This window comes from Strongylocentrotus purpuratus, unplaced genomic scaffold, assembly GCF_000002235.5.
Source record: "Strongylocentrotus purpuratus isolate Spur 01 unplaced genomic scaffold, Spur_5.0 spur5_scaffold_16, whole genome shotgun sequence".
Classification (NCBI taxonomy): Eukaryota; Metazoa; Echinodermata; class Echinoidea; order Camarodonta; family Strongylocentrotidae; genus Strongylocentrotus; species Strongylocentrotus purpuratus.
In genome coordinates, this window is record NW_022145601.1 from 26260616 (window position 1) to 26372874 (window position 112259).

The following is a 112259-nucleotide window of genomic DNA, read 5'->3' on the forward strand; positions in this document are numbered from 1 at the left end:
GTTTGTTCGTTAATTTATCGTTTGTTTGTTTTAATAATTGTTTAACATTCTTGTATATACTAAAAATATGAAAATTTATCGCAAATTGATTAGAACCTAACATCTTTGTCTCACCCTACACATGTTCACATAAATTAACGGTTCATTGGGATATTCATCCTTCTATTGTCCATACTCAGGGTGATAGTCTCTTGGTGATAGACTCTGGGTGACAGTCTCTGTGATAGTATCTGGGTGATAGTCCTGGCCCTTCCTGGGTGATAGTCTAGGGCGTATTAATCACATTGATTAACACGTAAAGGTGCGACCTTCAATGTCTAGTGATATTGCGGCAGTTGAAGAGGTTACACAATATTTGTTCTATCGTTTTGCATACAACAATGGCGGTCAAGACCAACACGCAAATTCGCACTTTATAGAGCGTCTGTTTGGAGCCAGAAGGGTGTTAAATTTTATGTTCACGTCTATGAGTTAAAGCCCTTCTGGCTCCAAACAGACGATATGATTGCCTACCTAATGAATATTACAAGGATCCAGATTAAAATGTTCTCTGTAATAGCATTGTTTCTTAACTATCCATTTGTAGGTTCAGTTCTTAATGATATAAACAAATACAGTGACATAAATTGAGAACCCCTCAAGGACAATTATGGTATTCATAGATAAACAGATAAAAGTCTGCGCCCCTTGTTGTCCCCTATGTAGATTTCCTCAAAGTAATCTTCAAAGATTTGATTACTGATTTGTTCTTTAACCAATAGATGTGCAATTAAAACAAAAACATCTTCACCATTTATATATGCCCTTAAAATATTGGGTTTCATCTTTATCATGTTACGTTTTTAATGACTTACGGACTTGCATCACGTACACCATTCTTCATCTCGTAGATATTGATAAAGATTAAGAAAGGGAAAATCAACTGATAATCGATCAGTTGATCCAGATCTGGTAGAAACATTCATAAAACCAACGAAAATACAACAATACAAAGTATTTATAATAACCATCTATTCAAGCTAAATTCGCTGTTTCGAGAGGCAATCTATATTTCGTCCGCTGAATGTAAACTGCTGGAAGAGGAATCATAGAGAAATATTCGATGCATTCGAATAATATGAAGTTTTAGTTCAAGGTGGAAGGATATTATGTGCAGTTCATATTCAGGTGAAACACCTATCATCACTTAGCTAATCCAACTCATTTGAACATGGAAGTCGGATTGCTTCAGGTGAAATTCAAGTCGTAAAAATATATCGGCAACATTAAATAAATGTTTTTATCACCTTTCTACAGACGCTTTGATTGATATATAATGCTATGACTCTTTTAGCAGCCATATGCTTTGCACGTGACTGAATAGTCATGTGATTGGCATTTTACAAGAGGGAAAGAAAAAAACAATCCTGCGAAATCATTTTGGCACAGCGTAGATAAATGTTAACATTAATCAAAGCATAAAGCCGTAGCAATGCTTTATTGCCTTCAAAACTTTATAGTATCTGGGGAACCATGGAAATCAGAGTGACCTCATTTTGATATGTACGTGGGCATGTCATGGGAAATAAGGTGATCACTGTGATAGAACATGAAGTCATACTCCCAAGACAGATTCACTAATCCCACACGGATCCCTGGCCTTATAATAGAACATTTTCATAATTAATGAAATTATAAATTTTCAGATCAAATGCAAAATTCATGTAATTATCGAATTACTTTATTATGAGATTGACGTTAGGTAGGGATATGAGGCCAAACTGTGCTGTTCACAGTAATAATACATTCCATCTACCATGATAATGATTAAATTAGAATTAGACCCCAGTGAGTGGCACCACAGTACATTAGCTTAATATCCTTTTCCTTTTTTAATTAAGCTTTAATTGGTACAACTCCCTTAGTAATTAATGATTAATTATTCACAACATTGATGTAGGTACAAACGCGCCTATGGCGTTTGCCAATGATCGCTAAAATTCCTAAAATAGGAGGAAGAGGGCAGATGGGAGAAGTCGCTGAGGATTTATGAAACGTAAACCAGTCTTCCAATTTCATGGTTCTTGAAGATTATATGGCAAAACTTATCATTATTATTATTATTATTGTGATTATCATCATCTTCATCATCATCATCATCATTTTAATTATTATCCTTATTATTACATGTGTATTATCGTTATTATCATTATCATTATCATTATTATTATTATTATTATTAATGTTATTATTTGTATTGTTATCTTTATTATTATCATTGTTATTATTATTATACAGAGCATCATATTTAACAACTTTTTTTAAAGTAGTAGAAGTAGTAGAGTAATGATAGTAGTGGTTTAGAAGTAATAGCAGTAGGTCTACTTGTAGTAGCAATAGAAGTAGTAGCAGTAGTAGTAGTAGTAGTAGTAGTAGTAGTAGTAGTAGTAGTAGTATTTATGTATTTTAGCCAGATAAGGGTTACTCTATTTTTATATTTTTATTCTCCTTTAAAAAAATGTTAATATCTGTCGATCGTAACAAATGTTCAGCTGGTTAATAGTTTTGTTACTTCCATTAGTATTAATATTTAGTATCTAGAATATTTAGTATGTTCGTTCGTATCACTTGAAGAATATGTATGTATGTTAAATTGAATGGTATATGTGTGGAAGTGTGTTAAAGGGAAAGTCCACCCCCAAAATAAGTTTGTTTCGATAGAGGCAGAATAATAAGAAAATCAGGTGAGTGAAAGTTTGAGCAAATTCTGAGTGAAAATAAGAAAGTTATGAATTATTGAAGTTGTGATCAATCAAATACAAATTGGCAACTCTGTGACTTATTATACGAGCTCTCCTTCATTTGCTTTGTGCATAATATTCCATAAAATCATGTTTTCTTCGTTATTGATGGCGGAATATATATTTGTTCCTTGCAGGGGGAGTATAGAAACATATTTGCAATTATTATATTTAGGGTGCATGTATGGTTGAAATTTTTCTTGAGGGAAAATGAAAATTTTAGATTTTTTTAGTACTGAGCAAATGGAAGTTGAGCTCGCATGATACGTCATAGAGTTGCCAATTTGTGTTTGATTGATCACAACTTTAAAAATCCTAACTTCCTTATTTTCAATCGGAATTTGCTCAAACTTTCACTGACTTGTTTCTCTCATTTTTCTACTCCTATTAAAACTAACTTATTTTCATGGTGGACTTTCCCTTTAAGCTTTTGATTCATATTGCCAAACCATTGCGTGTTTCCTAATGCAGTATTACTATTACTGTGAATATATTATGGTTGTAATTACATTTTTAAAGTCAACTGCTAATGTGTGTTTAATCTCACGTTAATCATACCATGTAAATAGAAAAAATGATAAATAATGAAACATAAATAGATAAATAGTAGTAGCAGCAGTAGTAGTAGTAGTAGTAGTATCTGTATCACCATCATCATTATCATCATCATCATCATCATCACTGTTTATTTTAATTTCTATTCTTATTATTTTTGCCTGTAATGATTTCGGCGATTAGTCATTGTAGTGATCTAATTTTTATTAAGGGTTGATTTTCCTATGCGAACGAGCGGGAGAATGATAATCAATCTTCTTTATGTGAATTGGATTTTAGATTAAGGCATCTTAAGTTTCAGTTTTTTGAGAGCATTTTTCCTATTCGTATTCTTTGTTCCTTTTGTGAAAAGGTTACATTTGTTTCTAATCCCCCATACAACACAGAGCTACGTGCACATCCACCATTTGCTACACACACACACACACACACACACGCACGCACACAATACAATCACAAACTCATACACACAGATGGTATGAACACATTTTTATATCAATATCACCTTAAGATTTTTTTTGAAGCCGCCATCCTAATCAAGCATCGGTAATGATGGCGGTCTCCTGCAATTTCTACAGAGATAGTTAAAGATAATACTATGAATTAAAAATAAATATGTACGTTATTATAGCTACAGTTAACTAAATTATTCATATGCTCTATTGGGGTTTTGGAACTCTAGGATGAAAGGCGGACTGGTTGTATAAGGGCCTTTGTTGAATACTTTTAGAACCAAGCCTTTATGTCACATTCTCAAGAAATATAAATCGGGACAAGTCATTTTTTCACATATAATTACAAAACTTGGTAAGGGTATGAATAATTTAGTCGTTAACTGTATATTATGTACATCACATTTTGGCATAATATATTGTTGTTGACATTTTTGTATTATGCCTTACGTTTACATGTTCTTTCTTATTAAGTTAAGTTGAGAAATAAAAATGAATCAAATCAATCAAATCAAAAAAAAATAATGAATCGGTTGTGAACGCCCTGAGTAGCGAAAGCTTACTTTTCTTTGACTTGTTTATATATTGATCCCTGTTCAAAAATAAATAAACGCAGATGTTCTGAATAACATATAGGTTACATTAAAATACTGTACATGTGTGTGTGTGTGTGTGTGTGTGTTTTTGTACATCACGATATTTCTCAAAATTGAAAGCTTTTTAAACTGGTCTCCAAATATCTGATTCTGGCAAACTTTATACATTTCTTTTTGTATGACAAAACAAATTCAATTATGAGTACAGAGTATGCGTTACACTGTGTTCCGAATAAACAATACTTTTTATTTACCGATTTGAGAAACTCTAAAGGTCAGTTCATTCTTTTTAACACTATATAGATATATTTATAGATACAGATATACTATAACATCATACAGTTAAAACAACGAAAAATGAAAATAAATTGCAATAGTTCGAAGCAAATGAAAAGCAATTTCTTGAGGAACTTTAAATACAGATTATCATACATACAATTAGTACAAAACTAAAACTAAAAATTATTTTGATATTAAATCACATTGTCACATGCAATCCGATAATTTAATTATTTCGTTTCTTTGCGTGTGATTTTTTTCCTCATTTGACGGACTTGTATAATAAATTACAGTGAAATTTAACATTTAAGCCTAAGAGTGACATATCGCTATTTGCATATTGAAATATATATTTCCGATTGAAGAGAGGATACTGAAAGTTCATAGATTGACGTCTAATTTGATTAAATTCCAAATTAAAATTTTGCGCTGAACTTCATTCTGAATGAAGTTCATTTGCTGCTTAAAATCAAGTTGTTGAAAAACATCTCAATGCCTTCCTTCATGGGCCGGCCTAAAACAATTTAACGTGTACATTTCACTGATCTCTACGATTTTTTTTTTCATGGAGATCAGATAACATCTCCAACTCGGGTGAGAGAATTCAAACCCTCTACTTAAAATAAAATACGCAGCTGGCTATACAAATATAAAAAGGGTAAAATCCAAATTAACCTTTACTCTGAATTTAATTCTAAATTAAGTTCATTTACTTCTTTAAAATCAAGTTGTAATTTTTTTGAAAAAAAAATGCTTTCCGAATACTCATGGTTCGGCCTAAAAACAATCATACACGTAGGCCTACATCTAATTGAGATAAGTCGTGCATCTCCAACTTCGCTGAGTGGATTCGCGCCCTCTATGATTTGTTAAAAGTAACTCGCTATGAAAATATTTAAGGGTAAAATCGTAAACACCATTGTCAGGAGGTGGTGTAGAAACATCTTCCGCATACTCCCAATTCAATTCTTCATGGTCCGCAGCTTCACGAAGTGTTTCAGGCGATCTTTAATCCATCTAATCCCTAGCGACCGCTTTTATCCAACATCGATTACCCCCTCATGCCCCTTTCATTGCTTTATAACGGTCAATAAAGAGGGAGAAGTTAGCTGTGAAAAGCCCGTTGTTGTCTGTCTGGGCGGGGAGCGTCATTTTGTGTTGGTTTTGCATTAGTCGATATTATTGGGAGGTAAAGGATTACTTCAAGAGAATATCAGTATATAGTGACCAACATAACGGAGTGCTAAACAACCATCTACACCTTACCTGATATTGATAATACACCTGTAAGACTGTGTCGATCCTAGCGAAAGTAATTGCGAGATTGCAGGACTGGGCTTGACACAGGGATTCTTATTCAGACTCGTGGAGAATCGCCAATTACAGTTTGAGAACCATAAACGTAATTATGGTTGCGGTGAAATGGAATGACAACGTGGAATTATATTGAATATCTCGAATAAATTTTGGAGGACATATATAATCAGGTGAGTAGACAGGATATTGATGTGGCATTGTGATTCAGTTAGTCTCTATCGCACACAATCATTCTCATTTCCGTTTTCATGAAGGTTTTAAGTCATGAAGATTGCATGTCTTGAAGATTTTACTCAATCGAGGTAATATATTAGATAGATAAATTCTCAAATCTCACTTTTCCACCATTTCATTCCTTTTATGTAGAAACGTTTTATGTTAAAATGTTAAAATGAAATTGTTTATAGAGGGAATAATGATTTCGATTCAACAAAACTAGTTAGTGCAGTGGGTTTGATCTACAGAAAGCACATGCAATACTTACATAAATATCTGAATAAAATAGCCAGACACATATTTGTATATAATACCACTTCTATAAAGATATATGAATATACGCTTAGGAAAGAAAGAAGGCAATATCACGTCAAAAATGTATAGCATAGAACTTACCCTTTCAAAAATCTTAATCTGACATCAAATGCAACGAAGTTTACAGCCGTTCATTGGGTAATAAATAAATAAATAAAATTGTACAGTAAGGCAATATTGCGGTCTAGTTTCATTGGTACAACTTCATGTACCAAACGAAATACGGTCGTTTCATTATATTCTAAATCATTTTTTTCACATGATGTTTAAATGAAATATAAAAAATCAGTTAAGAATACATAGTCAATTGCCCAGTGTGTTCAGATGTTAATATTATCCACTCTAGGGCATCAGTCGCGATGGAGATACGTCCAATTGCCGACTATATCTTGGGGCAAACTTATACCATAATGAATATTCACAGCTTGTCACTCGATGGGTGGATATAATTTGTTACCAATGAAATTACACCTTTTATCACCGTTATGATTGCGCCATATACTGCAGGATACAATCATTGATTTAGTAATGGTACATGTAAAGCTGAACATTTGCAATTACTTTCTTGACTACCGTTTGAGACAGTACACCCTAAGAAATGTCACAGCCTAACTACATCGGATATCTATATCCGAAGGGCGATCAATTCTCTAGGACTCGAACGCTTTAGAAATTTCCTACTGGAGAGCGTAATATCTACCGTACCTCATGTTTTCGGGGTAATGACAATACTGTGCTTTATTCTTGCTGTTGAGTTTGGCCCTACCCTAAGGCCAAACCAAAAATTGTTTGGTTGTCCTCGATTGCTTTTCTGAAGTTAGGGCGGGCGGGCGTATTTTTTTTTTTTTTTTTAATTTATTTTTTGTGTATTTTTTGTTTTTGTTTTTCCCCATTAAAAAAAAAATCATTAGGATTGTCAAGCATTTAAACAAACAAAGTCTATAAAACACTTTAATATGATAAAAGACTAGTTTAATGTACAATGAATATTGTGCTTTGAAATACAACACCTTTTAAATCTCCCTTGTACTACTTATAGCTACTTGCGCCCTTTATGTAGCAAACAATGCCTAATCGGTGACCATTGGTCCCCCATGATCCTCTTTATCTTATATTAACTGAGAGCTGATTTGATCTGTCCAGTGACCTTGCAGGGTGGTCTAATCCCTCCTGTAAACTATTACAGATGGGCTTTAAAATGAGTTTAAGAATGCTCAGAACCTGATTTGAATGAACGGCATTTTGACATAGAAAAATAAAAATGGCCAGTATAATAAATAAATAATTGCGTACTGAAACGACAAACTGGCAACGGGACGCATTTTGATCCTTGCAAATGCATAAAATGGCAAGGGAGGGGCACAAGCTATGACGTGCCTAGCCTCTAAATCCTGATGGACATAATTTGAATGGTATAGGAACCTCGTCTTTTGGATAGTTTTCTCAATGGATAATTCAATGTGACTAGGTGTCTCAAGATTTATCATCGCAGTAGGATGACATCCGGGGATAGTTGTTCTGACATGCATTTTCCTAGCGAATCTTTCCAGCAGGAATGATAATGATTGTTTTCTTTGTATACACAGGTGATGGCGGGTGCTAAAGGCTTCAGCAGTGACTTCACAAGCGGCCATGACCGATGGCTTGCTCTGCAACAGGTAAGCCAGAAGATCTTAAGTCGAGCTGGTACCCTCAATAGCATGGAAGATCGCGAACTTGAGCGGGTGACCAGACAATTGAAATTCAAGGAGCATCTGAAGCAGACACAGTACGAGTCAACAGAGAAACAACTGAAGTCGAACTTGAAAGACCACTTCCTATACAATGCAGCTTTACAACAAAGCGTCCGCGCCAAGAACAAGGCTCGAAAGCGCCCTCAATTCTTACCAAGTATTCCCGCGACGGCGGAGATGCGGCCGTTCGGTCGTTACAGCGGGCGGACCCATTCCAGAATGGTGTCGGCGATGGATCGACTCGATCACAAGTTCTCACATCAAGAGGAGGAAAAGACGGCCAAGTTAGTCATCGACTGTCGGACAGAGAGCGAAGTTAATATCAACAGAACTCTGACAACCGAACAGATACTGGATGCCAAAGGCATGCCGCTCTCTGAGAGGCTTACTTTTGAGAGTGTGTCAAGATTTCGAGAGTTGATCGGAAACGCTAAAGCACACGCAGTCATCGACAGACTGCGGAAACGAATAGCAGACAGGAAAGAGAGAGAGAAAGGAATGAAAGTTCTCAAAAGATCGAAGGGGCTTTTTCAAACGGAGTGATCACCTTTCAAGCCATTTGTTTGTGAAAGTATGACTGAAGTAGTATGTTTCATAAATATTTTTTGTTTATCTGATGTCATGATGAATTCGATAACACAGGAAGGTTTCGATAATGGTCCATAAACGAATTTAAGTCAGCAAATTATGAAATAGACAAAGTTAGAATTTGGACTTTTCTTGATCTTAGAATGCTTGAGCGTCTTACCATGGTAGCTTTATTAAAGCCGGGCTGATAATATTATTGCAGGGTTCTCAGAAAGAAAAGTATTAATACTGATGATGCTACCCTGGGTAAACAAGACATATAATCATTATTATTTTATATTATGATCATTATGCTTATTATTATCATTATCAGTATCCTTAATATTGTTATTATATATTTTAACATATTTTGTATGTATACATGTTCATTGACATTTTTGTTTATATTAATATTTATTGACCTTTCACATACTTTCAAATTCTAGACGATGTACATGTATATTGCAGATTTGTTTTTCTCTCTGTAAAATCAAATTAAATGTTGAGACCAGTTCACGCTTCCCTATCAATTGCTTACAAAGAAATACCTTGTAAAAAGAGTGTAATATTCTTCACAATACACTAAATTCTCTTAACAATATTGAATTGGCATCGTTCATAAACTAGTAAACAAAAAGGTTGAGTTCTTGTGGATGTGTAAAGAATTTGTGATCTTTTTTTATTCTTTTCATGTCATTGTAAAAGACATGTCATAGGAGAGGTGTCCCTAAAAATGCCCTAATATTTGAAATATGAAAAAAAAACTAGCTGTACTTGTTTGGACCATATCACACATGTGTTTTCTCCTACATACACATTTATGTGTGCATTGCATGTGACGTTCAGCTAGACTGGGTCAGTTTCATATCACTATGATAATTCCAAAACCTGATAGAATACGCAGATTCTTAAGGGCCACATAATCAACATATTGCTTCCAGACTGTTTCTTTTACGTTGAAATCGTATGACCAAAACTCAACTCATCTTTAAATGGAAAGACCGTTCTGATTTTAAGTTGGGTGTAATAGAAGAATAATAGTAAAAGAAGAGTTGATAGTTTAAGCAAAAATCTGATTAAAGAAAGAAACAGTTATAGATTTTTGAGTTTGAAAACGATCAAGCACAATCGTGTAACTCGTTGACATATCTGTCGAGGTCCTTTCCCATTTGCTCTGTACTAAAAATATCCCAGATGCAATCAACGCACGCGTGTTTATAAACCACCCCTTCATTACAATTAAAATTATATTTCTTTATCAACAGCGAAGATGATAAAACATTCGTAATGTATAGCATTTCTAGTTTGTGTTTCACTGCAACTTCAAAAATTCACAACTGAATGATAAGTCAAGACACTAATGTCTTGGTATTTTGAGTGCCCCCTCCCCTCCCCCCCCTAAAAAAATGTTTGAAAATGTAGCGAAAGATTAAGTTGAGCCATTTGAAATCCAATAATTGGGCATTGTCAACAAACTGGTGTAATAAAAGCAAAGCAAGAACTTTAATGAGAACTTTACAAAAAGACATTGATATTGATATAAGTTGACCATCCAGTGTTAAAGTGTGTGTAATTCAACACTGGCTGGAGGTAATTTTACCACATACATTATACTTTCGTTTCGTCAGATATGAAGAATAAAAAGTAATAATTTGTTTGATACGCTTATGGAGTAAATAATCTAAAGAATGTCTTTAAGAAAAGTACATGTAGATTAAGAGTTTGGTTATTTTATTTGTATTAACATATGTGATTATTAATACTATCCTTTAATTATGTCATGTGATACATTTTAAACTATACTTAACGTTTATCATAATCTGCAATAAATTCAAGATAAACACAACGATAATTTATCAGAGCATCCATTAAACACAATCGCAAGGCTTTCGAGAAATCAACTCAAAAGATATTTCAATACCGTCATATATATTCCAAAGAAATCATATTTGGTTTACCTAAAACCTCATTCTAATGGTCAATTGGTGATTTACAAGGCTATTGAAATTAGACCCTACTTGAAATTAATTGAAATCAAGTTGATTTTCCGAAGGTCTTTGCAATCACGTTATCGGAGTATACTTTGTTAACAATTATAAAGCTCAGTGTCCGAAGTAAGAAATAAAGAGGAGATCATAGGGAAGAGAAGGGGGATGGGGATAATAAAAAGAACAGGAACAAGTTTCTCGAAACCGTCATGAGTCTAAGTTCATGGACATCCCATGGAAGCGTGTTAACTCTGAAACACACGTTTCAATGAGATGTCCAAGAAGTTAGACTCATGACGGTTTCAAGAAACGGCGTCCTGGATACTAATCGGGGGAGAGAAAGAGAAAATGGGAGAAGATTTGAAAGGACATGAGTGAGAATGCAAAATGTAGAAGAGAGGAGAAAAGACAGACGTAGTCAGCGAGCATGATGAACAAAATGGAGAAGAGATCGTGAAAAAAGTAAATGTCTGTAGTGAGAAGTGCAAAATATTACAAGCAGATCAAAAAATAGTAGCATACGTAGGATCCAAGTTTTGCTGATGACCACTAATAGTTACTGAATATACCTAATTAAAATGCTTATAAATTCATATGTAAATCAACCGTTCGGTTACCAGCATGTTTCAAACATGATAGTATAAAACCAAAAAGCGATGCGCTCTACTGAATTCAATAATATATACACTACATTCCTTCACAAAGGGCTATTTACAGCAATACATGAAATGTTTCTCTTGTTTAGGTATTTTAAGGTATTAACATATTTCTAGATATTACATGTACAATACAATATACATGGGTAAGTTGAAAATCAAAATAGGACACTTTAATCGATTAAACAATGGCTTGAACCTCTCAATGTTTCAAGTTTAGGGATTGTAAAGTTTATTTTCCTTATTGAAATTCCTGGGATCAGATCAAATGTGGTCATGCAACAGAAATGGACACAGTTTATGAGGAAATTTTTGCCCTGTCTGTTCATGCATCTGGTATATTTTTTAGGGTTCTGAATCGAAAGTTATTGGGGTGAACCACAAATGTGGAATGACTGTTTCACAAGTGTTAAAGAATCAATAATCACGTGATCAGTATATTCTGAGCATACAGTTGTGAGGTTTAGTGACGTAATGTGACGTACAGAAGAGTCAGGATTGAGAACAACAATGACAATGTCGTAGAGGGCGCTATGCATCCGACGCCTCCATCAAGAGAAGTTCCTTTATCAAAAAAATGAGGATGAAAGAAGAGAAAAATGAGCGTTATTTACATTTCCTTTAAATTCTGGGTATTCTTTTTATCAACATTTATGATTTTTTTTCTTCTTCAGAACCAAAGTTAATAATCATATCGATTTCGAATAAATGGACGCACCGCCGGATTAAATGTTATTGTATTCACAAATGCGCCTAACCTTGATTCATTGGTAAAAACTTTCTGGCCATTTGAATGTCTCAATTTAATTTCTGGAATGTTTGAGAAAAAGATTTCTTTGGTATGATAAAATGGAGTGTTTCTCTTTTCAATTTCTTAAGCTATGTATATAATAAATGCACTAGGAAAGAAAATGCAAAAAATACTAACAAATTTCTACTTTAGATGAATGAATCTCTATTTTTTTATTTTCAGTTCTTCTCTATTTTTATCTCAAAAACACTTTGGAATCCACCACCCCCCCCCCCCCCTCCACCCCCCGCCACAAGGTGCTCCAATATAAAACTTGATGTCAAGTCAAACACTACCTTGGGTATACATATTTGTCTACAGCGTCAAAAGATAGATAAAAACAATGTTATTGATAATAATAATAATAATTGTGTTTACCCAGAGATCATCATTATCATCAATGTTATTCATCTTGTCAGAGATCTCTGCTATTATTACCCCAGTTATTGCCAGGTCCCCTTTTTCTTCTGTTAATTGAGAGTTGATTTGATATATATTACGACACCACCATCGATGTACTTACTCTGTTGTCTGAGGAGCTGAGCCCTTGGAACTTCAGAAATTCTATAAAGGTTGACGGTGCCACTCACTCTACTGGTAACCAACACCATAGGGGGGCGACTACGGCTCCTATCAGCGGGGACAAACCTATTTTAGAGAGAATAACACTCGTAATTAAAGGTATACTTTAACAATGTTAAATCTGAGATGAATCGCCGTACGTGTTATCAGTGTCTGTGATATGATGTAATATTGAAGCCCTAAAAAATTGCCCTTCAAAATGATCATAAAGTGCCTCAAAAAATTGAAAATCTTTGAGTGACCGGTTTTACCATACTCATTTCCCCAATAGACTGTATTGTTATTAAAAAAAACTGTGAGGAAGACGAAAATGAAATTTCGATTACCAATCATAAATATCTTGATAATCGGACAGGCGATCGGTTTGTAAAATTCATGTGATTCCTGACTGACCTAAATGTTTATAATTATGATTGCAGCGTGAGCTAAATCCAGGATTTTGTTTCAGAATCTGAGGCAATGTTACCGAGTCACTTTAAATAGAGTATTCCCTTTGATTTTATCTAATAAATACCAAATACAAAAGTACAAAATACAATGAACCTGTTTACTGTTATTGTAATTTGTAAATGTTTCTTCTAACAATACTTGATGACTGACGAAAGTATAACATTTTCAATCAAAATGTCCAACCTCCTTCGTAATTTTTGTTCTCCTTAGTTCTAATAAAGATGCGGACCTGTATTAGAGGAAAATTCTTAAAATGTTGTTTTCTATACACTTAGCTGGAATATGAGTTTAGTGTATTCTAGAGATATAAAAAAAATAAAGTCACAACTTAAGCTTTTGAGAAAATTCTAAGAATTTTCCTCTAATACAGGTCCGCATCTCTAACTCTAACCGCTGTCGGAAAGGGAGGAATTCATTGGGTACATGTGCCCGTGAGATTCCGGACGTTACCGGTGATGCTGTTTTTTTTTACTGAAAGGAACTGTCGATAAGCCCTAGTGAATGAACTCATGAATTTTCCTACAAAAAGGGCACTAGTCACATTCTAATTACAACCCCATCCTCTAGCAGTAAACTCCCTTTGAAGTTTGAATATATTAATATAACAGAGAAAATTGATGAAGAATATCTTACTGAATTGAATCCGGGTCTAGATTGCCGATGCCGTGGTCACCGACCGGCTTTAGAACGTCAGCGCGGTAGATCTGGTTGTAGCTCTTCATCACATTGCCACGGATATCCCCGTCCCTGTAGACAGATTCGAAGTTCGGCTGAGTGTAGTTACCGAGGAGAGGCACGGTGAAAATACCCAGGGCGTTTGCACCTTTGATGCCGACGATGATCACCTTGTGGGTCATGTTGTATTGACCAATTGCAAGCGACTGGCATTCGGGTCCCTGCAAAGAAAAACCATAGGATTGTTAAACGTGAATGTATCTGCAGCGGTAGCTCCTTATAAACGCTCGGTTCAGATATGACGCGGTAAACCGTCGCAAAAAAAAATAACCGCTGCAATTTTCTTTAACGTATAAATACACATGGGTGACGTTGTATTGGCCAATTGCAAGCGACTGGCATTCGGGTCCCATGCAAAGAAAAACCATAGGATTGTTAAACGTGAATGTATCTGCAGCGGTAGCTCCTTATAAATGCTCGGTTCAGATATGACGCGGTAAACCGCCACAAAAATTAACCGCTGCAATTTTGTTAACGTGTAAATAAACGGTAATCGTACGCGACAAAGGTCTTATGCGTATTCACTGAGCTCTTCGCTTTCAAGAAATATGAAGCATATTACACTTGCGACGCTTTTGCTTTAAATGAATTACATTAGAACTTTATTGCGTTTGAACAAAGCGATTACATATATATCCCAATGTTGTTTCTGTCCACATTTTCCCTTTTTTTCCCCTTGGTTTTGTTTCTCGAGCCTCATCGGTAAAACAAAATTATGAATGTTTAAAACTTGACGAATAACATGGCAAAGACTTCAGAAAAATAAACCCAAGTGCACTGTCAATACCCTATATTCAAAAGAAGACCTGTTCGAATTGAGCCATATGTCATTGTGATGTTCATACATTGAATGGACAACGCTTTCGATATAGACCAGTTCGTAATTAACACATGGTACAAAATGAACCGAATATCCACACCTCTTCTAAACATATAGAGAAGTCCCACATTGTCCATTTTAGAATAATTGCTGTCAAAGTCATGGATGTACTTCATGAATACATTTTGATATCCCTGTGTTCCATGTAATGTAACGTCAGTGAAGAAATAAATAATGAGCGCATACATAGATATTATTCTTTAGGACAATTAAATGTCATTTCCCTTTCTTCTTCCTGCCTTCACCTTTCACTTCAAAAGATAAATACCACGCGAGACACCGGCCTATTATAAGGGTACGTTACCTATTTGAATTTAAAATTTGAAGTTGTCTTGCTGTACCTGTTTGTCTTGTACTTCACATTATCAAATAGAATTTTAATTATCCTTCATCTTTATTATTTTGTATAACGTAGGAATTTTCGTTAGCAGAATATTGAGAATGTTTGAATCTTGATCAATCAAATAAGCCACATTATAAGCAGATACAATCTGCGCATGGGCAGATAAATTTAATTTGTACAAAACTGCAACAACAAAAAACATCGATAAGACTGCTGGATACGTGTTCGTGAAAGTTTTGTCATCATTATCCATCTATTCGACTTCGGTACATTATACGATACACAGGTGGAAGTATTCTTTTCAAGACGGCAAACAAAAGGTATACATGAAACACCTCCATCACTTTGGAAGTATTGATTCTAAAATACACAAAGTGGGACGTCTCCATGTTCAAAAGATCCGTGGATATTTGCGGGTAATTAATTTTGTACTAGTGCTATCTACAAAGTGGCTTGTTGAATTTGAATTTGATTAGTGAATAATTACCATGAAGGGAGACCAACTATCCCATCGTCTGTTAATGAGGTTACTAGGGATAACTAATTGCTCCATGACCTCTTGGTTTCCGAAGGGTGGATGGTTGAAAGCGTTGGGGTGTAAGTCTTGCACCCCCTTCGAGATTGAATCGCCACTGTCCCACACCAAGTCCAACCCATAGGGGTTTACTTTGAACATCGAGATACCACGCCCACCAAAGAAGACTGGTCTGTCAATCATCTCTGAGCCTTGTTCCTGGAGACCATCGACTAAGCTGATACGTAGCTGACCTGTAAAACAGTCAAACTCAGTCATGAGAGTGCCAATTCGATGGATTAATTTATTATTTTTTTATTGATGATAGTCATCTGAATTGAAAAATCATATCGCTATAAGATAATTATGTATCTCAGTAATTTAAATATACAACTATTGTATTCGACCTGACGACTTCGTGCGATAGATGCAAACAATCTCAACTGGACTTCGGATAGATCCTATAATAAACTCATTCACATGAATCATTCGTATATACCAACATGTACGTGTAATTATACAAACACTCTCTACCATAGAAAAGGCAAGAACGTAAAAAACTTCCTTTTAACCTTCTATACTTTAAAGTCTATAAGGAAAAAATAGAAAATATCTTACCGAGTCGGGCTGGATCAGTCATCGCTCTTCTTACTTCGGGATTTACACGTTCAGAAATTAAATAATCTAAAAGAAAGGAAAATTGTTTCAATGTTTAATATGACTATCGGGTTATTTCACACACGTCAAAGAATTATTAATGAGTTCACGATCACGATGTGAGGGCAATTTTGAATGTGCCTAACTGACGCTAATAATAGACGAATCTAAATTTTCGGCGTTACTGTATTAAATCCATTTGCTCCATTCAGGAACGACATATTACGTTTGTTTATTACAAACTTTTCTTAACCAATATTTCTGTAAGGGTTAGGGTTAGTTTCATAAAGGTTAGGCTTAGGCCAGGGGTATTTCATTGCCAGGTGGGCCAAAAATATGTTTATAATTATGCTGCGGGTCTCCGAGTCTTACACATTTGTACCAATGGCCCTACTAGGGACCAATTACTGGTTTTATACAACATTCTAACTTAAAGGTACTATGTCCCTTTTGCAGCCAACCTCAAATGCTGTAGAACTTTGCAGGAATTACGAATATGTCATGTATGTCCTATCTGTGAAATTTAAACGTTAGCAGTGTCCTCATATTCAAATTATGCAAGGAAAACCCGTTTACTTGCTAGACTTCACTGTCAGACACTATTGAGTGACTGACTGGCTTTTTCTTCTTTGGTAATAACATACATGAAAAGAGTTGTAAAGGGTACATAAGCATTTGTCTACATCAATAACCCACTTATTGTGATGGCCAAGATTAAACTGATTGAATCTTTGCGCAGCGTAAAATGTATGACCATTCGGTACAATTGTCTGAAAATCAAGACTATTACTTTTGGGCTCTATAGCCCTAAAGTCGATTTGACAACTAATAGTCGTTATTTTCACACTTGAAGACATTTTCAAGCCCCACTTTTTTTTAGGGAAGTTCTAAATTAGTATTATCTTTCAAATGCAGTTGGAATTTAACTTTTTCATTTTTTTGACCTGCAAATGGGACATAGTACCTTTAATATAGTAGCAAAAATAACTATTTTCATTGATGAAGTTATTAACATAGACATTGAAATAATACGTAGAAGTCAAGTGGTTGTATAATGATAATAGTTTATTATGAAGGACAAATTTTGGACGAGGGAAGTGAGCGAGCAAACTTGAAGGACTTACTGATATCGTTTTATGTATCGATTTATGCCGATAAAAAGGAACCAAGCATCTATTTTGGGATTTACTTGATATTAGTTGCATCAAATCGCCTCACATAATTGTCCTATGGTCAGGGTTAGATATTCTACGGTTATTCCAAGCAGAAATACCTAATTTTTAATGAATATTAAAAGTAATATAACAAGTACAACCCATACCTCCGGCTAGTTCTGCCGCCTCTTCCATCTCCATGTATTCAGTTTCCACCTCGCAACTTTGGCATACGTAATTTAATGGGGCGCCCTCATTGGCTGTGATTAGGAACACCTCACCGTTAATATCCATCATTTCAACGGCATCTGCTTGAAGTAAGCTTTCGATCGGATAACGATTAAACTTGATTCCTCGCCTTGGTTCATTTTGTCCTTTACAAAAATAAAACAAAAATGAAAAAATTCAATTAAGCAGTTATCGAACAGTTGCATTCGATTGATATATACCGAATGATAAAAGATATACGATTGTACGATCAATAGTACGCTTATACATGTTGAAATGTAAATGGTTTTGAAAATAACCTTGACACTTTTTAATAACGATTTAACATTTAAGTTAGAACATTTTAATCGTGAAGGGCTACAAACTCAGATGAGGTAAAAAGTATTTAGTATCTATTTCAACAACGAAATCAAAATAGTTTTGTATCAATCCAGTCAATGAAGTCTTATATGTTTAAAAAAAAAATTAAAAAAATCAGAACGCTACAAGAACACTGGGCACTGATCTGACTTTCTCACACCCTTTCACCACCGTGTCATTAATATAAATGATAATTGATATTTGGTTTTACAAAAGCCTTTGTGAAATCGAAGCCTTACAAAGTTTATAGAAGGTAATACAAAGTTTTGGTATGGGGTCATGAATTTTGGTTCAAATGAACATAATGGACGCATATGCGGTCCTACAGTGATCATTGTCGCGGATGAAATCGAGTCTTAAGTTATGAAATTGTAAAAAATAAACTCTCTATGTTGTATAGCTCCCTCTCAAGGTCAAGATATAAATTAAGCTATAAAACAATGTTTCTTGACTAAAATCTACCAATTAGTTGTTCCCATTCGGAAATTATATATCCCAACTACATATTCTGTAATTTTCATGGTCGCAGCTACCATTGTACGGCCGTAGGCGCTATTTGAAAATTATCAAAATTTACCGGGAGCACCGGTAAATTTTTATATTCAATTTTTCTCGAAAGCAGAAATAGTTTAGGGGCTAAATTTTCTAGTACTTGTAATACATCCACAGGGGCATCCAAATATATCAAAATTGTAAAGAATCACTATCCACCCAATTTTCAAAATTTCTCAAAACTTTGTATTACCTTTAACACCTGAGTGGGGAGTAGGGGATGAATACGAAGGCATGAAATTGAACCTATGAACATTTCATATAGGATAGGATTGAGAACAAGAAGGGAAATGATACTTGATGGCTCAGCAGTAGAGCAGTGGTCTCGTGACCTAGAGGTCACGGGTTCGAAACCTAGTCGCGCTAGTGCTCTTTTGTAAAGCATGAATTCTCATTAACAATTCACTCGGGAGGACTTAAAGCCGTCTGTCCCCTGGTTGCTTACTTACAAGCATACATATGCTTTCTTAGCAGTCAGGTAAAACAAACCAAAACAAAACCAAACTCGTTAACGCCCCTCTGTCTCTCAACAGAATCTTGTACTCACTTGTCTTAGCGTCCATAGTGCTGGCATCGATGCCATAATTGGTCCAGTTCTTGAGTCCAAGAGGATGAATGATGGCCGTCATGTTTTCGTACCATACCTCGGCAATAGCATTATTTTCCTGTATTCCAGCAATAAAAGAAATGAGAACAATACCAAAACAGAAAAGTTATGAAACTTCCATCTCATACATATTGAAAAGTGATAAATCCATAGGGCACAAAGGCTCATGCTCTTTCCCATTGAATTGGGAAAAAATACGGGAAATGGGGAAAGAGAGAGAATTAACAGGAGAGGGTGAAAAGGGAAAGTGTAAAGAAGATGGTTGCTCCTCCCACACCTCCCCCCTAATCACTGGGTGTCTTGAGTCGCATGTCCTCTACCTAGTATGATCAGTTTCTTCCCAATGCTATATAGTGCCCCCTAAATGGCTGGAACAATATGATGCCATTGACGATAGATGCTCTTCCTTCTTTAAATTAAGATGAAAAGATGTCAACAAGTCTAGAAGGCACGAAGTTCTTTGGCAAGACATTATTCTATATTATTCTACATTTGCCACTCTCCACCCAGGTGATGTAAATGGTAACCCGCCGGGAGGACATTCCTTGAATGCTTGAGCGCCTTATCAGGGTAGCTTGGCTATTGACATTTTAGTCATTTTGTGTTTTGGAAAATGGGAGAGTCGTATGACACTAATTCACAATGACAATACCGATTCATTAAATTTGACATTCACATTATGTATATTATGATTACAACTTTCAACAATTCATGACTTTTTTTATTACTTATGCCATTTCATTGAAACTTCCACCTGCTTCTCGATCTTATGTTTTCTGCTTTACTTTCAGAGCACTTTGCCTCTTAAAGCCTCCCCCCCCCCCACACACACACTAGTTTGGCCAGGAGGGATTAGACCTCCTTGCATGGTCACTGACAGGTGGTTATCGCATCAAATCAAAAGTAGCTATAAGTAGTGCAGTGGGGCTTTAAGGTTTGATTTCCTTTAACTAAATCGCCTGATTACCTGAAGGGTGACCCAAGCGGTCGGTTGCCATGGATCAAGCGTGACATATTCAGGTTCAACGTTCATAGAGAATGTATGTTGCTCTCCATCCATTTGACCTTTGTATGTGTTTCGGATAAACTGCTGTTCCATCAGAGGTGCTCTGTAAGTAAGCAAGAAATAAGATTCCGAAAAGAATGGATTAATTGAAACAATATCCATGGTAATTCATCGCTGCTTTCCCCCCGACATTCATGCATCCCCATCCCGAGGCAAGATGACAAGGATAGTATCAAACCTGCTGCATTGTTGGTACAGCTAAATCCCTGAATCAGCTACCGAATGAAAGACATTGAATTTGAGAGCTACTGAATTACGTGTTATTTCTTCGCCCTCTTTTCTTTTTCGTTTATTTAGATGTTATTATATGTGTCGTTATTGCCAGTGGTAGCACAATGGTTTTTAAGGGGTGCAGTTGTATAAAGTCTCTGTCAAGCAAAAAAAATAGCTTTCGAAGTGTTACATGAAAAGTGTTATGATGAAATGATTATTATACCATATGGACAGTAGATAAATTGGACATTGGACAAACTGGAAAGAAGACAGACTGGAATTAGACTAAATGAACAATAGAATAAATGGGAAGTAAACTTATTGGAGATAATACCAAATGGAAATTGGATGAAATGGCTATCAGCCTAAATGGTCTTTAGACAAAATAATAAGTAGACGAAATGAGTGTTAGATCGTGTTGATAGCAGACGGGTTGGGTGTAGACCATATGGAAATAGACCAATTAGGTAGTAGACTGACCGGTTGTAGACCAAATGTCAACAAAAAAACAAAAAAAACTTACAGTGCAGGATCGTTGAAGAGTCGGAAGTCAATGTGCCTGACGTCCGATCCGTACGGCATAGGTTGACACATGGACAAGGCAGGGTTGACGAATGTGTTGTTAATGCGTACCACACTGACGGTGCCTTCTGGGTTCACAAACATCTCCTGCTCCACGTTCTCTGCCGCTGGTCCCTCGTTGGCGATGATGATGGTGTCGCACTTGTAGTCGAATTTCAGACTCTTAGGGTTGCTTCCAACTATTAAAGGAAACAGAAACACACAAACGCGTTGGGATTGTTGTGATGATTAGGACTTTAAATCCATTATGAAGAGACTCAAACATATGTTTTTGTTTTGTTACTGCTACGGTTGTAATTGACACGTCTGACCCCTATATTAATGTATCCTCAACTCTCACTACACTGCTGACCTAACTCGACTTTCGAAGAAATACCATTAAACGATTAATTTGTTACTAATTATTTCTTAAAGTCCAACATGTAAAATTCCCCCATTTTCATCCATACTGGTCTTTCATATCACAAACAAATATAGAGCTTTTGGTCAGATTGACATCGAATTCGGCTTCGATTCCGAAATCTTATGCGAGGCCGCTTGGCGAAGATTTTCTAATTGTTAAAGGGGTGGCCTAAAAATTTTAGTAGAGGGTTCTCTATAAAGCTCTACAATTTTGCTCGGTGTCGCGGCACGAGTATTTCTTGACAATGCCGTAGGGGCGAAAGGGCATCCCCAATGCCCCCTCTTTTTTTAACTGTCAAACTGTCATCATGATAGTTTTTAGATTCTCCTTCTGATAACTGATAATGTGGACATTTCTTTGAACATGTCGCTAATATACCACATTGTGGTTATAGGGTAGAATTTGATTATCCTCAGTCTCTTTAACTGGTTAAAAAATAGTTTGTTGTCACATTTTGTTTTATACCCCTTATAGCATTCACTCGTACTCATTTACGCTACAGCAGGAACACCCAGCTCATTGTAAAACTGTCAACCTCTAATGACATAGTGTAGGAAGCAAGAAACACATACATTTCCCTGGTTTTCTAAACCTTTAGTATAATTACCCCATTTTCAAAAAATCGTTCGCAAAATGGGCACTTCTCAATGCATCATGAATCAAACGAGAAGGAAACGGAGCCCTGTTCACTATCAATTTCAACAATTGTTATCCCAGACTCTCCATATCCCCAAGTATGCGTCAATGTGATGATATTATCACCATCGCATCTGTGCACCGAAACGGGGAAGAAGTCTCCCTGGAAAACCCTCAAAGCTCTTAGTCACCTTCCTACACTATGTCAACATTGTTTAGGAGTCTTTGACAACTGATTGAAGTAGCCTCAAATATATCATCGATTGGCCTTAATATTTGACTTCTTAAAGATACATTCAGTTATTTGAAACTCAGCATCATTATATAGTTGGAATGTTGAAAAAACATATATTTATCCTAAGAAGACAAATGAGTGCCTGTTGGAAAAAATAGAAACAAAGGCATTTTTAAGTGTTTAAAACTATAAATGTAAAACTGTGGACTGTTCACATTGTCGGTACACAAGGCCATTGCACCGGAACCCGCAAGTCGAAGCCACACAAACTCTGTTCTAAAGATGATACCTTTTAAATGTAAATATTGTATTACGATAATATTTCAGTTCTCTTTACAATGTAAATATTACAATTACCCATGGTGACTTGATTGTCATGCACGCGCAAAAGTGTGGACTGCCTGGGGAGTGTTCTTATCGTTTTGCAACGTTCACACGCATACATGTACATGTAGGGCAACGACAAAGGCTATCCGCTATCCTCACAGGTACCCACTGTCTTCTAGCGTCAGGAGTGGCAATTTAGAGTAATATCTAACTAAAGGGAATTACAGTACATTTGCGGTGACTTGAACCGCAAAGATGTATAGAGAAAGTGAGGTTCATGTAGATTTGAAAGTATCTGGTAATCATTCTATCAGCAAGTAGGGGCCAGTGTACATCGTTTAAGAACGGGGTTGCATGGAACCGTTTTTGCAAATTTACCCGATCTGAACTTGATATGAACTGACTGTGGACGGGGTAGAGACGAGATGGACGTATTTAGGATTGTTTATAAACGAACTAGGATCGGATTATAGACATTTTTTTACACATTCTACCCCAACCACAACCCATCTTAAGATTTTCTTGGACGGTTCTAGAACGTAGTGAGAACTAGTTTGGTGTAATGGGGGCTTTAGCCTTTGGACTGCTGACACATTTATTATGAAGCCGTTGGAGTCTTTCCCTATTGTCCTGTCTGATACCAGCCATCCATCCAAGAATTACGTACCTGTTAAGTTGCACAGGCTGCCGAAGACCGGGTATTTCTGGTAGATGTGTACCATGCCTGGATCAGTGCGGCTTCGCCTAGGTCGACTCGTGAAGGCTACCAGGTTGCCACATTCTGCGATGTCTATGATAGGGTCTAGAACGCGTAACGACCTCACGATCCTGGGTCTAACGACGTCGGTGAAGTTGATAACATGCAAGAGGTTATGCCCTGTAATTGAATAGAAAATATGAATCATATTACAATTGTATCAATTATTTTTGTGTTAAATACTAAACAAATTTTCAATGGAATCGACGGGTACAAAAAAAGATTTACATTCATATAAGAAAATCGGATAGAATTTACCATGCATTTGAAAAAAATAGAATATAAAAAAGTAAACGGTGTATGAATCTATATTTATGCACCGTTTACTTATATGGAGGGCTGTGTGTGCGTGTGTGTGTGTGTGTGTGTGCGTGTGTGTGCGTGTGTGTGTATGTGAGCGTTTGTAGGTTCTTTGTTTGTGCGTGCATTTGCGCGTGTGTGATCGAAGATTGATGAAAAGAAATCGAATCGGAATCGGGAAATTCCATTTTATTTGTTAGCCTGAAGGCATTTGCCTGGACATTATTCCAGTCAGAGTTAAGTACTACTACTTCTACTACTACTACTACTTCTACTACTACTACTACTACTACTACTGATAATAATAATAATAATAATAATAATAATAATAATAATAATAATAATAATATAGGTTTTATAAGGGGCCAAATCCACTAGTGCAATACATGAAAATACATAAACACACTTATACAAAAATATAATATGACACAAAAAGATACAAACAATCAGATCAATTTAAAAGCAAACAGGAAAAGATCAGTTTTAAGACTGCTTTTGGAAGATTCTACTGTAGGAATATCTCTGATTCTTCGAGATAAACAATTCCAGATTGATGGCTAAGCATGAGCGAAGGCTCCCCCTCCCCCACACTTTGTATTAGTTTTGAGAACATAAAGATCTGGCAGGTGTGTAGTGATTATGCAACAAAATATTGTACTGTGGGGCAGAGCCATGAACACAATGTATCATAAGCCAAACAGTTTGAAAACAATACGTTATTTTATTTAAACATATGTTTAAATAATTGAAATTTCTCCAAGGAAGCATTACATTTATACAAATACGTTCTTTTATGGGCAACCAATGGATTTCATTGAGAACCGGTGTGATGTGACTGACTTTGTTGGAAAGGGTTACAAGACAACAGCGGCATTCTGGAATTTTTTTGTAATTTGGCAAGCTGATTATGAGATGTGATAATCACTTTTAAATGTTGTTATATTGGAAGGTGATATGAAATGGCTGAAAGACACAATGACAAACAAAACGTGCTAGTTTGCTATTACAAATAATAAGGCTTTAATATGGCGACGCGCTGAAAGTTCAAGCTGAAAGTTGACATCCAATGTGTTATGCAAGCGTTGAAAGCAGACTCTTAAAGCACTATGGTCCAATTTGACCCAAACTTGACCAAAAATTGTAATAACACTCATTTTGGAATTCTATAAGGGCTAAAAACAGGTATAAATTTGCTGATAAATAATGTGTCAAAATGTCACTTTTGTTTCTTTCCTTTCTCAACGCATGTACACAATGGTGTCAGAAAAAATCGAAGAACGCTTCTATTCGTTTGTGGTTCATAACATAAAGGCCCACTGCACTACTGGTAGCTAATTGCGCCCTCTATATAACAAACAATGCCTAATCGGTGACCATTGATCCCCATGATCCTCTTTTTCTTATGTTAACTGAGAGATGAGTTGATGAGATAACCACCTGTCCAGTGACCTTGTAGAGCGGTTTAATCCCTCCTGTAAACTACGGCAGGTAAGCTTTAATGTCTGGTCAGTACACTTTGATTTTGCCTCATAACCCCAAATAAGCTCAAGAGTACTTTTCAGAGTTGTCGGTTTGCGCTCACCATGACATCATGGTATAATCACCCGTGTAAGAAGGGAGGGACCCTTAATGGTGTGGTTCGGAGATTTTCAATTAAGACCAAATCATTGACTTAACGCATCCCGTCAGATTCGATTAGGTTGATGTCCTGCAATGACTCTGTTAAACCAGAGAGTCAACCCATGTCCAAGGCCAACATATACGCAGGTGAGTGTAACATAATACGTAATCCAGGGTGACACATTGCTATGGTCTTAATGGCGATCATGACTCAACTCCCTGTATTCTCTATGGCAACCTCATCCTATTCCTTTGAATTATTCTCTAAGTTGTATTTATTGGATGAGTTTGTTGGGGCGAGACATTTAGACGCGATGGCTCAGTGGTTATAGAGCGTTGTTCTTACCAAAACAGAAGGTCTTGGGATCGAGACCCTGCAAGGCAGTGCGTTAGTGTTAGAACTAATAACCGATGTTTAGGTAAAATTCCACTCTAGAAAAGATCACATGTGACGTCACTCCCTCTTTAGCAAGTTTCTTGTATTTAAAATCCGGATGAAACTAGTAAACATTCGTTCATGTCATGTTGGGCTGGCCTCAAACTTCTAGGGCGTCGAAGGCTGCCATCGTATTCTAAAACTACCCATTTCGAACTTTTTTATCAGCCTTGTCGCTTAATTCTTAAAAGGACTTCATTCTTTTAAGCCTATAATCCAGCTAACAATGGAAGCTATAAACTGATTCAGCCGAGGACGCAGGTTCGAAACTGAGTCACGTCTTTCGGATGGTGACGTTAAAAAGTCGGTTCTCTGACGTAAATAATCATATATGATTGATACACGTCTGTAAAAACCCAATTACGCACACACACAAACACACACATACTTTTGTCTTTTATGAGCATATGGAAATTTAACTACGGGCATGATTGACGTCATTTTTGAGCCTAAACTAAACATCGGTCAATGATATTTTCATGACCAACCTAGTGTATAATAAAGCTGATGTATGGAGTACATCAGGAATGTGAATTAATATTCAAATATTATATAAACATTATTGTTCTGCTATTATATATATTACTACACTGTAAAAAAAGAATTTGTTCATTGGTAATTTTTACGTATTTTTTCCATGTAGAATTTACTTGAAAACATTAGTTTTGCCACTTACGCACTAAATTTAAGTCTTGCTAACTCAAACTTTCAATTTAGTAGAACATACGTGGAATATTTAATTAAAATCAAATACATAAGAACTTTAAGTAATTTCAGCTTGTATTAATTTAGTAATTTTAACTCAAAATCAGAAATTATACGTATTACTCAAACAATTTATGTTGATTATTCTTATTTTTTTAAAGTAAGGACCGATGCAGTGCGTAATAGAAATATTTACATAATTTATGAATATTCATTAAGACCAAATTAAACTCTTTTTTAAATAAAACAATTCTTTTTTGTGGTTGAATGAAAATTTAAGGACTTTAAAACATTTACTAATTCATTTAACATGGCTAAGCAAAGACAAGACAATTTTTAATTGTTACCCAGTTCAAAACAAATAAAAACTTGATATTTCAGGAAATTGTCAACCAATTTTCCTTTTAAGATGCTACGATCAAGTATATATAAAATTTGGAGCCTTTCAATATGTGTCGAATTGAAGCGTATGTAATAGTTTGTGATGGTGGTAGATATATATATACGGTTAAATCTTAAATAGAAGTAGTGAATGATTAGTGGATGTTACTTGTTAGATTAGATGGGTACCAAATCGTGCAATATGTAATCCTATCATAGCTTTTTTTTAATTATCTAAAATGATTACAATACTTAAATTATTTACGTTAATGTAACTCGATTTAACTGAGTAAAAATTTATTCAGCAAAATAAGTAAATTCTACTTAAGATGCCGTAGGTAATATTTACTTAATAAAAATAAGGCAATTCTTTTCCTCAATTTTATTGAGTTATTTCGACTATTATTTTTTTACAGTGTATAATTGTTATTATATTTGCTATTGAATTTGTGACCCTGCCTATTGTCAGTCGAGGAAGAAATATAGTTTCACTTCTCAAATTTCTAGGTACTCTGTCTGTCGGACAGGCAGAGTACCTGGAAATTTTCCGAATAATTTATATATCTAATTTTCTTTTACTGAAATATAGATGACTTATATTTGACTATGCTTCACAATATGGCACACTACGGGCTTCATGTACTTTATATATAAAGGTCGGTATTAAGGAAGAGGGTAACCAAACTATGGTCATTAATAAGTTAGATACCTTCCTGCGAACTAATCTGCCAAACTTACATATGTAAGACTGAATCACGGCGGATTATTGCGAAACTGATACTCAATGTAACTCAATGGAATTCATGTAATTGGATTACAGGAACCTAATGCCAAGAGAAATAATATTACAAACTAACTCCGTTTTCTTACTTGACATTTTTCGTTTACCCCCTTATATAATTAGAATTCAATCTAAATAATCGGCAGAGTTGTAATAAGGGCAATGGCCTATGCAGAAGCCCCCCCCCCCCCCCCCCACCCCTCCCTGATCGCAGGCCCGGTAAAGTCAATTAACACTTTACATTGTTTTATTGGCCCTTGTCGTAACAGGCATAGGTAGGAAGAGAATATCTTTTTTAATACCTATCTACAATTACAACGCCACCCCCTCCTTCGGTCTATGAACTTAGTTTCTAGATATTCAATATGAATTTGGCATGCATCTTTTATCGAATTTAGAAGACAAAAATAACTATTGCTATAATTTTAGACAGGTTTGGAAAATTGATTTTGAAACGAACATTCAGAATATTTTTTTTAAGAAGTTGAAATGTTTCATGATTCATCACGTGCACATTTTCACTTCTTTTCTCGAATCGACTGACGTCATTGAGGTGACAAATAAACTTTAGAAAGAGGCGAAAATCTATTTTAAATGAAAGTTTTATCTGATTCCTTGAATTCAGGCCAAAAAGTGCAAATACTCTCCTCACATAAGGAAATTGGAGCATAAGTTTTATATTTTGGCGAGACAACGTGTGGCTTTTATGGGAGTTTTTTTCGGAAAGGGGAAAACAAGTGATAGCAATCATGATATGATTATTTAGTCTCTTAAAGTTAAGCTTGGTTAGATTGGATGTCGTCCTTGATCAAAAGCCAAGTTACAAACTGCGGGTATTGTTAAAAATAGCGACATATGTCATTAAAATCATGTAATTGTGGTTAGAAGTGAAGTTCACGTGGTATTCTTTCTCAAAACTAATAGTAAATGTAAAAAAGGAATTTAAAAAAAGGTTTAAATTGTTAGGCATGAAAGTGCTAAGCAATGATAATTTAGTTTAAAGTACCTAACATTATCATGTCAGAGTTGATACTAAAGCTTTAAAGGTAATACAAAGTTTTGGGAAATTTTGAAAATTGGCTGGATAGTCATTCTTTACAATTTTGATATATTTGGATGCCCATGTGAATGAATTAAAAGCACCAGAAAATTAAGCCCCTAAAACACTTCTGCTTTCGAGAAAAATTGAATATAACAATTTACCGATGCTCCCGGTAAATTTTGATAAATTTCAAATAGCGCCTACGGCCATACAATGGTAGCTGCGACCATGAAAATCTCAGAAAATATAGTTGTGATATATGATTTCCAAACGGGAATAGGTAATCGGTCGGTTTTAGTCAAGAAACATTGTTTTATAGCTTAATTAATATCTTGGCCTTGAGAGGGCTATACAACATAAAGAGTTTATTATTTAAAATTGCATAAATTTAGACTCGATTTCAACCGCGACAACGATTACTGAATATAGTAGGATCACATAATGCTTCTAATATGTTCATTTGAACCAAATTCATGACCTCATACCGAAACTTTGTAATACCTTTAACATTTTTCATTATCTTATCGGGCCTTTACCTTTACACATAATCAAGAAACTAGAGGCGGGAAAGGAGAAAGAAATTACTTCTTCAATTAGTAATATTACTACAAAGCTATAAAGTAAAGATCCCTTGAACCAACTTGAGCAATCTTGTGCAGAGTCTCAATTTGCATATTGTCAATGTCACTACGACCGACTTGAACGCCATGACAAGGCAAGGTTGTAGGGATGTCCTATAGGGAAGAAGCAGATTATGAATGACCATATATGATGAGATTCTGGCAAAGAGAATGTGGAAGTGGTTTGAGGCAACTGTTATATTAAAGAAAGGTTACCGCTATGGTTAGTCTGTTAGACCTCTTGTAAGCCCTGACTTTCAATATGTCATTCCACTCCTTCAGACCCTAGTCCCCCTCCGACATTATGACGAACTTGGAAAAACTGGCAAACATCAGATTCATATCACCCTTCTACAAATGTCATCTCTCTATATCTGTGGCAGCTTCTATGTCTGTCCCTCTGTCATTCTCTCTCTCTCTCTCTCTCTCTCCCTCTCTATTTCTCTCTCTCTCTCTCTCTCCCTCTCTCTTCCCTATTTTTCTTTCATCAAATTATTGTCCTCCCACAATGACGAAGTCTATATCTCTCGGTCAGTTGGCTAGTGTACCCTTCTCTCTCTCTCTCTCTCTCTCTCTCTCTTTCTCTCCTTTTGCTCCTTCATCAGAGAATAAGGACGAATTATCTGTATATTTTTATACTGTATACCCTCTATATATCTCTCTATCTTTCTCTCCCTCTCCCTCTATCTCTCTTCCTTCACATTCTTGTCCCCTTCCCACAATGACGAACTTCCGGTTCGTTTGTCAGTTTGTCAGTCTGTCCCTCTGTCATTCTCTCTCTCTCTCTTTCTCTCTCTCTTTCTCTCTCTCTCCTACATCAGATTCTTCTCTCCCCATCCTCCCTCCACCATTAACTAATACAAATCTGATACCAAAACTTATATTTTGCATTACAAACCTATTCTGCTTTACACCCTTTCTCGTGTGGACGACTTGAAACATAGCAGCATATGATATTAATTGCCGCTTACTCAACCAATCACAACTTGCAGACAGGGGTATTTTTAAAGAGTTAGCTGTATAATTGGAAACGCTTATCCATATCTTGAGGCCATACAGGCACTGGAATTGATATGTGTGTCCAGTTTAATGCATATGAACAACTCAATACCGTAGTCATTTTGATGATTACCTATCGTTTCTTGGGACGATAATCTCTTTATAATCTTGGGTTGCATTGAATCAGTAATTCGAAAAAGTTCATTTTAAGTGTCTTTTTTTTCTAAAGTTACATTTCATTAGTAGAATTTAAACTCGGTCGCACAGACTTTGGAAATATACTTAAAGCTAATGCCAATACCTTATTTTACATCCCATCGAACGTTCGTACGTTTCAAGCAGTGATGGGCGAAGCTACTGAAATTGCCTCGGGTTTAATTTTCAAGCCTTTGCAATCATTTTATTGTGAGTTAATGATATTATCATGATTATGTTTTGTTAGCATGCAATACACAGAAAACAATATAAGGCCGACAAATGATGACCTGTCTATAAAGACCTGTTATCATATAACTATGACTTCAGGGTATAGTAATAATATACGATTGGCGGGCGATTACTGAGAAACGGAACGTCAATATCTCTTTAAGTGACAGTTTCCCAGTGTACATAGTTCATTGGATGACTGTGATTTAGATATGGTCGACATCGAGTCGTTGTCATGGTTACTTAGGATGTTCTAATTCAGCTGTATGGAGTCATCATGTTCTTACTTATTCTTTGTTGCTGTTATGAGTTTATGTTCATGATTTTGTTGTTATTATTATTATTATTTATTCGTTTTAACTATTGTTCCTCATTATGTTTAAACAGGGCCTTATGGAAGACCACTATTATTGGTGATAATGAGTCAACCTGTCTAAATATCAGAAATAAATAAATGAATAGTAATGTTTGTAAAGTTTGAAAAACAATTATTAAAATATTAAATTAAGTTTTGATTCAGGAGTTTAACCATGGTTTAACTTTATACATGAAAGCCACGTGGAATCGTAAAGTGGGTTAGGCGAAACTCTGAGTGACTTGAGATAATTAATTTAATTGTTCTTACCAGCTGTATCTTAATTTTTTAATAAACAAATCAACATGCACTAAAGACTGCTCTTAATTATAAGGGAATCTATAATTGCAAGACTTCTACTAGATTCCCTCATATTTCACTGCAAATATATTTGTTCAAATGTATAAGTTGAAATACCAAGCAATTGTATTTCTATCACCGCATGTTATTACGACTCTATTTCTTACTTCTTATCATTCCTTAATATCATTGTATGTATATTTATACCTATTAGATTAATCCTTTTTTGTTTTGCCTTATGATTTATGTAATGATTGTGACTGTAAAATGTGAAGTTAACTAAATTGAAGAAAAAATCTGAACACACCAAGAAATCAAGCACGAAGAGAAATTTCTCTGCAGTAAGGGGAAATTAGTACAACGTAAATCATACGCTGCTTTTAAGGGAGTAGAAAGCATTGGTAAAAACAAGTAACAACGTGAAACAAACGTAAGAATGATTAGGCTGTTAGTGTGATACAGTATAATAATATACAGTGTGAAATACATACATGCTCATAACAAATGCAGAATGTTTAAAGAATACTATAGAATATAAGGTTTATGAAAGAATAATTTGAATAATAAATGAGCAACACAGGAATCGGGAGACGGCGCCCGTATAAACAAAAATGAGTTGAAGGGTAACCTTTAAGAATCATACTCGGTTTGTAACAATGAGAAATAAAATATTGATAACAACATGCATCAATGCTGTTGTTTCTGTGGGCCCTGCAGTTATTATTAACCAGCGATAGCCAGATATCCATTTACACCTGGATGGAGAGTGATAAACGTGGATTAATGTCTTGCCAATGGAAGTTTATGCTGGGCTGGGATTCGAACCGTCAACCCTTCGATTGAGAGTCAAGGTGCATGAACCTCTCTACCATGACACCTCCGCACGAAATAAAAATGTATAATGACAAAGGTAAAGTATATTAGCCATAGAAAAATGTTGGTCTTGCAAACATGTAATTAGAGGTATTGAATACAACACGTGTATGATATGTTTAGGGTGAATGCACCTTCGATTATAATTGATTGATCATATTCTAATGCGCTTGGTTGTTGTTATTACGTAACAAGATCGCAGGTGCTTGCTTCGTATTAGATGAAAACGCTGAATAGTTTAGACGTGGAGCAATGATAAAATAAAAAGAGAGTATGCAGTGTTAACCATCTCACAATGGGTATATCATCACAATTTGGGACACCGAAGGGGAACAGATCAACTTTGTCGGTAGATCTGAAGGGGGTGATTCCTCGATGATTGTTTTGATGTTCATTTTCTAGAAGAGTCCATGTAAAATGTTTCAATGTTTTGTTTCTTTATTTGTTTAATGTTTGTATTTCATATTTTATGACCATAAATAAAAACAGAACCAAACCAACGAACCATGTATTTTACAAATAAACAGTACAAGAGGATACATGTTTTCTTTTTAAGTGTATCAAGATGAGACAGTAAAATTAGAGAACGAATGATAATAATGATGATTATATCAATTCAAATGGTTTTCAATCTCGTGTTCTTCTAGTTGTGCGTGGTATTAATGAAACATAACGTAACGAGGCCTCATACTGGGGGGTCAAAAAAAGAGTCCTATGGATATTGCAGTGCTCGATAAACAACAACAACAACATAATGCAAATTCGAAAATTGCTTCGAGATTTATTTTCGTAAAAGATGTAGGATTATGGTCAGGGTAGCAAGTGAGTGGTTAGGTACGCTGTTTGGTCCAGGTTAAACGGTTAGGAATTCGGGTTGTGTAGGTTATTGGGCGCGGACAAGATGGCGTAAGTGTCGCCGGAATGGCCGGAGCATGTGTCATTAAAGCAATTGATATCATCAGTTTCGTTCATTTGGTAAAAGTCGTCCGGCAAATGCTCCGACGGTAACGATTCTTTCGACTCGATTTATAAAAGCAAATAGTTCATTGTTTCTTACCTCCAGTGTAGGCGACCATGTTATCTACGTCTAATGCAGTCTTCTCGGCCGCACCTCTGTTTAGACCATATTGGGGTTCCGTCCTACCTCCTCCTCTTGGTACGATGTTCCAAGGAAGCGTCATGCTCGAAACGGCCGTCATTGACAGCGAAGACAATGAAACCTGAATACAGGTGGCCACAAAAAGGCTTATTAAAAGTAATTTTACCGCCATATTGGATGTACTTTGTTGCTTCCTACTGATGCTAAATGGTACCTTAAAAGTAGAAAATATGATGAAGCCTCAAAGGCGTTGTTGTGGCGTTGATGGATGCCTTAGCCTGAGTGAAAAGTTCGTATGAATGATGCGCGCAGACCACCCCTGCTACCAAGGAATCTATTGGCTCGCACTCGCAGCTAGCTATACCCTGATGATACCTCGCTGCCTGCCTGCCCCCTCAAAGCTTCTCAGTTTAAAGACCAAGCGGAAGGTCGTCCCATGAGTCGCCCATTGCTACAATTGCTGACTGAAAAGCTGTAAATTGGGCCCATCCGTGTATTTATATTATCAGACTTGAAACATCTATGTGCAAAGACATTGAAAGACACCGGACATTGGCACTTGCATGAATTGCCATTATAGCCCTCTTAACTAGGACAAATTATATAGCCAATTAAGACCTTGAAAAAAGACCGGAAATATTATTTTCTACCTTGATGTTAGAATGACTGATGTCTTCATGACGTCATAACACTCAAAGCTTCATTGGAAAACCTTTGTGTTATGAAACATCTATTCCATACCACACCTTCTCTAACAAACGCCCCTTCTCCGGCTCAGAGGTCACAATATTATTTATTTCATTTCATTTCGTTTATCCCATTTCCAACAAAATAAAATAAAATACATGGGATCGCATTGTGCATAGTAAAACAATAACACTGAACAATATAATTGTAATTGGTCCACAGTGTACAACAGGCATATAAAACAGGTTGGTCATGGAGGGGACTGCTGAACAGCTGGGCGTGTAGATTGCAGCCCCCTATAACTTAAAGTTGCAACAATAGTATATCAATAATAAGGGAACGCACGAAATTAAACCAGAGAGACATAACATAAAAGTGGTGAAACGGACAGGGAAAGAAGGGAGACAAGGAACGAGAGAGGGTAGGACTCTTACTATAACACACACAACAAAACACGGACCGACCGTCTTTTGTCAACTCTGTTCGTTGCTACGGCAAACAGCCAGTGAAAACGGACTCGTTTAATCAAATTATGGAAATGCAAGCATTGCTTTAAACGAACAGAACTGTGTTATTCTTGGCTCATTTTCCCTGATTGAGGTGTCATATAAAAGGGGCAGAAATTGAACTTTCTAGAAATTTGATTTTCTCTTTGAAATTTAGATACCGCCCGCCAAATGACTTTTTGGTTTCCTCTCTTCAAATCAAATGAAAGAAGAGGATCTAAGCTTTACAAATATGTGTCATTTATTAATTATAATTGTGATTAAGTTATGATAAAACATCGATAATTCTTGGTTTCGTTTTTTTCTGGGACGCACTGTATATGCTAAGATTCAAGTATTAAATATAAATAAGGTGATTTTCTGATCAGTTGCTTATTCATCCTGGTGCAAAGCAAACTTTTACCGGTTTGAAAGCAGGCCCAGTTGGGAGAAATTAATTTTACTCTAGAATATTAGTAAACGGCAGTGGGTGCCTCAGGTTGCCTGAACATTACTTTAATTACATTACTTTCTCTCTCTATCTCTCTCTTTCTTTCCTTCTCCCTCCGCACCATTCCCTATCTCCCTATATTCAATCATTCAAATCCGATATTTCTTCTAGATTGCTACTTGGTATAGTATTTTCAAATGTTCCAAATGATATCATTTCTGATGTTATTCCTTTGTATTGAATTCAGTCAATCCTTAAATCAAGGGAAATTACAAAGTGTAGATAAAGAGGGAACTTTCAGCAAGAGAGGATACGCGACAGGACGCATTGCTTGGTTACGACTGGATGAGAGCGGATGGGGAAGGGGATGAAACGGTCACGAGTACAAGAAGAGGGTAAATAAAAAAAAGTTAAAATTTCCATGTACACATCAGGTTGAGGAGAAATGAAAACAAGGCAAAATATCTTTTTCTCCCTCTCTCTCTCTTTCTTTTTTTCTTCCCTTCTCTCTCCGCATCATTCTCTATCTACCTATATTCGATAATTCAGTTTCGATATTTCTTCTAGATTGATACTTGGTATGTTCAAATAGTTTCGAATGATAAACTTTCTTATTTGATTCCTTTGTATTGAGTTCTGTCAATCCTTACTATTAAGGGAATTACAAAGTGTAGATAAAGAGTGAAATTTCATCAAGAGAGAATGCGCAACAGGACGCATTGCTTGGTTACGACTGGGGGAGAGCGGATGAGGAAGGGGATGAAACGGTCACGCGTACAAGAAGGGGGTGAATAAAAAAAAAGGTCAAGATTTCAATGTACACATCATGTTGAGGGGAGATGAAAATAAGGCAAAATATCTTTCTCCACCCCCCCCCCCCCCCTCTCTCTCTCTCTCTCTCTCTCTCACTCTCTCTCTCTTTCTTTCTTCCCTTCTTTTTCCGCATCATTCCCTATATGCCTATATTCAATAATTCAGTTCCGATATATCTTCTAGATAGATACTACTACCTGTATGTTCAAATAGTTCCAAATGGTACCATTTCTGATTTGATTCCTTTCTATTGAGTTCAGTCAATCCTTAATATTAAGGGAAATTACAAAGTGTAGATAAAGTGTGAACTTTCATCAAGAGAGGATACGCGACAGGACGCATTGCTTGGTTACGACTGGGGGTCGGAGAGCGGATGAGGAAGGGGATGAAACGGTCACGAGTACAAGAAGAGGGTGAATCAAAAAGGTCAAGATTTCAATGCACACATATTAAGGTTGAGTTATGATAAATTTCACTAAGGAGATATGCAAATGCAGACAAAATATCTTGCGAGATGGGTATGTCTACAGGCTTCGTGTCTTACTAAGCAGTTTGTTTGCTGTGTCTAAAACTTTCAGAACATGAAAATCACCCCCCCCCCCTCCCTCACGTTGGAGCAGTGTGACATTGGTTAATGCTCTTGACTCTCATACGAGAGGTTCTGGGTTCGATTATTCTCGGTCGGTGGTTACATCCTTGGACAAGGTGTTTTGCCCACATTTGTCCATCTCTGCCCAGTTGTAAACGGGCACCTGGCAGTATTTTGGTAATATTGATTACAGAACTGAAAGGAATATGTATGTATCTTTATACGCAAATGACAATGACGTTGCGATGACAAAACAACAAAAGTAGGTCAAAGAGGGTGGTCATTATATTGTACTTAAAACAACTGACAAATTCTTCCGGTTTTAATCCAGACCAGCTGAAAATTTACGTGATTCTCGAATATTGATCATATATGGTCACGTTTTCATGGCGAGCGGTAATATGGTAATAAAGAGTTTCCTTTATCATAGAATCATGAAACCGCTCTTTAATTTAGACGAGCAGCGAAGAGTTTATAATACTCAGTATGTGAAGTGCATTGTATGTTAAAGAAGATAGTAATCCTCTAATAGGTTGATAATATAGTAATAATAAATATAATAATGATAATAATAATAATAATAATAATAATAATAATAATAATAATAATAATAATAATAATAACAACAACAATAACCGCAATAATAACAATAACAATAAAATAGTAGTGATAATGATTATAACATCACCATCACTACCAACAACAGCAATATTAAGAATCCTTATAAAAAAAAAAGGAATATTTATTATAACAATGATTTGTAAAAACGATAATGACAATGATGATAATAATAACAAAAAAAATAATTGAAAAAGTAATTATTATAATCGAAAAACTAATTATTATAATGATAATAATAATAATTATAATAACAATAAGAATGATGATGATGATGATGATGATGACACACTTTTAAGAATTCTGTTTCCTTCTTTGCAGTGCAAAATTAATAGAGTGTTTATCTGGTAATCAAACGTTCCGATAGGAAAATTGTAGCGTTTTAAGTGACAAGAAGACAAGAGATATTGAGCAATGTTTGGTCCGACATTTGCTCTGGCGACATTTACTCTGGGCTTTATTTCGTCAAAGACTTTGGGTCGGTATCAGAGGTTCAATTTGGTTTTTAGGTTAATTTGGTTGAGTTTATCGTTTAATTTGTGCCCAGGGCACACTTTGGTAACAGGAATAATTAGGGTGTTTTAGAAGTGTTTATCGTAGGTTACCGTTCATTACTCAAAAGTCATGGTAAAGACACACGACGCATATACTACCTTTCGTTGAAAGCTAACTCATTTTATTAAAAAATCTATTTAAAATTGAAAATAGTTTAATAGATTGAAGAAATATATTATTAACAAAAAATCGGTTAAAATAAATTCATCAAGTGGGGCTTAATTTCAGCGAAAAGTGAACAGAATGACCTGGCTCTCACGTGAAGCAGTTAAAGTCATAATTCAATAAGTAATCTGTCATATTATATTTTTGATATGTGGAAACGCTGACAAATTCAGGAAATGGAATTCCCTGTCTGATAGCCCGACGTGGGTGATATTTAAGTACCAGTCACTGTCGCTGGTACGAAAGATACTCTTCAACTTCTTTTGGGGTTTAGGACAAGATGTCACCCTACTTAGGGTGCGTTTATTACTAATTTGCGAAGCCATCACCGTTTCGTAACAGAATTATGAAACATAGTTTTGAAACGCATTTTTCACGATACGCTGTTTATAAGCTCTGTTCGTGAATTTCGTAACTGTGTATTTAGCTGTGTTCCTATTATTTAAAAAATATTTATGAAAAGGCTACGGACACAATCATGCTTCTTTTTTTTCTCTCTCTCTCTCTCTCTCTCTCTTACGTCAAGTAACGCCTGGCTGGAATGCTCCCCAGTGCGTGGAGTTTGTGCACACAGTGTGTGCGGGCAAGTATTGAATCCAATGACCGGGGTAATAGTATATCTGTAAAGCGCTTAGAGACATTTGTATCAAGCGTCATATAAAAGCGGAATATTATTATAATTATTACCCTCAGGCAAGTGAGATATTTTTACAGTGATTAGGTTTCCTAATGCCCTCGACGTTTTTCTCCCCCTTTTGGAATATTATTTACTGTATTTAATTTTGTATTATATGAAGATATATATGAATTTAAATTACAAAAACGAGAAAATGTAATCACAGAGACTATTTATTTGCTTTTCTTGATTAGGAACCTCGTAAATTGTGATTTTTCTGTGGTGAAACAGAGGTAGAGCTGATGAGATGGTCACCTAGTTTGCTAAGAGGGGTAGTACAGTAGTAGGTTGAATCTAATCCTGACTGTCAGGTGTTGAGACCCTAGCTAATCTCAGAAAGGAAGACCGAACCCAGCCCAACTCTTCCCCAGACACTGTCCGCTGACGTCACTCCAGGCTCGGCTTACTTTACCCTATCCCGTAGAGAAAGGAAGAGATAATTACTCCGTGGATATGACTAAGCTTTCTACAGTCAGCAGTCTATTTTCAGTCCAGGTTTATATCAATATCAGCTCAGTTTTGTAAAAACTTTTCCAGAATTTTATAGAACAAATAAGTGGTATTAATACACGTATTGCGATGTCTAGCGTGGGATCTCGAATAATGTTATGTGTGCGAATTAACTGTTAAAGCCTCCCACTTAAATTTCGCTCTATGTTACTAACCCCGCAGAGTGCATTGTATCTTCAGAATACGATATATTTGCTTTTTTGCCCCAAAAAGATTGCTTTAAGTCGTTTAAATAATAATGCAGACAAGTGTAGTATATTTTTATTAATAACAGATTAAGAAAAATTAGATTTTGCAAAATCTGTGTATTACTCATATAAACCTAATTATGTATATATTTATGTATCTATGTATATGAGGGTGTTTTTATGTATGTTAATACGTATGTAAGGATGTATGTTTGTACGTATTTAAGGGTGTATGTAGGCCTATATGTGTATAATAAACTACAAGTGCTTCGTCAATTTGGAATAAATCATACCATACTTTAAAAACTGTGGGCCTACGATTGTGCATAACTGACGCATGTGTATATTTTATCCCGACTGTTATGAATCATCGTCACATTTGGATCTTATCTTCAGTACTTGTCTGATAATAAATAAAGAGCCCAGGGTCTCATGAAAAAGCATGTACAAAACGAATAAACAACACGTGTCTGTGTAATCAACAATATCAGTTCTAATATCATCTTACACGTGACTATAATTAACATATCATTATTAATTGCTATGCCTATATAATTATAATAATAATAATATTCCGCTTTTATATAGCGCTTATACATCTACGATTTCTCTAAGCGCTTTACTCCACTCCCTGGGGAACATTCAAGCCAGGCGTTACTTGACGCTCAAAAACTGTTTGACCAACAATGACAGTCGCATCCTACCCGGTACCCATTTAGCACCTAATCATTACCATTCATCAAGAGAAAATTTCTTTATTGAAAGTGGTTTTGACTATCAGGTAAGAAACAAGTTCCTGTTTGTGATAGTTCTAAAATATTTGCACTACATTTCTATATGTAAACAAGGTCAAACACTCGTGTTGAACCGTTTAACCATGGACCTACTAATTAGTAGGTCCATGGTTTAACGATGGTTTAATTATTTGGCCTGGTTCGTGACCTATTACCAGTTAGTCTCATTATCAGGCTTAATCTATGTTTTAAATTGCATTTCAGATATACTCGAGGTTGAACTGAACTCGTGAGTATTGTTTACGTCATCAGTCACATGGGGACGGGGTTGTATCCCTTACAAGGACAGTCAGTGATAACCATCAAACCTGTACGGTTTCTTATGTGGGAAGCACTTTGGTGTTCTCTTACTTCTAAACTTTGAATGGCAATCAGATGGAATTACATTATTTCAGTAAGGCCTACATTTTAAATCAGCCAGATGAGTTCATTTGTATAGTGATGTATATTTTTCAAATCTTATTTCGAGCCATGTATATTTCTTTACATAATACCGATTCCAGCATAATCCCATCATTATGTTTAACAAGTCATATTTCTTGCAATCATTTTGAAACCCCATCAATATCTTAACAGTCATGATTTTGTTTTGGGTTTTTTCTTCAAAATGTGAGTTTTTAATAACTAAATTCTATGTATTTGGATTTGCCTAACAGTCATTGGAATAAACAAATTGACTAGAATATCGGTATTTAAGTCGCTAATGTTATTGGTATTCCAGTGCGTAATCCGTATATGTCTCTCAATTAGGAAAGGGATTCGACAAAACTCCTGTTTATAACGTGTTGACAAAAGGGTTGATTGAGGATGATAAATATTAAAACAAGAATGTTACTGCTTTCACAAGTCCGTCAAGTATTTCACAATCAAATCTATATACAGTCAGTATCTCTTGACCTAGTCAAAACGCTTGACCTAGCCGTATTGACCAATATAATCTTGCATGAGCCAGTCATGTAAGTTGATCTATTCGAAATATTAAACAAAAATGAAATGAATATTCAAAGCTGTATTTCTCTTCTCTCTCGTTCCTACTTTTAAGAACTCATACGCAATATATGAAGCCAATTTATCAGACATTATGTTCATGTTGTTATTATGCAATTTATTATTTTTGTTGATCCAAAATTTACAAAATATTGCACTTTATAATAAATTTCAAACAATACGACTAGTAATATTGGCCTTGTTAAATGTAAGGTACATCATTTAGTTGATACGACTGTATCATAATAAACAAACATATCAACATATCCGACACTTTTTCATATCGTTCAACATTTCAGTTTACCAATCGTATTTTCTGAATATATGAAGGTAAAGAAAATCCGGAATAGCAAATTTATATTTAACACCTAACATCGTAACCACTATTCATACAATTTTCATGATGTATATGAGAACAAAAATACTATTGCACCTTTCCACATAAGACATAAATAAGAATGTGATTTAAAAAACACTTGGTTACAATAGTTGTGTGTTATATCAATATATTACAATGACCTTACATAGTAACATCAAAAATCTTCACCGAAATAAAGAAAATACTAAATTTCCTAAAGAAGATCGCTTGAAAAAAAGAATTCTAAAGGGTGTCTGCGTATATGCTTGAAGAAAAATATGTACTGCCAAAGGGATCGGCTATATAAGAATTACATTTTCATCTTAAAAGAGAATCATATGATGCAATTCAGGTTTTTTTTTATTTAAGCTCTATGTTTCTTATTTTTTGAAAGTTTTCTTTTTGATCCTGCACGAAAACTAAAACGCGAGACAAGTTGTTGCAGATTAAATAAAAATGGATGACTCAAATATATTTTTTAAACGTTTTTTCAACTTTCCTTGCTAACCAATATTAAATTTGATATCAAGAAATCAAATTGATCAGGTTAGATTACATCCATATACAAACAAATCGAAAAGGGGGAATCTTGCGTAATCTCGTTATTCATTAGATTGAAGTCTACCACCAAATGAAACAAGAACGTTTTCAAAAGAGCTGCATTAGAAATTATATTATGAATAAAATTACATTTTCATGAAGATTGCGACCATCCCAGACAGAAATGCGAAGAAGATGCTGAACGCTGATGACGTCACAGATATGGCACTACTTCCTTCTATGTTGGTTCCTACGGAAGAGCATAATTATAGAATAAAGATTTATTTCTACATGTCAAATCTGAATTTATATGCACACGATTAATTTCAAGGAGGTCAAAATGACCTTGACTTTCTTTCATTTTGATACAGGATGTAGGTGCATTTCATTTGTCTGAATACAAAGAAAGATTTTGTGAATGTTTAAAACACTTTTCATAACCCATGCATTCATTCTGTTTGATTACTTGCTTCTTCAGTTGCTTTTTTTTTGCATGCATCTGATCCATCAACTTCACGAGACCATGACAAAATCAAGGATCACAATTACCATAATATCCACAATTAGATGTAGTAAGCACCCAAAAATGAGAGATTTACATCAAAATAATACTCAGAGAGAGTCGAGGAATCATTTTTTAAAGGGTATACATGTATAATTTATAATGTACATGACGAATGATATATTTTCAGTTTACTGAATAATCGGAACAAATTGTGATTTGGACCAGAAGCAGGTGGGCAAAGGTGTTTTGGAGAAGACGCAGGTGGGGCAAAAGTGTTTTAGAGAAGAATGCGGTAGGTCCTGGGGTGCCAGGACATAAGGGTGTCAACATATAAATATATCGAGCTGTCCGAACATACGGGGCGATGTTATACTTACCAAGTGTCTTGAGTAACATCCAGTAAGGAACATCGATCACCTCATACATAGAGACTGTACCACTCACTCGACCGGTCACAAGGAGGAGAGGCTTGTTAGTTTGACTCTTTTCTGGAGGGATGAATCTAAAGTAAATTTTTGAAGAAAAAACAAAGACATTTTTTGATGACATCTAAGACGCGTTCTATAAAATAACAAAAGGCACAAAGCACCCTTTAAAATACTTTAGACTATTAATATGAGCAGAAAGAGTTCATAAAAAATCAGTAGTAATTGCGTATAGTATTAAGCAAGCGTCCCCCATCCCATCCTTGCCGCATAATTTGTGGAATCGTATTGATGGGATGCACCGACAACGACAGAGAATGACCTTATATAGAGTAATGGATATAATTTCTAAATGAGATGATGATTCATCATAGGCAGAAGTCACTTTATCCTTATATATCTTACGACACATACTAAGGCCAATAGTGATTTTCTATTAAACGTTTTAGAATATGTTAACCACTTAAGTTTTTACAAAGGCAGACAAATGTTTCTCCGAGCAGAGTTCTCCATTAGTGCAAGGATTCGCCTATCCACAATGTCGAATTCTATTGTGATCCTTATTTAGTACACGATACGTACTAAGGCCAAGAGTGATTTTTTTATTAAACGTTTTTATATGATGTTAACCATTTCAGTTTTTACAAAGAAAGAGAAATGTTTCTCCGAGCACAGTTCTCCATTAGTGCAAGGATTCGCCTATCCGCAATGTCGAATTCTATAGTGATACATTAAGTGGTATCCAGACGGGAAAAGTGCAAAGTTTATCGGAAATCAGTTGTTTAAACTAGCTATGAAGTCATTCGACAACACAATAGTCAAAGAAGCAAAACACAGAGAGTTTTTGTAATGAGAACCCAGACCTAGCCTAGAGACCGTTTTGTCATTATTTTGATCACCATAGCGACCGTCTATTAACCATGACGGGTTAGCATGAGATCATAGGCGACGCCCTAATTGTATTATCCTCTCCGTGACCTTTCTGAGTGAGAGCCTCTTTTTACGGGACTAAAATTGTTGCTCAGGTCAAGAACATGGTCGAAGTAGTTGCCAAAACTGTCTCTAAATGCGGAACGTTCATCCCTCATTGCTTTTATGAGTAGTTGATTCATTTGAAGGATAGCAAAAATAATATGCGGTGTAATACCATAATCTGTAAGTCTTTTTTGGTCTATCATCGATGTACATGTCCATAGTCACGAGCGCACAGTTGTGAGCATAACAAATAAAAATTCCTGTTTTCGATGATGAAAATTATTATTATCATTTTTGAAACTGTCGTAACTATGATACTGTATCAAAATTGTATTCGCAGTCATATCCTTTAAGAAGGTAAATATTGCAACTTTTCAGAATTCTTAACATACACATCTACTTTAATATTGATACATATTTATATAATACATCCTGAACACCATCGACACATAACAATCGTTTAAAAAAACTGTTTGACATAGGTGGCGCCAAACAGCTACATCGTTATCCCCTCCCCTATTAAAAAAGGATAACTTATGTTAGTAACCTTATTCGTTCCAAATTTTGTTACAGTTTTTACATCTGCCCTCATACAAATACTTTTGCAAACTTTATCAGAAAACTAGAATAAGTGTAAATGCTCAATCTAATTAGCTCGAATCCTAAACGAATCAACAACAAATGAAGTACTCTGTAAGGTATACACTTTGACAAACGGGCAGGGGATTGTGAGAACAAGAGAAATATTCTGATACCTCTCTGATTATTTTTTCAAATATTTTCAACCTGCAGTATACATTCTCTTATTAGCAGTCTAAAGAGTAAATTAAATCTCTTTTTTTGGTAAATGTTTTAAGTTACAAAATTGAATACCCATGAACAAACAATTTGAACTCACGAAAGAGATTCTGGGGAAAGGTCGCCGGTTTTTCGGTTTTTGTAGAGGGCGTTATAGCTGGCATCAATATGTCCGTCCTTGAAGAGGGATTCGTAAACAGGTGTGCTGTTGCCAGGGGCAACGGAGAAGATGGCGAGAGCACTTACTCCATCAATACCAACGAAGATAAGTTTTCTGCCCTGGACATCACCAACAGCTAGAGACTCACACTCAGGCCCCTACGAGATACAAAACAAAACAAAATTACTCAATATATGTTGACTGTCATGTATATTCTTATTTCTACGCAACTTTTTGGACAAAATGGGTGGAATAAGAAATCGCCGGTGATCGCAGAGATCATATCGTTTGTGTGTTTTTCTCGGCCGAGAATCATCATAAAAAACAATAAAACAATATAACAAAGTCGAAGACTTATATAACAATAATAGAATGAGAAGACGATTGGATAGTCCATTTCAGAGCCATTAACCTAATGGCTCTGTTTTTCCACGGAGTCCAACCATTGAAGTCCGTTACATTGCTTGAAGGGTATGCTCGTTTTGACTTACTAAACTACTATCGTGAAATTGTGTAATTAATATTTCTCTTTTTATATACACATATTGTGTTATATTTTAAATATTTTTGGACCAGTTAGCCTAATTTCGTTTGGCCTCTCTGTGACGTCTTGTGTGTTTCTGTGACTGCCAAAATGTTGATATGTGCCAAAAATACTTGATTGCAATTTGAAATTTCGTATTTTCACTACAAATTGTGTCCTGCTATATTGGAAACGTAATGTTTATGGTCTATTATTTTGGTCATAACAGGGTTCCTTGCTTAAATGTTTTATGCCCGTTTTATATAATGTGTCATTCTACCAATTGTAATGTTAGCATGCTTCATATTAATGTTATGTTATAAAAGATCATGAAATACTATAGGATATTAATCTGAAATTTGGAACTAAAATTTGTTACGCAGCCAAACAACAGACTTATAGGCATCATACCCCAGTCACAGCGATGAGACTGATACCAGACCATCGATAGAGGGGTCATTTATGGCAGTGTGACTAAGGTATGAGACTATCGTGCGATCGTCGTACGTACCCTTCCACTCGATCGCGAGTCCTTAGTCATGAACGGTTTAACTCGCTGGGGAGGACGAGAGAATGCGGCTCCGTTGAAGATCTTGGGAAAGAACTTTGCGATCTCCTTCTCGATGACATCACCGCTGTCCCAAGCCAAGGTCATGTTCATAGTTATAGGGTCAACCTTATAGGCTGAGATACCACGCCCACCGAACATGAATACTTCGCTGAAAAATTCTGGCTCAGCAGGATTGATACCGTCGACCATACTGAAGAGAGTAGAGCCTGTTAGGAGTGTGAAATAGATAATTCATTTACGGATCCAGAGTAATGAGCGATTTACATTAATATTCAAACTAAATATAAAGGGTAATATAAAGATATGTGAAGCAAAGCTTAATTCAAAGTGCAACATCAGGTCTTAAAGTTATCGAATGGAAATAGAAGAAAAAGACTTACTCATCAAAGTTTGGGCCAATAGATATTTAGAATTCCCCATTTGATAGGGCGAGATTTTTGTTTGTTTAGAAATGATTATGAACTACCAGCACAATTTATTTACATATATTTTCTTACTTTTTTTAAATGTATGGTACAAAACCGCCCTCATAAATGGCTCGCAGACATTCTTAAGTTATCTCAACTTTTGTGATGAGATTGTTTGACACTTTATCCTCAGCAATGTGTTTGCATTGAATATATGGTAGCGCATGAACGCTTGGATCATTGTGTATTGAGTAGTTAATGAGGCCAGGGTGTGTTGTTAAGATAGATTTTACCTGTATGGCATATACAAAAATGCGGCCAATACACATGTTTTGAATTTCAGACTTCAATACAAACTCACCTAACTGTGTCTCTTCAGCCATTGCTTGTCCCAGGGGACTGTCTATCACGGGTTGGGGAAGTAGCTCTAGGAGGAAAAAATAAGAAGAAAACAAATACGATTTAATGCATGGTGTCTATGTTTTGGTAGACCCTCCAAGGTCGTTTTTAGCATATTCAGTTTAACATATCTCGTCGATTATTATGATCATACAATTATTAACATCGAATTAATATTTCATGCTTTTCTTTTCTTTTCCATACTTTATTGATTAGTATTGATGTCCTCTTTGATGTTATATAGTATACTGATTAGTTATTTACACCCAATGCACACTTAACTGCGGCTTATCTACTTACTCTTTTTCAACTGACACTTGTTCGTTCCCAAAATTCTGTTAGACTTTCAATATTTTATTACCCTGTGGGGCCTACAAACAAGCTTCTAGTACGATTTTACCTTAGACTCTTTCATATCCTTATTTCAAATTTTAATTAGTCCTGTTTATTTAATTGATTAAGAGCAAATCAAAGTGATGTAATATATTTTATGTAGTTATGCTTTTTTTCAATACGTTTGTATTATTCTTACCATTATTATTGCTTGAACTGAAACTGAACAGGATATTCATACGACAATAATTATTTAGCAGTAATCTTTGAATAAGAAGTTTACTTCGAAGTAAACTTTGAAGAGTCCTCACCTTCCACGATGAATTCTTCACCAATCTCGACTTCTTCGAACTCTCCTGGTCCGCCAGGGCAGACTTCGAGGGAACACTGAGCCATCATAGGTTTAGCGCCCTCATTTGCCGTTACCACGTACAGATCTCCCATCGCGTCGTAGTATGTTTCGATTGCATCTGGCATGGGGAAGCTGTTTAGCTGGTCGTATGTCTGGAACAAAATGCCTACAGCGGAGAGAAACGAGCAGAAAAAAAATGTTTCATTAAAAAAAGAACCCAATTAAAATAGTTATAAAATTAAAAAGGTTACTAAAAAGATAACAGACTTAGGCCTACGAATCTGTCCTGGGAATTTCGAAATCACCGATGTTCGGGCAAACTTCTTCTCACATTGAGGTTGTGGGATGACCTATTCGTTATTTTCTATATTTTTTGTTCAGTTTATTTCATTAAAGAATAAATAAATTATCAAATTACATTGTTATGATAAAAAAATGTCACTATTTCTTTCGTCACTAGTTTCGCTCGCTCAATCAAAACAATTGGAAAGTTTGGAATTGCAGTATTTGAACGGGGACCCGACATTTGCTTCTTCGACATTAGCTCTTTGCTTTCTTTTCTTCAAAGGCGAAGGGTTAGTGTTAAGATTGCCATAGGGTTTTAGGTTGAGTTTGGGTTCAGGTTTAGGGTTAGGGTTAGGGCATGGTTAATTACAATGTTGGGTCCGACCGGTGTTGAAGTTATTACTTCGGCTGGTGTAAGCAATTGTTGCAGAAGCAAGTGTCGTACAATCCTAGACCCCACCGGGGCTTCATACACAGTCTGTACTGGGCAGTACTGGCCAAGTTAGGAGCTTTATATCTTGCCGATGAAAACATTATGCGACAGGTTTTCTATCTTTTACAAGGTCAAGGACCACACCCCATCCAGGTACCCCCATCATGGTCCCCACCGATTTGAAGTGGTAGAAATCCTTTCTTTACCTCTATCCGCACTGCTTGCATCGATCTTGAGTCCCTTCCAGTTCTTCACACCCATCGGGAGAATATCAATCACGGTGTTGTTATTCAAATCGACGACTGCGATGGCATTATTTTCCTGAGATTAACAAGGATTGTAGAAAATTAATGACAGGAAATGCTGTTGACAAAATATTTTCATTTTCAAGTACGGCTGAATGACCCCCCCCCCCCCCCCCCCCCCCTCTGAATCCGCCCCTACGTATCACTATCTGCCACGGCTGTCAGCAAATCTATGATTGTGAATTTCCAAATAATGTCGCAAATTTCCGTTTCAAGGATCCTGTCTCCTTAATTCTTCTTCTTCTTCTTCTTCTTTCTTCTTTTTTTCTTCTTCTTCTTCTTCTTTCTCTTTTTCTTTCTTTTTCTTTTCTCGTTAATTGATTTCTTTTATTTTTCCTTTTTTCCATCGGCTAGAATGGTTTTCATGACCCTGCATTTTCAATATCATTCAAGCCACGAGCCCATGCAGGTCTATTCATACCTGTAAGCTGATGTAAGCGATCTGTTCCTGTTGATCCAGTGTGATGTGTCGAGGTTCAAGTCCTCGTGAGAATGTGTGTGGACCAGGGTCACCCAACTGACCTGTGTAAGGCTGACGAACGTGGAGTGCTTTCAATCGCTGGACCCTGTTATCAAAAAGAGTATAAATATGTTAAAGGCAGGGTATTTTACAGACATCGCCACCACTGATGTTATGTATGTCAGCGCTTAGATGCATTGAATTAAGCGCTTTGTAAATGTAATATGTTATTATTATCATTATTATGTGTCACCAAATGCGCCATCTTTCTGCGATGGCTTATATGGTGCGATTTCCGGTTCCTGTAACCAGTACCCCAATCATCATCATGCGCGCGTGATCATTTGATGATGCATTGTGTGACCTGGCTGTCGACACATCGGCATATAGCAGTGAAGTAGTGTCAGTTAGGATACCCTGCCTTTAAATATAGTAACTTTAGTTTGAAGAAAGGGGAATATATTTACCAGATCAGCATCACTTTACATTCAGTAAAATAAAAACCATCAACTTATTTCCACGGAAACATGGATCATGTTATAACCTATCTTTGTTTAAGAGGCTCAAACATTAGAACGATCTGTGCAGAACTTTGTAGCTCAAGAAAAGTGTGCTATATCAAATACTTTTGGAATTGCTTGATATTGTGTTCAATTTGCTTTATGTTTGTCATATTTTATCTTCCGTTTTTCTTGCGGCCACGTACAAAATAAGAAGATGGTGATGATGATGATGGTGATGATGATGATGATGATGATGATGATGATTATGGTGATAGTGATGATAGTGATGATGATGATGATGATGATGATGATGATGAGGATGGTGATGGTGATGATGAGGCCTGCTTCAACTGACTTACTCGGCTGGTGCGTTGAATTTGTGGAAGTTGATCTGATTGACAACGTAGCTCATAGTAGATGTTCCATTGCAGATTGTACCGGGTAAAGGTGTAGTCGGAATCATGGGATACTGAGGGTTATTTCCACCACCTTGGCCGCCTTGTCCTCCTCCCTGGCCCCATCCTGGAAAAGAAAAAAACATGCTGAGTGATTATTTCATCCTTTTATCTCATTTCCATACATTGTTTTCTTTTCAAATGTTTAGTAACATAACCAAGCGAGCAATATATTAATAAATAATGTTTAGACGGTGACATTATTTGATTTAATAAAGACTGTAACAAAGATGGAAATTTGCCATTTTGAAATTATATTTATAATCATACGAAAAAATATCGAGGCGAAAGTTGTAGTATTATCAGATATCAAAGAGATTTAATCCCTTATATAGCTACCAAATAAAACTGAAAATGTATTTCAACCCGATAATGTAAACAGAACAATCAGTAAAGGTATTGAAAATATATGTATCATTAAAACTACTTTATTATCTTTTTATTAATATGTATGAAATGAGTAGACTTTCAACAACAAAAATTATCAAACGTTTGATGAACTGCCATACCCAGAGATAGCGCAATGAAGAATGAAAAGCGTGATTACAAATATGATTAAAGAGGAGAGATAAATAGAGAGTGACCGTGTTATAAATATAGTCTTAAATGAAAAACAGAAGGGACTTCAGTCAGGATACTTATAGTTCCATATTCATCCCCTGAGTAAGGATTGGCAACTGCCGATAAATGTCGTATAAAGGATAATTAATGTTGTTGCTGTGCTTTGAACCAGAAACCATATTAAAAAACATATAATAATCACACGTACCGCCTTGTCCGCCTTGTCCGCCTTGACCGCCCTGACCGGGGTAATAACCTGGTCCACCCTGTCCGCCTTGTCCGGGGTAGCCACCTTGACCGCCTTGGCCGCCCTGTCCGCCCTGTCCGCCCTGACCGCCTTGTCCTGGGTATTGGCCTTGACCGCCTTGGCCGCCCTGACCGCCCTGACCGCCTTGTCCTGGGTATTGGCCTTGACCACCTTGACCACCTGCTCCTGCATTAGGGCTCCACGTTGTACCACGAGGGAAACCAGCCATCGGTGTGGTCATCATTGGACCACCAGCACCAAACGTGGTGTTCACGATCTGCTGACTGGGACCATTAGAAACTGAACCTATGATGAGAATGAAGACAAAATATATATTTAATAACTGATTAGTCATTATTTTGGTGACCCTAGATGTATATTATTAATGTCAAAATCGGAAAGTTTAGTGATACAAATGTTTTTAAATGCTTTGAAAATTAAATTACTTTTTCTTAGTCGTCTGCAGTTGTTTATTGTTTACATAAAAAGCTTGACATGTTTTGTTTTGACCTACAGGTCAACTACAGTTTGCATTATCATTGATGTAACTGTTTGTTGTCGTTGCTTGTAAACTGGACGTCATATGTCTCAACGACTGAGTCGCATGGTGTTAGCTTGCCGTGGCCTGGAGCTTACTAGGTGGAAGTAATTGTAGCTTGTCGCAAGCATCGTCGTCGGGTGATCCTGTCGCGTCCGGTCTTTCAGCATACATGTTTTTCTCTGACCATTACAGCCGTCGGCAGTCGTTTGAGAGATCACCTCAGTTGACATTGTGGAACAGGCCCGCCAAAAAAAGCTGGACGCGTCATTTGACGTAAGATTGCGTCAGTGACTGGTGCATCTTTGACGCGCCAAAAAAGACGCGCAATGGAAGTATGACATCGTAAACATATAATAGTGAAATGAACAACGTTGTGATGAAGTACTGGCGTATGAGGTATCTGCATTATTGGGAGTGATAAAAATGATGCCTCGCGGTGCAACAGACGCAAGCCCCGTTACGTTATATCTTGCGCCAAATGAACCCTAGTGCGATAATTGCATGCGCCAATAACTCAAAGCAGTGTTATTGTTCATTTTGTATCACTTTTTGTTAGACGTCATGATGTCCAACGGCCCGTCAAAAAACCATGAAAGTCTCTGACGCAGTACTAAGTCAGCAAATGAGGCCAATTGTGCAAATAGGACTTACCTGCTAGCCTAACTGTAGTGATGGTGCCTTCAGGGTTGACGTATTTCTTAGTATAGTTGTTCTCTCCCATCACGCCTTCGTTGGCGACGATGATGAGGCTGCAACCTTGGGCGAAGCGGACGGCGATAGGCTGAGAACCAACTGGATATTTAAAAAGAATGAAAACAATGTGTTATCGTCATTAAATGATTTATATTTATACACAAACAAAAAGATATAATAGAAAAGTAAATAAGAACAAATTTCTCTCTTCCTCACTCTCTCTCTCTCTCTCTCTCTCTTCGTCTTTTTTTCGTTCTCATTTTGTCTCACTCTATCTTTTTCTACCCCCCCCCCTCCCCCCCTCTCTCTCTCTCTCTCTCTCTCTATCTCTATCTTTCAGGCCTGTTTTCATCACCTCGAGATTGTCAAATAACCCACTATTTTAGCTATCCCGATCGCAAATTATCCAGCTAATTTGCGTCTTCAACAGCCCGCAGTTGCAATTAGCGGGATATTTAATCGAGATAGTCATCCCAACTTAAGATATCTCGGGCTAGTCTGCAAAATATCCCGCTATTTGTCCGGTGCGTCCTCACCAGCCCGAAGATTCGCACTATACGCGAACGCTGAGCAGAATATCTCGAGCTAATTTCTCGAGGTCTGATGAGGACGCGATTTGTAACTTCGGGCTTATTTCCCAAATCAGAAATAGCGGGCTATTTGGCAATCTCGAGCTGATGAAGACATATCTTTCTCTCTTTCTCTCTTTCTCTCTCTTCTTGACGGTCTATCTATACACATTCTGTCATTATACAACGGGGATTGTTCCCATGGGTTAAGAGATATACCTTCGGTCGGATGTCAGTTATTATACGTTAACCCACAAGATCATTCCCTAATGACATCATCACCCATGTGACTCCACTCAAAACCATGTGACTCTTCTTTCTATGTCTCAACGGTGCCATGAAAATTACTTGAGAAAGATCCAAGAATAGTTGAATCGTGCATAAGAAAAACCAAAATGACATGCAAATTCAGCAAGGTTCAAGTTAAAGATTATCGTTTGGTGTGTTACGAGAGAAAGTGGCCTCTTTGCAATTCTTTCTTTTTGAAAGAAACAATCGGAAATTAAATCTACTCTACTCTTTTCTATTCTGTTCCATTCTATTCTATTCTATTTTGTTATATTCTATTCTATTATATCCTATTTTGTTCTATTCTTCTCCATTCTATTACATTTTGTTATATTCCATTATATTCTATTAAAATATATTCTGTACAGAACATCACATCAGTTTACAATAAAGAGAAGATAATTAATTCTATTCTATTCTATTTTGTTCTTTTCTATTCTCTTCTATTCGGATCGTGGATGACATGCTACGAGGTTCGAATCCATTGCGTTGCTAAAGCATTGATAGTACTCCAAGTCACCTATATCCAATAGACAAGTGAGATAATGAACACAAGAACGAAATATCAATAAATCTATCATAATTCTGTTTTCTACCTTCGACAGAGCATAGTTCTTTCATCATCATGGTGGCTGGGTTGTATTTCTCATAGATCTTCAGTGATCCTACATCAGTGAAGTGAGGCTTTCCTGGCTGAGTGAACGCAACCAAATCGCCACATTCTGCAATGTCTGCAACTGGGCCCTCCGTAGCGATCTGTTTCACTACCTTGGGTTGAACGACGTCGGAAAAGTCGACAATCTGAACAAATTGTCCGCCTGAAAAGAAAGGAAAAACACATATTTGTGATTGTTAGATTGCATGTCATTGCTTCAAAGTAATATATGGTCATAATTGGTCTCAGTTTGCTCTCATATTATATTTTTTTTATCCAAGGTTGTACATAGATAAAATTGACAATAATAAAAGTAATAATAATTGTTATGATATAATTATAATAATAATTTTAATGATAATGACAATAATGATAAAAATAATAATATTATAATCATAATCAACTGCATGGGGTCTATATCTTAATTGATCTCAATCTGATCCTCGGGATTGTAGTTTTGTTATAAAAATCTGAATTTCAAACTAAATTACATCACATTAAATGATAATTAAGATATTAAAGATGCAAACTATCCTGAACACAGAGAGACAATGCTTTCTTGGACCTAATTTGCCACTATTATTTTTCATAGAGTTTGAAATAGATTAGAATACAGATTTCACCCTCTTTCATTGTTCACTTACATAACATATCTAACTTTAGCCTGTATAACCATGTAGGTTTATAAATATAGGTAAGATACCTTTATCAGAAAAGTGGGATCGGACTTTAATATAACGTTAGTGGTATAAAGTTATGTACATGTGTTCGTTGGACTACTAAATGTGTCACCATCCCTTGGCTTTCTTAGACGTGTTTCCTGCTAAATGCTGGTCACGTGGTCTTATTCTTGGATGCGTCATGAAGATGTTTTCATAAAAATAGATGAGTGGATAAGACGTGATGGGAAGTAAGTAATTATTAATGCCTGTTAATCCACAAACAAAGACAAGAGCTTAATGACTTGCCGTTGAACCCATGGACATGGCGGCCATTTTAGTTGAAGTTTCCTAAACCTCGCGACGATGATTAATGGTACACGCCCTATTCTTCACAAAAAATGCACGTAGTTACACATCAGTTCGTGAAAATTATGGAATGCAATCATAATTAATCATTTCTAAACCTTTACTTTCTATTTAATACCTTATACAAATTATCTAATTATAGGCTTGATATAGGTATTACCACTGGATGAATTGAAATTACATTGCAAGATGCATAGAAGAAGAACACGATGTTCTAATTATGAAATTTATTGTCTTCGTTGGCTTAAAATAAAAAATCTCTTTGGATTTTGTAGGAATGCGACATCATATTTCCCGTTTCTTGCTACCCGTCATTAAGTTTTCATTAAGTTTTAAATGTAAGTGTTATGAAGATAATATTTGATTACGAACATTTTAATCCGTTACTGAAAACATGAAGCAATTCTTAAGGCTTTAGGCTACTTATGAGTATCCAGTAGATTGCTTATCTATGGTTCTATATTGGAATTCATTCGATATATTCTTAACATCGCTATATTTTTGCAATAAAATACGCTGACGTGCGGAAGGAATAGAATTACATATTTAATCTCTACGACTGCAGCAGATCTCTTAATGAATGATGATAAGAAGACTGGATTACAGATTGCGTTGCAAATTGTATGTAGAATATAGGTGATTTCATCATATCCTATTCATATCAACTTCGTTTATATTTAGACCAAAATTTCACGAAAACTATTGCAGTTTTTGAAGTATTACTAAGATATAATTAATTAAGCTAATTATCTCCGTCTGGCTGCACCCTTTCGAGGAGTCAAGTGAATTCGTATTTTGAAATAAAGAGGCAGCGGATCTACGCCCCTCCCCCTCCCCCCCCCCCCAATATATATATATTTATACCAATTTTCTTGTATAGTCATTATGCTAAGCATCGAAGTGACCGGATATTTACTCATAATTTTCATCGCACTTTTTTATCGTATCATGTGTATTTTGATAACGACAACGCATTTATAACATAATAAAAATGTATTTGTGTAGTACTCGCTCACACCAAAATTCATAAACTGAAAAGTTTATACTTGGGCAAGAGAGGGGGGTCGAAAATGTGCCTGTACGCATATGGCTGATATAATAGGAAACCCCTCATTCGCCCCCTACCATGCAAATAGAATTAATAACTTTATTACAATAATATGTTTATCCTGGGACTGTTTTCAAATCATTATATCGAAATTATATCCCTCGATTTATCTTCGCTGACGCATATCCGTTACTTATTATTTATCCCATCCAAATTTCAAAGTGATCACCTCCTAGTTTATATAACCCAATGCATGGGGCTAGATATATTGTACATCGAGGCAACATTTGTGGTATTAACCCTCTGCTATTGAATCATAAAGAATGCGTATCGGAAGGTAACATAATATTAAAGTAAAAACAGTGAAAAAATATATGAAATGTAAAAGCAGTGGCTCACGATCAATCGGGCAAAAAGAATTTCCATTTTCGGATTAATAAATTTTGGAGTGGACTTTAAAAGATTATTATTATTATTATTATTATTATATAAAATAACTGAGAACGGGTAGAAATGATTGGTTAAAGCTTGGGTGTGGTAAGTGGACATGCATTTTGCCAAATCCGAAATAGGATGTTTGGGGGCTTAGGTGTCAAATATGTTCTTACTATTTGGTTAAAAGTGATATTGTTGATATCATACATAATTATCCTCATGTTGAGATTTTTAAAATTCAGTATTGCTAGGAGTCATAAGTGTATTACAATATGTTCTCATTCATCTTTTAATCCATTACAACAACAACAACAACAACAAACGATACTAAAACTGTTTTATTCTCAAATTAAATCAGTTGACAGAACTATATGGGTATAGCCTATACCGTTCTATCTTATGTTCACCTACTTGACGACGGCAAAAAAACAAGAATAAATGAATCATTGTCATCGGGTCTATCTTAAGAAAGACAGGAAATGACTTACATCATTCTACAACATTCTAGAACTTGTTGGCAGACCCCCTCCCCCTCCCCTCACTCCCCGGGTACTGAAATAAACCAACATGCTTTGTCATGCCTTTTAGGTGACTAGGCTATTTCACAACAGAGTTATTAAAATATTTCTGTTCACAATCTGAGCTAAATCGATTTCATCGGCTGAAATTGAAAGATACATATTTATTCTGTCCGAAAATGTGTAAAACTTGTTTTAATAGCTTAAGTGATATTTAGCATAATTATAGAGAAAGATAATTTCAAAATAATAAGCTAACTGAGGTTCTTTTTATATAAAGGCTGATTGTGGACTGATCAGCTTCAATACATTCAAACGGAGAAAATTATCAAAGCTAGCTTATACCGATTCAAATTCTTAAAATAGAGAAGATATTGGATTATTAGGTGAGAGCTTCAAAAAATGGAAGTTAATGATCAAAGATACCTAAAAATGAACAAAATATATCCGATGATAATTCATCTCAACTTTCTTTAAATGTCCATGTGATTATGGGATTACAAACACAAAGGTTCGTGGTCAAATTGATCTCACCTATAAGTTCAACCCCGCCTTTCCCCTTATTGTCTGCATTACTAAATTCCAGTATAAACATCAAGGAGAAAGGGAAATGAGAACCATTTCCTAAATAGTCTAGGAATGAGTGACCGGGCGGTCTGAAAAAGGTCTCAAAAATGTTTCCTTTTCTTTCTATTTTGACACAAATTTTTTTTTTTTTTTCGCACATTAATCAGTTCTTAGTCTATTAACAAAGTATCTCTCCGGTCCCAGGAAGGCTGTTTGGTTTGTTAGTTAGTTTGTGTGTGTGTGTGTGTGTGTGTGTGTGTGTGTGTACATTTTGTTTGTATTTTGTTAGGCCGGTAGATATTCTTCTTCTTTTTGGGGCAGATTTGTCAACTACCTCTCAGGAATTCTTAGGTAGAATCCTCATTACTCCAAGATAATGTAATCTGTATTTCTAAAGTATCGCGGTGAGGCGAATTCACTTTAAACTTTAGCTATAAGTAAAGGTCATAACCACACAAAAAAAAGATTAGATATTGAAGTAATTTCTGGTGAATAAAATTGCGAGCGACATAAGGTGTGATGGCTTAGTGGTATAGCAGTGATCTCGAAACCGGGAGGTCCCGGGTGCGTAACAAATTCGACGTGCTAGTGCAATTTGGTAAGGCATTAATCCTCATACAAGTCTCTCGGAGAAGATTTAAAGCCATCGGTCCACCGTTTTTTTTTTAATTTACAAGCATACGCATACTTTCTCAGCAGTCAGGGTAAAACAAACGTCAAACCAAACGGCTTGAAACAAAATACATTATTCGTTTAAAATACACACCGCATCAAGAAAAAAGGTTTTTATTCTTACCTCCCACGTATGCCAATTGTTTGTCCATGTCATAAGCTGATTTGAAAGCGACGCCATTGTTCAGGGCATACATGCCGCCGGTCTGTCCTCTTCCTCCTCCACCACCTCCTCTACCTCCAGCTCCACCACCCCCTCCACCGCCTCCTCCGGCACCACCGGCACCTCCTGCCCCACCTGCCCCTCCTCCGACTGGCAACTTGTCAAAAGGTAGATAAAGTCTGGAGACGAGTTTCAGAGAAATCGTTGCCTCTGTTGAGCCAAGGGCCAAACAGAGGACCAAAAGTGGTACTCCGAATTGCATTTTGTCAAATTAGAGACCGTAAAAATAAATTCTCCCAAGTATTCTGGGAATCAAAAAAGTACTCCCAAAGAGCTGTGGAACTCCGCTCTTCTTGCTTTGTCCAAAGGTACTCTTTCCACCAGAATGAGCGTTGCTCTGCAGCTACCGGCAGAGTTTGTAAAGACAGAGTTTTCGTCGCGTGCGCTTCAAGCGAAAACTTTTCAACTTCTGGTAAAAGAAAAAAGAGCGGATCCTCTTTAATAGGTCTAGCCTTGTCTCGCACAGATCGAGTCGGTGCCTCGTTCACAACAGCCGAATGTAGAGGTGAGAATAAATGGTCTCCCGGGTAATGGATAGAAGAAATATGGTATAAACAGGAACTCGCAAAGCAGAGCTTGAAGGGGGTAAAGAATAGTCGCGAAATACAGACCAAAGTTATGGAACCATCTAAGACAAGATATATGGAGGGGCATCGCTAAAATGTCATGACACCTCCATTTTAGTCCTCGAAAGATAATTGATCTTTATTAAAGAAATTGTAGATATTAGAAAACCTTTACACTTATCACACAATATTAAAATTTAGAGGTCTCTTATAACCTGAAGTTTTTTGGGTTTTTTTTGTGGGGGGGGGATAGATTTGTTTGATGTTTTTGAACGGCTTTTCTGTTTCTGGTTGTCGGAATTTTTTACAAACTAGCTATACACCATTTTTTAATCATTATCTACATTAGTTGTCAGAAAGTTCTTTTTGTTTAAAGTAAGGCTTGCATTTCCATGATTTTATTAAACGAATTCGTTTTTACTGGTTGCCTGCCGTAGCAAGAAGCAGAATTGACAAAAGACTTAACTCTGTTTCGTTTATAATCAGCCATGCATGAAGTTTTTCTTCTTGGCTGATCATCAACGAAACGGAGTTAAAGGACCACTCTAACCCAACTAACATAGCCTTTTTAAACATGAATAGACCTCTACTTATTAATATTCCAGCCTCTGATTTTTCAGAAAATCTCTAAATTGACCAAAAAAATGATAATAACCATCCACTTTTCACAGACCTCACGCTTGCTGGGCTACGCCCCTCGAAAAAAGGTAATACGGTCACGTGGCTTGATGACACATTTGACGTCATTGCGGGAATGTCCGATCTGTAAGGATCTTACAATCTGATTGTAATTCATAATTAGGAATGACGAAATTGCCAGAAACGTACTGGGATTATCAAGTGCATATTATTTTTCGCATAAACTTAATGTCTTTTTTATCCTCAATTAATATCATGGTTTGCCTTTTTAAAGATATTTTAATGCCTAAATCACCCTCCTTTTCACCGGAGAGGCAGTGACGTCATATACTATTGCGCAATACAGCTCCGAAAATGTGTTTTTTCTTGGCGTTCTGAGTCGTCATTTTTAAAGCTAGATTCCAGAATTACTGATGATTTCCAAGAAAATCATTGTCATGTTCGGAATCTCCGTCAAATTTTATTCTACATGTCTTTTTTTCTCCATTTTTAGCCCATTTTGGTTAGAGTGGCCCTTTAAGTCTTTTGTCAATTTTGTTTCTTGCTACGGCAACAAGCAGCCAGTGAAAAAAAGAATTCGTTTAATAAAATTATGGAAATGCAAGCCTTACTCTAAACAAACAGAACTTTGTTATTCCTTGTATATTTTTCCTTATTGAGGGGTCATAATTATGAAAGGGCAGAAACTGGACTTTGTAGAAATGTGATTTTCTCTTTGAAATTCAGATACCGTCCGCCGAATGACTTTTTGCTTCCCTCTCTTCAAATTTATTTTAATCGCTCATGCATGAAATATGCATCATATGAGTTGCATCAAATGAAAGAAGAGGACTTAATCTTTACAAATATGTGTCATTTATTAATTATAATTGTGATTAAGTTATGATAAAACATCGATAATTCTCGGTTTCGTTTTTTCTGGGACACACTGTATATTTAAAATAATCAAAAATTGTGAAAGCGGATTTAATGATTTTAATTTGATTTGATTTGATTTAATTTGTATTCTTTATCGTAGGACAGTTTATGATTGATGTAAGCCTATGAAGTAACCCCTCTTCCCCCCCCCCCCCCCCCCCCTCATCGCGCCTAAATAATGATGACAAAATATGTTGCAATGTCTAGTTCTAGTGACCAGATAGTTCTTGGTGTGTGGGCGGGCATGTACTGTTGGGTGTGACGAGGGTTCATTTCCGGAATACAGATTTACAATAATGATGGGGGAAAACATGTGGCTCATCTAAAACTGCATTATTTGTATGCATCCTACCGATTGAAATGAATGCATCTCTCTCTTTCTCTATATGTCTATCTATCTCTCCATCTTCCCCTCTCTCTCTCTCTCTCTCTCTCTTTCTCTTTTTTTCTCTCTTTCTCTCTCTCTCTCTCTCTTTCTCTCTCTCTCTCTCTCCCCTCCCTCTTCCCCTCTTTCTATCCTCTTTCTTAACATATCCTAAAGTCTTTGTCTTCTCTCATCGGAAATTTGAAAATCAACCTGTATGAGGCTGAATACCGGTCATCCCGGTAGATCGGCAGCCCAAGAGACCGACAGCTCAAAGAGTCAAAACAAAGATATATTATCATATATATATTTTTTTTCTTCATGAAGTTCATAGTGATAATATGGTTTAAACTTGATATATTATCAGAACGTTATAAATAAATTGTCATGGCTCTTTAGAGTGATCTATAAAATTTGAGCAGATATAAACTTTAGATCTATGTAAGTATAGATATAAACCATATTGTCACAATTACAAAGACTGAAGTTTTAAAAAAATACAATGATTCCAACTTAATGGGCAACCGTGTGCTTTCTACTTTCCTGATTACAGAAAAAACAACTAATGAATCAATGAACCGATGAGAGCATTTGCACCCCCTTTTTCCATAACCACCCATCTTTTTTAATAATTTCATAGACAAAATTTAAGTTCAAAATACAATAAAATGCAAGATAGTAATAATAACGACACTAAGGCATAGAAAGCCAGGGGGTGGTCTGATGCACTTTCTTGTTATAGAAAAGAGTCTGTAAAATGCAAGACTACGTAAGAAGAGAAGCGACGATTGGAGACAGAGAGCAATAGGACTCAGGATATGCAGAATAATCCTGAAGCAGGATGGTAATTAAAAGCTTTTTAATGACAGAATATTCGGCCCCTCCTGTGTGTCACCTTTACTGCGCATGCCCATGTCTCATGACGATGTGTCTTGTAGCTTTCCATAAAGGTTGGTGTACTACACAAATGAACTTAATTGCTTTTGAAAATATTAATGCAAAAGTTTCGAGTCAAATTAGTAGTTTTTAGAACGCTCAAATTCGACTCACTTTCTATTCCTTGTTATGACTATAGAAATAGCAAATGGCACACATCTTCTTTTGAGGAAATATACTGTTTTCGTGTTAGTTTTTGTCTTTATTTCTATTCTTGCTATATTAATATCTAGAAATCCCCTTTCCCCGACTCCGAAGATTTTGATGAAATAATACACTTAAATGTACATATAACAAAATGAATCAGGAGAACAAAGAATCTGAAAGAGATGTATTTTAACATATGACATAACTAACAAATTCTGTATTATCCATTAATAACAAGGTCATGATGGCTGTGATTTGATAACATCATAAATTCAATTTCTTTTGCGGCGAAATAATACGCTATCATCTATGTCATGACTGTACACATCTAACAAATCCTTCTTTTAAACATCAAATGAATTCAATCCATGTAGTAATTCTTTTCTGGAAATAATTCATATGATTTCAGACAAGATTGTATTAGACTGTTGAAAGGTGTGCTTTTGGGACTGGAATTGGATTTAGCCTGTAAAGTGAACTTATTTGGCCTGACTAGGAAGACGGGGTCAAACGCAATGTCAATAGTGAAACTGAGTTTTCCTGAGAGTTTCTTTTGGTATGACTAAAAAAGGCAAGAATAAAATATCGTGTGGGATTGAAAGACACACTAAAGCCTTTTTTCGACTTTCTCGTATTGCACGTAGGTCGCGGGAGAGAATAATAATATTATATGCTATCTTTTTAAAGCTGCTCTCATAGTTATTTCACAGGAAAAAGCCAACTTTGTCCCGTGTTCAGGCCTACATTAAAAAGTAATAAAGTTACAATTTATTCTATGAAAGATAATCATTTAACGCGGTGCTCTGACAAATGTGCTACTTGATTTTTAACTCGAGGCTTTCTTTAATTTGTAACTTTAATAAGTATAATGTTGTTGTTGATGTTACTGTTGCTGCTTTTGTTGTTGACGTATTTTGTTGTTGACGTTTTTTGTTATTATTGTTCCTTTTGTTATTGGCGTTGTAACAGCTGGGACAGATCATGATGTTATTGTACATTAATTGACGACAATTCATTAGTGACGTAAGCTAAAATGACGTATAGGGAACGAGGGATTACGTAATAGATTGGACGAGGGACAAAGGCTTGGCTTGCAAAGGATATCATCTATAAATGACTTTACACCTTTGATCGGGGAAGTATCATTATAAAAAGTTAGCGCGGGAAGCATTGACCCTTCTTAAACTTGAGAGGACATACGCTAATCATTAAACTTTTAAGGGAAATGCGTGGTGAGCCATTAACAATTCAAGCTATGCTTCATGTACTGTTGGAATGCTTACTGTCCATGCTACATGTACATTCGGTCTCCCCATCGTTAAGGGATCGCCATGTATAGATCAGAGCAAAAGCTATGTATTTTAATGCCACGGATATTACTGAAGGCTTGCGACTTCGGGAGCTGCTAATATGTCAGATTCATCGCCACGTAATTCTTTATAGTATACAGATCCATGACAAGGCAATATGGACATAATCAGTGATAAAGGCAGCTTTGAACCCTATATGTGTCATTTTACCAGTCAATAAGTCAGTCAAAAAATGTATAAAGTATGAAAAATTCACATCATCGACTCTATCATTGCCTCATTAAAGGAGATTTAGCACTTACGATTAGAAGAACTTACAGATTCATGAAAGGGTAAATCAATCCCCATGTCATTACATACCCCCCCCCCAATGATAATACATCGGGTTGAATCTGGAGTTTGGAGAGTGCCAAATAATCCATATGATATCTTACTGCTTATTCCAGACACGAATCAACCGATTAGATTGATAGAGGAAAGACTTCAATTTCGCAAAGCAAAACTACAATGGACTTTGGCAAAGGATTGGATGGAAAGTTTTTTTAATATCATTTACATCTTTTTTCCTTTTTTTTTCCAAAGACGCATAGGCATACAAATAAAATGGGCATTAAGAACAATTTAAAAAATACACTTTTCCATAAGCCTATAATTACTGTTGTTACACTGATTCACGTTCTTCCATCTGTATACTCTCTGACTTACTCTAAGTAGGGCAGTATATAGAGCGATACGTGATCTTTAAAAATAAAATGTTCTTAATTAAGAGCAGGCCTCAGCACTGTCTTACCACAAAATCAAGGGTGTCGATTTGTATCCTTGGTTGGGGGGGGGGTGATAGGTGCCAACATATTGTCGGCAATGGGTCAAAGCAACCAAGAGGTAGAGGAGTGTGGCAGTTTGCACCCCCTCTCTTCCAAGTTATTAACTTTTTCAAGTCACCCTCAATAAAGATAACATTTTAGAGAATATGGGACCCATGTGAGTCCCACATGGGCTTGCTACCTGGGTTATTATCCTCTCAAGCATATAGGAAGGATTTTAATTTAGGGGAGGGGGCGGTAGTGAGCACCTCCTAGGGGGTGGGTGCAGGGAGGGAAATTTTCCCCCTTCCCGCGCGAAGCGCGGAAGCACTGACGTTTCATTAAATTATTAAAGAAAGAAGACGATTCGTTGTACCATTCTCGACTCTTAATCCTTGCTGAATTCAGTTTCCCCCCCCCCCTTCCCGCGCGAAGCGCGTAAGCTTTGAAGTTTCATTAAATTATTAGAGAAAGAAGACGATTCGTTGTACCATTCTCGACCCCTAATCCTTGCTGAATTCAGCCCCCCCCCCTTCCCGCGCAAAGCGCGGAAGCTTCGACGTTTCATTAAATTATTAGAGAAAGAAGACACACACGGATAGCGACAGAAAAAGTAAGGAGTGATGGAGAAAATGGAAGAAATAAGGGGGAGAGTGACGGGGGAAATTTTAACAAGAGTAGTCAGGCTTACTCGAAAAGCCATAGTGAGATGAATAGTATAGAATGATTTTAAGAGACAGATGAGAAACAGCAGGAAAGAAAATAATATATCAAACGGCTTATAGACAGACATAGCGAGAGACAGAGAAAGAAAGGGGTAAAGGGGATGGGGCTCGGTGTAAAATGTCAGAGGTAAAAATAACAGAGGAAAAAATGTCAGAGTAAAAAATGTCAGAGGTAAAAATGTCAGAGTTAAAAATGTCAGAGGTAAAAAAATGTCATAATTGTATTGAATGGTGATGATAACCTCTGAATTCTGGTTTCGAATAGCCATTAGGTTAATGAAGGTTAATGTGGTTAGAGGAATATAAGGATTGTCAAATGCACTTTCAACTTCTAGTTCCTGATACGATATTCCTCATGGAATAACGCCAAGATCAATATCTCTCTCATCTTTTATAAAAAGTTATTAATTTTCTTGCGGTTATTGTGATAGATTGTTATTTTTAAAGAGGAACTCTAGTATGTTTTCAGCGCGCACTTGGCCTGTAGAACATGCTGTACATCCGCTTTGCTCGATCCCATGAAATCTTTGCAGGAATATCACGAATAATGTGTTATAATATTGTTTTATTTAATTGATCCGTATCTTTTAAAAAGTGTATAACATAGAAACGTGACGTTCACTTGCAAAATACATTATGGGTAACAACGAAACAATATAAATGTATACATAAGTTATATACGAGGTCAAGGGGAAATGAAAAGAGGAGAAGAAGAGGCGGCAGGAGAGAGAGGGTGGAGAAAGAGGGAGATATATATATATATATATATATATATATATATATATATATATATATATATATTAAAAAGAGAGAGTTAGAGAGACAGGGAGAAAAAGAGAGAGTGAGAGAGAGAAAGAGAGAGAGAGAAGCAATGAGAAGGAGATGAATAGAGAGAAGGTGAAAGAAAACAATGTATTTTCATAGTACTGATAAATGAATTTAAATGAAATGAAATAATCATGGTAAACAAGTTAAATAAGACACATCTTAAAACAGAACTACTCACACACGGATAGCGACAGAAAAAGTAAGGAATGATGGAGAAAATGGAAGAAATAAGGGGGAGAGTGACGGGGGAAATTTTAACAAGAGTAGTCAGGCTTACTCGAAAAGCCATAGTGAGATGAATAGTATAGAATGATTTTAAGAGACAGATGAGAAACAGCAGGAAAGAAAATAATATATCAAACGGCTTATAGACAGACATAGCGAGAGACAGAGAAAGAAAGGGGGTAAAGGGGATGGGGCTCGGTATAAAAATGTCAGAGGTAAAAATAACAGAGGAAAAAATGTCAGAGGTAAAAATGTCAGAGGTAAAAATGTCAGAGTTAAAAATGTCAGAGTTAAAAATGTCAGAGGTAAAAATGTCATAATTGTATTGAATGGTGATGATAACCTCTGAATTCTGGTTTCGAATAGCCATTAGGTGTACTTTAATGAAGATTAATGTGGTTAGAGGAACATAAGGATTGTCAAATGCACTTTCAACTTCTAGTTCCTGATACGATATTCCTCATGGAATAACGCCAAGATCAATATCTCTCTCATCTGTTATAAAAAGTTATTAATTTTCTTGCGGTTATTGTGATAGATTGTTATTTTCAAAGAGGAACTCTAGTATGTTTTCACTTGGCCTGTTGGAACATGCTGTACATCCGCTTTGCTCGATCCCATGAAATCTCTACAGGAAAAAACGAATAATGTCCTATCATGTTTTTATTTATTTGATCCGTATTTGTAAAGAATTTAACTAAGAAATGTGACGTTCACTTGCATAATACATTATAGCTAACATCAAAACAATATAGGCTACGTGAGATGAATAGTCAAGAGTAGAATGATTTTAAGAGACAGATGAGAAACGGAAGGAAAGAAATATATCAAATGGCTTAGATCGAAAAGATAGAGAGAGGGGGGAAGGGGAGAGACAGACAGACAGACGCGCAGGGAGAGTACAATCATAGACTATCAAGTATATAGAATTATATCTAAAAACAACATTGCACGCATTTAACTTGAGGATTATAACATGACGTATAAACAAATTTATAAGTTGACAATATAACAGCTGAAGTTAGGAAAAGTATTTCAAAGTCTTGTTTCTATTTATTATGGTTATTTATTCACTTATTTATTTATTTGGAAAGGGTATCCCAAACAAGGGTGTCGATTTGTATCCGTGGTTGCGGGGATGATAGGTGCCACAATATTGTCGGCAATGGGTCAAAGCAACCAAGAGGTAGAAGCGTGTGGCAGGTTGCACCCCCTCCCCAAGCGCGTAGCCAGGATTTCATTTTAGGAGGCGGTAGTGAGCACGTAAAACGTGCGAATCACTAACAGCTACTTGCAGACCTAGGGGGTTGGGTGCAGGGAGGGGAGAGTTCCCCCCCCCCTTCCCCCGCGAAGCGCGGAAGCTTTGACGTTTCATTAAATTATTAGAGAAAGAAGACGATTCGTTGGACCGTTCTCGACTCTTAATCCTTGTTTGAATCAAGTTCCCCTTTCTCCGCGCGTAGCACGGAAGCTCTGACGTTCCATTAGATTACTAAAGAAAGAAGACAATTCGATGTACCATCCTCGACTCTTAATCCTTAAAGTTTGAATCAAGTTCCCCCTCCTCTACGCGTAGCGCGGAAGCTCTGACGTTTCATTAGATTATTAAAGAAAGAAGACGATTCGATGTACCATTCTCGACTCTTAATCCTTGTCTAAATTCAGTTTCCCCCCATTCCGCGCGAAGCGCGGAACCTTTGACGTTTCAATAAATTATTACTCTTAGTCCTCATCTGTATTCCTTTTCGCCCATCCAGCGCTAAGCGCGGAAGCTTTACCGTTTCATTAAATTATTAGAGAAGGAAGACGATTCGTTGTATCGTGTCCTTGTCTGAATTCAGTTTCCCCCCCCTCCCGCGCGAAGCGCGGAAGCTTTGGCGTTACATTTAATTGATTCTTAATACACGTCTGAAATCATTTTCGCCCATCCCGCGCGTAGCGCGGAAGCTTTCACGTTTCATTAAATTATTAGGAAAAGAAGAGGGTTCGTTGTGACGTTTCATTTAATTATAACTCTTAATCCTAGTCTGAATTCGGTTGCCCCCCCCTCCCACGCTTAAGCTTTGCCGTTTCACTAAATAATTAGAGAAAGGAATTCAGTTTCCCCACATGATGTACGTATGGAACGTTCGTTCGCAAATCTTTGCATGCACAGCCCGAGTGGTGGGTAGCATGTTATCTCCCGGCAGTGCTCGTCGCAATAGCTTGTGGAAAGGAATTGTATATTACTATTTATAAATCACTTGTATGAAATTGAAAATAAGTCATGGTTGGATTTTATGGGGGGGGGGGGCTAGCGCCCCAAGCCCCTCCCCACCAGTACGCCAGTGACGTAGGCCTACATCGGATTTTCAATGAAACAAAAATAAGTTGTGACATAATAATCTTTCTCCAAACATGAAAAATGTTTTAGGAAATATCAGGAAATAAAATGAGTGAAAAAAAACACAAATAAAGATACAATGACGTGAATTTTAAAAAGGGTGAACGGAAACAACATTACAACTAGTGAACTATCTTATAAGTCACACTAATGTCCGAAAATCTTTCTCCTTGTCTCCGATCTCATCACGAATTCGTCACAGAGTTCACCTACGTTTACACTGTCCAGGATTATCTGATGTGCATTGCAGATTGTTACTTTTGCGCTTCGCGCTTAACATTTAGCTCGTTGCTTTTTAACGCTGCGTCTTTGCATATGGCGCACTGCATTTCAATGATGCTGTTGATTGAACAAATTGAATAAATTCATTAATTCCTGATGAAGCCGTATGCATGAGAATTCAATTTATTCATGTCTCATATACGGTTGTCTCCTTTACTTCGTATATATGTATGTATTATGAAAATGATATAGCAAAATGTGAATATTGATGGTCATCTTGCGAGTAATAACCATTAACTTTTTCTCTTATTTTTAATTTTTTTTTTAGGGTGAATTATTGGGGGGGGGGGGGTGATTGTACAGGCCACCCCCCCCCCCCCCCCCCCCCCTCCACCTGAAATATTGGGGGGATATATCCCCCATCCCCCCGGGATCGACACCCATGCACAAAAGCAAGGCTGAGGGAGACAGGGTACTTTAAGAATTGGTCAACAACTGCACCCATCATAGCTATTATCTAGGAAATTGGTAATTAGAAGTTAGTACATATCACCCTCACGTGAGCAAGCTGTGGAGGACTTGAAGAGTTGAGCTTGGTTACAGGAAAAAATACAGAAACGGAGAGGAAGTCAGGAGTAGAGAGAGATAGACAAAGAATAGAGAAAGAGTGCGTGTGAGATCAAGAGAGAGTGAGAGAGAAGTTGGAGGGCGAACGAAATAGAGAAGGGGGTGATAAAGAGAGAGAGAGAGAGAGAGAAAGAGAGAGAAAGAAGGGGAGGGAGGGAAGAAGAAAGGGGATAATAAAAGAGAAAGATAGAGAGGGGCATGAAATTCTTAACAGAAATATATCAAGACGAGACATAAATAGTGAAAAATATATATGTATTTAGAAAGAAATCGGAGAAATCTTTCAACTATAATACAGGGAAATTATTAAGAGTGACAGAGAGAGAATAGGAGGGGTATTTGTATACACGTGTATGGAATGAAAAGAGCAAATTAAAGTAAATATTGGTAAGAAAGATACAGGGAGAACGTTTAAGTGAAGAGAAAAGGAGAAACGGAGGGACGAAGAATTTGGAAAGAAAATACAGAGAAAGAAAAGAAAAGAGGAAAGTAAAAAAAAAAAAAAAAAAAGAGAACGAAAGTGAGGGAGAGGGAGAAAATATAGGAGAAAACAACGTAAACGGAGAGCGTATAGATAGATACATCAACAGTTCAAACTTCTGATGCTTATCAAATGCATTACAGTTGGTTGATTTTGATTGCAAACTGCGTGTTACCACTTTGACCAAATTATGGGCTTGATTGGATTGTTTAGGGCGGGTCCGACTCGTAAGGTAGGCCAACCAGAGACATCTGTGCCAGCTAAGGACTATACTTGTAGGTAGGGCCTAGTGCAGTGCCATCACTGAAGCATGCACGGGGTTATCTTTAGAGCATGTTTGTGTGGAAAATATAAGCCGATAGGAGTAATTCCCAACGGCAATTTGCAACCTATCCTCATGTTATTCTGAAATTGAGAATGTTACATATGTGCGGTGATAACGAGGCGGTATTTAGGAGGAATTACGCTCGAGTCGCATGCTACTTAGCACTATGATTCATACCCGGCTCAGTGTTAGGGAGCTTATGCGTCACCAAGAAGGGGTCACACAGGGGCTCGGATGGATGACGGGAGGGGGCGGGAGTGAGGGGGAGGGGTACACCGCAATTTCTGTCAGCAAATTGATGGTTGTTGGCATTCTTTATCGTCATCGGTGAAAATATTCAGGGTGATTCAGGGAGTCTTGAGGGCGAGATCTTCTAGCCCCTTGTTCTATCATATAAGATAGACAATCGATGCTGTGATAAATGTCAATTAATATTTATTAAGATAATTATGTCCGACACGAGGTGCTCTCTATCTCTCTCTTCTTCCTCCCTCTTCTCTCTCTCTCTCTCTCTCTCTCTTCCTCCCTCCACCTTCTCTCTCTCTCTCTCTTTCTCCCCCTTTTCTCTTTCTTTCTCCCCTTCTCTCTCTCTCTCTCTCTCTGTCTATCCTCTTCTCTCTCTGTGTCACCTTTTTCTCTTCTTGTTGTCCACTGCTCCATATACCATAAACAAGGTTCCCACAGGAATTTTAGGACCAAATTCCATGACTTTAAGTATCAGTTCGTCGGCATCCAAGTAGCATACAAATGCCACGCCCATTGTCAGTTCAGATTGGAAGGCTGCCATAGCCACACATGGCCCACAGTCCCACACCTACAGTGTGTACAACCAACTTCAATGACTTTTCATGACATTGGAAGATTTTTTTCTTCATTTTCCATGACTTTCTAGAGGAACGTATTTTTTCCATGACTTCCCTGGTTTTCCCATGACCGCTGGAACAATGCATACATGTTAAATGCACATAAATAACAGACAACTACGCAAACTAAAGCAATTGATACACAGATTCTGTAATTTTTACCATTTTATTACTGCACACCTAATAAACACCAAACAGTTATTAAATAACTTCATCATCCTCTCAGAGTATGGTTCAAATATTTCTTCATATATCTCTTCATTTGCGTACAAAGGGAAAATAGAATTGCCTTTACGATTGAAATGGTATATATCTTTTTGATGGATGTTACTGCGGTGATAATAGATAAACTGTCTCTATTCAAATAGATATATTAACTGTGCACGGGGGTGAAATACATTTACGACAATACAATGTAGATGGAGATCTGGCTGATTAACTTAAAGCTATCAATACCATGGAAGCTTAACTGTTCACAACAGATTTAAATCTTTTTCAAAAAGAGTACTATTATACATAGACTATCAGTGATTGCAAAACTATCATTGGTATTTCAAATATCACTCCCAGCTACTGTTCAATACTCGTTAACATAAAATATGATTTACCATAATATTTATATTTTTTTCCCATTATTTAGACCGGCTGAAAACAAGTTGCTTTTCATACGAGTTGGAGCCTGTAGTGTGCATTTGAGATGAAGATACAAGGAACGAGTAGATGCATTAGTTCGGAGCTCTGTACTGAGCACACTATTAATCTTACAGCATAATATTTATGTCCAATGCAATTCACTCAATTGGAGAACAAAAATTGGCATTACACCATTGATCAATGAAGCAACACTTTGTAAGCAACAAACAAAAATATAACAATTATAAATTGTGAGCCATGAGGGATTGTGTGTATCAGACCAGATAACTATTGTCGTGCCAGTCCACTTCTTTCAAATATTCCTTATTTGGAGGCAGTGTTTGGAAAGTTAAAAAAAATAATTCACAACACACAGCAAGTACTAACCCGTCAATTCGTTTTAGTTTCTAGGTTACTAATCATCGTACGAAATATAAAGCCTCTAGATTCAATTCCAGTTTGCACTTATGTGCAAAATGGCTTTCCTGTTAAAGGATAGTACAATTGTCATGGTAGACTGTTCTCATTTGGAAACGGAGAAGACTAAATTGTAGATCACTCATTTTTCAAATTTCAAGTGATACAATGAAAACTCACAGAATAATGATGGTGATGGTACACAATGACACAAATGTTATATCAAGGTAATGTATGGAGTGTTTTCTTGACCGTTTATTGCTCAAAGAGGGCACCATCCAAAATCATTGTTCAACATGTCACATCGCCTCACAGAAGCTAAGCTCAGTAAACGGCTGGCATAAAGTGGGTGTTAGAGGGAGACATTTTGAACATCTAGGGTACATAGGATATGACAGAGATGGCTAACATATATATATTGGTTAAAGATTTCAGTGCTTCAAGTTTAAGAGTATATCAATAACATGCAATGAACACCAACTATCATCCACGTCCTCTAAGAGCGCATTCTCAAACAGAGGAAAATATTCAAACCATCACAAATACCTGCATACCTTTCTTGGGAGGTTATCAAACTATGGGTATTCATACTTGTGTTACAAAGGGTATTAAAAAGCACGATAATCCAGTTCCATCGGCCAATGAGTTAGACATCTTTACTTGATGAGATTGATAGCATGGCGGAACTTCTTGCCAGCGAAGATTGCTTTGTTTCCTAGTTCTTCCTCGATCCTGCAGGCATACAAGAAAAATAATAATAATAATAATGAACATTATTTGTATAGCGCATATCCCTGACACAAAGAAAGTCCCTATGCGGTTAGAAAAGTAGGAAATAGAGATAGGGCAGAATAGAAATGAACATTTATGCCTGATACAAGAAAATAATTAGTTACAAACAACAATAATAATACAAGAATGCAATTAAATAAAGTGGAAACTACAGTTAAATTGGTCTTGGTGGCCACCTCTCTATAAAGACCACCTGTCTACAGTGGAAACATTTTCTGTTTCCCTTTGGTGGCCATTATAGACAGGTTTTACTGTGTATTTCATGAGATCATGATTGACACCAGCAACAAAACCTCGTTTCATGAGAGATAGACAATAAGGTGCTAAGATTGGACTCTTCAATTTAAATTTAGTAAAAGAAATGGGCATCCTAAAATTTGGGCATGATGAGTTACGAATTGAGAAGGCATATTAACAAGACCTTACTGATGTAAAATTTGTAAATCTAAAATGTAAAATTCTCTCATTACTATTAATATGAGACACCCAATTCCCATGGGCAATGAGCCTATCTACATTTACCACTATCCACCTAGGTGTAAAATTGTAAATGGGTACCTGATATTCTTGAGTGCTAGTAACTTTTGCCACCTTTCAATGACAGGGGTAATAATGTCATCAAGCCCTGAGGATCATGCTCAGCATGATGGATACAAGTGCTATGTGAGAAGCCATCATCATATCAAGTAGTTACCTGAGGATCTGGTTGTATTTAGCAAGCCTCTCTGATCTGCATGGAGCTCCAGTCTTGATCTGTCCAGTGCACAGACCAACCACCAAGTCAGCAATGAATGTGTCTTCGGTCTCACCGCTACGATGGCTTACCATCACACCCCATCCACTGCTCTGGGCAAGCTTACACCTAAACATGACAAGTGAGATTTCGACAAAGATCATTTTTTTGAAGGTGATTTATAACCTGTATTTTCATGAATGATAATTTGTTCTTCTTCTTTTTTTTTTTTAATATAGTGTTAGGCTCCTGATTGGTGTGTACAGATAAGAAAAAGTAAAGAACATCTGTATGTAAATAGACATTTCTGAATAAACACCTCAACAACTTCATTCGAAAATCCTCATCTTCCCAAACCCTCTTGCATAAGAATATATACTGTTATTTTGTCTCTTTTTTATCTTTGTATTAATCTTCTGTCACCAGTCAGCAAAAAGAACTATAATTATAACGTTATATTTTCATCTACATGCAAATCAGGAAAATACAATATGTTAGCAAATGTGTTTAACTTTCTCCATTGAACATACAGGGTTGTCAGGAAGGAGTCAGAGGCAACATTTTTGCTTTTAATCCTCCCAATGTAAATCGAACAAGCTCTCATATGACTCACTGACTCAGTGTGAGGGTGTGTAGGTGTCTGTGTGTGGAGGGGGGGGTACCCCTTTGGACCCCCTCCCCTGGCTGCACATACTACACTTTGTCTGAACCTTTGTAAGACAGGTAAATCTTGACTTACGCCTCAATGGACTCTGTGACAGACCCAATCTGGTTGACCTTGAGAAGCAGGCAGTTACAGGCCTTCACATCGACGGCCCGTTTGATACGCTTGGGGTTGGTTACAGTCAAATCATCACCGACAATCTGGATATCAGTAGAACCGCAGAACTTGGTCCAGGCTGCCCAGTCATCTTGGTCAAAGCAATCTTCAATCGACACAACTACAATCGGAAGCAGACAAGATTAAATCAATCAAGAAGGTTATAATGGAGCACTAACAAAAATAGTAAGCTTATTTTTAACAAGTGGAGTGTTCAATTATCTAAAGAATAAACATGTTTGAAATGTATCTACAATTTTACTATTTCTGTATCATATATTGCAAGATACTTTTTGGAGCTGTTCCGAGCTGCTACATATGCCACATGGCTAGAACAGAGGGAAACAAGCTGGTAAAGCTATGTCAGAAGACCTGGGCAACAATGAAACGCGCTGCAAGTCAGCGTAAACTTTTGAAATCCGACAAATACTTTGAAGTCACGCAAAAGATTACGGAATCCACTGAGCAAGACTACAACTGTTTCTATCATAGCTTTTGTCACAGGAAATTCACCGCCGTGAAACGATCAAAAGATAGCCAGCAAGCCGATTAAGAACAACTAGCTAAACGTCAATGTATCAAAACCAGACGCTACAGCATTATTCTCAAGTCGGATCAAGAAGGTTTGGTGAAAGGAACAAGCACATTTTGTGGCAAGGGCTGATAAAAAGAAGCATCGACGAGGAGAACCAAGGTTGAAGATTGCAACAGTTGGCGGCTGTGAGATAATATCTCATGAGTGGGTTAGATATTCAAACAACGAACGCATCAAAAGTGTCATTTGGAGCAGTGTTGATCTCATCGCAAAGGATGCAGAATATCATAAGTCTTGCCGTATTTCGTTCCTCAAAGAGACTGATGATCAATGTCCCTCTGAAGATGGTTTGCATGTTTTATCTCACAAGAAGGCCTTTGATTCTTCAATTTCTCACATCCATGATGAAGTGATTGAGAAGAAACATACTGTGTTGTTGAGTAGTTTACTTGGAATGTACAAAAAGGAAGTCATAGTTATTGCTGAGACAAATATTCATTCCTACACAGGCCAAAATTTGATGATAAAAATTAAAGATCATTTCAAAGACAACATCAAGACAGCCCTAGCAGACCAACGGAGAGGAAATTTTATCTACTGTTCCGTACTCTCTGAAGAAGAGGCAAGGGCCCGTCTAGATAAAGATTCCATAAGATACGAGGAGGACAGCAAATTGAGATGTGCTGCCCTTCATCTCTGATCTGAAATCTTGAAGGTTCCAAAGACAAATACACCTAAACCTGTCACAGTCCCAAACTGGAAGGAGTGCGCTGCACAGATACCAGGACAGTTAGCTTTGTTTTTTTAGAACTCTCCTTTGTGGTATGGGATCAAGTTGCAGGGCACAAAAAGAATCAGTTGAGCGACAGGTAAATGGCATGTCATCTGATGCGACATACAAAGTGACACAAGGTTCCACAAGACCTTGGAAAAACACAGTGCTTGGTCTAGGATTGGCATCACTGACTCCTAGGATCCAAGATAGCCCTGCAGGTTTGAACAGATCAGGACACTGTATAAGTTGTAGTGAAACCAAAGGAATTGAGAGTGAATTTGCCTTTTCCGTTGCAGATGACCAACATAAGCCGTTCAGCAGCGTTTCACCCGTTTTTATTTACAACCTGAACAACACATGATTATTTTATATTTATGATCTCACGATCTATCTTTTGCATCTATTTTCGTATATAATTATATATATATCTTATGTCGTTTATGTATATTGTGTAAAGTTAAGTATTATACCATCAACTAATGAGGAGAGCCTCCTACAGAAACTCAGTTTCTTTTGGTAATTGTCAGGCATTAGTTGATGACTTTTTCCTGGTATTGTATTTATTATTGTAATTTGTTTTCTTGTGTTCTTTGTTATACTCCTTTATGTTCCTGGAAATGAAATGAAATAAATGATGCTCCAGATGGCATTGCCCTTCTATAGGGATTGTTATCGTCAACCGATACCAATACCGATATGAACGTGATCGTGATCGGGAGTTGTAAAAATGGACAGTTGTCTGTGATATTCTTATCGTTGTTTCGGAGGCCGTTGTAGCCTGATTAAAGGTGTTTTAATGTCCAATTCCTGTCTGATCTCTGATCATACCAGTTTGTATCTAGTGAATCCCTACACTTCAACCAAACTTGGCAACAGCTAGCGCCTAGGACAACAACGATGCCAACGTGGAGACGCTGGATGGAAAGGAGACATTCCATGCAACTGTTGGTCACACATACCCGAACATGATAGAAGATGACCAGCATGTCAATATCAATGAACCAATATTTCGAGAGGGAAAGAACCAACGTATATTTGTTGGGAAGGATTGAGAGATACCAGACTTCAGGGTGTCCCTCAAGAAGGCCAAATTTGTCAGCACTGATGCGGCAGCAGGAAGCATGAGAGCAGTCTAATTGACATCCAAGTCGTGCTATGTCTCTGGTGGACACTCAAATTTCAGTGACAGAGTTGACAGCAGGCACTGGTGGATCACTATCCGCATATAAGGACCACCTCCTTTCTGGCTGCTACCAGTCTTAGCAATTTCCTTTGTATTATTCGTGTTTGTAAATTGATTCTGTGCATTTCTGTTTTATCTATGTTAGTAATTGTAATTGTGCGAAAATTTGTATGCTGCTTTTGTTTTACTCTGTATGTTTTTTATTGCTTGGCAAAATAAATTGAATTGAATTGAATTGAACAATCTACTGAGTCTCAGGACATCAGTGCATTGGAATTGGGATTACGATCTAGCCAAGCATCTAATGAAGATCTAAGCAAGGCGTCTCATTTGAAAGCAGCCTCTTCTCGAACCTCGAGATCAGTATCTGAAATGAGTCTCAGTATCAGTTGGCAGCAGACAAGATTGAAACAATCGAAAAGGTTATTATGGAGCACTAAACAGATACACAGGAAAACTAGATGGAACTTCGACTGCGCGCAGTCGAAAATGTGCCTCCGTCATAGAGCAATTTTACAAACCAAAACAGAAGAAATTTTTCGAATTCAAGTTCAATTGTAATCCATTAACAGGTTCTCAGAATATTGTGATTACGAGCTATTTTTGCATACATGAGCCAATGACCTTTGACCTTATGAACCAAGAATCTACTCAGTTCATTGGCTCTGCAAGAAACATACATGACCTAAGTTGGCAGGAATCCATCAATCGGTTCTTGAGATAACGCGATCACGAGCTGTTTTTGCATACATAATGTGCCCTGTGGCCTTTGACCTTTGATCTTGTGACCCCTACATCTAATCAGTTCATCGGCTCTGCAAGTAACATACATGACCTAAGTTTGGCAGCAATCTATCAATCGGTTCTTCAGATAACGCGATCACAAGCTCGTTTTGCATACATAATGAGCCCTGTGGCCTTTGACCTTTGACCTCGTGACCTCAAAATCTAATCAGTTTTTCGGCTTTGCAAGTAACATACATGACCAAAGTTTGGCAGCAATCCATCAATCGGTTCTTCAGATAACGCGATCACGAGCTCGTTTTGCATACATAATGAGCCCTGTGACCTTTGACCTTTGACCTCGTGACCCCAAAATCTAATCAGTTCATCGGCTCTACAAGATACATACATGACCAAAGTTTGGCAGGAATCCATCAATCGGTTCTTCAGATAACGCGATCATGAGCTCGTTTTGCATACATAATGAGCCCTGTGACCTTTGACCTTTGACCTCGTGACCCCAAAATCTAATCAGTTCATCGGCTCTACAAGATACATACATGATCAAAGTTTGGCAGGAATCCATCAACCAGTTCTTCAGATAACGCGATCACGAGCTCGTTTTGCATACATAATGAGCCCTGTGACCTTTGACCTTTGACCTCGTAACCCCAAAATCTAATCAGTTCATCGGCTCTACAAGATACATACATGACCAAAGTTTGGCAGGAATCCATCAACCAGTTCTTCAGATAACGCGATCACGAGAACGGGACGTACGTACGTACGTACGGACGTACGGACGGACGGACAACCCGAAAACATAATGCCTCCGGCTACTTCGTACCGGAGGCATAAAAATTTGCTCTGGAAAGGTCCAAAAGAGCTCTGTAAATATTGAGGGGAGTAAAAGCTCTAAATAAAATCAAGACGCCAGGTGTATGGACACTTTGACCAGCTATTGACCGACCTGCATAAGGAGGATGCAAAGGGCTACAAAAACTACTTGAGAATTCCACCTGACCTGTTTGAAGAGATGGTTGAAAACGTGACCCCTCATCTCAAGAAACATACCACATTTATGAGAAAACCACTAAAAGTTGGACTCAAATTGGCTGCTACCCTCTGACATTTAGCCACCGGAAATTCATATGCTAGCTTACAATACAGCTTTCGAGTTGACGAGAGCACAATCTCGAAGTTTGTACTGGAAGTATGCGCTGCAATAATTGAGGTCTACCCTAAGGGTGAGATGCTCAGTTGTCCAAAGACAGGAGATCAATGGAAGGCTGTGGCTCAGAAGTTCAGCAGCAGATGGAACTACCACAATTGCTTGGGAGCTGTTGATGGCAAGCACGTTCCAATTAAAAAGCCACCAAAATCTGGATCTTTGTTTTATAACTACAAAGGATTCCACAGCATTGTACTAATGACAGTTGCAGATGCAGGATAAAAGTATGTAGATGTTGGAGCAGAAGGTCGAGCATCCGACGGAGGAACTTGGAATCACTGCAATTTGCACGAGGCAGTAGATGAAGACAGAGCAGGTCTGCCTCAGCCAGAAACCATTCCCAACGATGACAAGCCCATCCCATACCACTTTGTTGGTGATGATGCCTTTGCTCTCAAACTGTGGCTGATGAAACCCTTTTCCCATCGGTCCCAAGAGCAACCAAGAAGGGGGTTGATATGTAATATGGGCACGGCTAGCCGAGTGTCTAAAGAAAAGACACTTACCAGTTGCAGGGGGGTCAAGTTGGGCTCCTGCTTGAGTCCATAGTCTTGTCTTAGCGGCTGTATTCAACCACTCCTTTTGCTTGTTGTCATATAGTTGTGGTTTCTCTTTGATGTAGTCAGCTACAATCTGTCTAGCCTCATCTGTCCAGTTGAAGACTGAGATATTCTTTGTTGACCCACTATATCTCTTCTTGCCATTGTTTTGCGCCTTACAGGGACTGCGCTGTGGTTTAGTGTGATCCCCAACAATCTGCTGCTTTACAACTTCAGGCATTTCAGCCTCAGAAGAGGAAGAGCTACTAGTAATTGATGCCATGCTGGATTCCATGATGAAACGTGATTTGTGACAACCTTTCTTGAACATGTATTGCGCATGCGTAGACCATGCGCAAGTAATGTGAAAACTGTGCGGGAAGTATACGCAGCCGATGCGGGAAGTATGCGCAGCCGTCGTGAACTGGTCGTAAACATGCGTGCCACTCGGGCATTCGCACGCACCGGTCAGTACCGACACTGGTAGGATATGCTTAGTTCGCGAAGTGTTCACGAAAGTTATCCACCAAATTAATCGTGCCAAAATTTTGAATATTTTGAAAATTCTGCCACGCATTTCAAGCCTTGTCCTGCTTTGGCCCTCATCCTACGCATTTTCTGCAAACGCTTCCCGTTTTGCAAGAACGTGGCATGAAACAAAATGCCCGATTGGCCCCGAGTGCCACGTGAAAGACACAGTCTCGTCATGCTACAGCCCCTTTAAAAGCTGCGTTTCTTAAAGCATACCACACAGCATATTTTAGTATAAGACCATATGACGAACAGGTCAGTGACTACTTGTAGGACCTTTCTTGTGTGCAGCTACTTTTTCATCCCCAAATGCCATTGATTTAGTGCAAATAACAACCCCCAAAACGCCTCAGTTTACTACAACAATGTGTTCATTTTTCAAAAGGTGTGATTCTAATTACGACTACATACCTGGATAATCTTTGATGAAACCCATGTAGATATCACCAAGTTGGTCAGAGGTGATCTGTAAATGGGTGAAAAAACTAATAATAATACAGAAGAAAACCATGTGACCCCACTTCATTAACCACTCTTGTTTTGTATACATGTACCCTTTCTGAATTTTGTCTTTGGTAATAAAGAAATAAATAAAGACAAAGAAAAGGAAGAAGGAGGAGAGGAAGAAGAAGGAGGAGAAGAAGATGAAGGAGAAGGAGAAAATTAAAATATATATATAACCCTAAACTTTTGATGAAACAAAGCCTCTGGCAATTGTCACAAGAACAAATATCAGATCATCACTTGTGATATAGGATGTGATGGAAGAAAAAACACCCCATTTATGCATCAAACATTTACAATTATTATGGCTATAATCAAAGTTCTTACATGGTCGTTGGGGTTGGTCTTGGGGTTCTTGAAATCCAGGTCATATTTGCCATCTCTGTGGAACTCTGAAGCGGCTACATCCATCCCAATCTCAATCTTACCAGAGTATCCAGCCTTCTCAATAGCTTCCATGATCAGGTTCAATGCTGTATATGATTCAAGTAGAGAAAAGAAACATTGTCATTTGGTCCAACATCCATTAGTCCCATTCCCAATGCATGAACAGATACAAAGCATTTGCTATTTGGTCCAATGCAATGGAGTCAGTCCCCAATGCATAGATAATGCACATGTACAAAAGGTAAATTGCCAATTGGTCCAATAATGAGAATAATAATATGGGATATCTATAGCATTTATATCCATCCCATAAGGTGCTCAAGAAACGATAATATTATTATGCTCCGCAAAACATATGCGCAGATCATACACAGAAAATCTCCATTTGGTCCACTGATATTTGTCCAATCCCCAAAGCATAGATAATGCACATGTAGATATAATAAGGGAAACTGTCATTTGGTCCAATGTCAATTGTCCCAATCCCCAATGCATAAACAGATCATATACATATAGGGAGAGATAAAGTGTTATTTTTTATGTTTAATCACTGAAAATGAATGAAACCATCCATACTACCGGGTAGATTGAGAAAAAATATAAAACTGAATAACAAGCTACAAAGGCTGCCTAGACTTATTAAAATACAAAATCATGAAAATAAAAGGAAATGTTTTGGTGATTGTCTCTATACTTTCCATGTCAAAACAATCCATGTTCATACAGAGCATAATACATTCAAAGCATGTTCAATGGTTAGGAATGTCCTCCAGATAATTCCCTCTGAAATTATGTCAATGACAGTAATAAAAGTAAGGAGAATTCTTTGAAAACAAATTTTTACCTTCTTGGTTGTCCAAGATGTTGGGAGCAAATCCACCTTCATCTCCTACATTGGTAGCTGCAAAAAAAGAAGATAATATACATCTCTTGATTACGTAATGAGCAAAAGGTAAATAACATCATGAATTTGATAGTACCCAAAGATGATGGGTTCGAATCCAACCCAGGCGGATGACCAAAGCCTGTGTCATGTGTTAGCGTTCCCCTCCAGTTGCAAAGAGGCAGGCTTTGTTACAGTGGAAAATACCCTGTACCTCGGATAGGATGTAAAATGGAGGCCTTAAAAGGACACTACTCTAAAAGAAAGCTGAAAATCAGACAAGCAGACTGCTAAATGGATAAGGATTGGGTGAGGTTTAGGATCGCAATAAAGTACAGTACAACCTGCTTTAGTGACCACCATTTCTCATTGAAACATGTACTAAAGGAACCTGTCTACAAAGACCACTTTTTGAGTTTCCCTTGGGCAGTCGCTATAGACAGGTTTGACTGTAGTTCAGTAAAATCAAATCAAACCATTCAAAATCTGCTATTTGACAAAGAGGGGAATTGGGTTATGTTAATTGACTTTCAATGAATATATCATCTTACCATCCTGCCCATACTTCTTCTTGATGACAGACTTGAGGTTCTGGTAGATCTCAGCTCCCATGCGCATCGCTTCCTTGAACGAGCTAGCTCCTACATAGAGGAAACAGACAAATCACTTTTATTTATTATTTATTGATCAAGCAAAAGCTCTTACATAATGATAGACATGTTTAAAGCTTATGTACAGGTTCAGTAGCAAAATATAAGTTGGAAAGAAACATGTTAAATATAGTCTCATGTTATTCTCCTGGTATCAGAAGAAATATATACGAGAGCGTTGGGTAATCTATCCATGATTTCCTGTGATTTGTAGTGTAAATATCTGCTAGAAATGGTAGATAATGGCTCTACACTAGGATCCTTCCATCCCGATGGCTCTGAGACATCAATGTCAGCGCTGTGCTTGGAGACAGCCTGTGTGTAGACTGGTAGCTTTAACATGTTTAGTCCAGGTTGCCGTTGTTACAATTTACTTTCCGTGATCGAATCCAAAACTTTTTTCTACCTCAAAGTTATTACTTTTTTATTGGAGCAAAAAACTTCACATCAGCCTTGTATGGCTAGTATCTTCCTCTATGTCATCTAAAATAAAATAAATTTGATGAAAGTATCAAGGGCTTAACAAAAATGTACATGACCTTTATATCTCTAAGAATTCCTCATTTCTGAACACTGATATTTATACAATTTTCAGTGTGATTGACTGACTAGGATTCATGTGAACACCAGGGGGCCGTTTGCTTTGAAACCGTCAGAAGTCTAACTTCTTGGACATCCCATTATAATGTGTGTTTAAAAATTAACATGCGTTTTTACAGGATGTCCAAGAACTTAGACTTATGACTCTTTCGAGAAACTGGTTCCTGCCTGTTTACTCACCTGTAGGAAGCAGCATGAATTCCTGCATAGCAAGCTTGTTACCAGCATGGCTACCTCCATTGATCACATTAAAAGCCTGTAGGATAGATGAACAGATGATGGATGATGCAATATGATCCTGCTTTCTAATATCATATAACAATGCATGCATTGCAACCAAAAAATTACTTTTTTTTTTACGAGGGCTCTTTTCAGATTTTCCCTTAAAAAAATAGCCCCCCTTAATTATTTTGCGGTGGCTATTTTGGAGCTCAGGGGGGCTTTTTTTTTTAAAGGTTGTATTTTTTTTAAACACGGTTTTACCTAATTAAATTCCAAGCAAAGGCAAATATAGATACAATTGTAGTGTACATATGTCATGTAGAGTATTGCAGACATTCAGATACCCATGATTTATTCACTTTGTGTTAAACGTGTGGCTTTATGATTTACATATACATGTACCGGTAACTAAAACTTGTCAAAAGGAGTGTTTTGTTTAACTGTTCGTTTTTCATATCCTAAGAAAATATTATCACTGACACGCGGGCTAGGAATTAATTTTTTTATGGGGGCTACTTTTCCCCATTGCCTAAAAAAAACCAAGGGGCTACTTCCTTAAAGCCATATTAGTCCGGCAGCCATCTCGATATACCTTGTTTTAGGGTCTATAGTTTTTTTTTCTTCGGATTATAGTTCCTTAGACCATCAATTTGAAGAATTCGATTGCTGACACTCTGTCAGCATTGAGCAATTTGAGATATGTGACGTCATAAAAAATGGCCGCCAAAATCCCCTTTTTAACCAAAATTAATGATATAAAAAGTTTTAACAGCATTTTACTACATTAAATGGCAGTCAAATATCTTAATTTTTTCTAGAATCATCACTAAATAAAAATTGCGATGCTGTATGATCACAAATGATATGCAAATTTGCATAATTCGGAATGGCGCCCTCTATAGACACATCAACTTGAATAGTTCAAAATGATGGCCAAATACCAATTTCTAACATGAGATTATCATATGTCATGAGTCAGATGCACTGGATACAGTGAGTAAAAATTGTGCTGCACATTTATTTTTATTTTGTAATTTTATACTCGAAGAAAACATGGTTGAATTTTATGCTCTCTGTCCCATAGATATGAGGTGGCATATGGTGATAAATGCCCATTTTCAGTGACAGCGTTAAGAAACTAGATTTGTATTCTAAGGTACTAGATTCTTTTAAATTAACCTACAAATTACGAACTACCGATACGATACAGGACTATATCCGTTTATAAGTTTGCTTCAAAATCTTGAAATTTGTTTAAAAGCCCTCTAAAGTGTTGGGAGCCCTAAAATATTCCATGCGGAAGAGGGTGTCATTTGACACTTAATTCTGCAAAGTGAGGTCGTGACTGTAATGCGTGCTTCCACACGCATGTTTGCAAATGAGCTCTCTTTTAATAACATTTTCTACAAACGCTTGAGGTAGTTTGAGGTAGTGAGGCAAGGTTTGGGGGTATTTGGAGCTCCTAGTCTTCGGACCCTTGATAGCCACACGTTGATACGAGCCTCTGACATTCAGTTGGTTCTTGACTGTCCATAACATGAAGCAAAGCATTGAGTAGGTTGAGTGATGACATATGACCATGCTGCATCAACATTGCCAACTGAGTCCTAAGGGAGTCGAATCTTCTGCTTCATCACTTTCAGCATTGTACCCTATCCAATGCCAAAGTATGCCCCAAGAGTGTCGCATCCCGTCAACGCATGTCCTGCCAACATCGATGGAATGATATCTCCTAACTTGTCTACATTAGCAGGAACATCAATAACAGTTCAATTTGTGAAGGGGCGTCTCCATGGTCATTGGCGTTTTATAAGTCCGTCATGTAGATAATAATCGATGCAAAAGTAGTACGTAGACGTCTGTGTCATCCACTAGGACCCTAACATACATCTTCTCATTAGCATCAATTCAAATCGCTTGCTGTACTTCGATGTTGCCTGCTTCATCATAACTATGTTGTGGACAGACCTTTCCTTGCCATGACATCACTGCCTGGAATCACTTCAACAGGAACCTCATCTTGACGGTAAAGGCCTGCTTGTGCTTTTGCCTATTTCTGAGCACCCAATCATCCTGCAGACTCGCGCATATAATTACGATGTCGATCAACTGTAGTTTGTTGTCATGAAAAGATAGTGAAGTTAGCAACACTAGAGACACGTTTCAACAACTTCTCTCCCTGTCTTTATTGATCTTTCCAAAGCTTTTGACTGCGTACAACATAAACGCCTATGGAAGATTATGAGCTGGATGGGCTTTCCAGCATATATAATTCAACTCATCCAGTCGCTCTACCAATACCTAGAAGCAACAGTAAGAACAGAGAATGGCTACACCGAAAGGTTCACTATTGGTCAAGTTGTCCGTCAAGGCTGCATCCTATCACTATCTATGCTGTATTCATTATGAGAAAGGCATTTTATGGTCAAGTTTCTGTTGGTGGACGAACGATCACCAACCTAAGATACGCCGACGATACAACACTCTCTGGCGTATTGATGGGGAAGGGTTGGGGGGGGGGGGGGGTTGGGGACAGTTAAACCCCCAAAAAAAATTCAAACTGTTTTTTCTATATATTCGATACCAGTGATTTACAAATGTTGCTGAAATGACATGATTTTCCTGGGTTTTTTCTCACTTTTTAGTAAATTATTATTTGTTAAGCGTATGTTGGAAAATGACAAATCCTAAATTCACAGTCAAGCAAAAAATATGCTTATTTAAAAGCCTACATGTCAGGGTCCGCAGAACAGCGGGGCTCAGGGGACTCGAGCCCCCTCACTTTTTGTATAAAGTATGTTGAAGAGAACTAGAAAGAAAGAAAGAAAGTGACCCGAGGTGAAATGAGGTATCAAAATATGTTCATCTTACAGTTAATAAATGCCTGAAACCCTTGAGCTTCCAGGGGCTGTGCCCCTTGAACACCACGCCAATTTGCGCTCCTCTCTTCCTGATCGTAAATACTTCACCCCCCCCCCCCCACCCCGATTTTAAAAAAGTTCTGCGGGGCCTGCATGTAACATGTATGAGTGGTGGTGATGCAGATTGTTTTTCTGCCCCTCTAAATGTTTTTGCTCAGTATGCCACTGACAACACTTATAACAAGAACATCAGAAGAACTACTAGAACTCTTTAAAAAAGAGTGAAGGATGCAAGTGAATAATTTGGACCCTACCTCAATGGGAAAAAGACCTAGATCATGATTGGTGGAAATTAACTACATGCAACAGAGCATGGTGGTTGATGGAGAAGAAGTTGATCAAGTGGACAAGTTTATATAATGTTCTTGGGTCAATGATTGTCAAGGAGGGTGGAAGCTCGGCAATATCTGCCTTTGAAATGTGGTGTTGGAGGAAGCTACTTGGGATATCATGAAGAGATTACAACACCAATGGACACAATTAATGTCCATCATCGGAGATCAACCGCCACTTGCTACCAGGATTGACGGTACAAGCTACAATAGTTTGGTCACATTAGCAGAAGATCAGGAGACAACCTTGACAAATTATCATTCAAGGTACCTTTGAAGGAACACGTAACAAAGGAAGACTCAAGCTCAGATGGACTGACGACCTTCGGGAAATCACTAGCCACCCTCTAAATACTAAAGACACTCTACCGGATTGCAGGAGACAGATGCCGATCAAAAGGTCTCATCAAACGGGTCACAATGGTGAGCCATGATCTATATGACAACGACGACGACGAATAGTAAGAGATAGTTTCTTGGAGGGCAGCAGTGACGCGGGACTCAGTTGGAAGACTCTCGACCTGTTATGACCTCTAGATACTCTCGGATCTGTCAAACACCAAGCAAAAATCATCAGATTTTCATCCACAGCAGAGCACAAACATCAATGACTGTACAAGGTTGTTCCAGTGTCTCATGCCTGGCTGACATCTCAACTTTTGTCAAATTCTATAAGTCCGTCTTTGACATGGGAGTGCTCGTTTCCAGAATCATCAAAAAGTGCTGTTGGGACTGGTGAAAGCTCTTATGACAAAATGTCCTTGATATTGACCTCTCTTGAACTTGTCTGCAGTCCTATTACTCTGGAGTAGATCAACTTTTCATAGATTTTCGTATCCCAACATTGACTTCTTCATGGCAGCCATGGTTTGAACTTTCTTGGAAATTGTGTCATAGAATCCACCAGGTAATATCTTTTGAAATTCATGCATCTGTCTAGTATAGATGTCAACTGCTTTATCCACATTCACTGACGTTGGAGCAATGCTGGTCTAAATAAAGCCTATCAATTGAATAATAATGTGTGCCGTAAAACCACTTCTCACCGATTTGATGAAAAATGAATTCTTTCATAGCCATTTTTTTTTCTTGACATATGTAGGGTAGGTGTAGGGAATTGGAGACCACCAAGCTTGAACCCATCACTGTCTGTCCGTGTTGGCTCCAATATTGATATAGCGACATATGTGGCCTTAAACAACACTTCTGCATATATCCGATTCATTTCGAAGACTACAATGCGTTCTCTCTCCGAGAAAATTGGCAAAATTGACCAAGATATTAGCAATTTTGATCGTAAAAATTTGCTCTGATATAAAAACACAATTTTCACTGAATGTTGTGGTGTATGCAGATATTTAGGGGTGGCTCATAAAAATTAGTTTTAAAAGGAAGTTTATGAAATGTGCCAACCATCACAGTAAGCTTATGGCCATTGTATGTTGTGAATGGGTGTTGCAATTCACATTATGAATGGTGTCTGATCAGAAATGTGTGTAGGTAATTGGGGACACCAGGTCCAAGATGGGGGCCTACTTCTCCCCAGTTGTCCATTTCATGTTGAAAGGCACTATCATGAAACATATTTGGTCGTACGTGTCACCATTCTAATTTGAATGCATTCAATTTTAAGAAGTTTTTTCTATGCTGTGAGTTTGATCAATGTAAAAGTCATATTGCCAGAACATTATTCTGAAAGTATTTTAACATAATTGAGAACACCTTTATTACTGTAAACAAAAACTACAGAAATATTTTGGGCCACATTGTTTTAAAATCGTTTCAAAATTTAAGTAAGTTCATTGGCTCCATATATCTCTTTCAAAAAATGTTTGAACTAACTATAACAATCCCATTTTCATTCAAATTGTATTTAAAATGTCTTGATTTGTAACTGTCCCTTATTACCTACACATGTAGGTAATGAGAGACCTTTGGTGATGACGTCATTAATCATTGTTATCTTATTAATCAGTTACATCATGACCACAATTTCGTTACAAAATAAAGAGAAAAAATACTAAAGAGAATACAAAAATGTCTGTATGTGTAACATTGTTCATGTTTATGTAAATTATGCAAATGTGCTTAAGGGTCTTCCATTCCCCACACCTACCCTATCTAAATTTGTACCAAACACGATGAAAGATTATGCAGCACAACTGCAATTGTTGCCCCCAAAAAGCATTTAATATGATTTCAACGTGACATAGATTTAAGAAATTGGCATTTGGCTGGCACATATATTTTATTCAAATTAATATGTTTATAGAGGGCGCTATTTCAAAATATGCAAATAAGCTGGTCATCTATGGCCATGCAACATCACAAAACATTTTGTTAGTGATGGTCCTAGAGAGATACAGACATTTGGCTGCCAAAAATTGTAGAAAAAATCCTTATTATATATTTATTATTCATTTTTAAAGGAAAATCATGTACTTTGGCGGCCATTTTGTATGACGTCATATATCTTAAATTGCTCAAGGCTGACAGAGTGTCAGCAATCGGATTCTTGAAATAGAAGGTCTAGGCAATCAAAATCCATTGAAAAAAAAACTATAGACCCTAAAACAAGGTTAGGCCAATAATCTGCATTTGGCTGCCGGACTATATTGCAAGCTGTAACAATAAGTTTTTCCTTAGCCATCATACTACTAGCAACCAAATTGGTAGGTAATATGTTATTTAGTCTTTTTTTCTGTCCCAAATTTAATTGTTATCATGGACAATGCAATCCCATTAAAAAAAAATGTAGACCAACTCCCTTTAAAATTGTGTTATTTAGACCATTTATAACCATTAAATGTGAGTAAATATTTTTACTGTTGTCCCACATACCGATGTAGGGTCTATTTGTTATGCCGAAACATGCAAAATCATGGCCTTATTTTTTTTTTATAGACTCTAATTCTAAAGGCCAAGCCAAAGCTAGTTTCATTTCGTAGACAGAAATTGATGTCATCATCACTCATGACAATTGGCCTGGCATCGATCGTATATAAATAATTTTATTTAATTAAACAGTTGTAAGAAAAATTCTGAGGAGTAGGAACATCCTTTATATATTTATTTACGGTTTTTTTTTATAACAAAATTCAATTTCTGTGTACGAAACTTGCTTTATACCGATTTTACAGGAAAAAATCCGGCATTGATTTTGCACGTTTCGTTATTAAAAATATATCAGTATGTGGGACAACAGTAAAAATATACTCGCATTTAATGGTTTTAACTTATAAATAACACAATTTTAGACGAAATAACACAATTTTAGACAGAATAACAATTTTTTTAATGGGATTGCATTGTCCATGATAAAAATTAGGGCCAGAAAAAAGACTAAATAAACATATTACGTACCAATTTGGTCGCTAGCAGTTCAACTCTCGTCACTCGCAAATACTTATTTGCTTCATACTAGGAGCGTGTGGGCGCGCGCTGGAGCTGAGCTAGTACGTTTCTGTGTATTGTGAAAGTGTGCGAACTGCGTATGCATTGATCATGCTGTGCACGAAACTACATCGGAGCCGGTGGCCTGTCCGGCCGCCGGGAGCTTAGGCGCAGGCAGGCGGATACCGCTGTAGATCTAGCTACAGTAGGTACGACCGCCGATCCGCTGCAACTCACAAAACTTTTAAAATGTTGATGGAAGTTTCTAGTTTTGGAGTTGGTAGTTGGAACGGAGATTTCACTCAGACACATCAATAAATTGGTTTATTAATTCATAGGGAATATTAATTTATGGCGGGGGCGATTTTTCAAGATATATTGATTTTTTTTCGCCCTCGTCTTGATTTTTACCGTGGCGATTTCAGAGGTTTAGGGGGCGAATCGCCCGTCGCCACCGTGTATTTTTTTCGTTGATGCATTGGTATCTCATACATGCACATTTTGTCTCCTGTGCAGTGTCTTACAAAGACTTGCGATTAAAGGGGAAGTCCACCCTGATATTGAGTTTGAGTACAAGCAGAAAATTAAGAGGAACTGGTCAGTGAAAGTTTGAGACAATTCTGACTTTTTGAAGTTCATTCAGTCAAACACTAATGGGCAACACTGTGATGTATCTTGCGAGCTCCCCTCCCATTGTGCTATGTATTACAAAAAATCTGAAATTTCTATTTTTTCCTCCAAAAGATTTTCAATCCTACATGCATGCATCTTAGATTTAATTATTGCAAATATGTTTCTACACGACCCCTGTATGGGAAAAAAAAAACTATTCTCTCATCAATTACAAAGAAAATGAAAGATTATGAAATCTCATGTACAGAGCAAATTGGTTCTTTTGCTACTCAGATATTTTTATGTATCACTAATTATCAAAAACAAAAGTAACTAAAAACATTCCTAACATATGTTACATAAAAAATTGTGGGGCGCACACACAGTGTGGACGTGTACACTTATGCATATTGTTAGAATTATGAAATTAATTCTTACTGGGCATGGCAAGACAACATTTGAGTTGCCAGCTAGATCAGCAATGTGTCTATAGAGTGGGACCTTCTTATGGCCTGCTCCAGCCTTGCACACGGCTAGGGAGACACCCAAGATGGCATTGGCTCCAAGCTCAGCTGAAAATGATAAACAGAATATTTCAGATTAATATAAAGCAAGTTCGTAATTAGGATTTGCGCATGGGCAGATAAAGGTCATACGTTCCCAAATAGTAAAACCAGCGAGATTAATGCTGGTATCATGCTCATGAAAGTTATGTAATCAGTACTCTCTTATGCACCCACAGTACATTTATCTGATACACAGGTGGAAGTATTCTTCTCAAGAGGCAAACAAAAGGTATTCATGAAGCACCTCCATGACTTCGGCAGAGATTATTCTAAAATGCATGTTTCCATCGTGTAAAAGATCTGTGGATATTTGGGGGTCATGCGTTCCTAAGCTTTTTACGAACTGGCTTATTAGAGCTGTTTTTTTAGTAGTACCAATACTCACAAACAGCAAAATTAAAGACCCACAACTTAGAAATGACTTGAAGCCTTTTAGACTGCTTCCAGTCATGGTTCTGTAGAGAAATTTATGAGTTGGCGGAGGGTGTGTGAGACCTGCCTGTCATTAAAGATTTACATTCTGCAGGTGATTGATACAGCTGCTGCCAACTAAATTCTTGAAAGGTGCCCCTAATTCCCCAATTCAAACCTTAAATGATATATTCTTAAACTTGTATAATGAACCGGTTTACTAACATATTCAAATGTTATGCATACTGTTTAAAGAAGGGTTGTTCTTGACATCCCGTGAGCTAACCCAAGACTTACCCAACATAGCAACAAGTAATGTATAAAGACTGGATTCCAAGTATTGCAGTTTGTTCATGAATAACAGGTTAATGGAATATATTGTCACTAGCATCCATAAATTTGAATATAAGCTTCAAGTCATTGCATAACACTATAAAACTTCTTTCTAGTTTAATCAGACAATGGCACAATATATTCATCATGTATCATATATATTGAATCACTTACTTTTATTATCAGTTCCATCAAGATCTAGCATCAATCTGTCAATGTCACCCTGTTTTGTCACATCCACATTCTGAAAAAGGAGCAAAAAAGAAATCATCAAGCATAATGTATAAACACGATATAGGTTACACGGAAAATAGATTCACTCATTTTCAAAATTTGTTATCCTAATTTCCATTCATTTGCATTGCTATCTGTCTAATCTTACTTTGCAAACTTGTTAATCCCAATGTTCAATTTTAATTTGTATCCATATACGATAACATGACATAATCTATGTATGATATGGTATAGAATGATATAAAAATTAAAAAAAATAAAAAGGTATGTAGATGTGACTTACCTTTGCAATAAGTGCAGGACCAAGGATGTCATTGATGTTACTTACTGCCTTCTCAACACCTACAAAACAACAATGTAATTCATTGCAATATCATTAGTATATCAAGGAAATCATGATGAATGTGATTTAGAATAAACACAGGCAGCTTAAAGTATGATTAATATTTGATGTTGCAATGTGCAATGAAATTGTGTTGGTTTTTTTTTTTTTAAAGACCAGACCCATTTGAAAGAAAAACAAGAAATAAAATACAGAGATTGTCAATGATCCTTTTACAATTTGCCATTTAAATTGTTAGCATATATAATGAGCAGATAGGTAATAGCAGACAGGTAACAAAAAACACAAGTGGTTTGAAATATCAAAAAGGGTTCTGAAAAACTATAAAAACAAGCTTTGCTAAATTAGACAATTTACAAAACATGAAAGTTACTGCAAGGAAACTTCAATTTTGTAATACCAAATTTTTTTAAAAGGGGGCACAGCTCTTGTAAACAAAAATGCATTTCTCCACTTCTGTATGTCACTAGTGTAACTCAAGGTAACTAGGTAACTCAAGACTAGATATGAAGTGAAGATTGCTTGGAGATAAGGGTATTACAGGCCCACTAAAGACCAAGTTTACATCCTGCTGTTTTCAAGGAGTGAAGCAGGATATCCTTCATGAGGTGTGACTCTTCTATTCATGCAGCCTTTAGACTCTAGTTTAAGTTCAGTGTTTTCCTCTGAACATGAACCTGGATAAAATCTCACCTTTGCCCAGGAACCTTTTGGGGTCCTTGTCCCTCAGCTCCAGGGCCTCATAGATCCCGGTTGAAGCACCACTCGGTACAGCAGCACGGAAGGTACCTGGGATGAACAGTCATCAATACACACTTCAAATTCAATCGATTCTAGCACATTTATCGTGTCTGGAATAACTATAATACATGCTAAAAGTTTTTCTTCTAGAGATAGAGAATGTCAATTGAAACATTTAAAACATACTGTGTTCCAAGTTTTACTACGAAACTGTCAACTGATCTCAAAACTTGACATGTCAATATTATTCTTCTTTTAAACCAAGTAGCAGAGTAGGGGTGGTGTATTACCCTCAACTCTTTCAATAGAATTTTAAAAATGGAAATAAGTGTAATAACTTACCCAATTCGGTTGTGAGGTCAACCTCAACCGTAGGGTTTCCACGGCTGTCAAAGATCTCTCGGGCATGAACCTTTGTGACTGGCATGATTAACTTAGCACTGTTCAGGATTTAAAAAATAAGGACATGATCAATGCTTTATTTCTTTTAAAAGAGATAACTTTTACAATCTTCCTTTTGTCATCGCTGCCTATTTGTAATAGTTCCAGGATATCCCAAATTTGGGTACACTAATTACAACAAAAAAAGGATGAGGAACTTTAACTTTGGAGTTGTATTAGCTTCCTGATATCATCAGTACATAGTTACCCATGAGTAGGTCAGGTTTCCCTGATTAGTGATTACATTTTTTTTTCCCTATCTATTTTCTGATTGGGGAGTGGGAGACCTATACAAGTTGTATGGAAAAGAAATCCTCCACTCTTTCTTTGAGACGTGGTAGAATTTGACATACCTTCTCCCAGTAAGAATTAAGCTTGCAACTGATGCCAATCAGCAGTTCAGCACAATGAAGAAATTTCTAGTTCTACAATGGTATCCCTGTCAACACTAACAGTAGATTTTCATCTCTTGCTAAGTGTTTACCACATTGGAAGTGGTTTTAGTGAAATGGTAATAAGAAGAAGTTTTTATCCTCAGGTCAATATATCATAAATCTTTTAAGACTTTAAGATAAATGTTTATGACGGCTAGTGCTGTTTGATGCATACATTCAATCAAATCCAAAGGCAAAAGTACCTTTTCAAAATCAAACAATGTTAAGATTGAAAAACTGCATGCACATCCCTAGCAAGTCAAATCATGAATTAATTTATTCAAATTTTTTTCTATTAGACTGGCAAGTTGTACTGAAATGTTCGTTGATATATTATATGTGTGTACTGTGTACCTATGCTTAGTGTTTGTCAGTTAACGTGTGAATTAGTGCGTCACCTGTATTTTCATGGACGATCCTTATTACTGATCTTGGCTATGCAAAAAAAAAAGGATTTCGCGATGATGCTCCATGATGCATTCCGCGATGATGCTCCATGATGCATGTATCGATCACTTACGCAGCACAGAGACTTTCACATTTAATGATAAATCCTCGAGAAGACGGACAACTCGTAGAATTAGACGGAAAACTGGGGGTATTTGATTACGCACAATTCTTTTTTGCATTGCCAGCTCGCGTTATCAGTAACTCTACACCCATAGAGGGCCGAGGAAAAAAGATTGACAATCCTTTTTCTTTTTTTTAATGATGCAATTTGTCCGCGTTTGCGAGGATATCCTCGTTTATGCGGACGATCCTTATTCTCGGACCAGTGCCCCTACTGATCAAGATGAAAAAGTTGTTTTTAATCATTTTTAGTTTCATTTTCAGTAATTTTAGTCTTATTTACTTAGATTGTTCTGGAAGATTTTACTAATAATTAATCGTGGCCAGAATCTATAGAATAACACTTATTGTATCATAATAAAATTGTCACAAAATCGCACATCATTCCCCATGCATGCATGCTCACAAATGTAATACCTCTGCTCTGAGCTGAGCTGACTGAGCACGCTCAAAGCTCATGCACCTCGCCCCACGTCGCCCCCCGGATAATCACGACACCGCGCACGGAGTGCGGACCTTATAGTATACGACCCTGGATAATCAGCCGGTCAGCTCAACGAGTCGGCTGCTCGAGCGATTTTGCACGTACACACATCGCGAATGACATTTTTGCAAAATCATTACTGCGCAGTCGATAACAGCATCGTAAATTTAGAAATTTGTTAATGTATAAAAACATGAATAATAGCTCAACATCACGCTTGTCTTAAAAAAATACTTACAATTGCAAATTCCCGTGTAAAATAGAATTTTAAGTGCTCTCGGTCACGTCACCTCTGTCGATGTCTGTCTCAGCTCCGGTGGTGCTTAAATGGCAATGCATATGTAAATTTATTCAAAAGGTCAAAGGTGATGACTGTATTTTCCTGCATAAACGAGTTGTCTGCACTAATTAATCTATTTTATAAAACCTCGTTTGGTTCATGTAAATCAAATTTTAAAATATATTTTAGTAATTAATATATATATACCGTAGAAATTCATTACATGAAATCTTCAAAAGGTTATATAAATACTTTGGAGAAAATGATTTCACAGCCTGAGCCTAATCAACGTGGAACCGGCAGAATGAGATAGTACTATAACGAATCGTCTAAAATCAAACTTGGTCCATTCAATATTCGCATATTGTTTGCATTACAAAAAAAAAATCGGGACTACATTATGGATAGCTCGTTCTCGATGGCTTTTATATACGACAAAATAATATAGAATTCCTTCTAAACTATTACACCAAATATATCACTATGATCTACACCAAGGTGTTTGGTTTGGTTTGGTTTTAGTTTCCATATAAAAAACATATATACATACATAATTTTTATGAACATAACAAATAATGATAGAAACTTAAATTAACAAATAATTCAGATGGATCGCTATATATGGCTCTATTCTAATAGAGCTAGGTCAAGAAGAAAGAAAGGAAAGAGAGATGAAAAGAAGTATGCGCATGCGTGAGCATAACACAAAATAAAATATTGAATGAAAATTTATGCAGGGCCAGGGGGTTTAAATATCCAGTATATTGGACCAATCGGATTCAACGGAAGAAGAAAAAAACTTGCTCCATATGTTTTAACATTAAGAAAATTCGCTTCTATTGGACGGGCATACTATTACAGTATTACTCAATTACTTCATAATTTCAATAAGCAATGATTTTGTTTACCTATGTTCACTAACTTCACTACGTTAATATAGAAAATCAACATATTCATCATTTTGTCCTCTTCTTCCTCCTCCTTCTCCTAATTCTCCTCCTCCTATCTTCTTTTTCTTTCGCCTCCTTCTTAATATTTTTCTTCTTCTAGTTTCTCGAGTCTTCTCCTTCTTCTTTTTCTTCTTTTATCTTCTTATTCTTCTTGTACTTATTATCATTTCTATCATTATCAGATAAATGTTATTATTATTATTATCATCATCTTCTTTCTTATCTGTCTGAAAATATACAATACGAATTTAACTAACTAATTTTGTACATGTATGTCGGGAAACTCGGAAATAAGCCCTCGAGTTTTGATCTGATATTCTTTCATATTCTTGTGTGTTGGAGGCTTTGTGAATAAAAATCAATCAATCCATCAAGAAAGAAAGAAAGAAGAACTTATATGTTTGTTGTCTAGCTGCACCGATCGTTCTGTTTGAGTGTTCTTCTTCCTATTTTTTTTTTTTTTGTCTCCCCTCCCCCTTTTTTCATGCTTGAGTGCATATCTTTTGTGCCGGGCATTTTTTCTTCTTTCTTTCTTCTCCGAATTTTGTTTTTGAAGTTCATTCAAAGTCCTCACCACTCCCAGACGAGGGGTCGAAAACGCAAGCAGTGTATACCAACTGTTTTGGGACGATTGTGCAGGTTCTTCGTAATAAACCGTGAACTTGATTTTTATTCCTCAAACTTGGTTTCCGATCCCGACGCCGTGGTTGCGGGTATGTAACACAAATTATGTAGTAAGCTGTGAGATACAAATGTTTTTATTGTGAAGAAACTAAGTGTTTTGTTATTGATGAATGAATCAGATGGCATCTTAGCTATATTACCACGAAGGCCAGACCGAAGGAGAAGCGCGCCGAGTCATCACCGGGGAGCTATGCCTATGACCGACGCGTCCACATCTCTCGCCCAGTCGCTCCCGTGCCGTTGCAAGCGCTGCAGTGCTGTTGGTCGGGCCGAGCACTCCTTCGCTTTCGCTAGTACGAACAGTAGGGTCGCTGGTTCGAGAATAAGGATCGTCTTCATAAGCGCAGACCGATGCGCCCTCAAAAAATAAGAATCGTCCGAATTTTCGCAGACGTTACATAGACTAGAGTCTAGGCCTACTTTTGATTATCATTGGTGCATTGCTGCGAAAAATGGATTCTGCAATGATTTTATTGATGCATTTTCTATTCACTATTGACTTCGTACAGAGACTTTCACATTATAATAAGTGCGATAAATCCATGAGAAGAACCTAGATCTACAGACAACCCATAAAAGTAGACAGTGAACTAGACCTAGGTTTTACTAGTGCTATAGATCAGCGCGGAAACGCACGGTGCGTGCGCGCGCTTCCAATTGACTTTGTACATGCGGCCGAAAACTGGTACGCTATGCCGAAAACTGCCGAAAACTGACTCCGAAACAGTGAAAATTGAAAGGAATATTGTCATGGCAATTCGTGATTTTTTTCTGGGATTCTTGTTTTGTTTAAATAATAATAATATTTGCTTCATGATTTGAACAAAAAATGATAATAAATAGGAAGTAAAGGGTCCAAAAAATAGGATTTTGTCTTAAGTGGCCGAAAACCGGCTCCTTTACTCTAGTTCAACAAGAAAATTAATCGTCAAAGCATTTCAGAGATATTGCGATCTAAAAATTTGATGTCCGATAAAAAAAAAAGAAGGTCTTTAAAACAACGAGACCTTACTTCACACATGGGTGTACGTGTATACAGTTGATTTATACAAAAATGTGATCCATCAAAAATTAGGTAATGTCATAATTTGCAAGGCAAGATTTAATCAGTCGGTACCACACTTGTTTACAATTTTGAGGGTATCTGCTTTCAAAATGAAGATTTCCAGACCTTTAATTAGGCTGTATCGGTAAGTTAATAATTTTTCAAAATGTACTCAAATGACTGCAAAATTTGCCAATCTTTTGTCAATATTTTCACAATTTCACACCCAATTCAAAAGAAAATGTTGTCTCTGGGTAATTTCATGTTCCTCTTTCCATTGATGATAGCAGATTTTTGAAATCTTACCAATTGTTTGAGATTGTTTGTTAGCACACTATGGTCACACCACCATACCATTACCAGTCTACTCCAGCTCCGGTTACCAGTTGTACCAGTATCACCACCTGAAAATTGAAAATTGGAATGGGCCAAAAGGCAAAAAGCCAACCAAAATAAAAAGCCGATATTGTCATTCATGTTGATCCACACAGACACACTTTTCTCATTTTCTCCAAGTCACATCGCAAAATTTCTCAGTCAATGATATGTACATGTATTACTTGATGGGCAAATTCATACCAAAAAATATATTCACATAATGGCGCTATATTAGTTCAGAATCATATCCAGGCTTTGACCCATAACTCCAGCGTGGAGATACCCTACTGAAAGATACCAAAAATCAACTAAATCTTCATTGGGAGTACGAAAGGAACTTATGGAAGTATTTCCCTAATGACTGTTTGCTACAATCAGGCAAAAAAAAAAATCCCCTCTTTTTACTCATCTAGACCATATGGTTTGATTCATAAATTATGTAATGAAAGGAAATTGATGTAATTTTCCTTTGATTTCAAAATAATATTGAAAATCAATGCGAAACTTTGAAATAGAAAGATTTATTTCAGGTAATTTGTCTGGTTTTGTGAACTACTGCGTGCGATGAGAAAGGTAATCACACTCCGATGTATGTAGAAATAGTCTCAGTAGAAATTGTAGAACAATTGACGATATATAAAGTGGGTGAGGCTTTCGGTCTAAGCGTGACCATGATTTGCACAGCACTTCCCTAAACAACTAATGGGTTATCTCGCTTCTCCCTAGGCTAAAAGATTCTGATTGACTTTCAGACATACTAACTATTGAGTGCAATTCTCTTTCTTTGTTTCAGCTACATTGCAGCCATGAATGACATCGGTAAAGCAAGCGAGACCATCTCTCAACCAAGCTTTTTTAGCAGAGTTTTTACAAGTATATCACAGGTAATTTCATCATCAAATTATGAACTCTCATGTCTACAAATTCTCATTATTCCTGTAATTTGTTTCTAGCAATTCACCTTACAAATCAGTCAGTACACGTAATTCTCATGTCGTGACTCAGTTGGTCATTTGGAACAAAACGGGTACTTCATCATATCAATTTTAATGTTAGGCTTCTGGGAATAATTTTGATTTGTGAAGAAATTTTTGCTTGCACCCAGGAAATAAAGATTGTGTGCTTGATCATGTAATGAAAAACAAGGCAGAACAAATCTTGGAACCAGCAGGATTTGAACCCGCCATCTACTGCTTGCCAGGCAGCAACTCTAATACCAGTCCATCACTGGTCCATGGCACAGTCACAATGAACTGGAAACAAGCAGGGGGTGGGAATAACTGCTCTAAACATCAGTTACCAATCTTTATTGGTAACATTTCAGAAATCTTTGGGGTTTTGTACCTAAATATTGGGATATTCTAGTCTTGTTTCTCTCTGGTTTGTGCAAACATGTACATAGCTAAAATGCAAACACAAACAAGTTTTGTTTGTGAAGCAAATTTTCTTGAATGTCATTTATATCATCAAAGTAGGACAAAACGAGAAATCCACCCTGATATTAAGTTGATTTTAATAGGAGGAGATACAATTTGAAAAAACAGCTCAATGAAGGTTTGAGCAAAATGTAAAGTGATCAATGTTTGAAGTTGTAATTGATCGAACATAAATTTGCAAGTGTTTGACCCATCTTTCAAGCTCCCTGTCTATTTGCTCTGTACCAACAAATTCTAAAATTCATTTTAAGATGTTCTCTCTTTCTCTTTCTGTTTCTCTCTCTGTCTCTCTTTCTCTCTCTTTCTGTCTCTTTCTGTCTGTCTACGCCTGTCTGTCACTCTCTCCCTCTCTTTTTGCCTCTCTCTCTCTGACACAGAGGTATCAAGGTTTATTGGATAAGTCTGTTCCCTATGCGGTGCCCAGATGGGTCGGTTTCGTCGGCCTGTATATCATCTACCTGCTGAGAATATTCTTCATTCAGGTGAGGCACATTTCATGTATGACCCCACCCCTTTTGGGGGTCTTTTTTTAGTATTTTTAAGATCATTTATAAATGTCTTCTGGGATCTCCCATGTGTCTTTCTGTTTATATTGTAGACACTGTAAAAAGAAATATAGAAGAGAAAAAAAATAAAACGGGTAATGAAAATATAAAATGATAAATAATGTCTATATATTGCTATGAACTTCTAAAATAATAAGTTGTACTCCAGCCTCTCTGAATTAATAAGTAATATTCATACTGGGACAGAATGCTTTCCACAGTACTTACTGTAAGACAGTACAACATACTAAAATAGGCAATACCCTTGTGCTCTCTCTTTACTAAAAAATGAATGTAAATTAAAGTGTTTGAAGTATGCAGAACTCATCAAAAATTCCTTATTTCTCCATTTATATTTTTTTTGCTCAGGGTTGGTTCATCATAACGTATGCTCTAGCTATATACCATCTGAATCTCTTCATTGCCTTCCTCTCACCTAAGATAGACCCAGCTGTTACAGATGACCCAGGTATGTGCCTCCCTCTGTCTTGTTCAACTACAAAACTTGTTTATTTAATTTTTTTTCTGCATTTTTTCAACATGATAGAAAGTGATGTACAAACCAGGTACAAATATGGTTGTACGTTTTGTGCTGCATAAAGAATCAATCATTTTAATTTTGGCCATTACACGTAGTGGGTTATTGATGTAGACAAATGCTCATTTACCTGTTACAGCTCATTTTATGTATTTACCAAAGAAAAAAGATGTCAGTCAGTCACTCAATAGTGTCTGACAGTGAAGTCCAGAAAGTAAACAGGTTTCCTTGCATAATTTGAATAATAGGACACCGCTAACGTTTAAATTTCACAGATAGGACATACGTGACATATTCATAATTCCTGCAAAGTTCTACAGAATTTGATGTTGGCTGCAATTGGGACATAGTATCTTTAAAATTAGCAACACATTTCTATTTGTCTAACAAAACGCCTTGTGATCAAAATGGAAATGTTTGAATAGGTATCAACTCAGAAAAACTCTCAACATATTCAGTAAAAAACAAAGACCTTACACTGAATGCACTTCTAAACAGAAAAATCATTTCTTATTTGCTGTTTTTTTGTTGACATTTGTGTACTCATTATTGCTCATGTCATGTTATATTTTATCTTAAGCTGTTATTCCTGAAGCTTGGTACTGGAACAACATGGTTCTCATAATCATTGATTCAAAGAGTAAAATAACATATTTAAATATTTTTTCTTTGACAGACGATGATGGCCCTGCATTACCAACTAAATCAGGTCAAGAATTCAGACCTTTTATTAGGAGATTACCAGAATTCAAATTTTGGTAAGTACATTCTTTCTTTTTTTTCATGAGCATTTCTCATGAATTTGTTGTGCGTATTACAATGTAAAAGGAATTGGGTTCAATTAAGTGTTACAATTATAGTTCACTGTGTGGGAATACACATTGAATTGATCATGTAAAATAACATTTTTTGTTAAAATTCAATATTTTGAGAAAAAAATCACCAAATCATCAATGTTAATTGATCTCAATTCCATTGAAATCAGTATCAAAATATAGATAATTTCATGCTCTTTCATAAGATACCAAACGAACAGTGGTTCAAGGTTTCTTAAAAATGTTATTTACAAAATACCCTCTTGTTTTTGTATAAAGGGCCGCTTTTTAGGACATTCCCTCTGATTTTTTAGAAGGTGACTGCTACAAATACAAATAAATTATGAAATATTGTGTATTATCATAAAATCTTTTGAATTAACAAGGTGTGCTTAGTTTGTGAAGCAGTTGCAACAAACCCCTTCTTCTGAATTTAGCCCTCTGCTTTGATATAGTGACAGAAACTAGATGTGCAAAGCATCCATTTTACTATGGATGCCTCGCATTGTACTCACTTTTTATTTCCGTACCATCAAACACAGTTCATATTGTGATTTTTGTTTTTCTCTTTTTTTTCTACTTCAGGCACTCTGCAATGAAAGCTATACTAGTAGCTTTGACATTAACCTTCTTTGAACTGTTCAATGTTCCTGTGTTCTGGCCAATCCTAGTTATGTATTTCTTCCTCCTTTTCTTCTTAACAATGAGGAGACAAATTGAGGTGAGTGGCTCATTGTCTTTTTCTCTGCTTTCCTTTCTACTAACCAAGTCCATCTACAAGATTGACAAAAGAACAACAATTGACTGAAGAAAACTTGGCTGTTAGTGTTGGATGTAGAGCATGCTCAAAACATTTGCTTGACGAAATATGAAACTGACTCGGAACAGTTGAAAGGTCAACAATACTGACAATAGATATAAAGCAAACTGTCAATGTAAACTGATATCATCCTGTATAGTCCAAGTTTTGTTGATTTGTTGAGGGTTAGTTTGCTGATGCATACCTACTGACAGTTGAAAAGAAACACATGTTACTCTGATCATGAGGGTTGACTAAAATGGAAGCATGGAGGATATTCTCCCATGGATAGGATCATGCACTTGGATTGGATACACTGTATTTTTACCACATTTATTTAATTCCTTTTAAAATAAAGAGAAGAAAGAAAAAAAACCTCTACAGAAATAGCTTCCCATCTTTTGCTAGGAACACAATTGATCTATTAATCAGGGGAATGTAATAATTTGTCACCATGCACTTTACAAAAGAGTAAACATTCAATTTGACTGGATTTTACAAAAAGCCTTTTCTGGTTATACTTCTTTAAAATCATATTATAGATTGATTACATGCTTAATCCGAATAAAGGATTCGTCAACATATCAATTTCCTAATCACATGAGCATTTTATGTTTTTGTTCTTACAGCACATGATCAAGTACCGGTATTTGCCCTGGACCCGCGGGAAGACGAAGTACAAAGGAAAGGAAGATACAGGCGATGTGATTGGTTCACAATGACATGATGACCCTAGCAGCACAACCAATCAGGACACAGCCAAGCCAACATAGGTCAAGATAGGTCTTGTTATGTCTCATCAAGTTCTGCTATATGTGTTTCCATCTTAGTATGGTTGTGCAGCACAGGTCTAAGAAATGTTGTCTAAGATAGATGTATATCATTTTTTTAAAGATAACCGTTCAATTTTTTGTATATCTACATACTTCATGGATAGGCGATCTCCAGCGTTAATTATGCTGGTTTTCCTTATCTATCACTTCATTTAATAGTTTGTAAAGAGTAATTTAAAGTGAAAGAAAGTCTTTTGGAAACATGAGTAGTTGTATTAAAAACTACTTTCCATTTCTAACAAATGAATGCAAATTAAAGTAGCGTGATTACACAGGGACTCTCCTTAGGGATTCGGCAATATGGAGGATAAATTTAGTTATGATTCGATTTTTTCAATCAGTCCATAGAGTTTTGAAATCTATTGGAAAGAGCTGAACATCTGAAAACTGAATAAAATTCATTACATGTATCTTGAGATAGGTAACATCTATGTCCACGGCTCAAACTTTGTCAATGGTTTATAATTAAAACATTTTGATTTGTCACAATGTGTAACTCCATTCAAATATATCTGCATTATTTATTTATAATATGCACAACACAAAATACAGTATACAAAATAATAAAATGAAAATCTAGTCATCACTGTTACCCAATAGCATTAGTTTCCTCGTAGCTTCCACTAATTAACCACCAGAATTGTTCACATGCTTCATAACTTTCTTATTGTTGGTCCGATTTATTTCAAACTTTTGCCATTTTGTTTATATTTTCCTGCTTTCATACAAATGAACTTACTACAAGGGTTAGATTGCCCTTTAATTGTGTCATGAATTTTGTTCTCGCAAAATCATGTTTAATTACATGTCTATATGTATATAGAAATCATCTTTATGGTTAAAAATATTTGGTTGTTTCTCTGCACTTATAGTTATAACATCTTCAATATAATAAGAGTAAAAAATATTAAAGATTACTGATTAGTTTTGTACCCTGTAGGTTCCATTGTTTTGAGTCTATAGTATAATTTTGTATTGCTACACGGTGCATTTGCTGCAACACTATGATGGATTTTCATTTCTTTGTGTAGAATTCTCATATCTAGCAAAGAGCTGTCTTAAAGAAAATGGTTGTTGCCGAAAACAATTGTTATTTCAAGTGAATATTTTAATTGAAAACATTTACAGCTTTTGCTCACAAAGGTGGTGGTCTGTTAGAAGTTATTTAATGATATGTGTGTTTGATATGTGTGACTCTTATGTTGTAAAATGGCAAGTAATGCGTTACAGTTTTTAATATGGAGTCAAGGTGCGAATAAGAACACCCTCCTTTTCCTCTTGAAATTCATAATGTTGTGCCCCTCCGATTCCTTACTTACCAGAAAACAGTGGAAATACTTGCAATAGGGATATCACTTTCATTCCCCCTTCAAGTGTTTGTTTGTTTGTATTTTCTTATTATTCTATTAGTTGTAAATGTAGTTGTAGTTTATTTCACATACTATATATCACATTAAGACACTTGAATGAACAGCCATCATGTAAAGTTGTACGGTACACTGTATGAGGAATGTGGATATTTGTAGTATATTTTGGAAAATGTGGGTCATTGCACTTTTATTTTTTATTCAAATTGTTTACTTTTACAAGTTCTATATGAAATAGTTATTTACAGTATGATTTTGACAACAAAAGTAGGATTTATTCTCATCCGTTGCATGGCATATATGCAACATGTAAAGGATGATTAAATACCAAAATGTCATTCATCTAAGAGCGTTTTAGGTATACATTCTCTGTATTAATGAGTTCATGTTCATGTTAATGTATGAAGCATTTTTTACCATGAAGTGAATGATAAAGAATATGTATTAAAATTTGTGAGTTATAGTAAAAAATTCTTCCTGCATTCATTTGTATGCATCATTTTCATCTGCCGACTTAGCAAAGAGCATGCTCAACACAAAATACACTCAGCAAAAAAGAAAGTGGACACTATTTATGATTAAGATTTGCATATCGATGTTTAAAGGGAAAGTCCACCCCAAAAATAATTTTGTTTCGATAGAGGCAGAATAATAAGAAAATCAGGTGAGTGAAAGTTTGAGCAAATTCTGAATGAAAATAAGAAAGTTATGAATTATTGAAGTTGTGATCAATCAAATACAAATTGGCAACTCTGTGACTTATTATAAGAGCTCTCCTTCATTTGCTTTGTGCATAATATTCCATAAAATCATGTTTTCTTCGTTATTGATGACGGAATATATATTTGTTCCTTGCAGGGGGAGTATAGAAACATATTTGCAATTATTATATTTAGGGTGCATGTATGGTTGAAATTTTTCTTGAGGGAAAATGAAAAATTTAGATTTTTTTAGTACTGAGCAAATGGAAGTTGAGCTCGCATGATACGTCATAGAGTTGCCAATTTGTGTTTGATTGATCACAACTTCAAAAATCCTAACTTCCTTATTTTTAATCGGAATTTGCTCAAACTTTCACTGACTTGTTTCTCTCATTTTTCTACTCCTATTAAAACTAACTTAATTTCAGGGTGGACTTTCCCTTTAAAGTGGGACTGCACTACTTGTAGCTACTTGCGCCTTTATATAGCAAACAATTCCTAAGCAGTACTCATTGGACCTCCATGATCCTCTTTTTCTTATGTTAATTGAGAGCTGACTTGATATTTAATATTTATTGAGTGTATTTGGTTGTCTATACCAATGGGTGGAATAAAGGGTAACATTAGATATTTTTACATGACAGTGAAAGCAATGCATGCTTCAAACTATAGGTAAAATAATTATTAGAAAGGGCGAAATCATACATGTACCAAAATGTTATACTGGTAACCCTATTTACAGGAATAATTTCATGAGATTATCATGGTCGTTTCCATAATTCCATGATTTTTCAGCATGTACATTCAACTATCTTTATATTAAATACTCAAACACAACAATTGTTTTGTAATGTACATGCACATGTATCTACACCGCTCATCAATGATATCTAGTCTTATCTCCTAACAAATTTATATCCTAGAGTGGTTTACATCAAAGCATTTCTCATCCTATACCTCTCTATAAAACTTAAGCTCATTTACAATGTGTCAGGTACACACAATCTACAAGTAAGGCAACTTCACAAAGTTCTCTTTAATAATGTCATTTTTATTGCAAAAATATTAAAGGAAGTGATCACTGTTCATGTTCACTCATCTTCTCAAAGTACTTCATTGATATGTATTTTGATGTAAAGGCTGTTTAACAATGATAAAGCAACTATATGTATGTTGGTAAGCATTCACATGACAAATAGTTTTAGAACTTGATCATATCTATCCAATAAGGTATGAGCTTTGGACAGAGAAAAAACTACATGTACATGTACACAGTGTGTTAAAGGTACTATGTCCCTTTTGCAGATGCCGTTGGAATTTAACCTTTTCATTTTTCGACATGCAAATGGGACATAGTACCTTTAAGTCTTAAAGGAAACCTCGTCTTTAAGATAATGTGTAGGTACACTGTATGCTGAAATATGAAAGATTTATTTTTGAAAATGTACAAGCGATATATAAATGAGGACATATTGGCAAGATGTAATGCCTTTTAGCATGATATGGGAGCATCCATTTTCTTGATAATGTGATGTACCGGTAGTAGGTAAACTTGTACATATATCATGCACCAAGCTGAAGCTGGAAAGACTTTTTAATTCATAACATTACCTTTCACTTTATAAAGGGAAATCATAGCTGAGAAGTTAAAAACTATATTTTGTGAACAAGATAAAACAGGGGAATAATTGTAAGTCATTTATTTAAAAATACTTAAATATAGTTGTTGACAACTCTATTTCATTTACATAAAAACTTCACCCTAGAAGAGCACCAACTTATTTATGTGTAAGGCCCTGGAAAATAGGCCTCCCTCAAAATTTTGTATACATATATCCTGTTAGTATTGTCATATATTTTACACACCAGTTTCTTAAAAAGTTTACACAGCTTGCTGCAAAGATGCAGAACCCCAACCCCTGTTTCCGAGAAGTGGTGACTCATTATTGTGCCCTCTCTCCAAAACGAAACCAAATCGAAGGCATTGGTCATGTCAGTGGTTTCTGCCTGATAGCATCAGTTCTATACCTGATGCTTCACAGTAAACACTTATTCTGACCAGCCTCTTCATTTCTTTTCAGAATTTATATTATTTACCCCCTGACCGGGGTAACATTTCTGGCGACCCTGCCAGGACAGCAATTTACTTTTGCTGTTCGACGAGAACTTGGATGACACTGCACCAGTAGAGAGGAGTGCTGGCAGATGAACCGACGTCGATAACTGGTTGACTCGTGGTAGAGGACGGCAATCGGTGTGTGTTAGAGGGTTGAACCGGGACCAGGCAGGAGCAGAAAATGAAAAGCTTATAGCTGTGGTCAACAGTCAACAAGGAAACACAACCAATTGTAGTCATGGGAACTATCGAGGACCTCCAGTTTGAGATCGAGAGAATCCTGTTCGGTTTGTCATGGGACCAGCTACTTGATGCTTGTGAGTGCTTTGACTTACCAAAGGAGCAAAGTGAGGGTAAGCAGAGAAGGTCACTTACTAGGATTTTGCAGGATAAACTTACAGAAAAGGTAGCAGAAGAGGGTGCCCAAAGTAATCTACAAGCACTTACACAGAGTTTAGAAGTGCTTGGTGGGACCATGGACGCTATCCAGGTAGACGACACAGATAAACAAGCTACCACATCAGCTGAGAAACAGCAAGACATCAAGGACCACAACACAGTAAAACCCCCCGAACTGAAATCTATATCGGCATGTACCCCCATAATTCCAGCGGCATATAGAAAAGAACTAAGGATCAGCGGACAGGTTGGGGATGCACATCAAAAGGACCGCTCGAGTTATTCTAGCCTAAACCATCAAATAGAGGCAGCTCTCGGGAGAGGATATGGGGAGGCGGAGGTGGTAGAAGCAGTCTTGAGGGCAATCAACCCGGGACTTCGTCTGCGTTCCTACCTGGAAAACCACTCCAATTTGACCTTGACATCCCTGAAAACTGTCCTGAAATCACACTATCAAGAGAAGGAGGCAACAGACCTTTACCAAGAGCTTTCGCAGCTGGTACAAGGTAAAGGTGAAACCCCCCAAGGATTTGTCATGCGGGCCCTGGATCTAAGACAGAGAATCGTTGTTGCATCCGGACAAGCTTCTCATGGTCTCAAATACGATCCAGCCCTGGTGCAGGACATGTTCCTGCACACTGTAATAACTGGACTTACTAACGACAACGTGCGACATGACCTTAAGTCGTCCTTACAGTCAGAAATTCCAGACGAAATCCTCCTGGAGAGGTTAAATGTAGCCGCATCGTTAGAGGAGAAGCGTCTCCTGAAGCCTCATGCTAAACCAACTATACGAGTAGCTGCAGTCTCAGAAACACCTGACAGACAGACTCCAACGACCCCGCCGAGGGAAAAACCAAGGAAGGAGGGTGACGCTGCGGGACTGGCTGCACAGATTGCGGAGCTGAAGGCACACGTAGCAGAGCTACAGGGGAGAGCCACGCAACCGCCCACCAGGCCGCCCATGATGCAACGGAGGCCCAGAGGGTGCGATCGATGCCGCAAGCAAGGAGAGGGTGACCGCTGTCGGCATTGCTACCGTTGTGGAGCGGACAACCACTTCACTAGAGGATGTAACCTTCGAAGAGACCAGCCGGGAAACGACTCCGGAGCTCACCAAGGGGATCGGGTGTAGCTCGTCATGGCCGCAAGGGGTCCCCCAGTACAGGTAAGTGTCCAAATCGTAGTGTTAATGGGATATCGGGCAACAGTGGTGCATGTCTCCCTCCTCGACAATTACACAATTTGGTAAAGTTGGTTGGGGAAAGATGCACTATTAAGTGCTTGTTAAATGGGCACAAAATTGAGGCATTGTGGGATACTGGGGCGCAGGTGTTGGTGTTGTCAGAGGACTTCAGGAAAAACATTCTTCCAGATGTACTCTTGAGGGATGTCAAGGAGCTTGTGCCCAAAAACTTAACATTGAAGACAGCAAATAAGTCGGAAATTCCCTACATCGGCTGGATTGATGTCCAGTTTGATCTGGAGACCCACGGAGGACCCTCCTATAGGTGTCAAGTGCCATTTTTGGTCACCGAGGAGGACATCTATGAACCAATTATCGGTACTAACGTTATCGGGGAAATTGTCAGGAACTCCAAAAGTCTCCAAGGAATATGCCAAGCCCTTGCGACTTCCCTTCAAGAACACAAACAAGACATCCCGAAGCTGGTGAACCTCCTTAAGGCAGACATCCCCAGCGATGTTTGCCATGTAAGAGTTGGTCAACTACAAGAGCGAATACCAGCCAATAAGAGTTGGATGTTAGATGTCCGCGTACGACCAGGACCAGTAAGAGAGGAAACCACTGTCCTCTTCGAACCAGACAGGCATATGGGATGGCCAGAGGGCATCGAACTAGAAGCTTGCTTGGTTCAGCTAAGTCCTGGGAGCTCATGCTGCATCCAGCTACCCATTCACAACCATTCAGGGAAGGACACCACCCTACCTCGCTACACCTCCCTTGGGAGGTTAGAGCAGATAGGGACAATTCTCCCTGAAAACATCAACGAAGAAGATGACACAACAGAAGTGCCAAAGGTGACAGTATCTGCAGTCTCAACTGAAGAACAAAAGAAGAACAACAATACCTTCGACTTCAGCCAGCTGACTTCAGAGCAAAGGGTTGCAGCAGAGGACCTCATGAAACAGGAAGCAGGAGCTTTTTCTACTGGAGAACATGACATGGGCTGCATTCGTAACCTCCAAATGAAGATAAGATTGACCGGCGACATACCTGTACAGCGAACTTACCAATCCATTCCCCGCCCGTTATACCAGGAGGTGCAAACCTACTTGCAGGATCTGATTGAAAGAGGGTGGATTGTGAAATCAGAGTCTGCTTACGCATCCCCTGTAGTCTGTGTCCGGAAGAAAGATGGTGGCCTTCGCCTCTGTGTCGACTATAGGGGACTCAACAGCAAAACAATACCAGACCGGCAACCCATCCCACGCATGCAAGACGTCTTAGATGGTCTAGCAGGAAACTTGTGGTTCAGCACTCTTGACCAAGGGAAAGCATACCACCAAGGGTTTATGACCGAAGAGAGCAGACCACTGACAGCCTTTGTCACACCTCGGGGACTGCATGAGTGGGTTAGAATTCCCTTTGGTCTCAGAAATGCCCCTGCTGCCTATCAGAGGTGCATGGAGAATATCTTAGACGGGCTGAACCATGTGATATGTGAGGTGTACCTTGATGACATTATCGTCTATAGCAAGACTTTTGAAGAACATGTTGCCAATCTGAGAACAGTGTTTCAACGGCTGCAACAACATGGAGTGAAACTGAAGCCAGCCAAGTGTCACACTTTCCAAAAGAAGGTGAAATATCTGGGACGTATAGTCACAGCTGATGGATACAGACCGGACCAAGAAGAAACGGCTGCACTTCAGTCACTGAAAGAAAAGACACCAAAGACAATTGGAGAAGTACGGAAGCTGCTTGGGCTGACAGGCTATTACAGACGGTACCTCAAGAATTACGCAAAGAGAGCCAGACCGCTTTACCAGCTTCTACAAGCACAGGACACAGGAGAAGTCAAGAAGAAGACCAGGATAGCCAAGCCGAAGAAGTCTGGAGGTCAAGCTCCATCGAATGCCCCAGTTACTTGGTTACCTTCCCACCAGGCAATCATAAATGAATTCATTGATGAGCTAAGTAACCCACCGGTAATGGCATATCCTAACTTCACTCTTCCGTTCGTGCTGCACACTGATGCCCCCCAAGATGGGCTCGGAGCGGTGTTGTATCAAGAAAAAGATGGGAAGTTACGGGTCATCGCCTATGGTTCCCGAACCCTGACACCAGCCGAGAGGAATTACCATCTACATTCGGGTAAGTTGGAATTCTTGGCCCTTAAATGGAGCATCACCGACCAATTCCGAAGTTACCTCCAATACGCGAAGTCATTTGTGGTATTCACGGATAACAACCCCCTCACATACGTGTTGAGTACCGCAAAATTGAATGCTACTGGTCATAGGTGGATTGGGGAACTAGCAGATTTCAATTTCTCCATCCGCTATAGACCGGGAAGAGCAAATGGGGATGCTGATGCTCTATCACGTATGCTATTGGTGAACAGCAATCTAGCTGCAGAGTACAGTGAGGAGATCTCCCCCGATGTCATGACTGCCACCCTCCAGGGAATCCGCTACCAGTCGAATGATGATTTTGCTGTTGTACATTCCTTGGTGGTGGATCCAGCTGTGGAGGATGACATGACCGACACCACATTGGGATGTACCCAGTTATTCTCCTTACAGGATGTCAAAATAGCTCAACAGGAGGACACAGACATTGCCCCTATTTTGCAATACCAAGCCAAGAGAAGATGGCCAAAGAAGCATGAGCGGCAGCATAAGACCCAAGGTACCAAGTCCATCATGCACGAGTGGAAAAGGCTAGAGGTTGGAGATGATGGAATCCTCCGTCGTGTAACCAAAACTAAAACACAGCTAGTCCTTCCAAGGAAGTGGTGGATCTTCGTTTGCGAGGAGCTCCACAACAAGATGGGACATCTGGGATCAGAGCGGACGGTAGAGTTGGCAAGGGATAGGTTTTACTGGCCCCACATGGACAGCACAATCAACACTTACGTCACCACCCAATGTCAGTGTATCAAACAGAAGAAACCATCGAAACCCAACAGGGCCCCCCTCATCCCTATCGCAACAGCAGAGCCTTTCGAACTGGTGAGCATCGACTTTCTTCATCTAGAACGTAGTCGTGGAGGATATGAGTACATTCTGGTCGTAATGGACCATTTCACCCGATTTGCACAAGCATATCCCACGACCAACAAATCCGGTCGAACTGCAGCAGACAAGGTCTTCAACGACTTTGTTTTGAAATTTGGTTTCAAAACAATCGATTCATTGTATATACATTATTATGTTTAAGGTTGTTTTGGAGTATATTAGAGGAGCGACTATCGGTAGATCAGAGATTGTTGCTTGTTACGTCTCATTTTATTGTTGCATTGTTAGGTAGGATCGCGATGATCAGTTTAGTTCAATAAATGTTTAATATAGAATTGATACCTTGTGGAAATGTCGAAGATGACATTTGTTTTTGGAGGGATGGGTGTAAGGCCCTGGAAAATATGCCTCCCTCAAAATTTTGTATACATATATCCTGTTAGTATTGTCATATATTTTACACACCAGTTTCTTAAAAAGTTTACACAGCTTGCTGCAAAGATGCAGAAACCCAACCCCTGTTTCCGAGAAGTGGTGACTCATTATTGTGCCCTCTCTCCAAAACGAAACCAAATCGAAGGCGTTGGTCATGTCAGTGGTTTCTGCCTGATAGCATCAGTTCTACAGTGTATACCTGATGCTTCACAGTAAACACTTATTCTGACCAGCCTCTTCATTTCTTTTCAGGTAAGAAATTACAACTTTTTATCTCTTTCAATTCTGTCTGGCCAAGTTAATTATTATTGTTTAATTCATATATGACATTGTTGTGCTGCAACTCGTGTTTAATAATGAAGTGAATGTTATTAGTGATTTAGAACCAATTAAGTGTATTTTATCAAAACCAGACTGATCATGAGAGATGCAGGCTTAACATATGTATCTACGTGCCATGTATCTATTGTATGGTGTTAGTTATGTTTATGAAGCATTTAGATTATATAATTGTCGTATTATTATGTAGTAGAAGTAGTAAATCTTTATATATTCATACTAAGTCAGGTTAAACCAACTAGTGTGAAC

The 112259-nt window shown here is 37.1% G+C and overlaps 5 protein-coding genes across 6 annotated transcripts; 2 read left to right on the plus strand and 3 right to left on the minus strand.

Moving 5' to 3' along the window:
• Positions 1–5780: 5780 nt before the first annotated feature.
• Positions 5781–9133, plus strand: LOC115924594. The gene is made up of 2 exons (XM_030987160.1): positions 5781–6149; positions 8097–9133. Exon 2 carries the CDS (start codon positions 8100–8102, stop codon positions 8784–8786), a length of 687 nt encoding a protein of 228 aa, XP_030843020.1. The 5' UTR covers positions 5781–6149; positions 8097–8099; the 3' UTR covers positions 8787–9133.
• Positions 9134–10548: 1415 nt separating this feature from the next.
• LOC115924595 (mesenchyme-specific cell surface glycoprotein-like) lies at positions 10549–33911 on the minus strand. The gene is made up of 11 exons (XM_030987161.1): positions 33421–33911; positions 23436–23645; positions 21109–21346; positions 20274–20415; positions 19247–19364; positions 17727–17933; positions 16367–16432; positions 15722–16002; positions 13910–14172; positions 12768–12892; positions 10549–12018 (listed from the first exon to the last, which is right to left on the minus strand). Exons 1-11 carry the CDS (start codon positions 33632–33634, stop codon positions 11918–11920), a joined length of 1965 nt encoding a protein of 654 aa, XP_030843021.1. The 5' UTR covers positions 33635–33911; the 3' UTR covers positions 10549–11917.
• A 7166-nt stretch (positions 33912–41077) lies between these two features.
• Positions 41078–58304, minus strand: LOC115924597 (mesenchyme-specific cell surface glycoprotein). Of its 2 annotated transcripts, none has more exons than XM_030987162.1 (13): positions 57714–58014; positions 53263–53484; positions 51768–51908; positions 50537–50881; positions 49672–49834; positions 48771–48915; positions 48251–48365; positions 47286–47492; positions 46604–46669; positions 45776–46041; positions 44682–44899; positions 42761–42885; positions 41078–42128 (listed from the first exon to the last, which is right to left on the minus strand). In XM_030987162.1, the coding sequence occupies exons 1-13, from the start codon at positions 58012–58014 to the stop codon at positions 42025–42027; spliced, it is 2418 nt and encodes an 805-aa protein (XP_030843022.1). In that variant the 3' UTR covers positions 41078–42024. The 2 variants fall into 2 exon arrangements, with proteins under 2 accessions (XP_030843022.1, XP_030843023.1); XM_030987163.1 differs by having other exon boundaries at positions 41984–42128; positions 50546–50881; positions 57714–58304.
• A 12017-nt stretch (positions 58305–70321) lies between these two features.
• Positions 70322–94487, minus strand: LOC115918697 (enolase-like). Its single transcript, XM_030987164.1, has 14 exons — positions 94386–94487; positions 92561–92658; positions 92171–92266; positions 91418–91476; positions 91075–91144; positions 90029–90162; positions 82291–82366; positions 81412–81501; positions 80822–80878; positions 79918–80063; positions 79498–79552; positions 73489–73690; positions 72711–72878; positions 70322–71956 (listed from the first exon to the last, which is right to left on the minus strand). Exons 2-14 carry the CDS (start codon positions 92643–92645, stop codon positions 71881–71883), a joined length of 1314 nt encoding a protein of 437 aa, XP_030843024.1. The 5' UTR covers positions 92646–92658; positions 94386–94487; the 3' UTR covers positions 70322–71880.
• Positions 94488–96020: 1533 nt separating this feature from the next.
• Positions 96021–104288, plus strand: LOC579195 (protein RER1). The gene is made up of 7 exons (XM_779323.5): positions 96021–96090; positions 98278–98368; positions 99298–99402; positions 99835–99934; positions 100680–100761; positions 101404–101539; positions 102247–104288. Exons 2-7 carry the CDS (start codon positions 98291–98293, stop codon positions 102337–102339), a joined length of 594 nt encoding a protein of 197 aa, XP_784416.1. The 5' UTR covers positions 96021–96090; positions 98278–98290; the 3' UTR covers positions 102340–104288.
• Positions 104289–112259: the final 7971 nt, after the last annotated feature.

What these genes read in the sequence shown, in the direction of transcription:
- LOC115924594 (XM_030987160.1), top strand. Translation starts at nt 8,100, where the DNA reads ATGGCGGGTGCTAAAGGCTTCAGCAGTGACTTCACAAGCGGCCATGAC.
- LOC115924595 (XM_030987161.1), bottom strand. Translation starts at nt 33,634, where the DNA reads ATGGCGGTAAAATTACTTTTAATAAGCCTTTTTGTGGCCACCTGTATT. An exon ending in CTCTTCAACGATCCTGCACT is followed by an intron (nt 20,416 to 21,108) that starts GTAAGTTTTTTT and finishes GCTTACTTACAG; the next exon opens with AGCACCTCTGATGGAACAGC. An exon ending in ATAGTTGGTCTCCCTTCATG is followed by an intron (nt 14,173 to 15,721) that starts GTAATTATTCAC and finishes TTTTCTTTGCAG; the next exon opens with GGACCCGAATGCCAGTCGCT.
- LOC115924597 (XM_030987162.1), bottom strand. Translation starts at nt 58,014, where the DNA reads ATGCAATTCGGAGTACCACTTTTGGTCCTCTGTTTGGCCCTTGGCTCA. An exon ending in ACAATTGGCATACGTGGGAG is followed by an intron (nt 53,485 to 57,713) that starts GTAAGAATAAAA and finishes CTTTCTTTTCAG; the next exon opens with GCGGACAATTTGTTCAGATT. An exon ending in TGAAGAATTCATCGTGGAAG is followed by an intron (nt 46,670 to 47,285) that starts GTGAGGACTCTT and finishes TTTTCCTCCTAG; the next exon opens with AGCTACTTCCCCAACCCGTG.
- LOC115918697 (XM_030987164.1), bottom strand. Translation starts at nt 92,645, where the DNA reads ATGCCAGTCACAAAGGTTCATGCCCGAGAGATCTTTGACAGCCGTGGA. An exon ending in AGACCAACCCCAACGACCAT is followed by an intron (nt 79,553 to 79,917) that starts GTAAGAACTTTG and finishes ACCCATTTACAG; the next exon opens with ATCACCTCTGACCAACTTGG. An exon ending in TTTCATCAAAGATTATCCAG is followed by an intron (nt 73,691 to 79,497) that starts GTATGTAGTCGT and finishes TTCCGATTGTAG; the next exon opens with TTGTGTCGATTGAAGATTGC.
- LOC579195 (XM_779323.5), top strand. Translation starts at nt 98,291, where the DNA reads ATGAATGACATCGGTAAAGCAAGCGAGACCATCTCTCAACCAAGCTTT. An exon ending in TTTTTACAAGTATATCACAG is followed by an intron (nt 98,369 to 99,297) that starts GTAATTTCATCA and finishes TCTCTGACACAG; the next exon opens with AGGTATCAAGGTTTATTGGA. An exon ending in CAATGAGGAGACAAATTGAG is followed by an intron (nt 101,540 to 102,246) that starts GTGAGTGGCTCA and finishes TTGTTCTTACAG; the next exon opens with CACATGATCAAGTACCGGTA.